General features: G+C 39.9%; 6 protein-coding genes and 1 long non-coding RNA gene across 8 annotated transcripts in view; all 7 read right to left on the reverse strand.

Moving 5' to 3' along the window:
• LOC127648986 (gastrula zinc finger protein XlCGF8.2DB-like) overlaps positions 1-1039 on the reverse strand; it is a gene marked incomplete at its 5' end in the record, with an annotated part of 1978 nt that extends 939 nt beyond the window's left edge. Inside the window, one exon of the mRNA XM_052133860.1 lies at positions 1-1039. This exon is cut by the window's left edge and continues 939 nt beyond it. Within this exon, the coding sequence (XP_051989820.1) occupies positions 116-1039 (924 nt within the window).
• A 14803-nt stretch (positions 1040-15842) lies between these two features.
• Positions 15843-45911, reverse strand: LOC127648987 (zinc finger protein 26-like). The gene is made up of 6 exons (XM_052133861.1): positions 45827-45911; positions 39053-39332; positions 38056-38815; positions 28545-28573; positions 22724-22843; positions 15843-22565 (listed from the first exon to the last, which is right to left on the reverse strand). The coding sequence occupies exons 2-6, from the start codon at positions 39105-39107 to the stop codon at positions 21466-21468; spliced, it is 2064 nt and encodes a 687-aa protein (XP_051989821.1). The 5' UTR covers positions 39108-39332; positions 45827-45911; the 3' UTR covers positions 15843-21465.
• Positions 26200-31484, reverse strand: LOC127649663 (uncharacterized). The gene is made up of 3 exons (XR_007971314.1): positions 31438-31484; positions 26705-26830; positions 26200-26343 (listed from the first exon to the last, which is right to left on the reverse strand). It is a non-coding gene; the product is annotated as an uncharacterized LOC127649663 (long non-coding RNA).
• Positions 45912-50863: 4952 nt separating the features above from the next.
• Positions 50864-62499, reverse strand: LOC127649640 (gastrula zinc finger protein XlCGF8.2DB-like). The gene is made up of 3 exons (XM_052134863.1): positions 62481-62499; positions 59950-60128; positions 50864-53269 (listed from the first exon to the last, which is right to left on the reverse strand). The coding sequence occupies exons 2-3, from the start codon at positions 60080-60082 to the stop codon at positions 52260-52262; spliced, it is 1143 nt and encodes a 380-aa protein (XP_051990823.1). The 5' UTR covers positions 60083-60128; positions 62481-62499; the 3' UTR covers positions 50864-52259.
• An 8557-nt stretch (positions 62500-71056) lies between these two features.
• On the reverse strand, positions 71057-90979 carry LOC127649650 (zinc finger protein 239-like). Its single transcript, XM_052134893.1, has 3 exons — positions 90867-90979; positions 87250-87420; positions 71057-73143 (listed from the first exon to the last, which is right to left on the reverse strand). Exons 2-3 carry the CDS (start codon positions 87344-87346, stop codon positions 72236-72238), a joined length of 1005 nt encoding a protein of 334 aa, XP_051990853.1. The 5' UTR covers positions 87347-87420; positions 90867-90979; the 3' UTR covers positions 71057-72235.
• Positions 90980-95165: 4186 nt separating this feature from the next.
• Positions 95166-107869, reverse strand: LOC127649628 (gastrula zinc finger protein XlCGF57.1-like). Its single transcript, XM_052134843.1, has 3 exons — positions 107819-107869; positions 102831-102994; positions 95166-97261 (listed from the first exon to the last, which is right to left on the reverse strand). The coding sequence occupies exons 2-3, from the start codon at positions 102919-102921 to the stop codon at positions 95946-95948; spliced, it is 1407 nt and encodes a 468-aa protein (XP_051990803.1). The 5' UTR covers positions 102922-102994; positions 107819-107869; the 3' UTR covers positions 95166-95945.
• A 5619-nt stretch (positions 107870-113488) lies between these two features.
• Positions 113489-120894, reverse strand: LOC127649638 (zinc finger protein OZF-like). 2 transcript variants are annotated; one of them, XM_052134861.1, is made up of 3 exons: positions 120834-120894; positions 119018-119180; positions 113489-115569 (listed from the first exon to the last, which is right to left on the reverse strand). In XM_052134861.1, the coding sequence occupies exons 2-3, from the start codon at positions 119100-119102 to the stop codon at positions 114506-114508; spliced, it is 1149 nt and encodes a 382-aa protein (XP_051990821.1). In that variant the 5' UTR covers positions 119103-119180; positions 120834-120894; the 3' UTR covers positions 113489-114505. The 2 variants fall into 2 exon arrangements, with proteins under 2 accessions (XP_051990821.1, XP_051990822.1); XM_052134862.1 differs by lacking the exon at positions 120834-120894 and adding an exon at positions 119547-119628.
• Between the last annotated feature and the right edge of the window lie 1002 nt (positions 120895-121896).

Genomic DNA, 121896 nt, shown 5'->3' on the forward strand with positions numbered 1-121896 from the left:
ATCATTTGACCTTTCTGTGCCAAATCTTTACAGTCACCAGATGTAGTGGACTGAATAAAGTTGAACTGACTAGTGAAGAATTACGTTTTTACATGAATAATAGTTGACCTCGAAATTACATTTGCTTACTATTTGCACAACACTTTTTTAAATGAGTCTGTAGACTACGCGATTGGCTGAAACTCTTCTCACATGAAGTGCAGTGGTATGGCTTCTCTCCAGTATGCACTCTCTCATGTGATTTCAGGTGTCCTGATGTAACAAAACTTTTTCCACAAAAAGAACACACATAAGGCTTCTCGTTTGCATGAGATGTCATGTGTAACTTTAGCTGTGATGCCCCCGTAAATGTCTTTCCACACTGATCACAGTTAAATGGCTTTAATCCAGAATGATATTGCAGATGAAGTGTGAGATTGCCTGCTTGTTTGAAACCCTTTCCACATTGAGAACAGGTGAAAGGCTTCTCTCCAGTGTGAATTCTCATGTGACGCTGAAGATTTCCTTTATGTGCAAACCTCTTTCCACACTGATGGCACTTGAAGGGCTTCTCTCCAGTGTGAATTTTCATGTGAACATCAAGCTGTCCTTTCTGTGTGAAACTCTTTCCACACCGAAGGCAGGTGAAAGGCTTCTCTCCGGAGTGAAGTCGCAGGTGACTCTTAAGGTTTGCTCCCACAGAAAAACCCTTTCCACACTGATGGCAGGTGAAAGGCTTCTCTCCAGTGTGGATTCTCATGTGAATCTTTAGGTTTCTTTGACATAAGAAACTTTTTCCACATTGAAGGCATGTGAAGGGCTTCTCTCCAGTGTGTAGTCTTAAGTGAGTTTTAAGGCTTTCTTTTTGTGTAAAACATTTTCCACACTGAGGGCATTTGAAAGGCTTTTCTCCTGTGTGAATTCTTAAGTGAGTGTTAAGGTTTCCTGTTTGTGTGAAACTTTTTCCACAGTGAGAGCAGGTGAAGGAATTTTTGGCTACTGTTCTTCTCTGTAAGAAATTATTTTCAGTCTTCAAGTCACTAAAATATTCTTTACCAGTGATATATCACATTTATGATACTGATGTTTCTCCTCCACATCATTCAGTTCTTGACTTTCCTCTTTCACTTCTGTCAAGTCTAAAATGAAGAGACAAATTTAAAAAAGAAATACAATTCAACCTGTTTAATACCAGTAAGCAGTAAAGGACAAGTATCTACATTCTATGATCTTTGATATGCTGAAGGTTAATTCTCTCATGTAGATTCTGGTATCATTTGTTTAACTGTTATTTTACCACTTCTATGATTTTCTAATTACAGTTGCCAGATCTATTGAACTGTATGAAGCTTTGATACATTGGTGTGTTTTTAGAATTCTAGCTCATTTGATTAGTTTCGAAACAGGGGCTAAAACTGATGCAATGTTGTATTTTCTACTTGGTTAGGCAACATTTGACCAAAACTGTGTTACCCCATACAAATTTTAGAGTATTGTTTGTTATGTTTATGCAAAGCACCACCACATGGTACAGAATGCACATTCCAGACAGAGGTTGCACTGCAAATGCACTTTTTCCGTCACTCGTATGAATATAAGTTGTAAAATTTCCGCCATAGTTATTTTTATACATCATCAGTCACTTTTGTTCTTTATGCATTAAAAAGTGCCTGTTCTCTATCTCTCCCTCTTTCTCTCGCATGCACACACACAAGCAAACACACACACACACACACCAGAAAGAGTGAGGCCATGTAAAATTGGTTGAAAAGTTGGTAACGCCAACCTACCTTTGTTCTGCCACTATCCAAATGTGATAAGCGATCATACTAAAATTACCTCAGGAATTATTAAACAAATCCTACTTTTAACAAACGCATCTTTCCCTGCAGGAAGCTGAAAAATTTGGGAAGACATGGGGTGGACATGTTTCCTTTAGTGCTGGCTCAAGTAAGACCAGGGGAGTCAGAATATTGATAAATAAATATCTACAATTCAAACGTCCCCAAACGCTATATCCGCATTTTGATGATGAATTACAGTGATGTGCTAACCTACAGTTGTCTTCCAAAGATCCATCAGGTATGTTTGTGGTTTATAAAGGGACACTGTTTGGTTCGTTGGGTCGGATTTAGGGATGTAGACAGTTAACTGGTAAATTTGTTCGACTGATACAATCAGTTAAAAATTAACCGAGCGGTTAAAGAAACAACAGATAGGTAATTTGATGGGTTTATCACAAAGCTCATATTATGTCCACACAATGGCGCCATTAACACATAAACATGTGGCTGAGTTCGGAATTGCATTTTACTCTTACTATTTCTGCCATAGACAGCTGAAGTAGTATGAGTAGGTTGGGTAGTATGCCATTTTGAACTCAGCAACTGTTATCCTCTTAGTCTGAATGGCAAGGAATGAAGAAAGGATGCCAGGGTGTGAGTTTCTGATGGTTAGATAATGGTCTGAGAAAAAAAATAAATAAAAAAAACTAATTGTGGTTAACCGTTTTTATTTTTATTTGATCATTTTCGTATTATGCATCAGCACTGATGCAAAAAATGCTAATCCTATCACAATTTAATTTCTTAGTGGACGTATTTCTGGGGGATATGTGGATGCTAAGGGCAGCCATACAATAAGAAAACTGATAAATACACAAAAAATAAATAGGAGTTATATAATAAGAGTCGCTCCTAAGGCTGCCCCCTAATAGTCAACCAAACGTTAGTCGATGAGAAGAGTCTTGGGCGACCAAGTTTCGACTGTGTTATAATCCAGTGAGATTCGATACACCCTGCTACATATCTGTTCTTTGAAGTCAATATGGCAAAGAATTCAAAATCCTCGGGCTCTGGCGATATTAAAAGACACACGCTCAAGCTGAAACCTCTGACAAGTCCGCGGACCAGAGACTCAATTTGAACGGTGTGGAAGGAGAAATCCAGCATAAACTGTCGAGCATGTCTGTGATGCTGACAAAAGTTGTTGCTGACGTAATCGATCGATGTATTACAGCGAGATCTTCTAAGGTGATGAAAACGAAATTCTCTGAGTTGGTAACAAGATTGTCGGAGGTCGAGAAATGGATCGATTATCTTGAGTCATCGGAGAGGGAATTAGCTGCCAATCTGCTAGCAACTAAAATAGAACGCATTTTTAAAAATTGGAAGACCTTGAGAATTGTAGCTGGCAAAATAACATACAAATTGTTGGAATTCCTGAGCATGAAGAAGGCGAAATTCTTAGGCAAGCTCTTCCCAAGTCTGCTCGACACAACAGGCCATAAACTGGAAATCAAGCGAGCTCATAAGAGTCCCGGCTCTCAGATCCGCTGAGGGAGAAAGGCCATGCTCAATTCTGGCCAAATTTCTTATAACATCCGATAAAGATGTTGTGTTATGCGAGGCGAAGAGCAAAGGAAAGCTTTCTTTAAGTCATCTGCTGCACTCACTGAACACTCGTTTGAATGCCTGAAGAAACTGAACAGCTTTTTTTTTGTGCTGGTTCCGCTAGAGACTGGAGCTTGTTTTGTGGAGGAACACACCTTCTAGACAATTCTGTGAATGAATCTACACGTTATTAGTGTTTATTCTGCCTTTTGGCTAGAGTTTGTTTTACAAGTATATTTTGTTATGTAATTTTGCATCGCAAAATTTTTATAGAAACACCAGACTTGAGCAATCTGAAAGCAAAGTTGACACGGGGGTTCTCGTAGGCAAACATGGACATTTTGTGTTTAGACGGATGGACGCCGGTTTGCGTTGTTCGGGGTTTGATTGTTGCACTAATGTGGAATGTGGTCTTATAATCTTGTTTTTGACACACAATATATTTTTTCTAATATATAAAAATGCTAAATGTTAATATGAGTGGATTATCTCTCTCCACGTGGAATGTGATTGGGTTGGGGCACTCCTTAAAAAGAAGGAAAGATATTCCTTTTCTTAAGCGTAAGTAGTAGGAAATAGTGTTTCTTCAAGAAACGCAACGTTCACTGCAGGAAGCTGAAAAATTTGGGAAGACACGGGGTGGACATGTTTTCTTTAGTGCTGGCTCAAGTAAGACCAGGGGAGTCAGAATATTGATAAATAAACATCTACAATTCAAATGTCTCAAATAGTTTAAAGATAAATTAGGAAGAGTCATTACTGTTTTAGCAGAAATTCAGGGTCAAAGGTTGATTTTGGATAATATTTAAAGCACCTAATGCTGATGATCAAGTCTTTTTTTTTGAAGGGATGTTGCAAACAGTTGACACCCCTCGTGATATAATAATGGGGATTCTTTTGATGGACTCCTTGATCATAGTGATGCAAAAGTGTTCAAGCCCCCTAGAGCAACACTGATGCTACACAGGATGTGTAAAAATCTTGGTCTTACAGATATTTGGATACTTTTGAACCCATCTGGTAGGGACTATACATTTTTTTCATCAGTCCTTAAGATTTACTCTAGAATAGATTTATATATATATATATATATATATATATATATAACTCCCGCATTTCATCAGTTGCTGATGGCTCAATTGGAATCATTTTAGGCTCAGATCATGCCCCGGTGTGTTTAGAGGTGATACCACATCCTGTATGGAGAAAAGGCAATCACATAGTTGGTTCTTTAATGTATCCCTTTTGCAAATTCCTGAATTCCAACAAATGCTAAAGGCTGAAATCAACTGGTCCTCAGTATCTTATGTGGACATGGCTTGTGTGGCACATAAGGCGGTTCTTAGGGGCAGGATCATACTGTATGCCTCATTCACCAAAAAATCCAAAGCAAAAGAACACGCGGAATTGGAAGGTAATATTAAACGTGCCGAGGCACAGCTGAAAAACATCAAGTCTACATCTAGAGATGCAAGTGTGCGCCTTATGCAATTTAAGATTTTACATTGATTCTATTGGACCCCCTCTATATTGTATAGGCTTGGTCTTAAAAGACACACCCACCTCCTGGCGATGCCAATCAGAACAAGGGGACACAACCCATGTTTTTGTTGGTGTGTTAAGATCCAAGAATTTTGGTTGAGGTTTCAGAGTTTATTTGTGACGTATTGGGAACTCAAATTTCTTTTTGCCCTAGACTTTGTATTACGGTGACGGGGCAGTCATTAATACAGGGGATAAATACATACAAAATTGGGTCCAAGCCAGTGTTATGTTCGGCAGACAGGTCATCCTTTGGGGATGGAAGTCAGCTGAAGTGCCCTCATTTCAGGAGTGGTACACAGAAATGGGCAAGGTAGTGGCGTTTGAAGAAATGTCATATAGAAGGCTAGGCAACCTGGATTTGTTCACCAAGAAATGGGGCAGCTAAGGCTCCCGGGAAGTGGCAGTGGAGAGAGACTTTTAGTTTTAAATGTGTGTGTTGAAACCCAGAAACTTGCGATTAACAGCCAGTCTCTCCCAGCTGACACAGAGTGTGATCACATGCACAGCAAGATGCTCATAACTATCAAAAACCAGCTTATTTAACGTAGACAACATAAGAAACTTGATTACATGAGATCATCTTCTTTTGACGTTGAAAAGTAAACGGCTATGAGCACAACACTAGCACGCCCTGGATAAGCCGGTAAGCCAACTAAAAAGTTTACATGCAAAATTATATCGGGGAAAGAGGGCCAAAATATTACGTGTGCCGATATTTAATTTTTTTTCCTCAAACCACTAAATGATATTTTATTATGTACATATAACGTAAAGCAAGAGGTCAGGTTCCTCTCAAAGTTTTTCTTTGCCATGGTCACCTTTAGCTTGCTCACTGGGGGCTTTAAGACTTTAAGGCATGATATTCTACAAAGCTGCTTTGAAAGTATGTTTATTGTGAAAAGTGCTATTCAAATTAAAATGACTTGAATGTAAGAACCTAATGTGTTTTTCTCATAATAATCTGATGATAAATGCAGTGCCATTGTTTAAGCTACTTTCGAGCACTGCTTTACATTGCCAATGTCTTAAGATTTAAAATACATTTGCCAAATCCTTGAATAAGTTGTGGGCTAATTGTTTTTAATAATCACATTGTAATGTATTGTGAAATGTGTGTATCGTTACACGCCTAGAGCGGATGTGAGTTGTCCTGTTCACATCTGCCTAGAAACAAACTAAATTAAGGGAGAAAATGCACCACGTTCCAAACCAAATGCTGCAAATGAGCCAGATGTGAAAATGCCTTTAATATTCCTCAATCATTATCAAGAACAAACACTAACCTCTTTGTTCCTCAGCATCTTCATTTTTTATTCTGCATGGCTCTGGATCACTCATGTCTACACTCTCTTCTTTAACAGACTTCATTTTCCCCAATAGCATGTCAGTAGCCTTCAGTTGTTACACTTGGATTTTTTCCTCTTTATATACCATCTTTTTTCTTCCTTTGCTTGTAGGATGATTGAAATAATCACAGAATTTATCAGTGACTTGCTGAGGGAGTGGCTTCACTGCAGGGGTGAATCACGATCGCTGTGTTGTATGGAGTAGATTTGCCCCCCAAAAGAAGAAAAAAAATAAATAAAAAAAAAAGACCAAATTTATGAATGTACAATATTTCCATTAAAAAGGAAAAAGGGCCATTACCCTGCTTACCATGTGTAACTATAGCTAGATTATAATCATCTGTATGGCATCTAAAATACCCTAAATAATTATATGGATAAAATGGGGGGTTATTAAACATTCATTATAAAAATGATTTAACAAATGAGCAAATGTAGTTCTTTAGACATTTAGTGATTATAATTTGCAACAATAAAAAACACATGACACAAAATTGACATTTTGAAGATTACAATGCAATCAAAAACCATAAAATGTCTTTCAAACTTAGTCCAGTCTCAAAAAAGGAGATGATGAAATGATAATGATGATGACAACAAGGAACAGGTCCAATATAATCCACTTTAAGACTCTAAGTCACTAACAAGATCTGCAGAAACAAATAAAACAATTAAAATGGTTACCCATTCAAAATGGAAAATGTTTAACTATCAACTTACATAAGCACTGAACAAAAGAGCATTCCTCAACCATAAGATGGATTGGCAAAAACAACATCTGCACACAACAATAGTTGCTTGCACGTCTACTTCACTCTTCTTCTAGTTGACCTTTAAGCACAATTCTGTGAAGTACTTCATGTGTATCACCCTCTGGAGGCAGGGATGAGTATTGGACTCAGAAGAGAAAAAACAATAAACATGCTAGACCAATGGTTCTCAACCCTGTTCCTGGAGCCCCTCCAACACTGCACATTTTGTATATCTCCCTTTTCTAACACTCCCAATTCAGGTCTTGGAGTCTCCACTAATGAGCTGATGAGTTGAATCAGGTGTGTTTGATTAGATAGTAATCCAAAATGTGTAGTGTTGGAGGTAGGGTAGCCACTTTTGGAGCTGTAGAATATAGGACACACTCTCTGAGGTTGTTGGGGGCGTCAGTGCGTGTTGCTTGTGTAAGACTTTTCAGATGGTCCCTTACCCGCATTAGGCAACATTTACAGCTAACTATTTTTAACAACTTCAGCATCTGACCAGCATAAAATACAATACGGGATGTGACTTTTCATCTTTAAAAATGGGACAATCCTGTATTTTACAGGACGGGTGCCAACCCAAATTGGGGGCTCCAGGAACAGAGTTGAGCACCAATGGGTCAGAGACAGTTACAAGGCTTTGAAACTTATGTGTTAAGGTGCAGATTTGAAAGAAAAAAGTATTGAAATTGGGTTCATTAGTCAAAGTTCACATGACTACAGTGTTTCCCATTAATTACCTAGACTGTAGCAGTCTAATATGTCCCGGCAGTTTCATAATGAACCGAAAATATTTTTACACTTCACAACATAAAATATATCTAATATTGTGTTTTGCACCATTTCTCTGGCAAAGCATCTCTCACTCCCACTAAGTTAGCACGTTAACGTTAGCTAATGATGTTAGCTGTCAGTCTCCTCACTAATATCGACTGACATATCCGGCAGCTTGTTGTGAATAACAATGTTTAACGTATGTAACGTTATACCTAGCTAGATAACATTAGCTAATTATCTAACGTTAACGTTATTACTAGCAGCTCTGACAACGTAACTATTTTCAACATCTGAGGAGCCAGCATCATGTAACATTAGGCTATTGATGTTTGTACCCTTGATTTTCAAATCACAAGCATTTTTAAATATTTCAAGAAAAGAGAACAAAATCCACCACTAGATGAGGAAGAAACAGCTACAGAGGTAGCTATCTAGGATAGCTAGCATAGTTAGATGGCAAGTCAATAGCCAAACAGATTATTCATAGGTTTTGTCAAGAAATAAACTGGAGTGTGGAATTTTAAAGTTACTTGTTCCTTTGTAGCAGAAGAGACAGGTGCTCCAGGTAGCAGAAGAGGCAGCAGGGGCAACAGGAGAGACAGCCTCAGCTGACTCTCATAGAGGGACAGACATTCAGAGAGGGGCTGCAGGGCAAGTACTTCCCATAGGGGCAGCAGGGGAGACACCCTCCCCTGAGAGAGGGACAGCAGGTGATTTTGACAGCTGAGAAAGCGGTAGTAGGTCAGAGTACTTTCAGTTCAGTTTTTGAACTGTTAAACTGTCTCGTTTATCATGCTTTGTGGGTGTGACTTTTTTGCCGTGTCATCACCATTCATATCTACACAACCAATGCGTTTATGATTAAATTACTACTAGAGAACAAAATTGTTTACAAAAGCACAAAGTTCTTAATAGACCTAGCCTCTTATTTTTGCCCTGAAAGTGCAGCAGATTGATGCATTTAGCTACAGAAATTTCTTATGGGGGAGAATGCCCCTGGACCTCCCTACAGGGTCCAAGGTCCACCCACCACAGTCTCACAAAATCCTGTGGCAAATGCTGGACTGAGCTCGTTTACATGCATGTTTTTTTACCAATTATTCTTCATAAACCGACAACGTGTAAACGTGTCATGTAAACATCATGTAAATGCATGAAGTGGCTTTCAAGCCCCAGATAGCACACGTTCATGTTCGAGATATTTTTTGTTTTAGATCTTTACAACATGGAAACATCACAATCTAATTAACATCTTCTAAACATCTTAGAAAGTTCAGGGCCGTATTCACAAAATGTTTATCTTATCACTAGTTCTCCAAAGAGTTCCAAGCAAGGAGTTTTAGCTTAAAACCTATTCACAAAACTGCTAAAAGCAAGTTTTAGTGACTCTTCAGATAAGAGTATGGCAGAGTTGACCTCATAGCTATGGATGACTTCATGTATAATGAGCGCACTCTTTTAAATCACCCACAGTGATTGGTAGACAGGGAACTGCTAGTTGTCAGCTAAGACAGACAACTATATATACACACACGGCTGGCCAAAAGTTTGGAATAATGTACAGATTTTGCTGTTTCTAAAGGAAATTGGTACTTTAATTCACCAAAGTGGCATTCAACTGATCACAGAGTATAGTCAGGACATTACTGATGTTAAAAACAGCACCATCACTATTTTAAAAAAAGAAAAAAAAAGAGGAATTTGATCAAAAATAGACAGGCCCAGCAGTCATCACCCCAACACCTTATCATTGAGTAATCATGTTAATTGCTAATTTGGCACTAGAAAATCACTTGACATTATATGAATCTTAACATTGTCTTTGTGTTTGTTTTTGAGTTAGTATGCAATAGACTGGCATATCTTAAGGCCAATATTAGGTAAAGTATTAATAATTATAAAAAAAAGTTTGAACTTTCGATTCATCATCATAAAGGTACGGCAAATGTACGTAGGGGGCATGGACACTTTAACTAAAACTCTTGAACAAAACTAGATTTTACCAAATTTGGTACACATATGCAAGGGGTCATTCTGAGGACACACTAATTGTGTATCTCTTTCTCTTGGTGGCACTACAGTAATTAAAAATATAAAAATGTCTCTAACTATGGAACCGTTGGTCCGATAGACTTGATAGTGAATTCAGGGTCTTTGTTCAAGGTGCCATCAAGTTGATGAGGACGGTCGCATATCTTGAAAAACATGGCCACCAATCATCTTTTAGCAGCTATTTGAACTAGGCGGTTAACCCAGTCGAAACCAAATCAGTGCTGAAAGGTTAATTGGAGTCCCAATCACAATAATAATCAAAATACACAAAGTGGGGGTGGCCACTTTTTCTTAAATTGTTAAAACTCTTGAACGGAATGAGACATCATTAAATTTAAAACACGTATGTAAAAGGTAATTCTGAGGACACATGATTATAATGGGTACCTCTGCTTCTTGGTTGTGCTATAACAGTAAGAAATGTAAAAAAGAAATACCATATGTCTGTGCTACCCAACCTCATGTTTCTGAAAAGTAAGTCACTTTAACATTGTTTTAGTTCCAAACAGACTGCCTAATTAATAATTAATATCAGTTACATATGTAATTAAAGGACCTTAAATGCTTAAATCCCATTAACCACTGCTTTCAGCTATCCTTATTAGTATTACTTTCAGTACATATGCAAACAGTTCATTTCATTACTTGTAAAACTGTGTAGAACAAAAAGTACTGTTCGTTAAAGAGTAAAATGATCAATCAGGGATGGAGTGGTACAAAAAAAAATCAGGCCAGCAGAGGGTAATGGTGACACCAGAATAAAAATATGAATAATTCTGCCCAGCTGAAAAATGCATAATTATGTAAGATAATTAGTATTGCACACTGTCACTGAGTATATACTTTTTAAGTACTTTAATATTGTAGGTTTTAAAATAGTATTGCTGCTGATTACATTTTTCTAAACCAGTGGTTCCCAACCATGTTTCTGGAGCCTCCACAACACTGCACATTTTGTATATCTCCCTTTTCTGACACACCCAATCCAGGTCTTGGAGACTCCACTCAAGCGCTAATGAGTTGAATCAGGTGTGTTTTATTAGGGAGATCTCCAAAATGTGTAGTGTTGGGGGGCCTCCAGTAACAGGAACCACTGTTTTAAACTATTCTTTTAAAATAATATTTGTATGTTTATATAGTAAAATAAGGTTTGCCATGATATTAATATACTGGTGAAATATTACACTTGGCATTATCAGGAGAACTTTCTGAACCTTAACATTATTATACATTACATTCAGCATTATATACAGTTTTAATATAGTACAATCATCTGTAAAAGCAGTGCAGATACACTCTCTTGCTGAAAAGTCTAATCCAGGTGCTCACTGTATTACATGTGAATACATGATGAGAAATGATCCAATTAAAACACTTAAAAAGCACGCTTGGACCTCTGAGACATCAGTGTGACATCAATGATAGCTGCACAATTGATTACATAGAAAATTAAAGCACGGCATGATGTTGCATGAGTTTAATCAAAGTGATTGCGATCAGATTGATTGATGCAGCTCCATGCACTTGCTTGCCCAGTGAAATTTAACTAGACTTGCATGTGGTAAAAACTAAATATTTTGAGAAATATGCAGAAATACGCAGGATTGATGTGCTGGGGAAACAACTATTAAGCACATCAAACAGAACAATCATTGTCAAAGCACTTGACACACGTGCTCCACATTAAACTGTATGCTTGTGATCTTCTTTGAAGTTTTTGTAATGCTGCACATCTTGGGTTGTGTTTATTCCGCTTCAATTTGTCTCTGTTGTTTTTCAAACGAGTTTCATAATGCAACACATTTTTCACCGGGCTGTAAAGTGAGGTTACTGACGGAGCTTCCCCTTGCTCATGGCATATAAATCATTCGGTTTCCTCCAAACATTATCAAAATTTACAAGTGTTTCTCAGATTAAGCAGTGAGTTTTTTTAAACGCTTTGTCAGGAAAGATGTTCAACTTGGAAATGTCTCAAGATCCACACATTCGTTCCATTCTGTTGTGTTCCATCTGTTTGTACAGCCCCTTGCCTGGGCTCATATTCTGATCCGCTTCACCACCAAGTTCAGCCGAAAACCACTGCTATCTGGGAACATTGCTACCCTACATACAACTGTACTGAATAAAAACAATGTGGTATTTTGCTGTTATAAGGAAGCTTGAGTCCGGGGTAGTATACTGTGGCATCAGTTCATTTGTAACAGCATGTGAACTGCCTATAAAAGCGTTTATCCCATCATTTTACTTTTGAAAACATTTGAAAATATGGACTGATTAAAAAAAACTATTTTTATGCACATTAGTTGAAAATGAAAGCCTCTTTTTTTTTAACAGCAAGGAATGTTCTTTGCAATAATATAACACAGTGCTGTATGTTTTATGAATTCGCATATGAAGCGAATACAATGCGCTTGTGGACTAAGGAAAAAACATACATTTAAAAATCAGCTGACTTAATTCTAATTTAGAAAATATTTGGGGTAAAAATGTACATTTTGTTTCTCTGCCTAATTGGCAGCCCTACTATACTGACCCCCATCGTCCTTGATACTGGAAGTGTGTTTATTAAATTATGCCACTTTAAACAAAATATGTTTAACTTCTGTTTTGTTACTTTAGTCTTGTGTTTTTCTCCCTCTCATACTACACACATCCCTATTATGGACATTCTTGGATTTAATCAAAACTTGGATTTAATTTTGATGCATAGTTGACCACTGGACTGCGACCGCCTGGGGCTTGCTCTTGATGTTTGATATCGCACTGTTTATCTGTAATCAGTGTCGTGAGAGCTGCAGGACGTAACAATGTTTCATGACTCCCTTTTAGTTTGGACATTTAATCTCTAAACTTGCACTCATTCTGTTTGTACTGTCTGTGGGATCACAATCCTGTGGATACCATCAATCTGGTCTATACTGTTGACTCAGGCTCTGCTATTGTCTGTATATTAAGTATGTTTGTTATATTGTTTGGTTTGCTTGTTTTGTTTAATTGTACCTTTTGTTTGAGCACTGGCTCAAATATGATTTAACGATGATCTTATATGATCAAGACGACCGTATACTAGGGCTGGGTGATATGTAAAAATAATTTTATTATTTATATATAATGGGCTTAAAATAAATCCACAGGTACAACTCCATTGGTTTTTTAAGGCCTATCATCAAACTCAGTGCCTCATTGCTTGACATCATGGTAAAAATCTAAATTAATCAGCCAAGACCTCAGAAAAGAATTTGTGGACCCCCACAAATCTGTTTAATCCTTGGGAGCAATTTCCAAATGCCTCAAGGTACCACGTTCATCTGTACAAAAAATAGTACGCAAGTATAAACACCATGGGACCACGCAGCCATCATACCACTCAGGAAAAATACCCTTTCTGTCGCCTAGATGAACAAAGTTTGCGGAAAGTGTAAATCAATCCCTGAACAATCCTTGTGAAGGTGCTGGAGGAAACAGGTAGACAAGTATCTACATCCACAGTAAAACAAGTCCTATATCAACATAAACTGAAAGGCTGCTCAGCAAGAAAGAAGCCACTGCTCCAAAACTGCCATAAAAAAAGACTACAGTTTGCATGTGCACATGGGGACAAACATTGTCCTTTGGTCTAATAATTTTTTTTTTTTAACTGTTTGGCCATAATGACCATTGTTATGTTTTGAAGTAAAAGGGTGAGGCTTGCAAGCCAAAGAACACCATCCCAACTGTGAAGCATGGGGGTGCAGCATTATGTTGTGGGGGTGCTTTGCTGCAGGAGGAATAGGTGCACACAAAATAGATGATATCACGAGGAAGTAAAATTACAGTATGTGGATATATTGATGCAACATCTCAAGATATCAACCAGGAAGTTAAAGATTGGTCGCAATGGGCAAATGTGTCTTCCAAATTGACAAATACTCCAAAGTTGTGGCAAAATGGCTTAAGGACAACAAAGTCAAGGTATTGGATTGGCCATCACAAAGCCGTGGCCTCTCTGATATATATATATATATATACTGTTGTAGAAATTTTTGATAATCAGTGGTCAAGACTCAGTCATCGCACAGGAATGCCACATGGTCTTCTGATCTGGAAAGGGAGAAGACATTGGGAAATTTATGTTTGAACAAGGGACAGTATTTACGACTGAAAAGCAGAACAGAGACACCTCGGTCCAGGCTGAGTGGGGACCTCTGCCCTCTTCAGGTCAGAGGTCATGTAGTACAGGGGGGTACGTTTGGGCTGGTTAATAGTAAATCAGGCCTAGTAGCCTAGTCCCTGTATCCAAGGGAAAGAAGGGGGGAGGAAGATCTGTTTCTGCCAGTTGACCTCGGGGGGGGGAGAAATGTATAAGAAAGGCAGCCCTGCCTGATAAAAAACCGTTCAACCCCAAATTGTGTTGCCGCCACAACTACACAGTGAGCTCCAGGCAATCTGTGGCTACTTCATAGCTCTCGATACATAAGAGATCATAATAGTGCCGCCCACTTATCAGCTTACTTGTCAATTGCTCTCAAATAATTTTCGATGCGTCATTACAGGGGTGGTGGGCTTCTTATTTATGCGAAAGATCATCCTAAAAGCAAGCAAATTCATATAGAATGTTCAAACAAAATTGAATGTATTGATGTAGCTATTACCGTCAATTTATTTATTTGTTGTAGAGTTTTTTCAGCAGTTTTGCAATGATGGGTGATCAACACACACACACAAATACTGTTACAACGCTGTCTGGTGTAAAATGTTTAGCGCAAACATAAAAACATTTGAGGGCGCATTCCCCTCAAAACTAATCCACTGCGTCTTTAGGGGCTCAGATGTCGGGTGTAAATGAAGACTGCTATGTTCATTCTTACATCCATCAATAAAACACCTCAATCGTTTAGGAGACATTCTTGTCTACAGCTGCTCCGGCATCGAAACAATGGCGGACTGTGTAGAACTCGATCAGGGCGGGTCTAAGCTAAAATGGCAGTGTCCGTCAGCAGTCGTGGGCAGGGCCTGTACAATGTGACATCACATTGTACAGAATCTGCAAACGGCTTGTTCAGAGACATTGTTTATGATTAATGTGGATTAAAACAAAAAGGACAGGGTGGATTTGGATTTTTATCATTGTGGTTGTGTTCAAATGTATGTTCTAACACCAAAATTCTAAATTTAATAGGTGCCCTTTAATAATGTAATGCATTTTAATGATCTGAATATATACATATATTTATTTATTATTTGTAAATATATACTATAATTATTTCATCATTATATATTGAATTATTGTTATTTGAGGGGCTCTCAACAAATATTTATATATGCGATAAATCCGATTAATTAATCGGGACACCATGTAATTATTTCGATTCAAAATATTAATCGATTGACAACCTAATATATATGTTTTAGTTTTACTTCACTGACACTTAGTGGCCTGGATGCTGGATCGTACAAGTACGGTAGTTTTCAGTGACAAATGCCATTGAAGAAATTAATGTACAGTAAGCCAGAATAAATTTAATACATTATTGAAAGTGTCCAATAACGGCAGTAACTGAGATTAAGCGATTAGTATTCAGCTGGTCATGTGATGCTAATATGACTGCCTCAAGTAGAATAAAAGAGCTTTTGACATTTGTTTGACATTCGTGACAATACTCAATAAATTCTCTGTGCCTATAACATTTTCAAGCCAAACCAACTTAGAAAAGCATGAATGAGTTTAACAGTTGGTTTCATGTCTCAAGGTCAATGAGATTAATGGAATTGTCTGCAGAGGTGACTAAAGAACAGTTAATATGTTAACAGCATGATAGTGTGAAACTGTCCATTGCTTGTCTATAACCACCTTCTGTTACTTAACAAATGATGGAAATAAGCACAGCAAGAATATCGAAATATGTGGAAGAGCATTGTTTAGAACCTTATTATGGTCTTACTGTAATGCAACATGTAGCACTTAAATGTTAATATAGTTTAAACAGTGACATTAAACTAAACATGGATTGAAGAGATAATGTTTAATAACAGTTAATGAACAGTTACATCAGATGGTTATAATTTAGATGAAGTAGTTATAAACTGTATACATTAAATATATAGATACGCATAAACCAGTATGCGTACCTCCTGGGTGAAGTAGACCAAAAGACAGGAAGCAAGAGAGAGTTGAGAGTAGTGTTGTCATGATACTTTCTGTTGTGGTTACAGATATCAGTAAAATTTCAAGATTCTCAAAACTAATTTAAAAACCACAGAAAAAATAGGTAATATGATATTGAACACACCGCTTTAGGCTATTAAAATGTAAAATTTCAATTTATATAATTAGATAAAACTATAGCACGTTTCCATCAAGTGTTTCTCAATTAAGTAAACATTGCTTCAAGTTTTTACAAGTTTTAAGTAGGACTGCATGCAGTTTTATTTTTTCAGTTTTGTACCAAATTCCATGTTTAAAAGCTTAATTACATTTCAAAATCAAAATTGTGTCTAATCAAATGAATCCAACAAATCAATTACATCTTTTAATGAAGTGCTTTAGTAAAAATCCTCACAACATGATCTAAAACTATGCTCTAGTGAAATGCTAATACAACAGCATTTCACTAAACACTTGTAATATATCTGTTACAATTTCTTAAATTTCAGGCATCAAGCTTTTATTTTGACGTGAAGGCATTTCTGGTTCTGTGTTTTGATGGTAGTTTTACACTTTCAGATAAAATGCTGGTTATATATGAGCCAATGGGATTTTTGCTATTTAATTATATAAATATATAGTCTGCAGGTGCTGCGCTTGTCACAGTGAATGAGCGCTCTGTTTTTCCTTCAATAAGATCAGCGTGCGATGCACATAAAATGTGGACTTTTCAGCATATGTGCGTGCTTCACACATTCACTTTGCAGTACACAGCACATGCAGACAGTATATTTACATTAAATCACATTTAAACCAATCACCCAAAACATTCTGTGTGGTCTAGCGGATATCAAAGCGAAATTAAAGGCATCTGTAATACTATCTTTTCCTTAGTCTACTTTTCCATTTACTTTACCATTCACTATGCTGTTTTTGACTGTCCTTCTTTCATTATGTAGTGACACAATCAGAGACCTGCCAATACACCCTCCCTTCTTAGAAATGCTTCACAAGTGGACAAATGAGACACCTTTAAATACCAGGTGTAAACGTTAATGTGTCTCACTTGACCACTTGTTATTTGATTGACCAAAATGCATGTTAAGTAAGGGATAATGTGCAGTCATCCAGTTGTTATCGCAAAATAAACCCTGACAGGGTGATTACACAAAGTGATCCTAAAAGCAGGAAAGATAATTTTTAATGGCTGAATGATCGGTCTGATATGTCTTAATCCAAGTGTAGTTGACAACAACATTGACCAATCAGAAAAGAGTATTCCAGAGCACCGTGTAATAATACCAGGTATAAACAGTGCATTCATTTTATGTTATCAGAAGGTTTATCATATCATGTTGACCAATATCAATTCAATTGTGACAAAGGAATAATGCATGAATTGAACCCCAATTTGATTTCACTCTTTTATGTTAAATGCTTAAGATAAATTATGTCATTCTAATGTTATACATAACCTGTTATACAAGGTTATGATCATTTATAAACAGCACATATTTAGTTTATTTTGTGTTGTTTCTAAGAAAAAACATCTAAGCATTTATAAAACATGATATAATTAGTTAAAAAACAAAATGGCTAAATAAATTAAGTGAAATCTGACAAAATTTAGTTAAATTTATGCTTAAAACAAGAAAAAAAAATCTTACAATGCTGTAAGAAAAATACATTTTCCCTTTAAGTTTATTTTTTTTACCCCATTGGCAAATATTTTTTTTCTTGTTTTAGACTTAAAACTCACTGAATTCAGTTCGATTTCTCCCAAAAGAAGATTTAATATCTTACGCCATTTTGCTTGTTAAGTAAATTTATCTTGCTTAAAGAATGTTTAGTTCCCCTTCTGTCACTCACCCAATGTTGTGTCGATGTAGTGACACTAGGTGTCTCTCTTGAGAGCCTCGGTTGCCTCTGAACTTTGAGAAAAGGCCAATGAAAAATTGGCGAACAGAATTTGCATGCCATTCCCCCGAACATATGGGTATAAAGGAGGGCACAATACGGCTGTTCATTCCGATTTTTTTTTCATGTTGTGTGTTCAACAAGCTGACATTTCCACTTCTGCTCCACTCACCTCTACAGAGCTTTGCTGTTGGATCTTATGGCTCGTTACCAGCGGCTTTTCTCTACACGCCAGTGTAGTCTACGCCCCTGGGTGCTTTGACAGCTTCTAAAGAGCAAATAACCTCTAAAAGAGTATTTTCTCTAAAAGAGTACACATGGAGGGCACCTTTTACTACCCAAAACTGCCCGAAGCGGCCCACAGGTACATGGAGATCCCCCAGGTGGACAAAGCGGTTAATGCGGCCACCTGGCGTAATTGCCCAGCACTCCCCTCCAAGGCCTGTAGGAAGACGTTGTCTCTTTTCGGTGCAAAAGCCTACAGTGCCATCGGACAGGCGCCTCCGCCCTGCATGACAAGGCCCTCCTGCAAGTCCACCAAGCCAAGGCACTAAACGATCTGCACTTGGGTAATCCTGATGTGCTGCAGGAACTGCGCTCAGCAACTGACCTCGCTCTCCGGGCCACGAAGGTCACAGCGCGCCGAGGACGTCCCCCTGCGGCTGCAAGACAACAGGCAGCTCCATCTCAACCTGGGCCCAGGTCTCAGCCCCCGCGTAGATCGTCCAGATGGAAGTGGAAGCCCCCCATCACTCGAACATCATCGAGGACCTGGAAGGCTCCCAAGCGTTCCTGAGACGGATGAACCGAGGAACTAAATGTTCACCGTGGAGCTGGTAGACAGACCACTCCATCCCCCAGTGGAGGGCCGGGTGGAAAATCCTTGGCATCCTTCTTTTCCTTTGCCACACCCCTTTCAGGCTAAGGTACCCACATTGTCAATAAAAGAGCGATTTCCTCATTTCTTGGGTCACCTAGCCGGTGCACACATACGGCGTTCTCATGGAGCATGGTACCTTGGATGCGGACCATTCGCCTCCACGCCCGCGACTGTATCACGTACAGACCCACGGCCGGCCTGTTCTGATGAGTCCAGAGGACGTCTCCACAGGACCTCCTCTTCAGTCACCAACCCGCCCTATGCCAGGTACGCAGAGCAAGGTAAGTGCTTTGAGCCTTTCCTCAGCACGAATGTCAAGGGAGACAACCTTGCCTCCCAACGCAATACTACCTGCTCCCCCCGCCGCGAAGTTCAAGGCCACTGGGTACGTCAAATGTGGTCATCCCCTTAGTGCCCCTCGCGCGTGGCAAGCGAGGACCATCTGACTCAGCTACGCAATTTAGCTCGCCAGGCACCCGCCCCGTTTCAGAGGCATCCTCTTCACTTCGGTGCACAGCAAGAACGCCAACACCCTGCGGGCGGAAATCGCAACTCTTTTACACAAGAACGCAATAGAGCCTGTCTCTCCAGCCGAGATGAAGAAGGGTTTCAACAGCCCTTACTTCATCAAACCCAAAAAAGTTGGTGGGTTGCATCCAATCTTGGACCTGCGAGTTTTCAACCGGGCCTTACACAAACTCCCGTTCAAGATGCTCACACAGAGACATATTCTAACATGCGTTCTGCATCAAGATTAGCATTGGTTAGCAGCGATAGACATGAAGGACATGTACTTCCACGTCTCGATCTTGCCCTGACACAGACCCTTCCTACGGTTCGCGTTTGAGGGCTAGGCGTATCAGTACAAAGTCCTCCCTGTGCAAATACGTGTTTCCCCAAGTGAGCCTACTTGCAAAGGTGCTGTGCAAGGTCATGGAGGATGAGGAACAAGTCATTTTAGTGGCTCTTTACTGGCCCACTCAAACTTGGCTCTCGGACCTCATGTTCCTCACGGCAGCACCTCCCTGGCGGATTCCCCTGAGGATGGACCTTCTTTCTCAGGTTCAGTCACCTTCTGACATCCACGCCTAGACCTCTGGAACCTCCACGTCTTGCCCTTGGAAGGGATAAGTGGCCTACCACCAGCTGTATTAGAAACGATCAACCAAGCCAGAGGAGCCTCTTTCAGGCAGCTTTACACCCTAAAGTGGCATCTGTTCACAAACTGGTGCTCTTTCCAATCAGAAGACCCACAGAGGTGCACAGTCGGATCAGTGCTCTCATTCCTGCAGGAGAGGTTGGAGGGGCGGCTGTCCCCCTCCATCTTGAAGGTGTATGTAGCCGCTATATCGGCTCACCATGATGCAGTGGATTACCATCCTTAGGGAAGCGCAACTTGATCATCAGGTTCCTTAGAGGCACCTGGAGGTTGAATCCTCACAGGTCATGCCTCTTCCCCTAATGAGATATCTCCGTGGTCCTTGTGGGCCTTCAGAGAGCCCCCTTCAAGCCACTAAAGTCAGTTGAGCTAAAAGCCCTCTACCTGAAGACGGACCTTGTGATTGCGCTCGCTTACATCAAGAGGGTTGGGACCTGCAAGCGTTCTCTTCAGCGACTCTTGCCTGGAGTTCAGTCTGGCAGATGCTCATGTCATCCTAAGACCCAGACCGGGCTATGTCTTTGTTTGCTTTGGCGGACAGCAGAAAGGGAATGCTGTCTCTAAACAGAGGCTTGCCAACTGGGTCGTCGACACCATTGCATTGGCCTCAGACCCAGGCCGTGCCCGCCCCCTTGCGGGTTTGAGCACACTCTACGAGGAGTGTGGCATCCTTGTGGGCACTGGTCAATAGCACCTCTCTAGCAGACATCTAGAGTGGCAGGCTGGGCAACACCCAATACCTTTGCAAGATTCTATAATCTCCGGGTTGAGTCAGTCTTGTCCCGTGTTTTGTCAGGTCCAAGCATGTAGAATTCGGTAATACGGAACAGCTGACCAGGTGTACAGCTTGCGCATAGCGCCTTTCCCCTCCACTGAGGCAAACACGTGCGCTCTTACTCCCAGGCGAGTTCACAAACTTGCACTCCCTGGATGTCCTTCCTCCCTAGCCCTCTGCCTCCCAAATTTGGCAGAGGAATTCCCGACCAGACCCACTACGGATATTAATTACTCTGTACTGGTTTAGGTGCTCCACAGGTGTCAGTTATCACGGTAACCCCGTGTCGTATTTTCCACAGTACGGTCCCCCTGTCAGTGGACCCGTGTGTCCTTCTTGCCACAACACTGTACCAACCGCTGTAACGGCTGAACCTTATTCTCGGCTCCTCAGTGCAAAACCTGAATGAACAGCCGAATGCGCCCTCCTTTATACCCGTATATCAGGGGGAGGGGCATGCAAATTCTGTTCGCCAATTTGTCATTGGCCTTATCTCAAAGTTCAGAGGCAACCAAGGCTCTCAAGAGAGACCCTTGTGTCACTACATCGACACAAAGTCTCATTCCCTCCATCAGGGAACGGGGGTTACAACAGTAACCTAGACAATATTTTACTGTAAAAAGACAAAAATACAAATTAAGATAGCTATTAGCAATGTATGCTTTTTTCCTGTTCCTAACGTTTATGGTTCTTTTATGTTTTTAAAATGAATTTATGACTTTTTAACTATAGTTGTGTTATTAAATACATAAGTGTAACTTTTCTCACAATGATAACTTAAGGCAACACTTTTTTAAATGAGTCTTTAGACTACGCGATTGGCTGAAACTCTTCCCACATGAAGTGCAGTGGTATGGCTTCTCTCCAGTATGCACTCTCTCATGTACTTTCAGGTGTCCTGAGCGAGCAAAACTCTTTCCACAAAAAGAACACACATAAGGCTTCACATTTGTGTGTGTTGCCAGGTGTAACTTTAGATGTGATGCACGCATAAATGTCTTTCCACACTCATCACAGTTAAATGGTCTTAATCCAGAATGATATTGCAGATGAAGTGTGAGATGGCCTACTTGTGTGAAACTCTTTCCACACTGAGAGCAGGTGAAAGGCTTCTCTCCAGTGTGAATTCTCATGTGACGCTGAAGACCTCCTTTCTCTCTGAAACTCTTTCCACACTGATGGCAGGTGAAGGGCTTCTGTCCAGAGTGAATTTTCATGTGAACATCTAGATTACCTCTCTTTGTGAAACTTTTCCCACATGAAGTGCAGTGGTATGGCTTCTCTCCAGTATGCACTCTCTCATGTGTTTTCAGGTGACCTGAGTGAGAAAAACTCTTTCCACAAAAAGAACACACGCAAGGCTTCTCATTAGTATGAGTTGTCATGTGTACCATTAGATGTGATTTCCGTGTAAATGTCTTGCCACACTGTTCACAGTTAAATTGCCTTAATCCAGAGTGATAGCGCAGATGAACTGTGAGATGGCCTGCTTGTGTGAAACTCTTTCTACACTGAAGACATTTGAAAGGCTTCTCTCCAGTGTGAATTCTTACATGACGCTGAAGATTTCCTTTATATTTGAAACTCTTACCACATTGATGGCAGGTGTAGGGCTTCTCTTCAGAGTGAATTCTTAAGTGAGTGTTAAAGTATATTTTTTTTATGAAACTCTTTCCACAGTGACAGCAGGTGAAGTAATTTTTGGCTCTTGTTCTTTGAGATCTTTTCGGTGTGAAATTCTTTTCAGTCTTTGAGCCACTAAGAGATTCTTCACCAGTCACGAAATGATCAAATGTATGATACTGATGGTGTTTCTCCTCTGCGTCATTCAGCTCTTGACTTTCTTCTTTTACTTTTATCAAGTCTAAAATGAACATAGTAAATTGAGACAAATGTGAAAAAATAAATACAATTGTACCCCTATTTAATCCCAGTAAGCAACAAAGGCCATGTATCTACTTTATGTGATCTTTTATATGCTGAGGGCTAGTTCTGTAAATCTCATTTAGTAAGCTTTGTTACCTTTTTGTTCCTCAGGATCTTCATTTTTAATTCTGTGTGGCTCTGGATGACTCATGTCTTCACTCTCCTCCTTAAACTCCTCTTTAACAAACTTCATTTTTGCAATAGTTTGCCAGTAGGCTTCAGTGATTAAACTTGGAGTTGTTCCTCCTTATATACCACCTATTTTCTTTCTTCACTTATGGGACAATGGAAAAAATCACAGTGTGATCACTGTGTGGTATGGAGGATCAGATCTGTCAAAAAAAAAAGAGACCACATTTCTTAATTTTTACAATAACACCTTGTTTTAGTAAATGCAATTACACTGTTTACCATATACAATAATTGCTAGGCTGTGAAACGTTTATGTATTACACAAGGAAACATGAAGGAGACTTCATGACCGATGTAAGCTTAGCTGTGTATCAACCAAAAGAAGGTAACAAGATGGAAGCGATTATATGCTTATATTGTGCAATTCTTTAGATGATTATATGCTTAAAAAGCAGAACTTGAGTTAAAAGTAGATGTGTGGCTTATGCTTGGCCTAAGAATAACGTGATGACTGGTGGTGTTACTTTAGTTCCCTTTCAAGAAGGTAACTTTGACGCTGCATCAGAAGCTGACGATAAGGACGCTCAAGTCAGGGGGCAGGACATTGAAACCCTATACCATCACGCTAATTTGAGTGGATGGTGAAGCTTAGTTCACTGCATATGCTGATGTCATTGTGAGCATAACAGCGGTAGCCAGCTTCATTTCATTAGAACTTTTCCAGAGCAACATAGACATCTCTTGTGCTACTGGAACCCTTAATCCAACACTTCGCTTAGTATCTTGCTACCTTTTCATCTGGAACAAGTCCCACTCTTCTCTGTTCATGCACCAGCAAAGAAGCACCTCTTCAAAACACTTCTGGATTTGTTGTGTATTTAAATGTAACTACTAAAAGAGTATGTTAAAGAAATTTTAAAGAGCCAACAGAGTGCATGAAACTCAATCCTTGTCTCTAGCAGCTCACTTTCATTCTGAAAGATTTTGTGTTGAAACAGAGCACAAACTTAAATACTCTTTACAAGGTATGAATGCTGAATAGCACCTTTGGAAGGTTGTTTTCCGTATTCCCAGGATAATGCTCTCGCTTTTCCAACTGTTGTATGCCCCATCAAAATTGACCTCTTAGCGGCTGCATAAGTAACAAACATGTTCATAGAAGTGAGCAATAATCCAGCTAAGCAGACTCGGTTGCACTGTGCACCACCCCCTCGATGGGTAGTTGCGTTAAGCTAAGGTGTTCAGCTCAGAAGCCTCAACCTCATTATTTCCTCTATCATATGGTGTGGGACTCGTCAATTTTACACTCAGAGGTACAATGCCTCCTCGCCAAAGATACAATAGAGGAAGTATCTGTATGTGAGGCACAGAGCGGCCTTTGCAGCCATTAATTCTCCAGTTGTCAAGTAGAATGGATGACTGGGGCCCATACTAGACTTCAGGCACCTGAAGTGGACACTAATAAGTCTCCAATTGAGTTAGTTACTCAGAGACAGATTTTGTCTCATATCTGTCACCTGAAATGGTTTGCTGAGGCAGAGCAGCTTCCTTATAGCTCAATCGAAGGTACAAGCATTCAAGCACAGAGTCCTGTGCTAGCACATTGGGGCCTCAAGGGCAACTGGGCAAAGAGCAGTGTAAGTGCACAGTCAGCAAGTTTCCTTACTAGGAATGAAACTCGAATCGTTAACCATGTCTGGACCTGACCGACAAGTGCTTTTAGTCCATTCTCCAACACTTGAATGCGTCGGTACCAAAAGAGCAAATAAATCTCCATTTTCACCTCAGTGATGGGTCACTGTTAAGCCAATTGTACAATTTAGTGTAGGGCCATCATGGTTATTAAATAATCCTTTGCTTGCGGTTATTTGTGATAACTGCGATAATTGAGCACTATAATTTCCAATCATATTTTACAATCCAAATAATGGAACGAATGGCACATTTGAGAGTCTCATTCAATTCAACTTTGACCGTTTCACTGAGCCACACCACAGACCGCATCTTCAGAGATTAGTGCCCAAATATAAACAAGGATTTTAGTGAATGCAAAGCTCTCCGGTTTCACTTTAATTTAATGATAATGTAATGGAAAATGTTATTCGTCATGGTGGGTTCATACACGTAGTGTTAATGACACACAGTAAAACAGAGGAGCCCTGTGTCAAGCCCAGAGATGATAGAATGAAGAAACTCAAAGGTCTTTCTTCATGAGAAATAAGGGATGTGGGTTTAATCTGGGAGTCCATCCATCTTCAACTGTTTATCTGAAGTCGGGTCGCGGGGGCAGCAGCTCCAGTAGGGAGCCCCAAACTTCCCTATCCTGAGCCACATTAACCAGCTCTGACTGGGGGACCTCGAGGCATTCCCAGGCCAGTGTAGAGATGTAATCTCTCCAACTAGTCCTGGGTCTTCCCAGAGGCCTCCTCCCAGCTGGACGTGCCTGAAACACCTCCCTAGGGAGGCGCCCAAGAGGCAGCCTTACCAGATGCCCAAACCACCTCAACTGGCTCCTTTCGATGCAAAGGAGCAGCGGCTCTACTCTGAGCTCCTCACGGATGTCTGAACTCCTCACCCTATCTCTAAGGGAGAAGCCCACCACCCTTCTGAGGAAACCCATTTCAGCCACTTGTACTCGCGACCTCTGGGAGTGTAAAAGAATTTTGGATAGGAATATTTTACTTTTGTACACCGTCTCTCATCATTTACTCACCCTCATGACATCCCAGATGTGTTTGACTTTCTTCAGCAGAACACAAACGAAGATTTTTAGATAAATATCTCTCCTCTGTAGGTGAAGTGGATAGTGATCAACACTTTATAGCTACAAAAAGCTCAGAAAAATCATAGTAAAAGTAATCCATAGGTCTCCAGTGGTTAAATTAATATCTTCTAAAGTGAAATTATTGCTTTGGGTGTGAAACAGATCAATATTTAAGTCCTTTTCACTATAATTGTTTACTTCTGGGCACTCTCCAATGAACGTCCATGAGGGGACTCGTTTCACGGAGCCTCTTGTGTGATGGAACCACGTTGACATGTTCATGTGAGAACTGAGCCAATCAGAGCCAATCTTTTTTGCAGCACACATGGAATCACTGCTACTCTAATGAATGAGCACTTGCTCAGATCTTGAAACATGACAGTGTGGCCTCTGGAGGCTGAGTTGTTGGCAATTCTAAGCATTTATGACTTATTTATGACTTTCATACAGGCTGTAATTCAGATAAATAGACCAGGTTCTTAAAGAATGTGTAAGAATTACACAAGTATGCATATTAAGTTGCCCATTTGCCCATTTTCAAGAGTTAAGGTAGTAATTCTGACTCGCTGCTCTGTGAGCACGGAGAGGACAAAGATAATGCAAACAGGTATAAAAAAATGAATTAAACAAGAAATAAACATACAAATCATACTTTATTGTAATGTAACGCAAGTCATGACAATCAAATTTTGCGTGGTGCAATAGAGACTTTTTGAGCGATCAAGAGCTTTCAGCTTCACTCCCTTGCGGGTCAATCAAACAAGCACGCTCTTCTCCAGGTGCTCTCAATTTCTAATCAGTCACTCATCCCAGCACTATTCTGTGAGGATACCAATTTAAATCAGATTATTGTTCTGAATACCAATAAAAAGAGGAATTAAAGTTCAACCTTAACAGCACCGTGTCTTCAGGAAATTTAGAGCATTTCTATCTTTTTACTATGGAAGGCTTTGTTTGGAAAATGTTAATAAACATCATTGTTATATATTGCTTTGTTTTCTGTTCTAAGAAAATAAATGCATTTTAACAGGAAAAGATGTTTAGAAATTTCAGCACTATTATCTGCGCTTACGTATGAAACTTCAAGCAATTAATCGTGATTTAATATTTGAATCAACGGTCAGCACTAATAAATACTGAGGTAAATAACATGCACTGATTCAGGACTCATGGACACTAACCTTTTTGTTCCTCTGTATCTTCCTTTTCATTGCACATAGATCTGGAATACTGATGTCTTCATTCTGATCTTTAATAAACTCCATCTTTTTCTAATGTAGGTGTCACTTCAAGGATGAGGACGAGATCTGCCAAAATGAAAAATGACCAAATTTATACAGGTTTATTTCTATTTATAAGCACATATTTCACCCCAAATAATGGTCATTACTTACAAACACAAAATGTTTTTTTTGCATATTTAATATACTTCAAGATAAACATCTATGACAAATTAATTGCATATTGAACATTAACAACATTTTCAGATATACCTAAATCTCAACATGTCCACATACTTTGAACTTGTTTTTAATGCTACAATAGTTTAATAAATACTTTTGAATCCACAAATTACATCACTTTATTAATATATGCAATTTATAGTAATTAAAAAAATGAAGGCATTTTCTCTTAATACATGAGACAGAACGATGCACATATATCAGTGTAGAGGCTACGTCATAGCATATTTCTCACTATATTATATCGACGACGGATAACTCCACCATTACAGTGCCAAATAAGAAAAGGTCATGTTGTCCGGGCCTTGAATGTAATTCTTGTTTGGCTAAATTCTGTTAAGGCCTGGCGGTCCAAATGTGGCTGATAGACTCAATAGCTATATTTCCATCAATGATTTTTATGCACATTTTGGGATATTGCATAAAAACTACTGGATGGAAACACTATGATGCGAATAAATCTCTAAAATGTGCATAAAAAAATGTATACGCTTGCTTGAGGTGCATACATTTTTAATAAGGAGAAATGTTTGGAACAAAAGTTGTGCATCAAAAAGTAATGTGACTGAAAAACTCATTCATGACTGGACTAACCAGCGATCATTGCAATCTGAAATTGCAGTACGCAATCATTGCATCTGAAATGTTGCTCTGGTCATCCTGAAATAATGGTGTCTAGAAAATCCAAAGCCTACAAAGAGTTTTAAAAATATCTTGTAGATCCACATGGTTAAGTCATAAGGATGGATGAACACACATATATATATAGTGCTCAGAAGTGTGTGACGTGCTGTCGCTCCCAAACAAGATCTTTACAACGTTTTGTCTGAATGCTCTAAACAGCCAGTATTTTATTAATAAAACATTCACAGTGGTTACAGTTTCTCCAGAAGTGATGATTTCATCCTTGGATGAAATTAAATTTGCAACTTGGATGGTAACATGGCTGATGACAGTATTCTTCCAGAATTAAAACAGATGAACAACAAGCCAACTCTATACTTTAATTTACTCGACAGTAAATCAAACAATAACCACATAAATTAAATCACAATCTTTATTTGAAGTACAAATAGCATGTTAAACATTACACAAGTGAACTGATGTTGGTAGTGCCATTGAAAGTTTTTAGAATTGTCTAATGCATATTTTTACAACAATTTTCATTGGCCAGTCACATTATTATGTCAGCCAATCAGAAGACTTTGATGTGCTTTCTGCCGGTCAATCATTTTGCCAGTTCTATTAGTGTAGTAGTTAAAGTGGATCATTCAGGTTAAATACCATATTCAGATTTATCACAGTTGTCAGCTGAGGGTGATATTTTGCTACTGTTGTGTTTGACAACCGTGAGAAGTCACAATGCTGCGCTACTGTTTGGTGTTTGTCTCAACACCATCTTTGGAGGGCAGGTTTTTTGAAAGAGGGGGTGTCCAATTCAAAAGCTGCAGAACAGAAGTTCCAGAATGGCTAAAATCACTTACATCACCTTTAATGTTGGTTGTCATATTATAAATCTCTTCAGTCTGTGTGCATTTAAATTTCTGTAAAATCTCACCCATGGGTCTTATCTTTTTCACTCGAAACCTGTCAGGAAAAATCAGAATTACATTTTTCTAACATATTATTAGCAATGATATGCCATAGCCAAGCTACACATGTGTCTCAGCTGGGTGTTGTCATCTGGGCCAAATACCTCAATGCCAGTTGTGAGCCAAGAGAAAATTCCCTCCAAAGCTTAAGCATTGGTAAAACATATATGGTGAAAATTTTCCCCACATGTGTTAGCCATGTCAGATCTAGGCCAGAAGTGACAGCTTACTTCCACATTTGGCACAAAGGTTCTTGCTGCCTCAAGCGTTTGGTTCTAGGGTCTGGCAAAAATATAGATTTTCCACTTAATCTTCATTGGAACAATCCTGATGTTAATTCTTAAAATCACTCTTTTTTTATGTCTCTTGCATATGCAAATAAAAATGTCTGATTAGACATCAGCGATTGAGGAGTGTGTTGGCAAAGAAGTTCAGCACAGAGATCTTTTAACTGCGTGCAGATAGTAAAGGTTTAGACCTTTTCTGTGTAATGTTCTTCCAAAGACAAGACCCGTGCAGTCCCAACTGTCACTGAAAAATGTCTATTTTTAAAATAATTTAGCCAGGTATTGATCAAAAACAAAAAAAGCAACATTTAATTTCTAATCACACATAGCACGGATACTGAAAAGAAGCCATCTGACCTAAACATCTAACCTGTTTTGGGGTTTTAACACATTATCAGAAAAAAATACTTTAAAAAGTAACTTAAACACTTAAATCAATTTTCTCTCTTTGTCTATTTCTAACATCTGCTTCAGCACATCTACAGTGGGTACAGAAAGTACACTCTTTGTTATAATGCAGCTATTTGCTAAAATCATTTAAGTTCATTTTTTTTCCTCATTATTGTACACACAGCACCCCATATTGAAAGAAAAACACAGAATTGTTGAAATTTTTGCCCATTTATTAAAAAAGAAAAACTGAAATATCACATGGTCCTAAGTATTCAGACCCTTTGCTGTGACACTCATATATTTAACTCAGGTGCTGTCCATTTCTTCTGCTCATCCTTGAGATGGTTCTACACCTTCAATTGAGTCCAGCTGTGTTTGATTATACTGATTGGACTTGATTAGGAAAGCCACACACCTGTCTATATAAGACCTTACAGCTCACAGTGCATGTCAGAGCAAATGAGAATCATGAGGTCAAAGGAACTGCCTGAAGAGCTCAGAGACAGAATTGTGGCAAGGCACAGATCTGGCCAAGGTTACAAAAAAATTTCTGCTGCCCTTAAGGTTCATAAGAGCACAGTGGCCTCCATAATCCTTAAATGGAAGACGTTTGGGACTGACCAGAACCCTTCCTAAAGCTGGCCATCCGGCCAAACTGAGCTATCGGGGGAGAAGAGCCTTGGTGAGAGAGGTAAAGAAGAACCCAAAGATCACTGTGGCTGAGCTCCAGAGATGCAGTCGGGAGATGGGAGAAAGTTGTAGTAAGTCAACCATCACTGCAGCCATCCACCAGTCGGGGCTTTATGGCAGAGTGGCCCGACGGAAGCCTCTCCTCAGTGCAAGACACATGAAAGCCTGCATGGAGTTTGCTGAAAAACACCTGAAGGACTCCAAGATGGTGATAAATAAGATTCTCTGGTCTGATGAGACCAAGATAGAACTTTTTGGCCTTAATTCTAAGCGATATGTGTGGAGAAAACCAGGCACTGCTCATCACCTGTCCAATACAGTCTCAACAGTGAAACATGGTGGTGGCAGCATCATGCTGTGGGGGTGTTTTTCAGCTGCAGGGACAGGACGACTGGTTGCAATCGAGGGAAAGATGAATGCGGCCAAGTACAGGGATATCCTGGACGAAAACCTTCTCCAGAGTGCTCTGGGCCGAAGGTTCACCTTCCAACAAGACAATGACCCTAAGCACACCGCTAAAATAACGAAGGAGTGGCTTCACAACTCCGTGACTGTTCTTGAATGGCCCAGCCAGAGCCCTGACTTAAACCCAATTGAGCATCTCTGGAGAGACCTGAAAATGGCTGTCTACCAACGTTTACCATCCAACCTGACAGAACTGGAGAGGATCTGCAAGGAGGCATGGCAGAGGATACCCAAATCCAGATGTGAAATACTTGTTGCATCTTTCCCAAAAAGACTCATGGCTGTATTAGATCAAAAGGGTGCTTCTACTAAATACTGAACAAAGGGTCTGAATACTTAGGACCATGTGATATTTCAGTTTTTCTTTTTTAATAAATGTGCAAAAATGTCAATAATTCTGTGTTTTTCTGTCAATATGGGGTGCTGTGTGTACAATGAGGAAAAAACTGAACTTAAATGATTTTAGCAAATGGCTGCAATATAACAAAGAGTGAAAAATTTAAGGGGGTCTGAATACTTTCCGTACCCACTGTACGCCTGTTACAGATCATTTGGGAACATTATTTAATTTGATATGACAAATTGCTTGAGTGAGATTTTGTATAAAAACTTCTGCTAAATGACTAAATGTTAAAAAGTATAACCTTTCATATCTGAAAATATTAAACAAGCGTTTTGTGAAAAACATAACAGAAATATGGGCTCAGTTTTCAGTATTGTGCTGCAAAACACAATAATTACATGTTCCACAAACTTTACGTATTAATGAAACGATTAAATCTTGCTTATTAACTTAACCATCTAAATTCGTGTTATGATGTGTTTAGATTGTTTTAATGATTAATTCACCTAAAAAAAATTATCAAAACTAGATTGTAAAACATTGTATTCATTTTATATTACACACTCAAAACGATTTCAATTAATATTTCCACGTGGTTTATGTAAAAACGTTAAAGCACTTTTAAAAGGGTTGTATTGTTTAATATATACTATATAAGCTCAAGCGCTCAAAAACTCAAACCTTTAATCAGCCGAATCACAACAGACAGCGAAGCTGCAGCGCATTCATTATGACGTCACAACAACAGCTACTTCTTCTGTGATATTTAATGGCGGATGGCAATCCCGTTGCATTACCGCCACCTACTGAACTGGAGTGTGGAGCGAAAGATAATAAAATAAATAATACCAATAAAACCTGTTTTTTTTATTTTTAAATAACAATAATAATAAACATAACCTCTATTTACATTCTTGCTGTTCTTGTATCTTTCAGAAAGCACAATATTGTTCTCTAATACATTGTATTGTTTACTTAAAACTGTAATAAGGAGAAATACTCTTTTTCATGTTAAGTGTTTTCTCTTCCATAAAAATTAATTATAATGCATGGTTACTACTAAGACTTGTACTGAGACAAATTATTTTTAGCGATAAATATACTAAATATAAAATAAACATTTTGAAACATCAAATCTGTCTACAAACTGATGACCCAAAACTTAAACAAGCTGGTTAAAAATAGAAAAGGATTAAAGGTGCTGTAAGCGATTTCAGCCATTCCACTTCCACGAGACTGAGCCGTTGGATTTGCCACGCCACTCTTTCCAAACCCTGAACTCCAATGTTACCAAATGAGCTTTATTGAGAGCAGAAACAGTGTTAAAAACAACATCAGTAAAATAGCCCCCTCAACTGACAATTGTTATGAACAACATGGCATAAAAATGCATTAAGCCTCAATAATTAGCTGAAACTACAATATGCCTACTATGTAAATGCACAAAATGATTGACAGACAGAAAGCGTCATTGTTTGTGGACCGCAGACACATTTTTATTTGCTGTTTACAAAGTCTACAGCTGTCACAGAAAGAGGTGAGATATCTTAGGGCACTTAATTCATTAATATATTTCAGTGATTAGGAAAAAATGTTGCATACCTTTCCATGAAAAAAATCACTTATAGCATCTTTCAGTTAATTATGGGGAAGAAAATGCTGACAGAAACATTTTGTCTTTCTTTATTGATTGCAGCTTTGTTCTACTGACAAAAAATCATGTTTATTAAAAGTGAAGATTGATAAAAATTAGTTTTTTCCTGGACGTTGTATTAAAGTGTATCAGGGGCTGTTCACACCGAAAGCTTTGTGTCCATTTGCCATTTATTTTCAATTGACCTCTTTAACCTTTGTGCAGCTTCTCATACTGGATCCCCGCTGGAAAAAAAGTGTTGGAATGTCCCATATTTGGATGGTAGAAAGTTGGCAACCCTAGTGATGATAATGCATTGGGTATGTAGGTATTGAATTAAGTCTTGTCTTCAGTCAGATTGGCCAGACTGTTTTCAAGGCTGCTAGAGAGTTTGAACAACCCATTCCCCTCTGTAGTCGTACTTCCTCCACAGGAGAGCCAAAAAAATGGCTACAAATTCTACTGTGAAAACAGATAAATGATCTGGGGATCTTTTCCTAATGATTACCTGATATTTTGGTACAAAAACTGCTGCTGTATTCTCAGACTCTGGGTCCTTTGATCCATCTGTACAAACATGTGTCATATTACTATATTTCTGATGGATGAAATGGCTAACAAGAACATCAACTGAAAAACTCTGCTTCTTTACTTCACTAAGTAGAAGAGCCAGCAATGGTACACTACGTTATGAGTATAATCCCTATTATCTAGACTCTTTGAATGTGCAAAGATGTCTGCTTTCCATCCTATGCTTTCTATGTTACCTCGTGCATGATCCCAGCAAATACCGACTGAATTGAATGTAGATCATTAATATTATGCCCTTTTAGGGAAACCCAGAATACCATTGCCAACTGTTTACATTTCTTTCAAAAGGCATTTTGCCCATTTCTACTTGTCTTGTAGAGGAAGTTTGTGCCCCACAGCATATTCTCAGAGATTGCATCTGTAGCACCTCAATTTTCAAGTCAAGTTATTTTTATTTGTACAGCACTATTTAAATGTCCTATTCACTGTGTACTATATGTCAATTCAATTGTGACAAAGGAATAATACATTAACTGAACCCTGTTACGAACCCCTATTAACTCTGTAATCAGCAAAGGGGAAGGTAACATAAGATACAGGTGAAACTCGAAAAATTTGAATATCGCGCAAAAGTTCATTAATTTCAGTAATTCAGCTTAAAAGGTGAAACTAATATATTATATAGACTCATTACAAGCAAAGTAAGATATTTCAAGCCTTTATTTGATATAATTTTGATGATTATGGCTTACAGCTTATGAAAACCCCAAATTCAGAATCTCAGAAAATTAGAATATTACATGAAATCAATAAAAAAAAGGATTTTAAATACAGAAATGTCAGCCCTCTGAATAGTATAATCATGCATATGTACTCAGTACTTGGTTTGGGCCCTTTTGCATTAATTACTGCCTCAATGTGGCGTGGCATGGATGCTATCAGCCTGTGGCACTGCTGAGGTGTTATGGAAGACCAAGATGCTTCAATAGCGGCCTTCAGCTCTTCTGCATTGTTTGGTCTCATGTCTCTCATCTTTCTCTTGGCAATGCCCCATAGATTCTCTATGGGGTTCAGGTCAAGCGAGTTTGCTGGCCAATCAAGCACAGTAATACCATGGTCATTGAACCAGGTTTTGGTACTTTTGGCAGTGTGGGCAGGTGCCAAGTCCTGCTGGAAAATGAAGTCAGCATCTCCATAAAGCTTGTCTGCTGAAGGAAGCATGAAGTGCTCTAAAATGTCCCGGTAGACGGCTGCATTGACTATGGACTTACTAAAGCACAGTGGACCAACACCAGCCGATGACATGGCTCCCCAAACCAACACAGACTGTGGAAACTTCACACTGGACTTCAAGCATCTTGGATTGTGTGCCTCTCCATTCTTCCTCCAGACTCTGGGACCTTGGTTTCCAAATGAGATGCAAAATTTGCTCTCATCAGAAAAGAGGACTTTGGACTACTGAGCAACAGACCAGTTCTTTTTTTCTTTAGCCCAGGTAAGACGTTTGACATTTGAAGCCCATGTCCTGGACCCGTCTGTGTGTGGTGGCTCTTGATGCAGTAACTCCAGCCTCAGTCCACTCCTTGTGAAGCTCCCCCACACATTTGAATGGCCTTTTCCTGACAATCCTCTCCAGGCTACGGTCATCCCTGCTGCTTGTGCACCTTTTTCTTCCACACAACTTTCTATTAATGTGCTTTGATACAGCACTTTGAGAACATACAACTTCTTTTGCAATACCTTTTCAGGCTTTCCCTCCTTGTGGAGGGTGTCAATGATGGTTTTCTGCACAACTGTCAGGTCAGCAGTCTTCCCCATGATTGTGAATTCAACTGAACCAGACTGAGAGAACATTTAAAGGCTCAGGAACCCTTTGCAGGTGTTTAGCTGATTAGAGTGTGACACTTTGAGCCTACAATACTGAACCTTTTCACAATATTCTAATTTTCTGAGATTCTGAATTTGGGGTTTTCATAAGCTGTAAGCCATAATCATCAAAATTATATCAAATAAAGGCTTGAAATATCTTACTTTGCTTGTAATGAGTCTATATAATATATTAGTTTCACCTTTTAAGTTGAATTACTGAAATTAATGAACGTTTGCACGATATTCTAATTTTTCGAGTTTCACCTGTAATACATGCAACTTTGATACAAAATCAAATCAACTTTATTCAATAATCCAATACAAATTAGAAAGAAAATCTAAAGTGGAAAAAACATATCATAAAGAAATATTTACATAACACTAATCATGTACCAATACAAACAGATGAAACTGAATGAACAACTGAAAAACCTGAAACTTAACAAGTCAGCAGCACAGGTTTATAGAAAAGGAAATAGAAAATGACAAATGATACTCAATATACCAGATGAAAAAACTCTAAAACAAAAGCTGCTTCTAGTCAATTAAACATCTATTCTCGCTACCATGCTCTGCTTTAGTGTCCCTTTTACTTGGCTCAAGCCCTGTTCACACCGTCAGCAATTTTGTCGCTGGATACGACAGGATGTGGGCGTCTCAAGAGATGCGACAAAGTTGAGAAAAGCTTCCCTTTATTCAAATACAGAGCGATATCACACAGCGACTACTAATGGGAAAGCCTACTCCTGGTGAAGGTTTGAAATGAACCCCGCCAAATGCAGAAATTAGACACAAAGATGCGTGTTTGATGAAATGTGATTATATTTTGAAGAACAGACGAAAGAATAGCCACCGATGCGTGTGGCTATTCTCCTAGACATGCACAGAGTTCTGAGCCTCGTTTCCCAATAACTATTGATCTTAGCTGTTAAGACTATTTTCTATGAGCGATTTTATGAACGTTCGTTATTTTTTATGTGTGCCCAGGTTGTGAATTAGCACCCACCAAATGCGACGAGGCTCAATCCAGTTTGCAAGCTCCTTGTCCAAATGCAGGTAGCCAATTTCATGTGCGAGAATTTTGCTCATCTACCCCAACAGACGGGCGACCTGTATAAAATGTATTACCAAAACGCAATCCAAACACATTCGATAAGAACACACTTTTGGCAGCATTTTTTGGGAACACAAGGGAATTTATTAGGCTTATTCATTATGATGATTATTATTATCTTTACATGTATAATGGTCTTTAGTTTTTAATTTGTAGGCTCTTATCGCCCAGCCCAAAAGCGAAGTAAAATTTTTCATGAACAATTGTAAAATGAAGTAATTTTATGGAGAACCGCATAAACACACGTACTCAATTCCATATTGCAACATGTTACCAATTCATTTTTGCATATTTGATTGTTTTTGTGTTCTTGAGTAGTCTATGGGCAATAAAACATTTTATTTTATTGAAAAAATGCATCAAACTAAATTTAGAGAGAGATTTACAGACAGCTGTCTGACACCTTTGTGTGTTTGTCTTTTTGGTTGTGTTTTATATTAAACTACTATTTATTTTGTCAAGCCGGTTCTCGCCTCCTCCACTCTTACCTTTACACTGGTGCTGGAATCCGGGAAGGAGGAGGGATGTGCCGTAGTAGAGTTCTCACCGCTACCATCCACCCGAAAGGAGCAGCCGCGGCCATCCGCTGGAGGACGGAGGAGCCCGGCCGCCTGGAAGCGGAGGAACGATCGCTGACCGCGAGGGGAGGAGTGGCTCCCAACCAAACGCCTGGAGCGGTTACCGCTGCCAGGGGTGGGGGAGACCCCTACTATCCACTAATAACCAGCGAGGCATTCCGTCCGCCAGGGGCCGGACGACTGCCTCAGATCCACCCGGGGAGGCACGGCTGTCGTACGCTAGAGGGTGGAGGAGTGGCCGGGAACCAAGATACAGCGTATCAAAGCACTGGCGAGTAAGTGTTTTTTTTCTCTCTCTCTCTCTCTCTCTCTCTCTCTCTCCACTGCCGCTCTGTGTTGACCTTTCCCTCTCTTTTTTTCAATATTTTGTTAATTTGGCACGATCGCCGTTACGGTGTGTGGGTGCCAATTTTTTTTTTGTTTCCCTCCCCTTGTCCCCTCCCTCATCCAGGTAGACGGGGATGACCTGCCAGCAGACGGGGCCGAAAGCACAACCCTCCTCAGGGAAAGGGGGGTGTATGACATGCGGGGGGCTACCCGGCCTGAGAGAACAAGGGAGGAATGTGGCAGGGTAGAGGGCGGGGCCGTGTCGTGATTCCACACACCTGGCCCCTAATCAGGCTAATCAAGCCTCAGAGAGGGATGAAGGCCGACTGGAGACTCCAGTGGGACAGAGAGAGAGATTTACAGACACCTGTGTGTGTTTGTCTTTTTTGGTCGAGTTTTATATTAAACTGTTATTTATATTGTCAAGCCAGTTCTCGCTTCCTCCTTTCCATTAATCCCTTTACATGGCTACATAGTGAACAAATGTTCCCAACCCCTGCCCTACAGAATGCTCATTTTTAGCAGGATGATGTTGACTGGATACTGTAAGAGAAATTGTTTGCCGTTGTGAATGAGTTTCAATCATACATTAATAGATGTTCATCTTGTTAATGTTATGATGTATTGAGAATTGCTGCAGTTTATATTTATGTATACACCCCTGCAGAATGTTAATTATTATAGGCAAAACAAATGAACAAGCAACACATAATACAGAGACTAGCAACATCAGCAAACTAAATCACTGACAGTGTGAAACGCTTCAGTCATCTGAGGTCTAAAACCCCATTCACACATTGATAGCAATTTGGTCTCTAGTACCTGCTGTCACGTTAACGTTATTGGTCGGCTGCACAACTAGCCATTGCTGTATCACAGATGAGAGTTCTACTTCTATAAAAATGAATGGGAGAAATTGAATGTCCAACATTCAACAGATGAAGAATTTTATTTTGGAATAAAGTTTATTTTTCTTACCCCATTTTCCCATTGGCAAATAGTTTTTTCTTGTTTTCATTTTGCTTGTCAAGTAAATGTATTTGTTTTATGAATGTATAAATATTTTTGCAGGAAAACAAGACAAAAATAATGAGATAACTATTTTAAGCATTATTCTGTGCATAACCTTTGTGTTTCTTTTATGTTAATTTGTTGTTTATTTTTTATGACTTCCAACTACAGCAGATCTAGTAAATTGACTTAAGTTATGTTACATAAAATACACAAGTGCTGACCCTGAAATTTACAAAGCTCCCAGTGACAATTTTGGACAACCCTTTTTTAAATGAGTCTTTAGATTACTTGATTGGCTGAAACTCTTCTCACATGAAGTGCAGTGGTATGGCTTCTCTCCAGTATGTACTCTCTCATGTGATTTCAGGTGTCCTGAGTAAGAAAAACTCTTTCCACAAAAAGAACACACGTAAGGCTTCTCATTTGTATGAGTTGTCAGGTGTAACTTTAGATGTGATGTCTGCGTAAATGTCTTTCCACACTGATCACATTTAAATGGTCTTAATCCAGAGTGAGATTGCAGATGAAGTGTGAGATTGCCTGCTTGTTTGAAACTCTTTCCACACTGAGAGCAGATGTAAGGTTTCTCTCCAGTGTGAATTCTCATGTGACGCTTAAGATTTCCCTTTTCTCTGAAACTCTTTCCACATTGAGGGCAGGGGAAGGGCTTTTCTCCAGTGTGAATTTTCATGTGACCATCAAGCTGTCCTCTCTGTGTAAAGGTCTTTCCACACTGATGGCATGTGAAAGGCTTCTCTCCAGTGTGAACTCTCATGTGACATTTAAAGACTCCGCTCTCTCTGAAACTCCTGCCACATTGAGAGCAGGTGAAAGGCTTCTCTCCAGTATGAATTCTGATGTGACGCTTAAGGTCTCCTTTTTGTGTAAAACTCTTTCCACAGAGACAGCAGGTAAAATAATAGTTGCCTCTTGTTCTTTGATGATATGGATGGTGTTTCTCCTCTATGCCATTCAGTTGACATTCTTCTTTTACTTAAAAAATAAATAGTAAAAACATAACGCCATTAAGTAGCAATGGCCAAGTATCTACTTTATGTAATCTTTGATATGCTGAAGGTTAGTACTCTCATGTAGATTAACTGTTTAACTCTAATTTTACGGCTTCTATGATTTTATAACTACAGCTGCAAGATCTATTAAACTGTCTAAAACTATGTTACCTCAATGTTCTTCAACACTCATTATGAAGAAACAAGAATGGACACCAACCTCTTTGTTCCTCAGTATCTTCATTTTTCATTCTGTGTGGTTCTGGATCACTCATGTCTTCACTCTCCTCTTTAAACTCCCCTTTAACAAACTTCTGTTTTCCAGTAGTATCTCAGTAGATTTCAGTGGTTACAATTGGATTTGTCCCTCTTCATATACTACCTTAATTTATTCACTTGAAGGATAACTGTAATAATCACAGCAATTTTGATGAATTGCTATGGGAGAGGCTTCACTGCAGAGGTGAATCATACCCGTTGTGTGTTATGGAGCAGCAGATCTGCCAAAAACAAAAGGGACCAAATTCTTAAATGTTTTACAATAACACCTTGTTGTAGAAAATGTCATTACCCAGTTTACCCTGTGTAACCATAGCTAGGCTTTGAAACATATGTATTAGACTAGAAAAACTTGACTTTATGACCTTAAAAATATAAGCTTAGCTGTGTTATTATAATAATAATAGTAATTTTATTTACAGTATATAGTACTTTTTAGCGATAAAGCACAAAGTGCTTGACAAAACACACAGAAACATAACATATTCACATCACATAGCACATGCATAAACCTTGCCACACATACAAAAAACATTTAGCATATTTAACACACTGCCTGGTCAATAGTAAAAGTTGTATCCTCAAATTTTTCATTGGACAGTCTATAGTTTTGATTACGGTCCACATTTGTCACGGCATTGTTTCGACAACCTGCAATGCCACAAAATGTATTTCCATCCAGAGTTGCATTAACTTTTGACCAAGATCCTGTATTGATGATGGTAGAATTGAACCAATCTGTAAAGTCTTCTCCAGCACATCCCAAAGACTTTCAATGGGAAAATGATTCCTCATGCTCTCTGAAACACTCTTTCACAATTTGAGCCTGATGAATCTTGACATCTTGAATATGCCTGTACCGTCAGGGAAGAAAAAAATCCATTGATGGTATAACTTGGTCATTCAAAATATTCAGGTTGTCAGCTGACTTCATTTTATTGCCGCATAGCATTGCTGAGCCTCAACCAGACCAATTGAAGCAACCCCAGATCCTAACACTGTCTCTAGTGGGCACTGTGCATGACGGGTGCATTGCTTCATGAATTCCCTTCTTATACTGACGCATCCATTGCTTTGGATTAGTGTCAATTATGAAGATAAATCAGTAGCAAAACTCGAGAACTTGTGCAATAAATATTTGTACTCGTAAGTTGAAACTTACACTTAGAACACTGATGTGAAAACTTGCAAAATTTGAAGTTGAATGTTGCAATCTGCACTCACAGACAGTAATTCAAAGCTTGTGTTCTGAATTCACTATTGCAGGACTCCATCACACTGGTATTGTCTTTTACTCTCTGAACTCCATCTCCCATAATCCCTGTACATGTCACTAATTACCTGCTCACCTGTTCCTCATCTACACAGCTATTTAAGACTCACTCTCACTCCCTATCATGGCGAAGTCTTGTTTTGCCCTGCATACATTTCTGAGTGTTATTCCCTGTTGTTATTTCCTGCCTGTGTTTAATACCTGCTTGATTTCCCCATTTGATTCTCTGCCTGCCCTGAAAACTTGCCTGTTTGTGACTACCCCTTTGATTATCCTTGGGTACTGCTACAGCTGGTGATTGACCTTTGCCTGTTTACCTGTTTTCATTATTATTAATAAAGCTGCACATGGATCTCAACTCCGATGACTCATCATTACAGAAGACTTCACCAAAAAAATAAATTATCCAGCGGTTTTCCTGCAACTCGCCTCTGAGGTCTCAGCGCAAGCGAATGTGCTGGCCGCACACCATCAACAGCTTGATCAGCTGACATCACTATCAGAGGAGCTTGTTAAAACTTTGCAAAGTCTCCGTTTGCCAGCATTAAACCCATCAGCTTCCTCAGCCAATCCAGTGGCACACCCAGTTTCACCCAGCACATTCACCGCAAACCCGCGGCTCGCTTTTCCTGAGAAATTCTATGGGTCACCAGCCAAATGTGTAGGTTTCCTACTCCAATGTTCCCAGTTTTTAATCACCAACCCACACTATACCCCACTGATGAGAGCCGCATTTCCTTTGTTTGTTCGCTGCTTATCGGTAAGGCATTGGACTGGATTGCAGCAGTGTGGGATGGCGACATTACAACCTTCCCTACGTTCAACAACTTCCTCCAACAATTTCGTGCTGTGTTAGAAAATCCAACAGGAGACGAGGACGCCGGAAATCAACCATCTAATCCCATGAGGGGAAGAGGCATAGCCTAGGTGGATTCAGCCTCTGGGTCCTCTGATGATCAGGTTGTGCTTCCCAAGGGACTTACCGTGCACTGCGTCATGGTGTGCCGCTATGGCGGCTACGTATCCCTTTAAGGTAGAGGGGGACAGCCGCCCCTCCAGCCTCTCCTGCAGGAAGAAATGTACTAACCTGACTGCACATCTCTGGAGGTCTCCACCTCGAGAAGAACACCAATTCGCGAACAAACGCCACTTCAGGGAATAAAACTGCCTCGTAGAGGGAGCCATGGCCTGAGTGATTGTGTCTACCACTGCCGGTGGTAGGCCACTAAGGTCTTATGTGTCCCGTCCAAGGGCCAGACGTGGAGATTCCAGAAGTCTGGGCCTGGGTGCCAGATGGTGAAAGAAGGTTCATCTTCAGGGGGATTTGCCAGGGTGGTGTTGTCATGAGGAGCGTGAGGTCCAAGAACCAAGTCTGGGTGGGCCAGTATGGGGCAACAAGGGTGACTTGTCCTCCCTGACCTTGCACAGGGTCTATGCAAGTAGGCTCACTGGGGGGGGATGCGTATTTGCATAGCCCCTGGAGCCAGCTGTGTGCCAGCGCATCTGTCCTGAGGGGAGCTCCCGTCAGGGAATACCAGAGCGGGCAGTCATAGGATTCCCGGGAAGAGAACAGGTCTATCTGTGCTTTGCCGAATCGACTCAAAATCAGCTGGACCACCTGGGGGTGAAGTCTCCACTTTCCACTGAGCATCACGTGCCGCGACAGCGCATCCTCTGTGGTGTTGAGGCTGCCCGGGATGTGAGTGGCCCTCAGTGACCTCAGCTGACTCCAGAGGAGGAGATGGCTCTGAACCAGGGAGAGCTTGCTCTTTTCCCAGTTGGCCCGAAGCCCTAGACGGCTGAGGTGTGTGAGCATAATGTCCCTGTGTGCACACAGCAACTCTCAAGTGTGTACTAGAATCAGCCAGTCGTCATGTAGTCAAGTATGCAGATGCCCACTTCCCTTAACGGGGCAAGAACTGCCCTTTGTGAAGATGTGAAGGGACAGGGACAGGCAGAAGGAGAGGGCCTTGTACTGACCTGCCCCGCCGTCAAAAGCAAACCATAGGAAGTGTCTGTGACAAGGTAAAACTGAGACGTGAATATACGCATCATTCAGGTCTACTGCCGCGTACCAATCGTGAGTCCGGAAGCATGCCAAAATGCGCTTCTGTGTCAGCATCTTGAACGGGAGACTATGTAAGGCCCGGTTCAGAATTCAACCCACTGCCTTTCTTTGGCACGATGAAGTAAGGGCTGTAGAATCCTTTCCTCATCTCGGCTGGAGGGACAGGCTGCCTTTTTCTAGAAGGGTCACAATCTCTGCACGCAGGTTGGTGTTTTCTCCCTGCACCGTGGTGAAGTGGATTCCGGCAAACCGGGGCAGGAGCCTGGCGAACTGAATCGCGTAGCCGAGTTGGATGGTTCTGGCCAGCCACCTCAACAGGTTGGAAAGCGCTAGCTTTTGTTTTTAGGGGCACTAAGGGGACAATTGCGTCTGACATACTTGGGGCTTGGGCCTCGCATTGGGGGAGCAGGAAAAACCACATTGAGGAGACCGGAGGGCGAGGTCTGACGTCAAGCGCAGCTCCTGCAGCACATCGGGATCAGGACTACCCACTTGCAGCTCTTTCAGTGCCTTGGCCTGGTGTACTTGCAGGAGAGCAATGGCATGCAGGGTGGAGGCGGCCTGTCTAGCGGCACTGTAGGCTTTGGTCACCAAAGATGAAAAAATCCTACAGGCTCTGGAGGGGATCGGCGGACGATCCCATGCACCACTGCTCTGCCGTGATTTAAACTGAACTCAGAATCGATACTGATTCTTTTGAGAATCGATTCAGAATAGTTTGTTTATGAATCGTGATGCATCGCTGAAACAATTTTTTCCAACAGCTCTAATGAATACAATATTGATATTACACCTATCATAGAAAAATAATACTGGCATATCATATCTTCTTGGTGTAAAGCTAGAAGATATCTTAAGCGAACATTAACACCAAGTAAGGCCTAAATAAAAACAAATTGTATGGATAATTTTAATTACAGGTCTTTCAGTCAAACTCCAACAGTATCATATCAAATAATCAATCCTATAATGTTGTCATTGTGGGTTGCCTTGTGACAGTGTCACTCACTGATCCTTTTTTTTTTTGGTGTAAAGCACGAATATGTGCGTTTGCGCAAGACCTTGAGTGCTGCGTGTGTCGGTTTGGACTTTTCTACTAGCTGTATGATTGACACACCTGCAGTAGAGTGTGGTTTGAACAGTAAGTAGGGATATTTGACAGCTGCTATTGGTAGGTCATATTTTATTGGGCAGTAAGCCCCAGCAAACGCAAAAACCGCTGACTGAATACTGAAAATAAGGCCAAAACTGCTCATATTTGCAAGCGACTTTCTGAAAGAAAAAAAAACAAGCCCAAAGTCGCTTATAAGCGGAATTGGCAACTATGACTTTGGACTTACTGGCTCTGCTTTGCCCTAACAAAAAGGTGCGGGCTGGCATGACGTCATTGTGTACAAAAACGTCCAATTTCATTGGCTAGGCAAAAATTTGATAAAGTACAAAATTAAAGTGTAATACAAGATTGTGTCTAATTATATTTATGTGAGTGTCATTTTACACATTTGTGACTACTTGTCTGCAATTGTGAATTCAAAACACAAGCTTTGTCTGTAATTATTGTCTGTAAGCAGTTTTTTATTTGACAAGTTTCACATCGATGCTGTGAGTGCAAATTTCAACTTACGAGTACAAATATTTATTGTAGAAGTTCTAAAATCTAAATATGCAAGCTCTTGAGTTTTGATACTGATTTACCTTCATAGTAAATCTGGACTTACCAGACCATATGACCGTTTTCCATAGCTCCAGTCCAATCTTTATGCTCCCTACAAAATTGAAGTCATTTTTCCCTATTAGCCTCACTAACAAGTGGCTTTCTTGTTGCCACACAGCCGTTTAGTCCCAATCATGTAAGTTCTCGTTGTCATCATGATATGTAATACATGAGTCACCTATTGCCAGCCGGAAGCATAAATGTAATGTTGAGGTTACGGGCGGGGTCAACGCAGATAAAAATGTTGATGGTTAAAACCTAAAACTGGTCTCGTGTCTTCTCCTTACTGCACAACGAAACATGGTGTCAGAAGTGGGATGGTGAAGCAACTTTTTCACTCGTCACATTGTACATGTGGGAATGCTCTTACTTTCACCAATAAACATAGCCGTGAGTTCAACTTTCGAGTCAATTTTTTTCTGACCACATTCCTTCTGTGAAACTGACGGTTCACCACTATCTTCCAATAATGTGTTGAACACTTCTTAACCCAATTCCAGTGATTTCAGCAATCTTCTTAGTTGTTTTCTTTGCTTGATGCAGGCCAATAATTTGCCCATGGGATATGTCTTCCGACATGGTTGTTTAAGAAATGAGAAGCTGAACACTGTTTTAGTGTAACTAGGGTTAAAAGAATTGTTGCCAGCTGAAACATTTTAATCACTGCAATAATGATCCAATCAAAGTAATGATCCAATCTTAAGTATCTGCTTATTGAAATGTAAACGGTGACCTTTTTTTGGCCAGGCAGTGTATAATAGGGCTGGGCAAAAAAATATATATTTTTATTAAATTAAATGTATTGTTTATTTGGTTGTTTCGACATAGATTCTTAAAAGCTATGGATTTATATTTTACTCTATGCGCAACCCTTCACTACAATGAGAGAAAATCACTTGCATTTGCAACCAGAAATTTATATATTTCTGTACTGTATTGAGCAGAATAGCAACTCAGAATGCACATGTCAAACCTTGAGGCGATGCTATAACAGCAGAAGACCACGTCCTGACATTTTTATTTAGGACCATGGTGTTCCTAATAAAGTGCTCAGTGAGTGTAATTTGTTAATGCTACAATAGTCATATTTGTTAATTCACAAATTACATTGCTTTTTTGTTTATTTCTGAAATGTATAATGATTTCAAAAACATTATCACCCAATACACTAGCATTAATCTGGAACAATGTACAATCTGAAACCAAATACAACAAAATAAGCATAGAGATCTCAATATGCAAGATAAGAGCAGAGAGCAGTTAGGGCTAGACATAACATCTCCCTCTTCAATATGTAATTGCTGTAATGATATACGAATGATGCGTAATTTACAAGCGAGACCAACTATAAGAGACTAACTAGGCATTACCAGAAAACACAGAAAGCTTCACAGTTTTCAGTAGTGTGGTGAAAAAACACAAAGTACATGTTCCAAAAATCTTGCATTTTAATGTAATCTTCTATATTCTTGTTATGATGTGTTTAGATTGTTTTAATGATTAATTCACCTAAACAATGGATCAAAACAAGATTGTAAACATCTCACTCACGCAAAACGATTTCAAGTAATATTTCCACGTGGTAATAATAAAAGCACTTTAAAACGTTTTGTATTGTTTAATATATACTGTATAAGCTCAAGCGCTCAAAAACCCAAACCTTTAATCAGCCGAATCACAACAGACAGCGGAGCTGCAGCGCATTCATTATGACGTCAAAACAACAACTTCTTTCAGGGTTTTTTTAGCCGGTTGTCCAATCAGTTTATTGTGAATTACCGCCACCAACTGGACTAGAGTGAGGATCACTGAAAGGATGAGGGAGGAGGAAACAGAGAAAAATACAATAAAGTAAATATTATTTAATTAATCCAATGCTTGCATAAAATATTTAAATCCTTTTATCTAGACCCAATACTTTTTCATTATTTAAAAAATAATAATAATAATAATGAAATAAATAAATAAATAAATAAATATATATATATATATATATATATATATATATATATATATTTACTTCCTGTTTGTATTTAAGCTACTGAGAAGAGTCAATCAAAATGTATTACTTTTTTACAGAAAGCAGGGACGGATTACAGACTGGGCCAATGGCGTCTGTGCCCAGGGGCCCTTGACTACCAGGGGGCCCTTGACTGCCTGGGGGTGCCCTGGGCTTTAAGGCTGCGCAATCTAGTTTGCAGACAAAAAGTTGGTCGATCATCACCGTTTTAAGCCCCCAGTTTACATGTGTGGTCAGAAGGTCTAGCTTAGGCTGCACTCACGTAAACTGGGACCCAAATTTATTGGACAATTCACCATCAGCAATTTCCATGAGAAAGCTGATTATTGCCACAATACAATGTTTTGAAAGCTGCACATAGACCCAGTGTTTATACTTTATTGAGAAATTAGCTTATGAATGGCCTTTGTTTAGTTGTCTCTGCATATTAAACTGGGAGACAAGGAATTTTAACATCACAAAAATTACAAACATAACCTTTAAGTGCGACTTTAGTCGTTATGACTTTAAGTGGGGAAATCTGATCTCCTTTCTCAGATTTCTATGTGCTTATTGCACAGTAGAACTGTTAGGCAGGTTTATTCACAGTATTTACACCGATGAGCAGAAACATTATGACCACCTGCCACCTATATGCTGTTGGTCCTCTGTGTGCTGCCAAAACAGTGCAGACCTGCCAAAGCATGGACTCTACAAGACCCCTGAAGGTGTCCTGTGATATCCGGCACTAAGACAGTAGCAGCAGATCCTTCAAGTCCTGTAAGTTGTGAGGTGAAGAAGCAGTGGATTGGACTTGTTGGTCCAGCACATCCCACAGATGCTCAATCGGATTGAGATCTGGGGAATATGGAGGCCAGGACAACACCTTGAACTCTTCATCGTGTTCCTCAAACCATTGCTGAACAATGTGTGCAGTGTGGCAAGGTACATTATACTGCTGAGAGAGGCCACTGCAATCAGGGAATATCATTGCCATGAAGGGGTTTACCTAGTCTGCAACGATGTTTAGGTAGTTGGCACGTATCAAATTGACATCCACATGAATGGTCAGACCCAGTGTTTCCCAGCAAAACATTGCCTAGGGCATCACACTCCCTCCAGCGACAGTGTATCCTGGTGCCATCACTTCCCCATGTAAATGGTGCACAGGTACATGCCCTTCCACGTGATGTAAAAGAAAATGGAACCCAAGGCCCAGTTCAGACACTCACGTGCCTATTGTAGGCGCTTTCGACGGTGGACAGGGGTCATCATGGGCACTCTTACCAGTCTGCAGCTAGGGTGCGATGCATGGTGTGTTACGACACATTCGTCCCGTAATCATCATAAACATTTTATGTAACTTGTGCCACAGTAGACCTTCTGTCGGTTCAGATCAGATGGGAAATCCTTCATTGCCCTCATGCATCGATGTACCCTGACGCCGGTTTTTCCTTACTTGGACCACTGTCTGTTGGTACTCACCACTGCTTTGCCATTTCAGAGATGCTCTGACCCAGTCGTCTGGCCATAACAATTTGGCCCTTGTCAAAAAACGAGAACTGATTGTTCGCTTACCATCTACACAGACATTGACATGTGGCCATGTCAAGTCAAGTCAAGTGGTTTTTATTGTCGTTTCAACCATATACAGTTAGTACAGTACACAGCAAAACGAGACAACGTTCCTCCAGAACCGTGGTGCTACATAAAAACAACAAAGGACCAACACAGGACCATATGAGACTACACAACGAAATAAAATACCTATATAAAAAAACCTATATATACCTATATAAAGTGCACGTGCAAACATGTGCAAAAAGTACAGGACAGTACAACAAATTTCTGACAATGAACAGGACAATAGACAGTGCAGCGCCGACCAGTACTCAGTAGTGCAAAAAGATGACAGTTTCTAAAATGTAAACATAACATACTATGAGATAGTGTTCTATGCACATAGCAGTTATTGAGGTAGCAGACAGTTATAAAGTGACAGTAATTAAAGTGCAACTCAGGACACGTGTGTGTCAAACCAGTCTCTGAGTATTGAGGAGTCTGATGGCTTGGGGAAGAAGCTGTTACACAGTCTGGCCGTGAGGGCCCGAATGCTTCGGTACCTCTTTCCAGGCGGGAGGAGGGTAAAAAGTTTGTGTGAGGGGTGTGTGGGGTCAGTCCACGATGCTGGTTGCTTTTGTGGATACAGTGTTTTTTGTAAATGTCTTTGATGGAGGGAAGAGAGACCCCAATGATCTTCTCAGCTGTCCTCGCTATCCTCTGCAGGGCTTTGCGGTCCGAAATGGTGCAAGTCCCAAACCAGGCAGTGATGCAGCTGCTCAGGATGCTCTCAATAGTCCCTCTATAGAATGTAGTGAGGATGGGGGTTGGGAGATGTGCTTTCCTCAGCCTTCGAAGAAAGTAGAGACGCTGCTGGGCTTTCTTGGTGATAGAGCTGGTGTTGAGGGACCAGGTGAGGTTCTCCGCCAAGTGAACACAAAGGAATTTGGTGCTTTTGACGATCTCCACAGAGGAGCCGCCGATGTTCAGCGGCGTGTGTTCACCTTGTGCTCTCCTAAAGTCAACAACCATCTCTTTTGTTTTGTCGACATTCAGGGACAGGTTGTTGGCTCTACACCAGTTCGTCAGCCACTGCACCTCCTCTCTGTATGCTGACTCGTCGTTCTTGCTGATGAGACCCACCACAGTCGTGTCATCGGCGAACTTGATGATGTGATTCGAGCTGTGCATTGCTGCACAGTCGTGAGTCAGCAGAGTGAACAGCAGTAGACTGAGCACACAGCCCTGGAGGGCCCCAGTGCTCAGTGTGGTGGTGGTGGAGATGCTGTTCCCGATCCGGACTGACTGAGGTCTCCCAGTCAGGAAGTCCAGGATCCAGTTGCAGAGGGAGGTGTCCAGGCCCAGCAGGTTCAGCTTTCCAATCAGGTGCTGGGGAATGATTGTGTTGGATGCTGAGCTGAAATCTATGAACAGCATTCGAACGTATGAGTCCTTATTGTCTAGGTGGGTGAGGGCCAGATGGAGGGTTGTGGTGATGGCATCGTCCGTTGAGCGGTTTGAACGATACGCCAAACTGCAGTGGGTCTAGTGAGGGGGCAGCTGGGTCTTAATCTGCCTCATGACGAGCCTCTCGAAGCACTTCATGATGATGGGTGTAAGTGCGACGGGACGGTAGTCGTTGAGGCAGGACACTGAAGACTTCTTTGGCATGGGGATGATGGTGGTGGCCTTGAAGCACGTTGGAACGACGGGCTGCTCAGAGAGATGTTGAAGATGTCAGTAAGAACATCTGCTAGCTGGTCTGCACATCCTCTGAGCACTCTGCCAGGAATGTTGTCTGGTCCAGCAGCCTTCCGTGGGTTGACTCTACGTAGAGTTTTCCTCACATCTGCCGTGGTAAGACAGAGCACCTGGTCGTTGGGAGGAGGGGTGGACTTCCTCGCCATCACGTCGTTCTGCACATCAAACCGAGCGTAGAAGTCGTTCAGCGCATCTGGAAGGGAGGCATCTTTGTCACAGGCAAGTGATGTTGTCCTGTAGTTGGTGATGGCCTGGATGCCCTGCCACATGCGCCGCGTGTCACCGCTGTCCTGGAAGTGACTGTGGATTCTCTGGGCGTGTGCGCGCTTTGCCTCTCTGATTGCCCGTGACATGTAAAGAGATGATCAACGTTAATCGCTTCACCTATGAGTGGTCAATGTTTTGGCTCATCATTAAATGGTCTGCACTCATATAGCGCCTTTCTAAGCCTTAACGGTATTCAAAGCGCTTTACACTGTGACTCATTCACCCACACATTCACACACCAATGGTAGCAGAGCTGCTATGTAAGGTGCTAGCCTGCCATTGGGAGCAACTTGGGGTTCAGTGTCTTGCCCAAGGACACTTCGGCATGTGGAGTCGTGTGGGCCGGGATTCGAACCACCATTCAAACCACCGCCCTCATCAGTGTATGTATCATTTAACCTTTAATAAACTTCAACAAAATGGTTAATGGTTTATACATTTTGATTTTACATGTGTAATTTATTATTTTTTTTGGAGTAAAAAGAACTCACAAAATAAAGTTATGACTCAGTAAAGCAAGTTCAGAGATGTAGCATTTTAATGTACTGTTACCATGAAAATTCAGTCAGCCTAACTTTAATAAGGTAGTAGCTTTAGCTATTATTATTAAGTATGTTTAACCTTAAAGTAGGGATCTGTAAAAAAGAATGTTTGAGTTAATTAAGCAAAACTTTAAGAGTGCAATGTACTTTAAAAAAACCCTCAAAACTGTGATTTATTTGGGTTCATGTAAGGTTCGAGTAAGACAAACTGTCATGTTTTTAGCTAGTGCAGCAAGTTTCTGTAATGTAATGACTACCTGTTAGGGTTTATAGTGCATGTTTAATGTTATACTGAAAAAAACAAATGTATTATTAAAAATTAAAATTAAAAAAGTAATATACATTGCATTTTAATTCTACTTGCTTAAATTCAAACTCGCATTGCAATTCATCATCCTTTTTCGCTAACTCAATTAAATTTCTATCCAAAGTCATCATTGAATTGGCATTCTTGGTGCATAACCTTGGTATAGTTACAAATGAACTCATATAACTGTCAGTAACAATATGCTGTTCAGTTTATAAAGAATCAATAATTTCAATAAATATTTTTATTTGTATAGCGCTTTTCACATAATTTCAAAGAAGCTTTACAGGAAATCATTCTGTAATGCCTTAAAGGCCCAATGAACACCTTTATAGAAAGTCATATCTTAATGTCTTTGTAGGGGTCATGTCATGAAAAATAAAATTTTCCTTGATATTTTGACATGTAAGAAAAGGCATTTGTTGTTTCCACCCTGCAAAAATTACTCATTTTGAAATCTGCCCCATAGTTACGTAGGAATGGGGGTTTTGTTTAAATAGCCCTGCCTCCACAACATACTTATTTGTTGCAGTAAATTCAATCAACAAAAAGATTAAGATGTTGAGTAACGTACCCAGACGTTATTGTGTTCCTTAAACACAATAACTGAATCTCTTCTTAGCCTTCTTAAGGATCCCAACATTAGGAATGAGTTGCGTATTCAAACTAAGCATCAGTGTGAGATTATATGTCTGTGGCACATTTCTCTACTGAGTCTTTTGAGAGCCAAGATTAAGGGTTTGCAAAGGATCTTATATTGTAAGACGGAACAGTGCCAACAATATTGGACATGACAGTAATGCCAGTGAGTAACAAATTTAAAACGGCTGTTTCAACATTGTGTTTGTTTGATATGTAAGGAATTGTACAGTCAGTTGGTTTTATCTCAAAATAAACCACGACGGGGTCTCCAACTTTTCCAAATTTGATTGTGTGCTTCACATACAATGGGACATATTGCTAAAGACTGTGAGAGTAGTCACTTTAAGATCACGAGGTGACAGCAGCAATAGGACCTCAGAAAGTTGGTTATTAAAGGTCAACCTTCAGACTATCTGTCCAGTACAGTATTAGACAGAAACAGAATATTTCAGACAGAGAGAGACAGGGTGGGACAAGGTCATGCAATACTACTTTAATAATAATAAAAATAAAAAACATGACATGACTCCTTTAAGAATGTTTTTTTTTTTTATTATGTATTTCAGTGTTCCTCAATCTTTTCATGGAGTACCACTAAAACCACAGATTTTGTAGTTCTCCCTTATTTGACACTCAATTTAGATCATGGAGTATTCTACTAATGAGCTAATCAGATGTGTTAGATGTGTAGTGTTACTTGTACTCCAGGACAGGATTGCGTTAGCTAACTTAAGTGACTAATAACTGTATTTAATGAACAAAACAGACATTTGCTTTGTTTTAGAGAGAACAAGATAAAAAGCAATAATTGAGCAGTGGGACACAAACCTAGTATTTTATCTCATAACGTAAATACCATAATGTTACTCAAAACAAACCTGTCTTTACAGAAAGCACCCGAGAGTGCGGTGACATGCTGTGTGATGTCATGGTTATTTAATCTGGTATATCTGCTATATCTGTCTCACTCTTTTAGTCTCTTTCACGTGATCAAGATTCTCAAGATAAAATTAGCTCAATGTAACACATTTGGGCAAAACTTTCTTAAATGTGTCCGTAAAGTACTTGATGAGCTGTAACTCTTTCCACATGGAGAGCAGTAGTAAGGATTCTCTCTAGTATGCACTTTCTCATGTCTTTTCTGCTGTTTGGGCCGTTTGAAACCCTTTCCACAATGTGAGCACTTGTGAGGTTTTTCTCCAGTATGAATTCTTTCATGCACTTTCAAGTCTTCAGCTCTGATAAAAGCTTTACCACACTCTGAGCATACATGAGGTTTTACACCCAAATGTATTCTCTGGTGCTGTTTCATATAGGCCAGCTGTGAAAAACTCTTTCCACAAACAGTGCAGCTGTAAGGCTTCTCATTAGACTCATGAAGTTTCAAGTGTCTTTTTAGCATTGATGCAAAAATAAATCTTTGACCGCACTGATCACAGTTAAATGGCTTTTCTTCAAAGTGATAGCGCTGATGAAGTCTGAGACTGTCTCCCTGTTTGAAACTCTTGCCACAATGAGAACACTGGTGTAATTGATTAGAGTGAATATTTCTGTGTTTTCTTAGGCTACATGGACTTGCCAAAATCTTTCCACACTCAAGGCATTTGAAAGGCTCTCTAGTGTGATTTTTCATGTGATACGAAAGGTTTACTTTCTGTCTGAAACACTTTCCACACTCAAGGCATGTGAAAGGCTTCTCTCTAGTGTGAGTTTTCATGTGATACGAAAGGTTTACTTTCTGTCTGAAACTCTTTCCACACTGAAGGCATGTGAAAGGCTTCTCTCCAGTGTGAGTTCTTATGTGGACATTAAGGTTTCCTTTATGTTTAAAACTCTTATCACATTGAGGGCAGGTGAAAGAATTTTTTGTTTTTCTTCTTAGAGTTCTTTTTTGTGAGAAAATATTTTCAGTCTGTGAGCAAATATAAGATTTTTGTCCAGTTACAAAATCATCAGGTTTCTGATACTGATGTTTCTCCTCCTCTTCATTCAGCTCCTCACTATCCTCTTTCACTTCCATCAGCTCTAAAAAGAACAAATGGTCATAAGTCAGTACAATAGGGATAATTGTGAAAAAAATAAAATAAATGTGAACTGCAAACAAATAGAAATTAATAGTTGATCTCTGTTTGTGCTGGGCAATCTTTGTCATCCTGAAAGGTTAATTCTGTCATTCTCATGTTTGGTGGATTATCCTGTAATAGGCAACAGAGTTTTCCCTGTACCGTAGTGGTATGACTGCACGGATCACCAAGAGAACCTGGGTGGTTGAGTGCTAACCAGAGGTGATATGCACAGAAGGGCAGGAGAGAGGAGGGGCACAAGTTAATAAGTCTCCTTTGGGCAGCAGATGATGAAGCGCACCTGAGGTGAACAGAGCCTCATCACCGCTGCCATTAAAATGTAAAGATTCTCCACTAGTGTGCACACACTGGTGCCCTTGCAGGTCCAGGATGAAGAGCGGGAAGGGTACCGGCCAAATTAGATGCACCGCTGGACCCCCTACCCCGGAACCCTGCTGCAAATTAGATGTGCTGCCGGGTAATGACAGCATGTGTCGTGGCCAACAGACTAGGTTGTCAGCATATGAGCAACGGATTTGAGTTTGTCAATGGCTTGCTAACGTATAAAAACGTAAAAATAATCTGTTTTAACTACTTTATGATTTAAAGTAATATATATCCATTAGATAATGTGTCATTTGTAATGTTTACATTCTGTATTCATGGCCCTAATGCTAAGCTAAAATGCAATACATGGTCATAATGCACCAGTTACCATCTGTTACTGTATTTTTTTATGATGAATTTTGTGATAAGGATACAGGTAAGATCATGAAAAAGTTTTTTTTGTATGTGCTTTTTAAAGAAAGACATTTGATACTACTGTTAATTATCAAATACAGATAAAAGAAAAATGATTAGAGACATATCAATGACCATGTTTATTACATACACTTTAGAAAATGGTTGATATTAGGGTTTTTGTGTTTTTTGGTATATTGACTTGGGTAACAAATCTATACACAGATTATTTTGACTAGTAATAAGATTTAAACCAATCAGAATGAAGTAAACAAGTATTGTGGGATAAGGTCATACATGTAACGTGTAAAAGCTTTTGTTTAACTTTGTTTAGTTGAGAGTCTGGTTGGGACCTCCCTACTGTATTAAAATAAACAAGGAAATTGGGTAAATTGTCTGTCTGTCTGGATTTTTGCTGTAGCACAAACAGCAGAATATACAAGATTCTCACATCAGATCATTATTGCTCAGGGAGGATAATATAGGATCTTAGTTTGAGTCTGAGCCAGTTAATCCAAGACGAAACGCCATCAACTTCTCGGTTAGAGTCAGAGTTATAATCCCCAGGTTTGAGTCTGGGTTGTTCCACTGATACCAATGTAATTCAATAAGCACTGCATTGATGTTTCCATAAATCCTCGACAACTGACATCCACATAGTAAGTGGAAGTCCTCCATCCATTTTCCCTGCATTTGGCAGCCAGATCAGCATATTTAGCTTCTTCCTCTCATAGGCTGCCTCCAGTCCCTCTTCCCATGGGACAGTAAGCTCAATCACTATGACTTTTCTAACTGATGCCAACCATAACACTTCCTCTGGTATTAAGGAGGTAATATCAGCTGCTGGCCAGTCAACCTCCATTGTTCAATCACTTCAAGGCACCATGGTTTGATCTGGCTTCCCTCCGTGCAGTGCCTTGTGCAGGACATCCCTTTTTAACTAAATTAATGAATTGCCTCGGATGAGAATGGTGGCCTTTTTTTTGCCTTTACTCTACACATACCTAAGCTCTCTGCCAGCTTGCGCAGGTCCTGATCACTCAGGATGTGCATTAGTAATTGAGTACTCATTCTACACATGCTACTGATTTATTAAAAACACTATTTGAGCAGTGCTGAATTAGGGGACATTCATACTGGCAGTTTAGCCCGTAACAGAGCACGGTTCATATGTAAAGTTGGTAATGTGAAAGCTGTTTTGCGACTCAGGTAGCAGACTGCAGTAACGAACCCGAGACTACCTATAGGAGGTGGTCTGATTTTGGTTGCACTGGGACTGTGGTGCGGTTTGCATGAATGAGAAAGCAACCTGTCCCTGGGTCCTAACTTGTTCAAGAAGTAAAATGACTTGCGCATGCGTTTTTGCCGATTTAAGCATGATGACATCATCAGTTGCACAAAAACAGACACACACGCATCATGAGTGGCAGGGAAACACTGTAGGACACAGAAAAGATGAGATGCCTTTTATATATGGGAGTGAGTGAGTGTGCAACCAGCTGTGTCCTCAAAAAATTGTTTGTGAGCATCAGATATTGTTTCCTTCCCCTGGACATGTACAACTGCTGAATTACAGCATGCGAAGGACAGAGGTGCAAGTGTTGGTTTGCATAATGACACAAAATTAATAACAAACATACAAATCAAACATACAAAACATACAAATTCAGTTATTGTTGAGTCGTGCAAACTAACAGACGAGGATCAACTTTTATTGGTGGAAAGAAAATGTGAAAACTCGAAAGCTGATCAGACTGGTATGAGTGTAAAAAGAGTGCATTTTATGAAAAAAAAAAAAAAAAAGTGATAGCCTTAAATGATAAAAATGTGATAGCCTTTATGTAGACTGAGAGTTTATATGTGCATTACTCTCATGCCATCACTATTGGCTATTTTCTACCAGGCCAATTTAACTGTTACACTTGTGTAAAATCACCATGCAACAACTGCTTTATGCAGCACAATGAGCTAGTAGCTAACAGCTAACGGTCGTGTTATTGTTTTGGTCAGTTGGTGTCGTGTTTAAAATGATGTCACGGAGTAAAGGCGGTGCAACTATGACGATCAGCCTATAATCCCACCCACGTTGAGGTGGCACTAAACTGCAATGGAAATGCAAGCTCAGAAAAGTAAAGCGAGTAAAGTTGAGGCAAGTCGAACTGTTACGTGCAGTGGAAAAGTGCTAATAGTGAGTCTGAATGGTAATTAATCATCATATTCGTGAAACACATAAAACAGACAATAAATCATCATATTTATTATGAAAATGTATTTTCTACATAAACATGGTGTCCAAGTTAAATGAGGCCCTGTGAGATATTAGTTAGCACCACAGACTCTAGCTCTGAGTGAAAATTGTGGGTCGGTCAATATAGCTAATTTTAGCCAATCACTTCTGGCAAGGCAGGCCATGGCTCTGTTTGTGAACAGCTGTCAATTAAACCCTGGCTTGGGGTGAAGAGCATCATGTATATGGAGAACAATTGTGTGCACTGTTTCTCACAGTTCAATTTCAAAGTTGCCTACTGCAGCTTTAAGAGCACACAATTGTTTACAAGAGTACAACATTAGCTTCTGAATTTTGCTCTCAAAGTGCACCAGATGGAAGTATTTAACTTTAAAATGGATGAAACTTTCATATGAGGGAGCATGCCGCTGGACCCCCCTAGAGGATCGGAGGTACACCCCCCATAGTCTCACAAAATCCTGTGGGAAACACTGCAGCAGTCTGGATGATGCTTGTGATATCATCCATATAACTGCGCGGACCTGGCAACTGTGCACAGATTCCTCTGCCCATATGTTTTGCACCAACTAGAATAATATAAAATGCAGCTGTGAACATGGATGGAGGAGATTCAACATCTCACCGCTATTCTTTTTTCCAGCTGCCGGATGTGTACTCCTATGTTGGATAACATTTTCAGGTCCCCATAATAATTGTCTACCAAGCTCCAAATACACTCTGCTACATGGAGAAACTCCATTGCTGAGGAGCTGGTGTGGAACCGATCCATAGGCATTTGCCAGGTCCAGCCAGACTACATGGAGGTCTTTCTTGTCTCTCTTGGCAGACTGGATCTGCTCCCATGTTATTGAAGCATGATCCACACACCCAGGAAACCCTGGTACGCATGCCTTCTGGTAGCTTGTGTTAAAGTCAGAAATCCTCCTTGCTACCACTGAAAAGAAAAACTTTCCTTCCACATTTAATAAGTGCAATATTCCTAAACTGACTACTGTTGGTGGATTCCTGTTCTTTGGGTATAAAGATGGCTACTGCTCTTTGCAACCTCAAGGGTATAAACTGATTCTTCCAGACAATTCTCAGAAGTCTCCATAACATGACTGTGGGGCACTTATACAGCCTATAGAGTATCCCATTTGGACCCGGGGCTAAAGTTGCACTGGCTCTTTCTACCACCTGCCTGATCTCACTCAACTTGGGTGGAGCTACATAAAATTCCAATACAGGCTCCGCTGGCTGTGGGACATATCCGAGCCGAGCAGGCAGTGTTTATTGGGATCATCAAGTTATTGTTTCATGGTGTCTTCTAGTTCTCTTTTCTCCCAGCATATTTCTGGCAAACTTAAAACTATCCTTTATAAACACCACCCTTTCATGCTACTTCCTTTTTCTCCGCTATTGAATTTTTTCTGCTCCCCTGAATACTGCTAGCCTAGCCCTTATACCATCCCACAATACCTTCAGGCCCTCCTTCTCACACCCCTCTACTCTTCTCCGTGCCTTGCGAAGCTGCCTCTGCTCTTTCTCCAGCTATAGTGTTTCCTTCTCTCACTCCTACCCATCACCTTCAGACAACTTTTCCTCACTAACACATCACCAAATCTGCCAACACATTATTCATAAACAATGTCACTAAACACTTTAAGCTTGGCATCCACCCTTCCCCTCAGTGCATTCTCCAAGGTGGAGCAAAGGTCATAATCTAGTCTGCTCCATGCTTTCTTTACATTAGATCTTGGCCAGTTGATTAGCATCCTTCTCCCTAGTTCCTCTCCTTCTCATTGTCTTGCCTTCCCTGTCTAGTCTGATTTGACTACAGAGAAGTAATATATTTCTGTCACATGTTTTCTATTTCACCAAGATACATCACAACTTTATTTTGATCAAATGTGCATTTATACATTCATGTATCCCAAATATGTCAAATTCTGTGATATTCCATTTTTTATAGTTAATAATAGTGTTTTCAGTAGTTGGTACCAATACCAGTGAAATTTCACAGTACTCGATACCATTTTCGGTACCAAAGCAAAAACAGGTTACTGAACAACACTCTTTTATTAACAAAGTCTACAAAACTTTAGCAGCAGAACTAAGAACAAAAATATGCCATTGAGCAACACTTTAATTTAAATATATTATTTTTTAATTATAACAAAACTGAACAATGTATGCTTAAAGTATTTTTGAACACTTATATAAGATTTGCTTCAACTTTTGCAACTTTTAATTTAAGTTTTTACCAAGTACTAAATAAACAAGCATACAATAGAATTAATAAAAAAACATTTCCAAACTAATGTGCAAAGTGCTCTCTTATTAATAAAGCTGCATTTTGCCATTTTTCTTCATGATAAGAAATGCATATGGACATATATTTAGATATTATGATGAAATAAATTCTAATCTAGCTGCATGAAGCGTCCGCTATCGAGGGAGGAGCGTCCCCGAGGCAGAGTCTCTCTAAGCCGGATGGAGTTTCAATCTCTCCCCCTTAGATTGGGACATTTGCGCAACTCATAGAAGAGGCGCCGACCACACAGAGAAAGGCCAGTTTCTGAGTTTATAGTTATTGACATGAGCTGCTTCTGTATTATTTTAACTTTAATAAAGCTATAACGCATTCAATTTTACTGCATTTAAGATGTAACGCCGGGATGTTTACTTTAAAGAGCTCCGCCTCCGCTTATTCCACAATGGTACATGCTTCTGAATGTACTTTTTTTTTTTATAATTCCCTAATACTTTGGGATCTACATAAAATAAACTGTGAAAGTTTAGAGTGCATCTGGACTGAACTGTGTAATTCTTCCTCCATCAGGCGTGAACTCCTGCTCTCACGCGATATCGTTACAGTTTATTGTGATTTCATGTTACATTACATGATATCAAACGGCTATTCGACAACGAACATTTTTTTCTTCAATTTTGTATTTGACGATGACGATAATGTCGACTAAACGTTTCAGCCCTAATGCAAATGATAATATGCTTTTAAACTCACCTGCTTTATTTGCTTGAATAAATCTGGGTGTCTTGTCTTTCATGTGCTTTATTAAGTTTGACGTGTTTCCTCCTTTCGTCAGAAAGTTGCGAAAGCAGCGTTTACAAATAGGTTTTTGCTGATCTATGATGTTTCCCTTTTCATCAGCCTCAAATGCAAATAATTTCCAAACCTGGCTTTTTCCCACTTTTAATTTCGACAAAGATTCAGTTGAGACTCCGCAGCAGCTTTGCTTGCCGCATTCTTTGCTTGTTGTGAGCGTTCGAAAGTTCCCGCCTCTGCATGGGTACCGGGTAGACCCGGTACCTTCAGAAATTCTGGTATCGTAAATAATTTTTTGTTTGAATACCGACTTGGTACCGGGGTACCGGTATTTTTGACAACACTAGTTAATAAAAAATTTTATGACTGGATTCTGTGATTCCGCCTGTTTTTCCACATTGCGCGAATCATTGAGCTTCAAAATCCTAAGAGTCAAGTTAACACTTCCAGCTCCAAGTTACTTTTTTTCTACATTTCTAGTTTGTTTAACTGTTTTAATTTTACAACTTTTATAACAACCACCACCAACTCTGGTGAACTGACTGAAAGTTTGTCACCTTAATGTTCCTCAGCAGTCATTAAATAAAAATCAGTAATGGACACCAACCTCTTTGTTCCTCAGTATCTTCGTTGTTCAGTCTGACTGGTTCTGAAATACTGATATCTTTACTCTCCTCTTTAATAAACTCCTTTTTAACAAACTCCATCTTTTTAGGGGTACATGTAGAAAAGTAGCACATAAGCAGGTTCCAGTGGATACTTGGTATTGGTTTTGCTTTGTTAAACCTGTAAAAGATCATTTACAAATTAAATAATTGTTCAATAATTAATCATGATTAATATCATTAATTTTTCAAGGCAATTATCATTCTCTTTAATATAAAGACACCAGTCTGATATCCAGTACAGAGTACTCTTTAATCGTCTCACTCACTCTCTTCTTAACCACAACACTGTCTATTCTATTCCCACAGCCAAAGTAAATTATGAAGTAACAAACACAGATTTTATACTTCTTAAATTGCTTAATAACAGCCAATACAATTTTGCAGTCACATACTAGGGATGTGCATGAGTAATCGATTACTTGTTCTGTACCAGCTAATCAAGTATTAAAAACACTACTTGAATTTCGCTAATTCATTTTCTTTTACCCGTTTGCCTGCTGTGAGCAGCGCTGAATTACACTGTTCTGTCTAAATCTCTCACCAAATCCCGCAGTTACAATTGAGTCCACTGGAGGGTACAGTGGATATGTGTCGTCGAGGTGTTGCATGAGAGAAGAAGATATGATGCCTCTGAGCTTTTAAAAGCAAGTGAGGCAATACTTATAGAAAATAGAGAAACTTGGATTGCCTGTTAACCCCAAAGTGTATGCTGTTTTGTTTGATGCCATACCTCAACAAGTTGTGCAGTTTTTTAAAGCTTGTGAAAGTGATGTCTCTGAGATTTTATTTGTAAAAGGCAGCATGTTTATAGGCGATATAGACATTCTCAAACATAATTGTACTAATCAACATATTAGAAATATCACAACAGATGAAACAGCTATTCACACAAGTTTGTTATGGACCTTTGCATTTAAAAATATAGACTGGAGCAAAGCATGGAACATTGGTTTTGAGTAAACAATGAAGTGAAAGAGGTCACATTTAAAATTTGACATGGTTATATATCCAGCTAAAAGTCTACTAGAGAGGTTTCAATTGGAAATTGACTATTCCAGTCATTTACGTTCATTAGAAAAAGAGTCTATTGTCCATCTTTTTTATAATTGTGTATATACAAATATGTTTTGGGTGGATATAGAAAACTTTATTAGAAATTAACGATTTTGACATCTGTATGTATTATTAAAATGTAGATAACAATAAGAATTTTATTTTTCTTGTACAACTTTATTATTTTGGGGACATTTCACATACACAAATGAAATGGTCAAGTTCCAAGCCAAATGTTATTCACTTCCTCCAGGAAACTAAATAATATATCACCTGTTTAAAGAACACTGGCAATACAAAAGATAAGATGGCTTGTAATGTTTTTCATGAATAAAGAATATTTGAGATTTGAACGTACACTCTGGCTTTTTTTTTTTTTTTTTTTTTTTGTATTTTTGTATAAACTTGTATATTGTTCTGGCAATAAAAAAATATATACTTGTAATATTTGGATTCTTATTGCGTTTTACTCATTTGGTTCTTGTTGGAATCATCCAAACCAAGGAACGAGGATCTGCTTTTTGGTGAAAATATAGCCTAGGAGGAACTCAGATCCTTATCAGACCAGTAAGTGTGTGTGCTTGCGTTAAATATCTGAAAGCAGACGGAGCACATTTTATAAAAAGACAAATTTCACCACTTGTTTTTTTCTGAATGTTAACTGATCACTAATGTGATAGCCTTTAAGTTGACTCAAAGTTTTCTTAATATGCAATATTTTACTACCTGTGGAGTTCAAATTAAATGCTGAACCTGATTGCATTGTTTTAAAGGTAGAATAACATAAGGTACTATTATATATATATATACACACACATGAATTAATGTACATAAAGTCAAAACACCATGTAATTACACTGTAAATTATGAGGTATCATCAGAAAAACAAGAACGTGTTAACAATTTTATTATCATTTAATTTTTGCATATTTGAATTAAATTCTGTTTTTTTATTGTGAGTGAGACGAGTAAAAGAGCAGCTGAATAAAGGAATATACATCTACACAAATCTGAACAATGTCGTACAAGCACACTCCCCTGTTATTAAAAGATTACTGCCCAGCCCACAATCATATTTTCCTAATCTACATATTCAGATATGTATTTTCATTCGTGTATTAATTATGAATTTACTCATGTGCTATAATTTTGCGTTTTAACATAACATAGTAACTTTGTTCATTTATTTTAACAAAACACGAAAACGTCATACTGTATGGCGTTGGTGGTGTGTTATCACTTCAAAACCAAATAACAGCGTCTTTTACATAGGCTTACTGTGTGCGCTTAATGATTTTAACATCAGGTTTATTGAACAGAACTTCAAGTGATGAACCCATTTTAAATCATTTTTTATTTTATTTTTTAACGTTGTTTATCTTCTCTGTTTCTCTACTGTTTAAAACATTTACCCTACCTCAAACAAGGAGACCGATGAGCATATCAGTGGCGCAGCATTATGACATCATCACAAACGTATTCTTCTTTACTTTTTGTTGATTCGCATTCCACACGCATATCGCCATCTATTGTGCAATCATGGTTTATTTCTATTGATTCTTTCTCCTTTTCTTACTTTTCCTTTCACTTTCCTTACTTTTGGTGTTCAACTTCGGAGCATGTTGAAATGTGTAAATATGAAAAAATATTTATTTTAATGAAGATTTCCTTCCAAAAGTTGTTAACTGAATTTAGCATTGTGTTGCATTTGGAGAAAACCACAAAGATTTATTTCAGATCTAGGAACCTTTAAATATTTTGAAAATGGATAAGGAGTACCTTGAGTGTTCTGGGAACATTTTATAATGCTTAGCAAATATTTTATAATGCTTAGCAAATATGTGTCAATGTATAAACGTCTCATACGAGGTTAATCTATATGTGCTTTCCTTTTTATCTTTTATAAAATATTTTTATATAATACTCAAACCAGCCCGTCTGGAACCAACAATCATCCATGCCATCTAATCAGCCAATCTTGTGGCATCAGTGAAATGCATAAAATCACGCAGATATGGGTCAGGAGCTTCAGGTAATGATCAGATCAACCATAAGTCTCTAGAATTTACTCCAAAAACAAAAAAGCATCCAGTGAGCGGCAATTCTGTGGACGGAAATGTCTTGTTGATGAGAGAGGACAACAGAGAATGTCCAGTGAATTAGTGAAACCTAAATTACAGAGCTCATATTAAATGAAGAAACTGTCAAACCAGTCATGTTAGAGGGTATTGATTTTTTTTTTTTTAATTTACCCAAATTGTGTTTTCTCATGAGCTTTATGCCCCATGCCCAGCACTTTTGTTGAAAAAAAGCTCAAGGCTACTGTTATAACCTCCGTTCCCTGATGGAGGGAATGAGACGTTGTGTCAAATGTAGTGACACAAAGGGTCTTTCTTGAGAGCCTCAGGTACCTCTGGATTTGAGTAAAGGCCAATGAGAAATTGGCAGATAGAATTTGTATGTCCCGCACCAGGACATACAGGTATATACAGAAGCAGATGTGCGTCTGTCATTCAGATTTTTCACTGAGGAGCCGAGAGTAAGGTTCGGTCCTTTACAGTGGTAGGTCTAGTGTCGTGGCAAGCGGGAAACAACGTCTCGTTCCCTCCATCAGGGAAAGGAGGTTACAACAGTAACCATGACATTCCCCTTCTGTCACTCGCTCGGCGTTGTGTCGAATGTAGTGACACAAGGGGATCCATTTAAAAATGCCATGCACTAGATTGCGTTACGTGAACAGCTGACACAGGTGCTGGACGCAAGCTACTGCGTGCTAGAAGCAGCTGTATCGGCTGCACAAAACCCTCCCCAATGCCCCAACAAAGTGTCAGTTCTTGAGTTCCCAGCACCCCTGAGGGGGGAACATGAATATCATGGGAGCAAGCCGACCTGCCGCAGCCTTTTCTCTCTCTATATTTCTCGTCATAGAGTAAAAAGTGGCTGAGGCTATCTTAACGCTATAAAACGCATCATGGAAGGTGTTCTTTTCCGTTCCTATTCTTTCAGGGGGAAAAGACTCTACGGAGACCACATATTGCCCTGGCTGGGGGGAAGTGACATGTGGCCTATACTTCACATGGGTTGTCAAGCCACACATGTAAGTGGTGCAGTGGTAGGTCCTACCTAGTAAGGGAGGAGCTCTACAAACACAGCGACCAGGGGCAGGGAGACTGACCAAGGGAGATGCAGGTCCGCCGACAGGGGGGCTGTACCATGGAAAATAAATCACAGGGAGTTGCCTGATGTGTAGAATGCAAGCGGTACACCCGGTCAGTTGTTCCGTGTTTCCGAGTTCTAACGGCTCGGACCAGACAAAACACGGGATGAGACCGACTCAACCCTGAGATTCTAGAATCTTGCAAATGTATAGGTATTGCCCAGCCCGCTGCTCTGCAGATGTCTGCTAGGGAGGTGCTGTTGCCCACAATGAGGCCAGACTTCTTGTTGAGTGTGTGCACGGCCAGGGAAATGGCGTCAACGACCCAGTGGGCTAACCTCTGTTTGGAGATGGTGTTTTGTTTCCGCCGTCCGCCAAAGCAGACAAAGAGCTGCTCAGAACATCTAAAGCTCTGCATGCAGTCCAAATAGATACGCAAAGCATGTACCAGACACAGCAACGAAAAGGCTGGGTCTGCCTCCTCCCAGGGCAGCGCTTGTAGGTTTACAACCTGGTCCCTGAAGGGGGTCATAGGAACCTTGGCCAAGTAGCCCAGTTGCGTTCTTAGGATGACATGTGTATCTTAGACCGAACGCCAGGCAAGTGTCTCTGACAGAGAACTTTTGCAGGTCCCCAACCCTCTTGATGGAAGCAAATGCTATCAGGAGGGCCATCTTCAAGGAGAAGGCCTTGAGCTCTACTGAGTCAAGCGGCTCAAAGGGGGTTCACTGAAGGCCCGAGAGGACCCCTAAGAGCTCACAGGATGGGAACAGGCTTGGCCAGGGAGGATTTAGTCTCCAGGCACCTCTATGGAACCTGATAATCAGGTCATGCTTACCCAAGGACTTACCGTCCATTGTGTCATGGTGGGCTGAAACAGCGGCTACCCACACTTTCAAGGTGGAGTGGGACAGCCTCCCCTCCAGCCTCTCTTGCAGGAATGAAAGCACTGACCGAACTGCGTATCTTTGCGGGTCTTCAGACCGGGAAGAACACCTATTTGTGAACAAGTGCCACTTTAGGGCGTAAAGCTGCCTGGTAGAGGGTGCTCTGGCTTGGTTGATCGTGTCTAAGACCGCAGGTGGTAGGTCATTCAGATCTTCCACGTCCCATCCAAGGGCCAGATGTGGAGGTTCCAGGTTCCATAAGGGCATGGATGCCAGAGGGCATGCCAGAGGGTGCCCCATCCCTGAGAAAGCAGGTCCTTCCTCAGGGGAATTTTCCAGGGATGTGCTGTCGCAAGGAGCGTGAGATCCGAGAACCAAGTCCGAGTGGGCCAGTAAGGAGCCACTAAGGTGACTTGTTCCCCATCCTCCCTGACCTTGCACAGCACCAGTGCAAGAAGTCTCACTGGGGGAAATGCGTACTTGCGCAGCACCCGGGGCCAGCTGTGTGCCAGCATGTCTGTCCCGAGGGGGGCCCCCGTTAGGGAGTACCAGAGCAGGCTGTGGGAGTTGTCTTGGGAGGCAAAGAGATCTATCTCTGCCATACCGAACTGGTACCAAATCAGCTGGACCACCTGGGGGTGGAGCCTCACCTTTCCGCTGAGCAAGACCAGTCATGACAGCATGTCCGCTGTCATGTTGAGGTTGCCCGGGATATGAGTGACCTGAGTCGCTGCTGACTCCAAAGGAGGAGATGGCGGGCGAGTTGTGACATATGACGAGAGCGCATGCCACCTTGGCGATTTATGTACGCTACCGTTGCGGTGCTGTCTGAATGGGCCAAGATGTGAAGGAATACAGCCAGCAACTCTGGGCAGTTGATGTGCCAATGCAGCGGGGGCCCTCTCCAGGAGCCAGCGGCTCAGGCATATCTAATGAATGGTTTTGAGATGAGGCTATGAAGCTTCTAAACTGAAGATATTTGAAAAAATTATTCTTTGGAATGTCATATTTGGTTAATATTTCTGCAAAGGACATAAGTGCTTCATCTTCCCTGTACATCATGCACTTTCCTTAATTAAATAAATAAATAAACTGATAGTGAAATGTCTTTATTTGTATTATTATTATTATTATTATTATTATAATGACTATATGCTAGTAGTTTAAAAGCATTACATTGTACACTTGTTCTTAGGTTTACAAGTTTTCACAGTGGTACACTCTAAAAAGTGTTAAAAAGCCTGCATTTTTTACCTTAAAGAGCTATTTGTACCTAATCTAGCCCTTAAAATTAGTTTGTTGGTTTTACCAAATGTATTCAGATTGAAATGCTGTCCAATGAGCATTCTGCTCCTCCAATTGCATTTTGGTTGATGCAGTTCACCCTGCAACTGTAAAAGTATACGCACTTACAAATCCATCAAGTTACAGCTGGGCTTTAATCCAGTGTCCTCTTAGCCTTTAATGAGGAAAACATCACCTCCTATCCGGACAGAGCATTTGACATTTGCGGAAGGAAAAGGACATGGGAGGATATAAAACAATACACTGTCCTGAATCTGCTCCGCTCATATCCTTAAATAAGTCAAACAGGCAAACTGGGGATAGTGGTCTGAGAGACTTTGTTACATTTGCAGTTGCAAGGCTGCAAAATGCACATTCCATCTGAGTCAGGTAACATCTTCAGAGCACTCTGAACAGTCCTGTCTACTCCCAAAAGCACAAAAGTGTTCAAGCTAGCTTGCCATTCATTGAATGTCTTTTTGAAACCCCAAGAGGCACCACTTGAACACTCAGTCTTGGAAGACTGAGAAATGCAGAGAAGGAGAAATGTATTCTTCCTTCACTGTAGGCTTTCACAATGGCTTTCTCCCCACTTTGGAAAGCCCAATTCCCAGTGCACTCTAAGTCCTCGTGGTGGCATAATGACTCACCTCAATCTGAGTGGTGAATGACGAATCTCAGTTGCCTCCACGTCTGAGACCGTCAAGCCGTGCATTTTATGACATTGCTTGTTGAGCATGTTACTGCAGAGACTTAGTGCGTGTGGAGGCTTCACGCTATTCTCCGCAGCATCCACACACAACACACCACATGACCCACCGAGTGCAAGAACCACAGTACAGCGACCACAAGGAGGTTAACCCAACATGACTCTACCCACCCTAGCAAATGGGCCAATTGGTTGCTTAGAAAGCCTGACCTGCATCACTCAGCATGCCCTGGATTTAAACTTGAGACTCCAGGTGAGGTAGTCATCGTCAATACTCGCTGAGCTACCCAGGCCCCTTGCTTTGGCATTGTTAAACATTCCATCATTCACAAATAAATAAATCAATCAGACCAGTAGCCTTCATCAGAAAAATGCATCTGTCCTTGATTCAACGCGGATTCACTGGCTGGAAGTATTTTGCACCTTACAGCTAAGCTGAAATCTCAATACACACACACTACCCGGGTAGAAAGAGAGAGAGAAAAATAACTAAAAGACCTTTTCACACATTAACACTACACAATTACATTTACTAAACTATATTGAGACATTTAAACATTTAATCTTAACACCAATAGACATTGAAATCTTGAGAGGGAAACCTTATAGAAACAAGGGTGATTCAGTATTTATTCATTTTTCCCTTATTGTTACATTGTTAATAAAGGTGCTGTCTGTTTACTGCTTCACAAGACTACTGAGCTATTTCTTTATAAAAACTATTTATTTTATATCCTTCTAGAGACGAACCTAGCCTTATTTTCTAAAGAGTACCCTTTGTTTCCTTTTACATAAGTAAATCATTTAAAAATAAAATCAGTTTTTGAACTTCTCACCACTTATTTGTGTTATAGAAAGTTACTTCCAGGCTATTCTTAACTCCTGTGGTGCATCTGGTAAAATCTACCAATTAAGTCATTTTACTACATGGGTAATTTTGCATGACAAATGGCAACAGATGGCTCAACAAGCTTTGAGTATAAGTGTTTCAGCTATGTTTTTGTACAGAAACACCTACCTACAATATTCTCATTTGTTGATTTACTTTGGAAAAACTGTCACACAGGTGAACTTCCAGGAATACAATGGCTTAATTACATCTGCTCATCTGCATGAACGTGCCTTAGGCATGCTGCATGGAGGCATGAGGATTGCAGATGTGGGCAGGTCAAAAAATTGCAATGTCTGTACTGTGAGAAGACAGCACTACAGGGATACAGGAAGGACGGCTGATCATCCTTGCAGTGGCAGACCACGTGTAACAACACCTGCACAGGATCGTTACATCTGAATATCACACCTGTGGGACAGGGACAGGATGGCAACAACAACTGTCCGCACAATCCCTCCAGCAGTGCTCAGACTGTCCGCAATAGGCTGAGAGAGGCTGGAGAGAGCCTGTTGTAAGGCAGGTCCTTACCAGACATCACTGGCAACAACTACCAGAACTGGCAAAAAGTGCTGTTCACTGACAAGTTGTGGTTTTGTCTCACCAGGGGTGATGGTCAGACTTGCGTTTATCATTGAAGGAATGAGCGTTACACAGAGGCCTGTACTCTGGAATGGAATCGATTTGGAGGTGGAGGGTCCATCACGGTCTGGGGTGGTGTGTCACAGCATCATCGAACTGAGGTTGTTGTCATTGCAGGCAGTCTCAATGCTGTGCATTATAGGGAATACTTCCTCCTTCCTCAAGTGAAACCCTTCCTGCAGGCTCATCCTGACATGACCCTTCAGCATAACAATGCCACCAGCCATCCTGTGCATGATTTCCTGCGAGACAGGAATGTCAGTGTTCTGCCATGGCCAGTAAAGAGCCCGGATTTCAATCCCATTGAGCACGCCTGGGACCTGTTGGATCGGAGGGTGAGGGCTAGGGCCATTCCCCCCAGAAATGTCTGGGAATTTGCAAGTGCCTTGGTGGAAGAGTGGGGTAAAATCTCACCGCATGAACTGGCAAATCTGGTGCAGTCCATGAGGAGATGCACTGCAGTACTTAATGCAGCTGGTGGCCACACCAGATACTGACTGTTACCTTTGATTTTGACCCCCTTTTTGTTCAGGTACACATTATTCCATTTCGGTTAGTCACATGTCTGTGAAACTTGTTCAGTTTATGTCTTGGTTGATGAATCTTTTTATGTTCATACAAATATTTACACATTAAGTTTGCTGAAAATAAAAGCAGTTGAAAGTGAGATGAGATTTTTGCTGAGTTAATTAGGCAGCAAGTAAATGGTCAATTCTTGAATTGTATGTGTTGGCCAGATGACAGGGTCAGAGCATCTCCAAAACGGCAGGTCATGTGGAGTGTTGCTGGTATGCTGTGGTTAGTACCTACCAAAGGTGGTCCAAGGAAGGACAACCGGTGAACCGGCGACAGGGTCATGGGTGCCCATGCTAACTCCTATCCACCGATGAAAGTGTCTACAATGGGCACCTGAGCATCAGAACTGGACAATGGAACAATGGAAGAAGGTGGCTTGGTCTGAGGAATTCAGTTTTCTTTTAGATTGTGTGGATGGCTGGGTGTGTGTGCATCGTTTAACCGGGAAAGAGATGGCAGCAGGATGGACTATGGGAAGAAGGCAGGGTGGTGGAGGCAGTGTGATGCTCTGGGCAATGTTCTGCCAGGAAACCTTGGGTCCTGGCATTCATGTGGATGTTACTTTGACACGTACTACCTACCTAAAAATTGTTGCAAACCATGTACACCCCTTCATGGCACCAGTATCCCCTAATGGCAGTGTCCTCTTTCAGCAGGATAATGTGCCCTGCCACACTGCACAGTTTGTTCGGGAATGGTTTGAGGAACACGACAAAGACATTCAGTACATTAAGTTAGTTGATTCATTTTATTGTCGCATAACGTTGCTGAGCCTAGATCTGACCAATTGAAGCAACCCCAGATCATAACACTGACTCCAGAGGCTTGTACAGTGGGCATTATGCATGATGGGCGCGTCGCTTCATATGCTTCCCTTCTTACCCTGACACATCCATTGCTTTGGATTCGAGTAAATCTGGGCTCATCAGAACCACATAACCTATTTCCATTGCAATCTCTGCTATTCCAGTCCAATCTTTATGATCCCAGGAAATTATTTTTTCTTTTTTTTTCCTCGATTAGCCTCAACAGCTTTGTGGCCACAAGAAAGCCAATTGTAAGTAAGTCCCAATCCAGTAAATTCTTGTATTATTGTGCATGTATAAATTCTCTTACTTTCACTATTAAACATAGCTGTGAGTTCTAATGTCGATTTTTCGATGTGACTTCAAGCATTTTAGTGATCTCCAATCACGATCATTCAAAACTTTTTTCTGACCACATTTCTTCCGCAAAGCTGATTGTTTACCACTATACTTACAGGTTTTAATAATGTGTTGGACAGTTCTTAACCTAATTCCAGTGATTTCAGCAATCTTATATATAATAATTAGCCCCTTCTGAAATACAATAACATCTTTTCCACAACCACAGAATCTGACATGGTTGTTTATGAAATGAGAAGCTACACACAGCATCAGTTAAGGTTAAAATAATTGTTGCCAGCTGAATCATATTAATCACTGCAATAATGATCCAATCATAGGCTCTTAAGTATCTGCTTATTTAAATTAAAACAGTGACTTATTTTTATTGTCAGGCATATATATATATATATATATATATATATATATATATATATATATATATATATATATATATATATATATATATATATATATATATATATATATATATTACATATTATGATAGATGTAGATGTCTTTATTGTGATCTTGAGTTCTCTGAACAAATTAATAACTTTAACTCATTATCATATATTTGAATATTACACGATTTACTGTCCTACATTAACTCGTATAACTGTCAATAACAATATGCAGTTCTGTGTATAAGAAAAGACTACATTTTTTAACAATCTTTTTTATTTGTATAGCACTTCATTCACAATGCACATCATTTCAAAGAAGCTTTACAAGAACTCATTATGTAATGTCTTAAATGCCTTAAAACCCCCAAGGAACAGCTTTATAGAAAATCATATCTTAATGTCTTTGTCTTTGATGGGGTAATGTCATGAGAAATAAAATTGTCTTTAAGATTTTGACAAGTAAGGGAATATATCATTCAACAATAAAAACATACTGCAAGTTACAGAACTCAAAATGGCGTTTCCAGTCCAAAAATACATCAGCATTTAATCTTCCACCTCGCAAAAACTACTCCATTTTTTAAATTGGCCACGTAGTGACATGAAACGGGGTGTTTATTTGAATAGCCCTGCCTCAACAACATTTGTAATCATTGTGGTGAACTGAGAGAGAAAGTGGCTGAGGTACTCCAACTCAACAAAAAGATTAAGATGTCAATTATAGTGTTCCTGGTTGTGGAAATACATCATCTCTGCGTAGACTTCTGAAGGATCCCAGCATTAGGAATGAGTGGTATACTTAAATTAAGCATCACTGTGGGATTATATGTTTGTGGTACATTCCTCTACTGATTCATTTTTCTAAAGAAATTTATTTTTAAAGATGAAGCAATATCAACAATTTTGGACACAACACTACCACTGGTGAGTAACAAATTAAATACTACTGTTTCAACTGTATGTTTGTTTGATATGTAAGAAACTGTACAGTCAGATGCTTTTATGGCGGGGGACATTTGCTCTGCAAAGTCATAGGAGTGTCTTAAAGCAGAAGTACACAGAAAAAATGCATGACATGTCCCCTTTAAGATTAATGTTTGAATCATGTTTTACGCTAGCTACTGTAACTTTCGTTACTAATAACTGTGATTAATGAACAAAGCTGACATTGGCTTTGTTTTAGAGAAAATAAAATAAAAACAGCAATAAATGGGCAGTGGGACTAAAACCTAGTATTTTAATAGAATTTTTTTTATCATCTGACACCGCAAGTACCGCTACTCCAAACAAATCTGTCACCACAGAAAGCACCCGGAAGTGCGGTGACCTGCTGTGTGACATCATGGTTACATAATTTCATCAACTGGTATGATCAAAACAACCTTTTTCCCCCTTATAATATAAATCCTGTAGGAGTTGTTGGCGAGTTAAACTTCCAACACCGTATCACTATTTAATAATATACAAATGTGCTTACTATGACACATTTGGGCAAAACTTCCTTAAATGTGTCTGTAAAGTACTTGTTGAGCTGTAACTCTTTCCACATGGAGAGCAGTAGTATGGATTCTCTCTAGTATGCACTTTCTCATGTCTTTTCTGCTGTTTGGGCCGTTTGAAACCCTTTCCACAATGTGAGCACTTGTGAGGTTTTTCTCCAGTATGAATTCTTTCATGCACTTTCAAGTCTTCAGCTCTGATAAAAGCTTTACCACACTCTGAGCATACATGAGGCTTTACACCCAAATGTATTATCTGGTGCTGTTTCATATAAGCCAGCTGTGAAAAACTCTTTCCACAAACAGTGCAGCTGTAAGGCTTCTCATTAGACTCATGAAGTTTCAAGTGTCTTTTTAGCATTGATGCAAAAATAAATCTTTGACCGCACTGATCACAGTTAAATGGCTTTTCTTCAAAGTGATAGCGCTGATGACGTCTGAGACTGATTGCCTGTTTAAAACTTTTGCTACACTGAGAACAGTGATGTAACTGATTAGAGTGAATATTTTGATGTTTTCTTAGGCTATTTGGATTTGCTAATCTCTTTCCACACTCAAGGCATGTCAAAGGCTCTCTAGTGTGAATTCTTATATGCTGCTTAAAACTCTCTTTGTGTCTGAAACTCTTTACACATTGAGGGCATGTGAAAGGCTTCTCTTCAGTATGAATTCTTATGTGGACATTAAGGTGCCTTTTTTGTTTGAAACTCTTTTCACAAAGAGGGCAGGTGTAAGCATTATTTGTTTTTGTTCTTAGGGTTGAGAATGTTGAGAATGTTTTATTTGTCTGAGATTTTTCTCCAGATGCAAAATCATCAGAATTCTGATACTGAAGTTTCTCCTCTTCATTCAGTTCCTCACTTTCCTCTTTCGCTTCCATCAGCTCTAAAAAGAACATAAAGTCATTAGTTAACATAAGAGGGATAAATGTTCAAAAAATAAAATAACAGTGAACTGCAAACAAATAGCACAAAGAAACAGAGATCAATCATTTCATTTCTATGTGATCCTCTTCTATGCGAAGAGGTTAATTCGGTCATCCTCACATTCAGATGATTATCCTGCAATAGGCAACAAAGTTTGGCCTGCCCCACTGATTGAAAATTTGTTGTACCATAGTGGTAGGACTGCACAGTTCACCATGACAACCTCAGTGGTTGAGTACCACCAGCAGAGATTTGCACGTAAATGTAACTTATTCAAAACATTGCGAAAACCTGAAATAAATTTCTGAAATAGCAGCATATGAGTATAGTGAATTATTAGATCCTTAGTTACAGAATTTGTGCTTTTAGAGACTTTTTAATTTCCTTATTTTTAGAGACTTCCAAAAATTGCGCCACAAAGCACATTATTACTTCAATGTTCTGTTCACAAAGTGAGTTACGCATCCAGCATGCAACTTACTTCATGTTTAGCTGTGCATTCCCTTCATTGTCTGTGCAAATGAAAGTTGCTATATTATATTTATGTTGTTAACATAGCTGATTAATCTCATATATAGGATTTGTTTGAGTAAGGGAATGAACCTGGTAGTTAGGTGCTTCAGTTTACAGTGTTTTGCTCTTTTAGCTAATTAAGGTTTTAATCAACAAGGTTTTTCTTTGTTCATTGATGGAAAATTCCAAAATGCTGCTGTTATGATTCACTGTTGTCTGCCCTGTGTTTTACCTCTGTCTTCTGTTCCCCCCTGGACTAAACTTCCCATAATCACCTGCTCTGATTCCTTCCAGCTGTTCCCCATTGTTTCTCACCTGTTTTTTATTTACCTTGTTACCTATTGTGTATTTAATGCCCTGTTGTTTGCTTTGTCCTTGTCAGTTGTCTCCCTCATTGTAACAGAACAACTGACCAACCGAAATGGATCTAGCAGTGTTCTTCATTCGGCTGACTAGGGCTGAAACGATTTGTCAACAAAACATTGTCGTCAAAAATTTTCATCGGCAGATAGTCATTTGATCTCATTTAACGTAACATGAGATAACATCAAACTCTAATGATGCCACGCAAGAGCAGCACTGCAGCTCGTGCCTGAATGAGGAGAGGAAGAATTACACAGATCACAGTCCAAATGCACTCTAAACTTTCCAAACAGCTTCAGCTTATGCAGATCGCAAAGTACAAGGGAATTATACAAAAATACCAAATAAGTAAATACAGAAGCACTCTCATTGTGGAATAAGTGGAGTCAGATCTCCATAAAGGAAACATTTTAAATGCAGTTTTAATAGGTTGAAGCTTTATTAAAGTTCAAATAATACAGAAGCAGATCATGTAAAAAATTACAAACTCCGAAACTGGCATTTCTCTGTGTGGTCAGCGCCTCTTCTATGAGTTGCGCTAATGTTTTGGTCTAAGAGGGAGTGTGAAACTGCACCCGGCTGATGAACACTGTTGCAGGGATGCTTATCCCGCGAGCATGCACGCTTGCTGCAGCTAGATTATAACACGATGGATCGTGACTTATTGAATCATAATATATGTCACTGTGCATTTCTTATCGTTAAGAAAATTGGCAATAAGCAGCATTGTTAATAAGAGAGTTTGTTTTTTTGTTCGTTAAAGATGGATTGAAGTGAACAAAAAGTTGAGAGGGTAGTCTTTGCCCCATTATACACTGCAACAAAATACGTTTATGATTTGTTTTGGCTTGTTTTCCAATATAAATATTTAAAACTAATTTAAAACAATGTACATTTACTTTAGCAGCTATACTGCAGAAAAGAAAATTCTGAGAATGTTGAATATAATATTAAAAATATGCATTCACCTGAGAAGCAGCATATAAGATATTTAGATATAGTATAGTATATTTTGTCTTTACTGCACTCACAGAAGTATAACCAAGTGAAAATAAATTACACGTATATACAAAATACAATTATATATAAGATACGTTCTCTTAAAGTCTAAATAAGGATTTTTAGACAATTTTAAATGAAAACAAGAAAAAACACTTGATATTAAGTTTTTTGCAATTAATTTGAATTAAACTTAATAAAAAATATTTTTTACCTTTAATTCAGTGAATGTCATTTAGAGGTATTTTTTAAAGATGATTTTGTCCTCTATTGTTAGTAAGCACGTTTGATAAAACCTTTTAAGTCGGGGCACAACTGAATAATCGGTTAAGAGCTAATGATTAACCGTTGCAATAATCGCCGAATAGTCAAATTATTGTTCTACAATCGGTAGATGAATAGATTATTAAAATAATCATTAGTTGCTGCCCTATGGCTGACCCGAGCAAACTTACCATCCCGGAATATTCCCATCTCTTTTGTGTCCTTGCTAAATGCACAGACATTTCTGACTCAACCCTGAAGTCCATGCACTCAATCGGACTCGTCGCACACCAGTGGAGGTAGTTGCTGGCGACAAGAGACTATACATGGGAGGAATACATGAGTTTAACTCTTGAAACTCTTGATTCAGAGGATCCTTCTCTCTACCCTGAACCTGGTTTCCAAGCCTCCCACAGCTGTGTCTACTCCACGTCATGTCACAGCCCTGCCTCAGTCTGCTCCATGCCACGTCACAGCCATACCTCAGTCTGCTCCATGCCATGTCACATCCATGCCTCATTCTGCTCCATGACATTGTTACATCCATGCATTATACCTTGTCTTCCATAACTCCCTGCTTGAAGCCCTTCCCGGCCCTTGTCTCCAAGTTGAATTTTCCACCACTAATGTCTGTGCATAGGGTCAAGAAAACCTTTCCTCCCAGCTTGTCAGTACTCCTGCCTGCCATGGCCAATGCCCACGCCAGCCACAGCCAATGAGCTGGAAGCCTTGTCCATCCCAGAGCCAGCGGTGCCAGCCTCATCTCTCCCAGAGCCGGCTTTGCCAGCCTCGACTGTCCCAGAGCCAGCTTTGCCAGCCTCGTCCGTCCCAGAGCCTGTGTTGCCAGCCTCGTCTGTCCCAGAGCCTGCGCTGCCAACTTCGGCCACCAGGAGGAGGAGAAAGGCTTCTGTTTCCAAGTGTCTGCCCATGTGCACGACCACAGAGGTTGTTTCCAAGTCTCTACCAGTGTTCACGACCACAGAGGTCATTTCCAAGTCTCTGCCAGTTTTCAAGACCACAGAGGTAATTTCCAAGTCTCTGCCAGTGTTCACGACCACAGAGGTTGTTTCCAAATCTCTGCCAGTGTTCAAGACCACAGAGGTCATTTCCAAGTCTCTGCCAGTGTTCACGACCACAGAGGACGTTCCTGAAACTATGCCCATGTTCACAACCACAGAGGTCGTCTCAGAGTCTCCGCCTATGCCCACGACCACAGAGGTCGTTCCCGAGTCTCAGTCCATGTCCATGATCACAGAGGTCGCTTCCAAGATTCTGTCCATGCCCACTACAGAGGTCGCTCCCGAGATTCACATTGGATTGTTTACCTGGTCCCTGCTTCCTACTTCACATAAAGCAAGAGATGTTTCACAGTGGTGCCGAAACATGGTATAAGGAGGAAGAAATGCAGTCATGGAGTCCTCGCCATTAGACGAAGTCATCAAGACTCTTCCCGGCATCCAACAGATCCAACATCAAGCCCTCCTGGACTTATGTGCAGAGCAGGAGCAGCGTTTCCAGGTCCTGCTCCAAGCCCAGGCGGGGGACAAACAGGTATTGTGGAGCTTGATGGCCCAAGGCAGTAATCCAGCCGCAACCCCAACTGCAGCCATAGCCCAGCCCCAAATCACGCTCACAAAGATGAGGCCACAAGATGATCCAGAGGCATTCATCAAGCTCTTCTGAGTTGGCGGCTAAAGTGTGGTTTTGGCCAAATACCCAGTGGGCATCCCGATTGCTGCCCTTGCTGTCTGGGGAGACCCAGTTCACAGCCCAACAACTTCCAGTCACAAACGTCTTGGAGTACATGGATCTAAAGCAGGTCAACTTGCAACGGGTCAGCCATAACCCTGAGCAACACCGACAGCGCTTCTATACACTGCCGTACAGTGAATGCGGTCACCAGTTTGCCTTCGCCCAACAGCTCCGCAATACCAATCAGAGGTGGCTGTTGGCAGAAGATCGCAATGCCGAAGCTGTCATCAACCTCATGGTACTAGAGCAGTTCATAAGGAATGGCTGAGTGGGTCCAGTGCCACTGCACGGCATTGCTGATGGAAGCAATTCAGCTGGCTGAGGACCATTTACCAATGTATTTGGGGGCCGGTGAGCCCTCTTCTTCACACTCTCTCTCCTCCCTACTCCGTCCTGTTCCTATTCCTCGGAAATGGGGAATTATGACCCCAAAACCAGTTCCCGCCTCACCCATCCACTTAATCTAGAGTACGAATTGGCAGGCATTTAATACTTGGGGAAATTGTGTGGATGGGTCCTGTAACAAAGTGTCTCAGTGTGTGGTTTGCGATTCGCTGGATGGTGAGGCGGAGCCGGGGCGGTCTACGTCATCTCTGCATAAGGATGATGTAAGGGAAGGGGAAGTCTCGGCTTCCCCAGCCCTTAGAGTATTCCCTGCTCGGGATTTCCCTCTGGGCAGATGTGAGACCGAACACTTTTGACCAAGTGAATGTGATTGATGGTCAATGCCTCTGGCCAGGCATTTTATATCTGTATTTTTCAATTATTAAAGATTGGTTGTATCGAGTGATGCAGGACACTCAGACATGGGAAGATTCAACCCAATTGTTAATAGTGGAATTGTTATTCCAGGACATTTATAGCAGGTAAAAACACTAAACATGTCTGATGGACTATTTCTATTGGCCGGGCATTCATGGGGATGTCTGCAGGTGGTGTGCGGCATGCCGTGAATGTCTACTGGTGAATCCCATGGCCACCCCAAAAGTGCCATTGTTCCCCCTTCCAGTAATCGAGGTCCCCTTCAAAAGAACTGGCACGGACCTTGTTGGGCCATTAGAATGGATAGCAGGCGGCATTGCTTTGTGTTGGTTCTGTTGGACTACACAACACGTTATCAGGAAGTAGTTCCTCTGCGCAACATCTCAGCATGTAGTGTTGCGGAGGCACTCTTCAGAATATTCTCCAGAGTGGTGATTCCAAAAGAAATCCTCACTGAACAGGGCACTACGTTTATGTCACAAAAACTATAAACACTGGATTCTGACCAGTATACCATCCCCAAACAGATGGCTTGGTGGAATGATTTAATCATACCCTAAAGAATTTGATTCATATGCTTGTGCACGAAGATGCTTAAAATTGGGACAAGTGGCTCGAGCCCGTAAGCCTCCACTGGGTTTTTCCCAATTTAATTATTGTACGCACATTGACCACATGGTGTGTTTCACATCCTATGGGAAAATTGGTAGGAGGGACCTTCAAACAGCAAAAACAAAATTCAATACTTTCTTGAATTGAGAGAAAAACTCCACACTCCGGGGCAATGAAAACAGGAGAATTTGCTCAAAGCTCAAGAATGACAGAGCCGGCTGTATAATAGGGGTACTCGGCTATGGGAATTTGTATCGGGAGATAAAATCCTTGTATTGCTCCCCACATCGAGCTCTAAATTACTTGCCAAGTGGCAAGAACCCTTTGAGGTCACACAGCGAGTTGCGGAAGTTGATTTTTAAGTCAGATTCAAATCAATTCAATTTTATTTATATAGCACAATTTAAAAACAACAACAGTTGACCAATGTACTGTACAATGTGTTCACAAGTATGTTTTAAATATAATAAAACCCACAATAAAACATAATAATACATACCCAACAAGACAACAGAGAACATCACAAGTTGTAGGCTAGAGAGAAAAGATACATCCTGATTGAAATATATCGAAGACCTTGTTGTCAACCAAGAAGGTCTGCAATTGGTGAAGAACCACGTACTCCAGAATTTTGGATTAAAATGAAATATTTGAGATGGGCCTAAAATTAGAGATTGTAGGATCCAGATTCAGATTTTTTAAAAGGGGTTTAACAGTAGCATGTTTCAGACCATCAGGTACAATTCCTGATTCCAGGCACTTATTGATAAAAACTAGAAGAGTGGGCCCAACCACATCAAAAACTTGTTTAAGAAAATGTGGGGGAATGACATTGCATGAAGACCCAGTAGGCTTAAATTGTTTAACAGTCTTCTGTAAAAACTGAATGTAAACCGCATTGAAATGACTAAAAATACCAATACAGTTTGAACACACAGCAGGATCATAGGATGTTGGACTAATATTTTGTCTAATTTTCTTTATCTTATCAACAAAGAATTGACAGAAGCTTGAAAGCTGGGAATGATATGATTTCTAACAATCTTGCAGAAATCAGACCAAGTCGAGTAGGGACAACTCCAAAATAAATGAAAAGATTTTTCCACCTGCAGACCACAAAATGTGCAGAATATATCGACATCACAATTAAATCTCTCTACAAGAAAAAAATTAGTGGGGTAGTAGTTCTAAATAAGTTTGAAGGAAATTGATTTGATTTTATTTGTGATAAGATATTTATGGGGTAATTTCCGAATTTTGCACCATCTCAATCCAGGCACACCCTGCATTAGACATGCTTTTGCAGCATCTCGGTTGCGTTGCATCATAAACATAAAACGTATAGGTCACTGTGTCAAGTTCAATATCGTTTAATACTCAATATTTAAATGCATCTTGATATCCCTTTGAGTGTTTTGAACGCAAGAACGCCTACTGAAGTTTTTTCTTCACTGTATAAACTGTGCGTTGCTCACACAGCTGAAGTTTCACTTACTGCCCTCTGGAGTAAACAGGTGGTACTACGAGCTTGCATTTCTCAGGAATCTTCCAAATTATGGTCTGGGGGAAGTGCGATTAAATGCGTAATTTAACGTGTTATTTTTGTAAAATTAAACCACTGAATTAACACGTTAAATCAACAGCCCTAATAATTAAAGATTTTTTATTTAATAGTTATATATTTGTTCTAATTTATAGTGTTGAAAAGAGTTCTAGGTCTATGACAATTTTTATCAAAAAGGTCAGATAAGTACATAGACTGCTTCCTGATACTGAGATAGGGATTCCTGTAGCATTTTATACGAGATCTGGAGCTTGTTTTTCTTCCATCTTCTTTCAGCCCTTCTACAAGCCTGTCTAAGTGCACGAGTGGTATCATTTAACCAAGGCATAGACTTAATTTATGGAGTTTAGGCCTTAGAGGAGCTACGAGTCCAAAATGTTAGTGCAGACATCATTAAAACAACCCAGGAGTCAATAAGCCTAATGAAATCTTTCGACAAAGGGTTGGATTGGCAACACACATGAACATTAAAACCCCAGGAATTAAAAACCTATCAAATTTAGGCAAAATGCCACTTAAAAATTCAGAAAATTCAGTGAGAAAGTCTTTTGTGAGGTTTGGGGGGGGGGGTCGATATATGATTTATCACCTCAACCTCCTAAAAACGTGCAGAGAGGCGGTCCCTGTGATTTTGGAGCTCGGAATGGAAGTGAATTTAAAAGCCACCGATCAAGTCAACCTGGTCACTTGCGGAGACCACCTTCACGTCACAGAGGTTCCCTGGTTATAAGGATAATTCTCCGATGTGTTCTCGCCTCTTCCCGGTCGTACGAACCTCATAGAGAACCACATCAAAAGGACCCCATTGGTAGTGGTACGCAGTCTACGTCCTTTCGAAAAATTAAAGGACATGCTATATATGGGGGCAATAGAAGAATCCCACAGTGACTGGGCCCGCCCGGTGGTACTGGTTCCGAAGAGTGATGGCTCAGTCTGGTTCTGTGTGGATTTTAGAAATGTCAATGGGGTGTCTAAATTTGATGCATACTGTGACAATGTGGAGGGCGTGGCCGGGCTATGAGGGAGCACAGCCGGCGCTGAATCATCTAATCAGCAGGAGAGCGAGATAAAGGGCTGGCGGATATGCCAGTTCAGGGGAGAGAGATGCATGTAGCCACATTGCATATGTGTCTGTGTTTGTTTATGTTTGTTTTAAGTTAACTTTCTGATTAAACCCGGCCTGAGTTGGGTGATGGTATGTGCTGAAAAGCAAACCTTTTGTGTAGAGTGCTGAAAAGCATTGTAAATAACTCACATTGAATTGTTTACCTGTCCCCCACTTCCTCCTTCACATCAAGCAAGAGACCTTTCACAGTGTGCAGATCTGTTCTTTGCACTGTTACACATACCAAAAGCACTAAATATTCACAGCTCTAGGTTCACCAATCACATATTTAGGTAATTCCAAATATGCTTGGGCCCTAAATGTTACTATCCAAATCTAAAATAACCTAATATCACCTGGTTTTTGATGACAGAAGAGTGGATGAGTGCATTTCTCTGTAATCAAAGGCCACTGTCAACTCTTCTCAACCTAAATAAAGACCCGCAAAGCTATCCTGCATGCAGGTTAAGAAAATATTACATAAATATGGAACTGTTTTAAAATAATAATTATTGTTATAATAAAAGTTGGTTGTTGTTACTATACAAAAATATATTTCCATAATTTCTTAAATTATTATTGGGTTCCAGATACACAGAGAACAGATACAATGTGAATGTGATTTTTTTCCCCCCCGTCTATGATTCTCTCTCATTTTTATTATTTAGACTGGTTGTTTTTAAGAGGATTCAACTGTGAACACCCTGTGTTGAACAGTATTTGTCTTTTTTTTTTCCTTATATTTTAAATGTCAACATTACATTCAATACAGTAAAATTGTACTTCTTGACATGTTAGTGTTTCATATTTCAGCTGTGTCAACAATTATTCAGTTTTAGGTACAAGCGCATTATGCAATAAATGAGAACATCCAAATACATTTGGTCATACCAAAACCAGAGAGAGAAAAATAAATAAATATATATATATATACATACATACATACACACACACACGGTGCATCCGAAAGTATTCACAGTGCTTCACTTTTTCCACATTTTGTTATGTTACAGCCTTATTCCAAAATTGATTAAATTCATTATTTTCCTCAAAATTCTACAAACAATACCACATAATGACAACGTGAAAGTAGTTTGTTTGAAATCTTTGCAAAATTATGAAGAAAAAAAAATAATAATCACATGGAATAAGTATTCACAGCCTTTGCTCAATTCTTTGTTGAAGCACCTTTGTCACCAATTACAGCATCAAGTCCTTTTGTGTATGATGCTACAAGCTTGGTAAACCTATTTTTGGGCATGGGGAGTGTCGGTGCACAGCCATTTTCAGATCTCTCCAGAGATGTTCAATCGGGTTCAAGTCTGGGCGTTGGCTGGGCCACTCCAGGACATTCACAGAGTTGTCCCGTAGCCACTCCTTTGTAATCTTGGCTGTGTGCTTAGGGTCATTGTCCTGTTGGAAGATGAACCTTCACCCCAGTCTGTGGTCCAGAGTGCTCTGGAGCAGGTTTTCATTAAGGATGTCTCTGTACATTGCTGCATTCATCTTTCACTCAATCCTGATTCTCCCAGTTCCTGCCGCTGAAAAACATCCCCACAGCATGATGCTGCTACCATCATGCTTCACTGTAGGGATGGTATTGGCCAGGTGATAAGATAATTTAGGCTAAAGAGTTCAATCTTTGTTTCATCAGACCAGAGAATTTTGTTTCTCATGGTCTGAGTGTCCTTCAGGTGCCTTTTGGCAAACTCCAGGCAGGCTGTAATGTGCCTTTTACTGAGGAGTGGCTTCCGTCTGATTACTCTACCATACAGGCCTGATTGGTGGAGTGCTGCAGAGATGGTTGTTCTTATGGAAGGTTCTCCTCTCTCCACAAAGAAACGCTGGAGCTCTGTCAGAGTGACCATCGGGTTCTTGGTCACCTACCTGTCTAAGGCCCTTCTCCGATGATTGCTCAGTTTGACCAGGTGGCCAGCTCTAAGAAGAGTCCTGGTGGTTTCAAACTTCTTCCTTTTATGCTCACTGGGACCTTAATTTACATTTATGCATTTGGCAGATGCTTTTGTCCAAAGCAACTTACAGTGCACTTATTAAAGGGACAAACCCCCAGAGCAACCTGGAGTTAAGTGCCTTACTCAAAGACACAATGGTGGTGGCCATGGGGATTGAACCAGTGGCCTTCTGATTAACAGTTATGTGCTTTAGCCCACTACGCCACCACCACTCACATACCATCTTGCTGTCCACATTATTTTGAAAATTGCAGCTGTCACAGCACTTGTCAGAACTGGCCGGATTCAATTTTACCATTATTTGTGGAGTCTGGAAAAATCTTATTAACTTCCACTTGAACTCCCTCAAGATATTAGAACTGGACACTAAATGTGCCTCGCCCAGTGCTGGACTGGGAAGAGAAATCAGCCCGGGTTTTTACATAGCAACTGCCCCAAAAGTCACTGCCGTTTTCTGCATATCGCGGTGCTGTTTTGTGGTGAATGAATCTGCATAATGCGGCGGCTCATTTTAGCTTTTGGCGGCCAACCCGCCGGACCCCTCGGTTCTCCCAATGGCCAGTCCTCCCCTGATCGGCCCACCGGGAAAATGCCAGGTATGCCAGATTACCAGTTCAGCCCTGGCCTCGCCACATGTCTCCTCCCAAATATCGTGAGAAATAATTGCGTTCCAGCCTTCCACTTCTCCTTTATCTGTCCATAGACTGAAATGTTAGGTAGCATGTCCGGTTAGTAGTTCTTTAAGAAAAAGTTATTTTGGAGAGGTTCTTTTTACATTTTCTAATTTCTTATGTGTTGTAAGGAAATGTCTCAGTTGTAAATATCTTAAGAATTCAGTCCTTGGGAGTATACACTCATTTCTTATTTGTCCAAATGATTTAAATTCACCATTGTCAGTATTGAGACCACTTTTTGAAACCTACATCTGCATATGATGGTATAAAGCCCTTAATATAGCATATACTAGCTACTGATTAAACTTTCTTATACGGGTCCACTCTCCCATTTGAGGTCCACTCTCCCATTTGAGCCTCTTTTAAGGACACACCTGAAAACGGTACTACCCTAAGAGGTATCGAGCAAAGGTTCTTATCAATGTTGATCCATCAGTATGTGTGATCATTCATCTATGAGATCAGAGGCCTCAGTTGTGCAGCCCAAAAGTAATACCTGAAATTTGGAAGTTTCAGCATCACATTTAGTTTGAACAGTATTTATATTGGCAGTAGAGCATGTTTGCCTATGACTTAATTTTGGTTAAAAGGAAACATTTACTAGTTTACATTTTTTTATATTAATAATCATTTCACAGATCAAATCGCAATTGCAATATTTTCAAAATAATTCTAAAAAAAAATAGGTCTCCTATTTTTACCTCTCCGGGAACCGTATCGTGGTGGAGAGGTTTGTTTGCCCTTATGATCCTGAGGGCAGTGTTGTCTGAAGCCAGGCGCTCCTGGTAGTGTCTCCCAAGGCAAAGTGGTCTCAGGTAAGGGGCCAGACTAAGAATGGTTCACAAAGACTTCATGAAAAAAACGGCAAGAGGAGTAGGTACCCTGCCTGGAGGAAGCCCGGGGCCCCCATTTGGAGCCAGGCCCCGGGCTTCCTCCACCTGCAGCCTTGATCGGTAATTTGCTTTTAAGCAGGGTCAAAGCGTAAAACCTGCACTCACATAAGTAGGTGGAGGTGAAGGGGATGAGGACTTTCATAGCCTTTCGAGAGAGGTGGGGAAACTCAGTCAATACAAAGCGATCCATTTTGCAACACGCATATGCATAACACGTAGTTTAACGCACAAGCTAGCAGGACAGATGTGTACAGACGTGAGACGTTATCAGGGTTCATGAAAATATTTACCAATAATTTTCCATGACTTTGAGGCGAATTTTCATGACCATACATTTCCTAAAACATCTATGTACACATGTCAAATAAGAAAAATCCATGTCAAAATTTACCACAGCATATCTTAAATAAAATGAATGACAAATGACAAGCTATGTGGTTTACTAGAAAATAAACATTTATTTAACACTCGCTGACACAAAAGTATGACTGTTAAATAATATAATGTGTCAACCCTGAGAACTCCATTGAATAGCCTTCATAAACATAAATGACTCAGAGGGACAAGACTGTTTGAATTAAAACAGCAGATTTTAACACTGTGGAGGCGCGTTAGGTCCCAATGTAAGATAACTCCAATGAAAAAAATGCTTTTAGGATAAATGAGAAACGCGCGTGTTTGATTTTGTGCAACTGATGAGGTCATCATGCTTAAATAGGCAAAAATGCATGCGCACGTCATTTTCGTGTTCTGTACTGCGGTCTGCAAAACAGTTTTCACATTAACACATTTTCATGCGAACCGTGCTCTGATGCACCCAGGACCTCTATCTCCTCATCTCTGCCTGTTGCTGGGCAGTACAGACTTGGCTGAGCTGAAAAAATAGAATCCCTTGTTGTCTCCAGCAACAATCCATCATATAGTTTGATATGTTAAATTAAATGTAGAGATAAAAAATAATAATAATTAAAAAAATTTAACAGTTACATAAGCAATTTTTAACAACTTAATTTAACATTAACATATTACATTATAGATCAATACATACCTTATTTGGCTGAAACAACAGCACAGGCACAGTTGGCGATTTCAGAAGTCGTCTTGACTTTCCCTTCTCTGGCTCGTAAACCTCGGAGGTGAAATGATCATTGCACAGCCTGGATCTCTCTATTTTTTCCATGGGTGTAGTTACATCCCAGCAAATAACCAGCAGCCATAGCTTCAATCGCTCAGGATAATTTCCAGGGAATTTGTGAAATGTTAATCTTCCGTCTCCCGTTGATGTTGGCTCACGTAATAGTAAGACTTTATTTATTCTGAAGTATTCTGGATAGACGCACGAACGCACCATTTAAGTCTAATACAAATCTACAGTATAGCTAAAACAACTCACTTCTTTTTGCCGTTTTCCTTTGCTGTAAACAACGCAAGCCTCCACGTTCGTCACTTCTCAACAGAGCTTACGATACGCCTGCATCATACGCCGGAACTCGACTCTCTCGTGAACGCGTGAATGGCCGTTATTGGAAGCCAGTGATTATAGCTTATAAAGTTATAAATATGGATATTTTTCTTTTATATTTTTTTATATAACTCTGATTGTGTTTGGCTGAAAGAAGAAAGTCATTTACACCTAGGATGGCTTGAGGGTGAGTAAATTATGGGACAATTATCATTTTTGGGTGAACTAACCCTTTAAGTAAACAGTTCGATAAACGCAGATGCAATGCGCTTCAATTACTTTGTTGCCAATGTTATTTTGTGTTAGATGTGCATTATGTGCAATCCCCAAAATATAGTTTTTGTTGTTGTGGAGCTGATTAATTCTCTCAAACAAATATGGCTGTATTCAAGAGGTTGTAAAATGTTGGCCAATCATAACAGGAAACATTTACATTAGATGCGTTTCCACTATTGGGCCAAATGGGCAACCTTCTTTGGCTTCCTCTGGGCCTGTGGCCAAGTGCTTTTGGCCCGCTGTGTCAGGTCTCGCTTTCCACCATGCAAAGACCAAAATAAGTAAACAAACTGCAGCTTCACTCTCCACCATGTTCATTTCGAGGGCTAGCTAGTCTCCAGGGTCTTATACCTCAGCTTGAGCTTCTCTCTTGTTTGTGAAATGGGCGGGGTGTGAGACATTGACAGGGCAGCATATTAAGGGCGGGTTTTAGGGCAACACAGCAGGGCTATTGGCCTGATGGTGGGAATGAAAATCGATTTTGGTCTCATGGCACGAGTCTATTGCCCCCAGCTGACCACTTGATAGCCCTGGCTCGTACTGGCCCGATAGTGGAAACGTGGCTATTGAGGTCTTCAAGCGGAAGAGAGACAATAAACAGAGTGTTTCAGTCAGAGGGCCAGATACAGGGTTTAATATGATTTTTATATATATATATATATATATATAAATAACTAAATTCTGACTGTTTTTGGCACAAATTGTTTTTTTAATAAACATTATAAGTGGACTTTAGGGAAAATAATACAATTATATTATTTCTATTACAATACAATAATACAAAACAATCATAAAATAACCCCTTTATTGTTAGTGAGCAGTTAATAGATACAAATCAAGAGTAGACACCAACCTCTTTGTTCCTCAGTAACTTCATTCTTCAGCCTTAATGGTTCTGAAATACTGATGTCTTCACTCTCCTCTTTAATAAACTCCTCTTTAATAAACATCTTTCCAGGGGTATGTGCAGTGAAGAGGTAATAAATCAGGTTCCAGGGGGTACTTGGTGTTGGTTTTGTTAAACCTGTAAAAGAGAATTTATAACTTTAAAATAAAAGTAAATTAAATGAATCAATCATGATTAATCTCGCATTTTTATTGTTAATGCAATCAGTTTCTCTTTAAAGACACCAGATAAGATGTCCAGTGCAGTAGTGTTCTTTACTTGTCTTGCTCTCTACAAACATTACAACAATCTCTCTATTCTCCCCCCCAACACACAATCCAATCAACACAGCTAATCATAATTGATGCAGTTGTAAAGAACAGATTCTATATTTCTCTAATCTCATAAAAACTGGCTATCCATTAGGACTGTTGATCTAACATGTTAATTAAGTGCAATTAATAATATCTCTAAATTTACTTTTATTATGCCAAAAAGGAGTTTTCCTACCATCAGAGCAATTCTAGTTTAAAGTACCAACTTCGTGTTTTTACGAGCAGCAGTCAGCATGGAAGTGAATCAAGATGCTGATGCTTTACTCTAATGAGTCGTGTGAATGCAGCTTTTCAAAGGTCCCACTTGGGTTTGTATTGTACAAAAAATATAGTTAAGAGGTCCTTGCTCCATCACTTGATCATTTACACGGAATCACTTAAGTGTGTAATGACACTGGCCGGAAAAAGGTGCCTCCCTTTTCCAACCAGTGTTCAGAACTCACACGAAGCTGAATGAAATGAATGAGCTGAATGAATCTTCTTCATATGGCTCAGTGTCGTTCCTCTGGATATCTCTCCTCTCTTAAAGATTAAACTGAAATATGAATACATACACGATTTAATTATATTTACTATTAATTATCATTGGGAAGGCATTTTGGTGAATAGATGGAATTAGCTGGAATCACAGAGCTTAAATGCTAGAAATCTAATTAATAAAGTAAGCCATATAAAATGAAAGTCTGTGAATAGATAGATAGACTGTTTACTTAAATAATTTTGTTTCTTAGAATGAGTTCAATGACACCAGCAATTTCATCCATCCATTAGGACTGTTGATTTAACATGTTAATTAAGTGCAAATAATCATGCCATTAGGGCTGTGCATAAATGTTCTTGTATTATCCTAAAAAAGAGTTTTCCTAACATCAGAGTAATTCTAGTCATCCATCCAATGATAATTGAAAGTAAATAAAACATAATTAAAATAATGAACAGAACCCAGAAGAAACGTTTGAAAACCAGATTGAGATTTATATTTATATAAATAAATAGTCAGCTCAACTTTGCACTCGCAATAAAAGAATGTGTATATATTAATATTTCAGTTTAATATTTGAGAGGAGAGATACCCACCCTGGTGGAAAAACCAGCTTAAGCTAGTAGCTGTGTTTTGGAACATGGTAGCTGGTTTTAGCTGGTCATGAGCTGGTCCAAGCTGCTACCAGCTGGTCATACCAACTCAAGCTGGTCACTTGGAATATGGTAGCTGGTCAACCAGCTTGGACCAGCTTATGACTTTCAACTTAAGTTTAAACCAGCTACCATGTTCGAAAACCCAGCTAGCAGCTTAAGCTATCAGCTTCTTCATATGGCTCAGCAATTTTCCTCTGGAGAGGAATGACACAGAGCCATATGAAGAAGAACCTTCCTGTCATGCTGTTAAACCAATCAGGTCAGAGTAAACTGGTCAAGAAAAACCTCATTTGATTGGTTACTAGAAGCAGGTAGACCCGCCTTCCTCCTCACGCTTGCAAAACTCTTTTCAGAGAAACATTTATGCCAAAAAGCTTGAGTGCAAAAGGGATATCAGATTATTTTATTATTTTTATTATAAGCCACAAACACAAGTAATTTACACGTTTGCTGTAGTTTATTTTATACATACAGACAGATTCTACTTGGTCAATCTGTTTTGCTGTTTATGACACCCTTTCTTTGCTATGTTTTTGGCCATGTTTAGGCACAAAAAGTGCCAAAAGTGTCAAAGTCACACTTTGTGTTAATATGCAATTGCAGATTCACTTTCACAACACATGAATTACACTAATGCAAAGCATTAAAGTATTGCTAATATGGGGACCTAGGTAGCTCAGTAAGTATTGACACTGACTATCACCCCTGGAGTCGCGAGTTCAAATCCAGGGCATTCTGAGTGACTCCAGCCAGGTCTCCTAAGCAACCAAATTGGCCTGGTTGCTAGGGAGGGGAGAGTAACATGGGGTAACCTCCTCGTGGTTGCTATAATGTGGTTTGTTCTCGGTGGGGCGTGTGTTGAGTTGTGTGTGGATGCCGCAGAGAATAATGTGAAGCCTCCACATGAGCTATGTCTCTGAGGTAATGTGCTTAACAAACCACGTGATAAGATGCACAGGTTGACGGTCTCAAATGCGGAGGCAACTGAAATTCATCCTGCACCACCCAGATTGAGGCGAGTCACCACCACGAGGACTTAGAGTGCACCTGGAATTGGGCATTCCAAATTGGGTAGAAAATAAAAAGGAAAGTATTGCTAATATTTTTTTAACTTGATTTACGCTTTCACAAATCCAACTCTGCACATGCAAATAATTTAGGCACAATTTTACCTTCATAGAGATGTCTCAACTTGTTCAGACTCAAAGGAACCACCTTGACCGGTTCAGTGAAGGGGTGTATTCGTTCAGCGGGTCGAGCCAATGATATGCTGCTTCATAGCCCACACTCGAATGCTATTGGCTCGTGTTATAGTCAGTCTTTGCAGGCAAGAAAAGCAACAAAAACAGTCTCCCGCTTCAAACTAGAGCTCAATGGCTTTTGAAAGGGAGAGACATCATTGCACAGAGGTGAATGATTTGTTCACTAAAAATATTTTTAAAGCCGCACTCAGTAACTTTTGTCTTTGGGTCATCTTAAATTTACACTGACACCTAGTGGCTTGTATACTATATCATTTGAAATCAATCGTTTTCATTTACAGATTCCAATGTAGAAATATTCATAGTCAGTCATGATGACTTTAATCAATGAGTGAAAGTGTCAAATAACAGGATGGTTACTGAGAATAAGCGAGTAGTATTCAGCTGGTCATGTGATTCTAACATGGCCACCCCCATGTGTGGACCCTCTCCATGTAGAATAAAACAGCTTTTATGACTCGAGTCTTCATTTTAATTTAAGTACTCATGATTTCCTAAACAAATTTCAAAATTATATAAAAAAAATATAAGATTTTAGAACATAAAATAATGAGAAAGTAAAACAGGTTCAAAGTCTTAACAGCTTTTATGTCAAACTCTGTTCTTTGTCTTTATATGAAACATTTTACTGTAGTAAATTAATGGCTGGATAATATAATACAAGGTACAATTATATAAATACACATTAACTAATGCACATAAAGTCAAAAAACAATGTGTATTAAAAAGAAAATGAGGTATCTTAAGAAATTATTTAAAAAAGGACAATGGAACTACATTGAAACTGGGAGGCATGTACACATTATTAACGCTGATTAACTTCTGTTTTTCTACTGTTTAAAACACTTACCTTGCCTCAAAGTAATTCCAGCAGACCAAGGATTTTCTTTAATTGAAAATTACATAAAACATTTATAAACATCAAGACTGATGAGCATCGCAACATGACCGTCTTCTTCTTTACTTTTTGTCGCTTCACTTTCTACGTGCATATCGCCACCTATTGGGCTAATCAGCACATGTGATTTATTTAGTTTATGGATTCTCTATTTTCCTTCCTCATATTGTTCATCTCCAGCTTCCATACAGACACTTTCATGATCCAGACTAGAGCAGAGCATTATCAACCCATTTTTTAAAACCCATATTAAATTCTTATATTCAAAAGGGTCAATATGTAAGAATGACACGACTATAATCCCAATAGATTCTCCAAATGTTTTTCCTTTAGACCATTATTTATTCAGATGTTATATTAATTCTCCTCAACATACCTTCAATAATACACTCACCTAAAGAATTATTAGGAACACCATACTAATACTGTGTTTGACCCCCTTTCGCCTTCAGAACTGCCTTAATTCTACGTGGCATTGACTCAACAAGGTGCTGAAAGCATTCTTTAGAAATGTTGGCCCATATTGATAGGATAGCATCTTGCAGTTGATGGAGATTTGTGGGATGCACATCCACGGCACGAAGCTCCCGTTTCACCACATCCCAAAGATGCTCTATTGGGTTGAGATCTGGTGACTGTGGGGGCCATTTTAGTACAGTGAACTCATTGTCATATTCAAGAAACCAATTTGAAATGATTCAAGCTTTGTGACATGGTGCATTATCCTGCTGGAAGTAGCCATCAGAGGATGGGTACATGGTGGCCATAAAGGGATGGACATGGTCAGAAACAATACTAAGGTAGGCATGATGGATCTATGTTCTCATTCTGTTTATGCCAAATTCTGACTCTACTATCTGAATGTCTCAACAGAAATCGAGACTAATCAGACCAGGCAACATTTTTCCAGTCTTCAACTGTCCAATTTTGTTGAGCTCTTGCAAATTGTAGCCTCTTTTTCTTATTTGTAGTGGAGATGAGTGGTACCCAGTGGGGTATTCTGCTGTTGTAGCCCATCCGCCTCAAGGTTGTGCGTGTTGTGGCTTCACAAATGCTTTGCTGCATACCTCGGTTGTAACGAGTGGTTATTTCAGGCAAAGTTGCTCTTCTATCAGCTTGAATCAGTCGGCCCATTCTCCTCTGACCTCTAGCATCAACAAGGCATTTTCAGCCCACAGGACTGCCGCATACTGGATGTTTTCCCTTTTCACACCATTCTTTGTAAACCCTAGAAATGGTTGTGCGTGAAAATCCCAGTAACTGAGCAGATTGTGAAATACTCAGACCGGCCCGTCTGGCACCAACAACCATGCCACGCTCAAAATTGCTTAAATCACCTTTCGTTCCCATTCTGACATTCAGTTTGGAGTTCAGGAGATTGTCTTGACCAGGACCACACCCCTAAATGCATTGAAGCAACTGCCATGTGATTGGTTGATTAGATAATTGAATTAATGAGAAATTGAACAGGTGTTCCTAATAATCCTTTAGGCGTGTATATGAAATGCTCTACTGATTTTCATGAGCAGAGAAGAATTCAAACATAAATCACCAAGACCACCTCTTTCCTGTTTCAACAACAAACTTTTAACTCTACAGTTCTTCCTTTTATAGAGCCACCTCTAACCTTGATATCCCAATTTCAAATATCTTGCCATTCTTTCATAGCATTCTCCTAATAATGGATTTGAACTACTGGGGGTTGCAGGCCCTCTTTCATATGAACTCTCTAACTTACTATACAAATCTGATACAAATCAGTTTTCTTCATAAAGTTTATTTGTGAACATGATAAATTGGAACCATGCTACTTGACGAGTTTTATATTAGTTACAAAAACCAACATATACAAGATTTTTAAAAAAAGAAAAACTGTGTAATACCTGATGACCGCATGGAAGTATAACATAACTCTTAGATGTAATTTAGCCTGTGCAGACACCCATGATGATACTTTTCTGTCACAAACATTGGCATTAAAAGGACAAGAACTAACTGCTGCATTACATTACATTTTGTTATGCAAAATAAATTAGTCATACCTCAAAAGTGCATTTTAAAACTGTTTTGAATTATATAAACATTTTCAAAAATACACTCACTGAGCACTATATTAGGAGCACTATGTTCCTTATAAAGTGCCCAACTGTGGTTGTTGCCATTCGCCTCAAGGTTTGATGTGTTGTTCATTCTGAGATGCTATTCTGCTCACTACAATTTTACAGAGTGTTGTCTGAGTTATTGTACCCTTTCTGTCAGCTCGAACCAGTCTGGCCATTTTCTGTTGACCTCTCTCATCAACAAGGTGTTTCCGTCCACAGAACTGCCGCTCACTGGATGTTTTTGGCACCATTCTGAGTAAACGCTAGAGACTGTTGTGTGTGAAAATCCCAGGAGATCAGCAGTTACAAAAATATTCAAACTAGCCCATCTGGCACCAACAATTATGCCACGGTCCAAATAAAAGTTTTATCCCCATTTTTATGGTTGATGTGAACATTAACTGAAGCTCTTGACTGATTAGAAAATCACATGAATATGTAGGTGTTCAGGTGTTCCTAAGAAAGTGCTCAGTGTGTGTCTAGAGGGATTTCAAGGGGCTGCATGATGTTAGCCAATCATAACAGTAGGAGTTTACATTTAAGTTTAAAGGAGATGCGGAGGCCAAAACAGAGCATATCAGACAGAGGGCCAGAGACAGTGTAGAAAATGATCATATACAGTGCATCCGCAAAGTATTCACAGCGCTTCACTTTTTCCACATTTTGTTACGTTACAGCCTTATTCCAAAATGTATTAAATTCATTATTTTCCTCAAAATTCTACAAACAATACCCCATAATGACAACATGAATAAGTTTGTTTGAAATCTTTGCAAATTTATACAAAAAAAAAAAAAAAAGACAAAAATCACATGTACATAAGAATTCACAGCCTTTGCTCAATACTTTGTTGAAGCATCTCTGGCACCAATTACAGCCTCACGTCTTTTGTGTATGATGCTACAAGCTTGGCACACCTATTTTTGGGCAGTTTCTCCCATTCTTCTTTGCAGGACCTCTCAAGCTCCATCAGGTTGGATGGGGGGCGTCGGTGCACAGCCATTTTCAGATCTCTCCAGAGATGTTCAATCGGGTTCAAGTCTGGGCTTTGGCTGGGCCACTCAAGGACATTCACAGAGTTGTCCCATAGCCACTCCTTTGTTATCTTGGCTGTGTGCTTCGGGTCGTTGTCCTGTTGGAAGTTGAACCTTTGCCCAGTCTGAGGTCCAGAGTGCTCTGGAGCAGGTTTTCATCAAGGATGTCTCTGTATATTGCTGCATTCATCTTTCCCTTGATCCTGACTAGTCTCCCAGTTCCTTCCGCTGAAAAGCATTCCCACAGCATGATGCTGCCACCACCATGCTTCACTGTAGGGATGCTACTGGCCAGGTGATGAGCAGTGTCTGGTTTCCTCCAGACATGACACTTGCCATTCAGGCAAAAGAGTTCAATCTTTGTTTCATCAGACCAGAGAATTTTGTTTCTCATCTGAGTCCTTCAGGTGCCTTTTGGCAAACTCCAGGCGGGCTGTAATGTGCCCTATACTGAGGAGTGGCTTCCGTCTGGCCACTCTACCATACAGGCCTGATTGGTGGAGCGCTGCAGAGATGGTTGTTCTTATGGAAGGTTCTCCTCTTTCCACAGAGAAACGCTGGAGCTCTGTCAGAGTGACCATCTGGTTCTTGTTCACCTCCCTGACTAAGGCCCTTCTCCCCCGATCGCTCAGTTTGGCCAGGCGTCCAGCTCTAGGAAGAGTCCTGGTGGTTCCAAACTACTTCCATTTATGGATGATGGAGGCCACTGTGATCATTGAGACCTTCAATGCTGCAGAAATGTTTCTGTACCCTTCCCCAGATCTGTGCCTTGATACAATCCTGTCTCGGAGGTCTACAGACAATTCCTTGGACTTCATGGCTTGGTTTGTGCTCTGACATGCGCTGTTAACTGTGGGACCTTATATAAACAGGTCTGTGCCTTTCCAAATCATGTCCAATCAACTGAATTTACCACAGGTGGACTCTAATCAAGTTTTAGAAACATCTCAAGGATGATCAGTGGAAACAGGATGCACCTGAGCTCAATTTTGAGTGTCATGGAAAAGGCTGTGAATACTTAAGTACATGTGATTTATTTTTAATAAATTTGCAAAGATTTCAACCAAACTTCTTTCACGTTGTCATTATGGGGTATTGTTTGTAGAATTCTCAGGAAAATAATGAATTGAATCAATTTTGGAATAAGGCTGTAACATAACAAAATGTGGAAAAAGTGAAGCACTTTGAATACTTTCCGGATGCACTGTATTACTAAACTATTATTGTGCAAACAAACTTTACTAACAGTATAATTGGTCCTCAGGGGGGAAAAAAAGGAAGTCATGACCCCTTTAAAGCCGGCATCTCACTAGCAGACTCAAAAAAATCTAAATTGTGGGCGAGGGTGTCACACTTGCCGGCTGTTTTGCTGAGATCTCGTTATCTTCAGTCAGAGGTATGATACCACTTGATGATTAAGAATGGTGGAGGGGTGACAGACATACCAACTCAGGCATCTCGGTCTCTCTGAATCTCTGTTGATATTACACGAATGTGAAATCTCACAGAGACAAAGCAGCAGTCCTCTTTTGCTTTGGCTGAGCTGATTTAATGAGCAGATTGGAACAGACAGAACATAGCGGTGACAGCAGAAAATTAAGCAGATAAAGAGCACAAAGTCACAGTAATACTAACTATTTCACGTATTGGGCATATCCAGCATGTAGTTTCAGCTGAATGAGGCAAACTATAATGAGTAGTATAATGGCAAGTAAACAAGTGGTATGCTGTTGTTTTGTTGGAGAAACTCTGAGAAAGCTGAATCTGCACATTATAAGACAAATTACATTAATGTGCCCATTCCACCATGAACTGCCAAATGACCAAGCTTGACTGAATGCTTTGAACCGAAATGTTACATTTCACAAGATAAAGATTCTTAAGATAAAGTTTGTTCACTTTGATAAGTTTGAACAATTCTTCCTTATATGTCTCCATAGATTACTTGATGAGCTGAAACTCTTTCCACATGAAGTGCAGTGGTATGGCTTCTCTCCAGTATGCATTCTCTCATGGGTTTTCAGGTTTCCTGAGGCAGTGAAACTCCTTCCACAATGTGAGCACTTGTAAGGTTTTTCTGCAGTATGAATTCTTTGATGGACTTCTAAGTGGTTTAATAGGACAAAGGCTTTACCACACTCTGAGCACACATAATCTCTCACACCTGTATGTATTTTATAGTGCTGTTTATAATCACCCTGCTCTAAAAAACTTTCTCCACAAATAGAACAGAAGTAAGGTTTCTTATTACCATGAATTTTCAAGTCAAAATGGCTCTCTGCAGTGTGAATTCTCATGTGATTCTCAAGGGTATTTTGTCCTGTGAAGCCAGAATTAAAGTGCTGATGATTTTTTAATTTCCCTGCTTGGTTGAAACTGAATAGTGAACAGTCGTGTAACTCCTTTTCTGAATGAACACTTCTATGCCTTTTAAGGCTGCTTGGACTTGAGAAACTATTTCCACACTGAAGGCATGTGTAAGGCTTCTCTCTTGTGTGAACTCTTATGTGGATTTTAATGTTTCCTTTATCTGCAAAACGTTTTCCACAGTGATGGCACGTAAAAGGCTTCTCTCCAGTATGAATTCTCATGTGATCCGAAAGGTGTATTTTACGTCTGAAACTCTTTCCACACTGATGACATGTGTAAGGTTTCTCACCAGTGTGAACTTCTAGGTGCTCCTTAAGGACTCCTTTTTTTGTGAAACTCTTTCCACAATGATGGCATGAGAAAGGCCTCTCTCCAGTGTGAACTCTCATGTGACTATTAAAGTTTCCTTTATCTATGAAACTCTTTCCACACTGAGGGCACGTGAAAGGCTTCTCTCCAGTATGAATTTTAATGTGATTAGAAAGGTGTACTTTCTGTATAAAACTCTTTCCACACTGAGTGCAAGTGAATGGTTTCTCTCCAGTGTGAACTCTCAGGTGCTTCTCAAGGACTCCTTTTTTTGTGAAACACTTTCCACACTGAGGGCATGTGAAAGGCTTCTCTCCAGTGTGAATTAACAGGTGCCTTTTAAGGTTTCCTTTTTTTGTGAAACTCTTTCCACACTGAGGGCATGTGGAAGCATTTTCTGCCTTTGTTTTTGTGTGTGTGAAATTCACTTCAGTCTGTGAGTAATTATTATTTTTTTCTCCAGTAATGAAGTTAACAGGTTTCTGATCCTCTTCATTCGGTTCTTGACTTTCCTCTTTCACTTCCATCAGGTCTAAAATAGACAGATAAAGAGTAAAAAAAATAAATACAAGCTAGAAATGGAAAGCAACAAAGGAAGAACAGAACAAACAGTGAAAACAACAAGGTTAATTTTGTCATTCTTATGTTCAATAGGCAACAGTTTCAAGTCAAGTGGTTTTTATTGTCGTTTCAACCATATACAGTTAGTACAGTACACAGCAAAACGAGACAACGTTCCTCCAGGACCATGGTGCTACATAAAAACAACAAAGGACCAACATAGGACCACATGAGACTACACAACGAAATAAAATACCTATATAAACTACCTAGATATACCTATATAGAGTGCACGTGCAAACATGAGCAAAAAGTACAGGACAGTACAACAAATTACTGACAATGAACAGGACAATAGACAGTGCAGCGCCGACCAGTACTCAGTAGTGCAAAAAGATGACAGTTTCTAAAAATGTAAACATAACATACTATGAGATAATGTTCTATGCACATAGCAGTTATTGAGGTAGCAGACAGTTATAAAGTGACAGTAATTAAAGTGCAACTCAGGACACGTGTGTGTCAAACCAGTCTCTGAGTATTGAGGAGTCTGATGGCTTGGGGGAAGAAGCTGTTACACAGTCTGGCCGTGAGGGCCCGAATGCTTCGGTACCTCTTGCCAGACGGGAGGAGGGTAAAGAAGACGGGAGTTCCACCCACCCCAGTGATTGAAAATTAATGCATAACATATTTACTCTAGTAATGCATTATTTTAACGCTGTGCAGTACAGTTCAATGTAAACAAGTCTGTGTAAATTTAATTTATGCAACATTTCACAAATTACAGTTGCAGTCTGGAACCTAACATATTACAGTAAACTGAGAAAGGATACAATTCATTAAAATAACTTTACTCTTTGAATGTGTGTGATAGTGTTTTTAGCCCTGTTTCCACCTGGTATATTAGTGATCAAGTTGTGGCAAGGTGTGTGGCATTGGCATCAGGGCCAGCCATGATTCGCACTGGCCCAATTGTGGAAAAGTGGATGTTCAAATTCCTGGACTCTATCATCTAACAGGACCTGAAGTGGGAGATCCATATAGACTCCATTGTGGAAAAGGTCCAGCAGAAGTTGTACTTCCTTTGTCAGCTGAGGAAGTTTAACTTCTGCTGGACCTTTTCCACAATGGAGTCTATATGGATCTCCCACTTCAGGTCCTGTGAGATGATAGAGTTTAAGAGAGATGATAGATGATAGAGTTTAACTTGCCAATTTGCTGCTGATCCAGTTCTTTTCAGCATTCATCAAGTCTGACCTCTGCACTTCAATAACTGGATGGTATGATTCGGCCACCCAATCAGACTTCAGAAGACTACAAAAGGACAGTCTGAGTAGCGTAGAGAATTATTGGTGCTACCCTGCCCACCTTCCAAGAACTGTCACCTGACAAAGTCCATATGTGGGTAAACATACTTGGCAATAAAACTCATTCTGATTACACACACACACACACAAAACCACACAAAAGACAGTGTAGTACCTGTATTAATCTGAGCTTCCGGTATGTGTAATGGTCATCTGTGTCTTTGCATGTTGATATCAGATGCACTGAAGAAGATCTGTGAAGTTCTCGTGCTTGTTTATCCATTCGTTTTTTCAAATTTTCTGATCGGATGGTTATTAAAGCAATATCACACAAGCAAGAGTGTTGTATGTACATCTATCAGCACGGCTGTGATTCGGTAATCACAGCCATGCTGATGAGTGCCTGAGCGTATAATTACCTGCATCTGTTAGTTTAATTCCATTCCTCAGCTGTAGTGTTATAGTAATCTGCTCCGATCGTGGAGTGATGCTGCCATGTGTGTGGCAGCGGGAGCATGGTCAAGCGCCGTCCGGACAGAAAAAACAGTAAGGGCGCTTGCACCTGAGCTAAATTATGTCTAACACCCGTCTCTAATTCCAGTGAGCATGGGGGGAGCGGCATATAAACAGCCACACACTGAGAGAGAGGACACGAGTGACCAGCAACTGCCGTGGCTTGTATACTATTATTGTGAAGCTTTGTGTTACATGTTGATTTAATTGAAGAGGACCGCACAGACATAAAAAGGCAAATAAATAAAGAGCCTTCCTGAACTGCATCACTGCCCCCAGTCTCGTCCTTTCTACACTGGTGCCAAAACCCAGGACAACGTACACCCCATGGAGTCCTCCCAGGTGCCCGAGGTCCTTCAGTCCCTCGATGGTATACATCAGATTCACCAATAAGCCCTGCACGAAGGCAAGGAGCCCCACCCCTGTGGCCAGTTACCGGTGCAAGGTGGTGAGCACACCCTGCCTCTACAGTGCCCTGCCGCTCTCTGCCTCAGGCGGAAGTGTCCGCTGACGCAAAATTGGCCGTGGCATAGGGGCTGGCCTGCTGGAGTTGCAGGGATCTGGGACACTTCCGAGATCAATGCCCTGTGATGGAGCTGGGGACCGTGGTCCAGATCCCAGATGCCCCGCAGGCTGACCCTGACTGAGCCGGCACGTACGGCATACCAGTAAGAATCAAGGGGGTACTCACCAAGCATTGGTGGACACAAGTTGTAATCAAACAAATATCCACCAACGCTTGGTTCAACACAGGGCATTGGGCACAGCTAAAATGGTGTAGGCGTAGTATGTGCATGGGGATATTCACAAATACCTTATTGTGACACTAGTAATTACATGGGATTTTCCCCATTCAAGCTGATGTATGGGCGGTTCCCACGTGGGGTGCTTGATGTCATCTGCGAAGCTTGGGAGGAGGGAGCTTTAAATAGCAATAATGAAATTCAGTACGTTCTTTATCTTGGAGCAAAACTCCACACACTGGGGCAACTAACAAAGGAGAATTTGCTCCAAGCTCAAGAACAACAGAGCTGGCTGTATAACAGGGGAACTCTGCTGTGGGAATTTGCATAGGGAGATAAGGTCATCGAGCTCTAAATTACTCGCCAAGTGGCAAGGACCCTTGAGGTCACACGACGAGTGGGGGAACTCAATTATGAGGTAAAGTGAACCGATAGAGGGTGCGCATGTCAAGTATATCACCTCAACCTCCTGAAATTGTGGAGGGAGGCGGTCCCTGTGATGTTGGCTATGGTAGTCCCAGAGAGGATGGATTTCGGGCTGGAGGTGAGTACAAAAAACAAACATATATCTCCTGTCACTTGCAGAGACCACCTCTTACCATATCAACTCAGAGGTTGCCAAGTTGCAACAGGAGTTTGCAGATGTGTTTTCCCCTCTACCTGGTCGAACGAACCTCATCCAGCACCACATCGAGACCGAGCCAGGAGTGGTGGTACGTAGCCATCAATATTGCTTGCCCGAACACAAAAAGAAAACAGTTCGGGAAGAATTAGATGCGATGCTTGATATGGGGGTAATAGAGGAATCCCGCAGTGATTGGTCTAGCCCAGTTGTTCTTGTCTCCAAGAACGACGTGTCTGTAGAGTTCTGTGTGGATTATAGAAAAGTCAAAGCGGTGTCTAAATTTGATGCATACCCGATGCCCCGCGTTGATGAGTAGCTTGATCGGTTAGGCTCTGCTCGATTTTATTCACACTTCAAACAGAGCGTAGAAGTCGTTCAGCGCATCTGGAAGGGAGGCATCTTTATCACAGGCAACTGATGTTGTCCTGTAGTTGGTGATGGCCTGGATGCCCTGCCACATGGTGTCACTGCTGTCCTGGAAGTGACTGTGGATTCTCTGGGCACCTGCTTCTGAAGCTGTTTTGTGCATCTGACAAGTGGGCTGTATGCTGGAATTAGCATAACAGAGATGTGGTCTGAGTAGCCGAGGTGGGGGCGGTGCTCCGCCCGGTACACGCCTGGGATGTTTGTGTAAACAAGATCATGTGCGTTTGCCCCTCTCGTTGCAAAGTCTACATACTGATGGAATTTAGGGAGCACTGAAATCTCCGGCGACAATAAACAGTCCGTCAGAGTGAGTGTTCTGCAGTTCGATCATAGCCCCATACAATTCACAGAGAGTTTCCTTAGCATTAACGCTGGGGGGGAATATAAACTCCGGTTATGATAACCGCGGTGAATTCCCGTGGTAAATAAAAAGGCCTGCATCGATCAGTCACAAGCTCCACCAGCGATGAGCAGTAGCTATAGACTAGCATAGAGTTCTTGCACCATTCCATTGTTAAACACACAAGCCACCATCGTGAATCTTACCGCACAGAGCTGCATTTCTGTTGGCACGAAACGAGCCCGTCTAGCTGAATGATGGCATCCGGAACTCTGTCGCTGAGCCACGTCTCCATGAAAACAAAGACTCAGCAGTCTCTAAACTCACATTGCGTAGCCTGCTGCAGTCGGATGTAGTCCAGTTTATTGTCCAGGGAGCAAACATTTGAGAGCAGGATAGACGGGAGAGCCAGCCGGCTAGGGATTGTTTTTAGCCTAGCATGGACCCCCGCCCTCTTGCCGCGCTTCTGCTTCCTCGCACACCGCTTACGACGTCCTCTCCCCCAGCCACCGGCTTCAGGCGATGCCAAGGACCTTACTGGGCTGGTCTCTGCAGCAAGCAGAGTTCACGTAGTGCCTCCTGCAGGTCACCATGCAGCTTGGTTGTTGCACGAATCCTATATTTGAACAGTGTTTGGCGATGGTAGACACGAACACCGGTTGCTCCGATGTCCGTGTGCTAAAAAAGTCAGATTATTTAACAAAAATAGTACCATTTTGGAGCCGGAGTGTCCATGCAGAGCCGCCATCTTGGATCTAACCAAGACCATCTTGGATCTAATACATGTAAAGTTTCAATCAACTGGCCATCAGGGGCCAATAGCCTCAGACCTCAAGCTGCAAGACCAAAATAGATCTGCATTCCCACCATCAGGCTAATATCTCTGCAGTTGCTCACATACTCGCCCTTAATACGCCACTGCAGTGCCAATGTCACACACCCTGCCAGTTTTATAAGCAAGAGGGAGGCTCAAGCTGAGGTATCATGTTATCTAGTTATCTAGAATATCAAGTTTATATTGAATGTAAATGGCAAAATAAGTTAGCATTGACAACTCACCAACTTGAACTGCCATGGTGTCCTGAGTGGTCTCTCCACATACAGCAGGACGATGTCCCAGCACACATCTAATAAAGTTCACCGAACCATGGAAAGTAATTTCTTTGGGCACTGCTTTGTCCACTGGGCATTTTATTGGATTTGTACTATGCCCACATTTTTTTCCCCCCTGAACCTGTAGCATTTGTAACTTTTTTCTTGTTCTTATTTCATTACTGAATGTTTCCTTGTCTTGTGTGATTACTTGAGAACTTTTTAAAACAACATTTACCTAAATGTCAAATTAGTTTGTTTTAGTTTTGGTATAGAGAATCATCAATATTCCCTGATATTGGACTAGACTACTGAAATGTTGGTATCATGACAACACAGGCTACAATGAATATGTAAATTGTGCATGGTAGATCTTACTATAATAGCATTATTAAAAAAGAAGGTTTCATGCCATTGAAGTGTGAGCACCTCTTCCCTACACCATTATTTATATAAAATATGAATATACTGATTCAGGACTTATGGACACCAACCTATTTGTTCCTCAGTATCTTCCTTTTTCATTGCACATAGATCTGGAATATTGACGTCTTCACTCTCCTCTTTAATAAACTCCATCTTCATGTAGAATGTGCGGGCACAGAGTTATTCCTGCTTGATTGAAGCCGAATATCACTTCAAGGACATGTGGATCTACCTAATTAAAAAATGTATATAGGTATATTTACATTAATTGGCACCTCTAAAAGGATAGTTCAACCAAAAACAAACCTTCTGTCATGACTAACTCACACATACAATGCATTCAGAATGTATTCAGACCCCTTCATTTTTTTCACATTTTGTTATGTTGCAGACTTATACTAAAATGCTTTAAATTATCATTTTTTTCGCAATCTACACTCCATACCCCATTATGACATAGCAAAAATATGTTTTTTGATAGCTTTGCTAATTTATATATATAAAAAAAAAAACTAATATGACATTGGCCTAAGTATTAAGACCCTATTCTATGACACTTAAAAATTAGCTCAGGTGCATCCCATTTCACTGGATCATCTTTGAGATTTTTCTACATTTTGACTGGAGTCCAACTATGGCAAATTCATGATTTGGAAAGGCACACACCTGTCTATATAAAGTCTCACAGCTGAAAATACATATCAGAGCAAAAGCCAAGCCAAGACGTCAAATGAACTGCATGCAGAGCTCAGAGACAGGATTGTGTTGAGGCACAGATCTGGGAAAAAGCTACAAAAAGTATTGACTGTATTGATGGTTTCCACAGTGGCCTTCATAATTCCTAACTGGAAGGACTCTTCCTACAGCTGGCCACCTGACCAAAATGAGCAGTCGGGGGAGAAGGGCCTTGGTAAAAGAGATGACCAAGAACCCAATGGAAGAAAGTTGCATTACTGCAACACCCCACCGGTCTGGGATTTATGGCAGAGTGGCCGGACGGAAGCATCTCCTCTGTGCAAGACACATAAAAAGCACATAAGGACTCTCAGACTGTGAGAAACATGATTCTCTGATCTGAAGAACTGTTTGGCCTAAATTCCAAGCATCAGATCTGGAGGAAACCAGACACTGCTCATCGCTGGCATTGCGCAGGTGATGAGCGGTGCCTGGTTTCCTCCAGATCAGCGGTGAAGCACGATGGTGGTAGCATTATGCTGTGGGTGTTTATCAGCAACAGGGACTGGAGGACTGGTAAGGGTTGAAGGAAAGCTGAATACAGTGATAGCCTTAATGAAAACCCAGTCCAGAGCAGTCAGGACCTCAGACTGGGCCAAAGGTTCACATTCCAACAGGACAATGACCCTAATCACATAGCCAAGACAATGCAAGTGTTGCTTAAGGATAACTCTGTGAATATCCTTGAGTGGCCCAGCCAGAGCCCAGACTTGAAACCAATTGAACATCTCTGGAGAAACCTGAAAATGGCTGTCCACCAGCAGTCCCCATACAACCAGACAGAGCTTGAGAGGATCTGTAGAGAAGAATGGCAGAAAATCCCCAAATCCAGGTGTGCAAAGCTTGTCGCATCATACACAAAAAACCTTGAGGCTGTAATCACTGCCAAAGGTGCGTCAACTAAGTACTGAGTTAAGGGTCTGAATACTTATGTCAATGTGATATTCATTTTTTTTCTTTTTAATAAATGTGCAAAGTTATCAAAAATCTGTTTTTGTTTGTCATTATGGGGTATGGAGTGTAAATTGATGCGAAAAAAAATTATACATTTTAGCATAAGGCTGCAAAATAAAAAAATGTGACAAAAATGAAGGGGTCTGACCTGTATGATTTTCTTCCATTTAAGACAAAAGGAGGTGTTAGGCAGAATAACAGCCTCAGTCACCATTTATTTTCACTGCATTTTTTTTCCTACACAAGAAAAGTGAAGGGTTTGGAAAAAAGTAGGGTTAAGTTGCAGTTTTATTTTTGGGTGAACTATGCCTTTAAGGATTTATTTTATTTTCTCATTTCTGTACTAATGTATTTTATTTCTGCATTTATCCAAGTCTTAAATTTTTTTAGTAGTATTCAGAGATGCAATAATCAGTTAGTTTAATACTCTGGTTTAAAAAACTTCTAAATAAGCCATATTGGCGTAATTGTGAAAACATAAGGCCCATTATACCTATATTTGAAACTTATTCCCCATACGAAAAATATATTGAAATACAAAAATTCAACAGAAACATTATATGCCCTGTAGTCATAAAAAAGAAGTGGGCCATGACACCTTATTCTTGGTAAACTACCTCCACTACTAAGAAATAAATGACAGCAATAGACTTTCAGAGTAATTAGAATTGAAGCTTTAAAGCAAATTAAAGACAAATCAAGGCCCCACAGATGCAAGGAAGGAGTGGAGAGAAATATTAGATGGGGAGATCGATAACATATATGATTAAGAACCTCACATTTGAAGACAGATGGGAACTGCTTAAAGTAGTGATAGATTATTAATTATTAGTATGATGCTTATTTCTCTTGATTTTTCAGAATTGTTCATTGCAAATTTAATAAGCAATTCCTGTCCTACAAATCAAAATAATTCAGTGTTGGTGTAGTTTCTCAGTTTGGCGTTTGTAGGGTAATACAGGGTATGGATATTTGTACTTATGAAACAATAAAGTAATTTCAGATGGTAGGTGGTACAAGGGTAGGGTAGAGGGTGGATGGATGGATGTATGGACGGACGGACAGACATAATAGCACATTTATGGTGCTTTTTTGTCATTGGTTGGGGATGTCTACAACCCACCCCCAAAGTTTGAAACTTACAAACCATCCCAAAATTGCTTTTAATCAATGCAAAAATCATAAAAAATAAAATGTTTTATTGAATACCATGTTTGCCTTATGTTTGATTGGGTGAGCAAGACTTATGTTTGACCATGTCTATATCCGGCTGTGCACATAGCGTGAAATTTGTTTGCATATGCAAGTGATTTACTTGCACTGTAGAGGGTTTTCACAGAGTGAAAGATAGATCTTGGGATTTTAACCTTGTGCGACCCTGTGTCCACATGCGTGAATGTTGTATTTTGGTGTTGCTATATACAACGCATAATTTAAAAGAATAAAAACTGACCGAATCCTGTTTACAAGACACTAGACTGTCATGTAAAGGGCTAATTTCTGCTGCAACGAGTCACGTGTTACAACAGAATGCTGTCGATTTCCTTGAAGCACTCCTACTGATGCAGAGGCAACTAAAGTGCCTCTGGTAAGAAATCTCTTAAAGTTTTGTTTTTCATTAAAATCTGTTTGGTTTGATATGCTCACGTCAGCACGCTGAGAAACATGTTGTCCACATACACTGATCAGCCACAACATTAAAACAATTAACAGGTGAAGTGAATAACATTGATTATCTCGTTACAATGGCACATGTCAATCAGCTCTTGAATTCCATGTGTTGGAAGCAGGGAAAATGGGCAAGTGTAAGGATCTGTGCGACTTTGACAAGGGATAAATTGTGATGGCTACACAACTGGGTCAGAGCTTCACCAAAACGGTAGGTCTTGTGTGGTGTTCCCGGTATGCAGTGGTTAGTACCTACCAAAAGTGGTCCAAGGAAGGACAACCGGTGAACTGGCAACAGGGTCATTGGCACCCAAGGCTCACTGAAGGGTCCATCCATGGCAGCTCTACCTCGCAACATACAGGACTAAAAGGATCGACTGCTAATATCTTGGTGCCAGATACCACAGGACACCATCAGAGGTCTTGTGGAGTTCATGCCTTGACGGGTCAGAGGTGTTTTGGCGGCATGAGGGGGACCTACATGATATTAGGCTGGTGGTTTTAATGTTGTGGCTGATCGGTGTGGAAATTGGCACCATATATTCTCAAAAGTAGAAAAAAACATGTTAGTTAATTTGAATAACTTTCAACTCTAACACATCTGAGGGTCATTTAGCTTAATTTTAATATACATTTTGTTATGTTAATTTTGTTATAACTGAACAACACTATTTTATTTATTAACCTTTGTATATGCATTCCTATAGATTTACTTTGCATTATCACATTGAGAATCAATGGGTTCATCCAAAAGCTGAAATATTTTGATTTCAGAGGCTTTATATGGAGTTAGGATGAAAATAAGGTGCATTTCAAACTGTTCTGAAACCTGTGCCAACAGACAGAACACTGGAGGTTGTCATTCACTAAATAGGGAGCATCCTATAGCTCTCTATATGCAGCTAAATGCATTCAATCTAAACTTCCTATTTAAAGTTCAATTTCAGGCTGCAGATGATGTTTGGACCGCTCAACATGTTTGGCAGACATGGGACAATGATAATCAGAACGTTTTATGTACAGAATTTATAATGTATAATTTTATTTTAACATGGTTGGCAGAGATTGGATGATGCTGGACATAACTTTATAATCAGAATAAATAACATAAATCAGAATGATGTTAGTTTCTGATGTAATATATGTAACGTCTCAAAAACATGAACAAACACTCTTGGAAACATGGAAGTCAAAACAAATCTGACTTTCTACTGATTGGTATTATTTACAATTTCACAAAGTAGTCTCACCGTCAATGTGGACATAAATATTTAGAAAAACGATTAGCACTAAAATGTTTTTGTTTGTTTGTTTATTAGGTGCTACTAGATACAAATCAAAAAGGGAAATACAAATGCACACAGCAGTCACGCTCTGGTCTCAGGAGGTTAACACTTGTACGACCTTAGGGACATTTGTCTTTTTCTGTATTGTGGTGTAATGAAGGATAAACAAAATACATTCTCCAACTAGTATTACATATTAATTTAATCTATATTGTGTGTGATGTTTAGCTTGTTTTACTGATTAATTAGCCTAAAAAATGATTCAGAACAAGATGGATTGTACAATGTTACATACATTTTATATTACTAACACAACAATAATATTACCACGTTTTTTGTTTTTGTAAAAACGTTTAACCACTTTTAAAAATGTTGTGATACTTATATATTTGTGCTAAAACTCAAAAACAAACCTTAACTCAGCCGATTCACAGCAACTGGATGAGCCTCGGCGCAACTGAAGTGACGTCACTCACAACAAGTCACGGCTTCTTCTTTAGTTTTTTGGCGATTCGCAGTGAACGCCCATATCGCCACCTACTGGGCTGTTGTGCAAACATAATCGATTTAGACAGTTTCCCTTTTCCCCTCCCTTGTTTCTTTTCTTTCAATTTTTTAATTTCTTTAAACGTCGACCACATTCCAAACTTGCCATTCTTGCATAAGTTAAAGTTCTTATATTTATATAGCACAATTAAAAACAGCATCAAGGCTGACCAAAGTGCTGTAAAATAAAAGATTATAAAAACACAACGATTCAAGACCAGGATATTACATACTATTAAAAGTCAGTGAAAAGAGATTTTTAAGAGAAGATTTGAAAACAGATAATGAAGGTGACAATCTGATACTGAGGCAAACTCTTCCATAAAATAGGACACACAACCAAAAAGGCTCTCCATCTACACTTAAGCCTTGAGCGTGGGACATTGAGGAGATATTGATCACCAGATCTCAGACTTCTAGATGGGTTGTAAGGATGTAGTAAGTCTGAAACGTGTCATCAGCATAGAAGTGGTAGGAGATACCATACTTTCTGATAATGGAACCCAGAGGGAGCATGTAGAGTGAAAAATGTGCTGGCGTAAGAATAGAGCCCTATGACACACCACAGGTAAGGTGGGCCACAGAAGAGGTACATTTACAGAGCTTAACAGAGAAGGTTCAATCAGTTAAATAGGATTTAAAACATTTAAGAACATTCCCTTTTAAGCCCATACATGATTCTAGTCTGGAGAGCAGTATAGCATGATCAACAGTATCAAATGCTGAAGTCAGATCTAAAAGAATTAAAATCACAGTATCTCCTGAATCTGTAGCTACTAAAATGTCATTTGAAACAGGAGATAAAGGGAAAGACAGAGATTGGTCATAAATTATTTTAAACTAAATGTGAAGGCTCTTAATTTTGAAGCAGTAGGGGATGGACCATGTAAACAGACATTTATTCAAAAAGGACACCAGGCCAGGACCTACTGAGTCTACTATTTGTACAAAGTACCAAGGATGAATAATATCATGGGGCAAAAGGAGGGTTTAAGACTGGCAGTTATTTCTAGAACTGTGTGTAACATGATTGGGTCAAAAATGCATCCCATGAGGCCATTGACTGCATTGAATTTAATTGATCCTCAGCGGAAGGCATTAACTGCGATCTTAAGGTAGTCATTTTGTCACCAAAACAATCTCAAGAAACTTTCAGAAGGATTAACATTAACAGTGGGTTCCAAAACAGAAGTTATAATGAGAAACATAAACTTGGGATGATGGTGATTATTTGTAATTAAATTAGAAAAGTAGCCTTTGCTGATTTTACAGTTCTCTGATATCCCAATCAGCAGTCTTTCAATATTTCATATAAAAAATAAAAAAACAGAAATTTGTCATTTTTCCATTTTCGCTCAACTCTTCTGAATGCTTGTCTAGAAGAGCAACCTTCACCAAATTGAACACTAACATCCACTTCATTCCTTTTTAGCGCACTCTTTGCTAGCTCAACAATCACTTCATTTCCAAAAACTTGTCATTTCATTTGAGATTATGGTTTAATATATACACAATGTCGAACTATCTGTTGAATAAAATCTAGGACTCGCCCTTTATTTAATCATACTAATGAACTAATTAAAACTAGATTTCCTTATAGTAGTGTTCCTCCTCGTGTAGTGTATTTGACAAACTACTCACACGGATAGGTTTATCTCAGAACCACTTGTTTATTGGAGAACACTTACACTAGCAGCTCGTGCTGCTAACCAGCTTGTGCACCTATATCACTCACTCACTCCCGGTAACCAAAGCCGTAAAACCACGGTGGTCCTCTAGCGGAGTTAATATGCAATTACACCATAAATGCTTATAACATTATGCCACACTTATGATTTAGTCATTTAGTAGGGGTGTGACGAGATCTCGTGCCACAAGATATTATTACAACGTGACGATATTTCTCGACGAGGTGAAAAGCTGTCTCTCGATATCAGCATGACGGAATTTGAAGGTGAAATTAGGATAGAAGATGCCCCCGCCACATTTAAATCGTTTGTGTGGAAACATTAAACGTCAGAGAATGTGACAAGACACGAACAATATGCAAGTACTGTAAGAAAATAGTGCCGTACACTGTGGCTAACACAAGCACTATGCAAAGACTACTAAAATCCACCAGGTCTGATGAGACTCGTGCAGTATACCGCCGCTCACTACAAGTGCACCAACTTCATCTTACCCTAGGAGGGCACCAGAAAGTCCACCGGCTGCCCTTACAAACCTAGACATGACATGTATTATAATGGGCTTGTGTGACCATTTTTACAGGCTTGTTTAAATTCAGAGGTGTTAAAACATTGACAATGATCTTTAATCCTCGTTAATAAACGATACCCTCATGAAAACTACCCATGGATTTACTGTAGTAATATTGTATTAACCATGACTAGTAACCACAACTGTAGTGACCATGTTTTTTTAATTTTATTTATTATGGCAGTAACCAATGTTTTGGTACAATTAACCATGGTTTTGCTACAGAATTACTGTAGTATCCATATTGCATATATTTTTTATATAGGTATTTTATTTCGTTGTGTTGTCTCATGTGGTCCTGTGTTGGTCCTTTGTTGTTTTTATGTAGCACCATGGTCCTGGAGGAACGTTGTCTCGTTTTTGCTGTGTACTGTACTAACTGTATATGGTTGAAACGACAATAAAAACCACTTGACTTGACACTTGGTTTTAGTAATAACAACAACCATATAATATCTATGGTTAATTTTAAGGTTTTATATGTAGCTTATACTAACTCATTTTAAAAGGAAAACAAAGCAGCCTAATAATTTTCTGCTTAAGCCTATAAATACATAAAAAAAAATGTAAGTAATAAATGAAGTTAATAATTTTATCCAAAGAATTCATAAAAAAATACTGGCCATAAAGTACTTTGTATAAGATCGAAAAGAAAATAGTGGTATCGACCATCCCCAAATCGAATAAAAGACCAGTAATTTATATAGTGTTAAAATATAGTCTCGTTTTCGTGAACCCAGTATCGTCTCGTGAGCGAAGTGTATCATCACACCATTTAGCAAACATTTTTTTCTAAAGTGACTAGCAAATGAGGAACATAGCAACCAATTTGTCATACACAAGTCAACAATATTCATTGTTAAATAGTAAGTAAATGCATTTAGTGAGGATTGGTCAAGTGCTCTTGGAACAGATGTGTTTTCAGCTGGTTCTTGAGTGTTGAGATGGTTTCATCAGAATGTGTGGAGGTTAAAAGCTTATTCCACCACAGAAGAGCGCAACAGTGTCCACCCATTTATTCAGCTGTCTGGGTTGCGATAGTTTTTCCCCCGTTAATTTTTCCCATAGACTTTACATAAAATCCATCATAAGAGTTGTAAGCCATGAACCAAGCCAACCAGTTCCGCTGTGAATAACATCAGAAACCATTTTTTGAAGCAAAGATTATTTGAAAACTGGACAAAAAAAAAAAAAGGTACAAGACTGTGTATTTACCGTCTTTCATGAGGGCACAAACAACAATCCCATGAAGCATTGCATATTATGTTATTGACTAAAATATAAAACTAGTGATTTTAGGTTGTTGATTAGAAGTATAGAAACAATATATAATATTCAGATATGTTCAAATAGAAAAGTAAATTAAGGGTGAAAAGACACTGACTCAATTACGTCATTCACAGTGTTTTTTTAGAATGGGTGGTGGCTCAGAGGCACATTTCACAGGCTTGGTTGGCCTCAGTTCTCTGATTGGTGATCTTTCTCTGCTGTACCACAGGTAATGTAGTTGTTAACCATGAATTCCACTATCAAACGAGATTTTTTAACAATGAAGTTGAAATAATGCGGATGGATGACTTCCATGGGAGCAAATATCATCGATGAACAATCTCGGCGCTCAAGGTAGGATGTGTCTTTAAAGTTGAAAATCAAATAGTCAATGGAAAACATTTATGGGATTAATGGGACAGTTTTGATCAGCTGCACACGAGCACAATTCAAACAAATGTAACCTGTTAAAAACAATGGAGATTCCTTTTTTCTTTTTCATGTCCATAATGCAAGTTCTAATTTCTGATGTCTGGACTCTTATGATTATACATACAATTGTTTTGATATAGACAAGGTCAGTTTATTTATATAGCACATTTCAGTGGTAATTCTGGGAAGGCTTTTTTTCCGGGGCCCATATCTCCGGACCCCAGTGGGCTAGCGAGGCGAGGCGGGTGTCGTTGGAAAGGTCGCGACGGTCCGGTTCGGGAGAGGGTCGGGCGCAAGGGTCGATGTTCCCAGGGCCGTGTCTCCGCGCCCGGGCGGAGAAACGACTCCGGACCGGTACGACACCATCGACTTAGACGTTTTCCCGTCTATCTTCATCCATCGGCCTCGACCCTCACCGCAGCACTCTGCCAGTCCGGGGCCCCTCACCCCCTTCGGCCTAACCCCAAGTACACTGACACCCCCACCTCCAGGGACAGGACAGGACAATTGCATCTATGTGAACTTCTGCAATTAATCAAGATGGACTTAAAAGACTGTGGTCATTAATCTTACAGTTCAAACACAATCGATGTTTAAACACTGACCCTTAACCCTTACTTAGTTTAATCATTTTAAACCATCATTTTAACTATACACAAGTAATATTTACATTACATTCATGATGCCAGAGGGGAACTGGCCCCCACAGTGAGTCTGGTTTCTTCCAAGGTTATTTTTCTCCATTAATCTACATCTTATGGAGTTTTGTGTTCCTTGCCACAGCTTGCTCACTGGGGTTATTAATACAATTATTATTTAATTATTTTTAAACACGATTAAAATTCATACTTTATCTAAATTGCACAATGATTCATCGACTTCATAGACATTACAGTTTTATCGTCCGTTTATGATCTTCTGTAAAGCTGCTTTGAAACGATGTGTGTTGTGAAAGGCGCTATACAAATAAAATTTACTTGACTATTCAATGTGTTTCAAATTTAAATTATAAAGAAAATAAAAGATAAAAAAAAAAGTCAACTTAAAAACTACTTTAAAACAAGAAACATGGGTCCGAAGGGCAATCACCCAGTGATATTGAAATGATGACCTTAAATAACCACCTTCCTGAGATCCTAACATCTACAATGTACTAGTAAAGAGTACTTTCCAAATACATTTAATGTACTGATTTCTAGATAACTTTCTAGAGCCTTTGTTTAGATAAAAATGAATTACTACAATGGCCAAGTACACTGCCTTGCCAAAAAAATAAAAAGTCACAGTTTGGATTTAAATAAGCACTTAATAGGCTATTTTTGGATCATTATTGCAGTGATTAATATGATTCAGCTGGCAACAATTACTTTAACTTTAATTTATGTTGAAGACATATCCCGTGGTCGTGGAAAAGATGTTAGTGTTTCAGAAGGGGGAAATTATTGGTCTGCATCAAGCAAAAAAAACAACTAAGGAGATTGCTGAAATAACTGGAATTGGGTTAAGAACTGTCCAACGCATTATTAAAACCTGGAAGGATAGTGGTAAACCATCAGCTTCGCGGAAAAATTGTGGTTTGAAAAAAATCTTTAATGAAAACTCTTAGTGAAATAACATCGTAAAAAATGGACAGCAGAATTCATGGCTATGTATAATAGTTGAAGTAAGAGCATTTCCACATGTACAATGTAACGAGAACTTACAGGATTGAGACTAAACAGCTGTGAGGCCACAAGAATGCCACTTGTTAGTGAGGCTAATCTGAAAAAAACTGCTTAAATTTGCTAGGGAGCATAAAGATTGTACTGTGGAGCAATGGAAAAAAGTCATGTGGTCTGATGAGTCTGGATTTACACTATTCCAAAGTGATGGGCGTGTCAGGTTAAGAAGGGAAGCGTATGAAGCGACGTCACGCATAGTGCCAGCTGTACAAGTCTCTGGAGACAGTGTTATGCTTCAATTGGTCAGGTCTAGGCTCAGCAACGTTATGTGGCAATAAAATGAAGTCAGCTGACTACCTGAATGACCAGGTTATCCCATCAAGAGATTATTTCCTTCCCTGATGGTACAGGCATATTCCAGGATGACAATGCCAATATTCATCAGGATCAAATTCTGAAAGAGTGGTTCAGGGAGCATGAGGAGTCATTTTCACACATGAATTGGCCACCAGTGTCCTGACCTTAACCCCATTTGGGATGTGCTGGAGAAGACTTTAAGGAGTGGTTTGACTATCCCGACATCAATACAAGATCTCGGCAAAAACTTTATGCAACTCTGGATGGAAATAAATGTTGTGATGTTGCATCAGGTTGTCGAAGCTATGCCATGACGAATGTACGCCGTAATCAAAGATAAAGATGGTCCAACGAAATCTTAGAGTATGCGACCAGGCATTGTATATTGCAGTTCTCACATTATCCCATTTTGTTCTTTTTTTGCCATTTCGTCCAGTCCTAGATCAAACTAACGTCCCCCCCCCATTTCATCCACTCTATGGGAGTTGTTGGATGGTCAAACTTCCAAAACCATATCACTCTTTTGATCGCTTTCACATGACTCAAAATTCTCATCATGACAAATTTGGGCAAAACTTATTTATGTCTCTGTACAGTACTCAATGAGCTGTAACTCTTTTCACATGGAGAGCAGTAGTATGGATTCTCTCTAGTATGCATTTTTTCATGTGCTTGCTGATGGCTGGGCCGTTTGAAACTCTTTTCACAATATGAGCACTTGTAAGGTTTTTCTCCAGTGTGAATTCTTTGATGTGCTTTCAAGTCATCAGCTCTAATAAAAGCTTTACCACACTCTGAGCATACATAAGATTTCTCACCGAAGTGTATTTTCTGGTGCTGTTTAATATAACTTAGCTGTGAAAAACTCTTTCCACAAACAGTGCAGATGTAAGGCTTCTCATTTGCATGAATTTTCAAGTGTCTCTTTAACACAGATGCAAAAATAAATTGTTTACCGCACTGATCACAGTTAAAAGGCTTTTCTCCAGAGTGATAGCGCTGATGAAGTCTGAGACTGTTTGCCTGTTTGAAACTCTTGCCACACTGAGAACAGTGATGTAATTGCTTTTCAGAGTGAATATGTACATGCCTACTTAGGCTACTTGGATTTCTAAACCGCTTTCCACACTGAAAGCATGTAAAATGTTTCTCTCCAGTGTGAGTTCTCATGTGCTCCTTGAGACTTGCTTTGTGTCTGAAACTCTTTCCACACAGCTGGCACGTGAAAGGCTTCTCTCCGGTGTGAATTCTCATGTGATATGTAAGATTTACATTCTGCTTAAAACTCTTTCCACATTGATGGCATGTATAAGGCGTCTCTCCAGTGTGAGTTCTTATATGGATATTAAGGTGTCCTTTATGTCTAAAACTCTTTTCACACTGAGGGCAGACGTAAGGCCTCTCTCCAGTGTGAATTCTTATGTGGATATTAAGGGTTCCTTTATGTGTGAAAATCTTTCCACAATGAGGGCAGGTGAAAGATTTTATGTTTTTTGTTCTTCGAGTTCTTTTTTGTTTCTTTTCAGTCTGTGAGCCACTTAAACACTTTTCTCCAGTTTTGAAATCGTCAGTTTTCTGACACTGATATTTCTCCTCCACTTCATTCAGTGCTTGACATTCCTCTTTCATGTCCATCAGGTCTAAAATGAAAAAAAAAAAAAAAAAAAGTAAATACAAGAGAGATAAATGTGAAACGAAATTAACTGCAAGTAAATAGCACAAGTCTTTGATTTTTTTTTTTTTATTCCAGAGCATTATTAAGAAGTGGAAAGCGCATGGCACCAACAAAGCCTTGCCTAGATATGGCCGTCACTCCAAACTGGATGACCATGCCAGGAGGATATTGATCAGGGAAGCTATCAAAAGGCCAAAAGGCAATTTTGAAGGATTTACAAGCACTTATAGCTGAGATTGATCGGTCTGTGGATGTGAAAATCTCCCAAGCTTTACGCTAAGCTAGCCTGTATGGCAGAGTGGCAAGTATGAAGCCTCTTTTGAAGAAGTGCTTCGTGAAAAAAAAAATACTTTGAGGATTCTGATGCCATGTGTCAAAATGTTTACTTTATGGTCAGATGAGACACAAAGGTAACTGGACTGAAATTAAAGTCCTATATCTGGATAAAAACACAGCACACCACCCAGAACATAACATACGTACTGTGAAGCATGATGGTGGCAACATTGTGTTGTGGGGGTGTTTCTCTTCAGTTGGTACTGGGCAATTGGTCAGGATTGAAGGGAAAATGGATGCTGCCGTGTACACCAAATGCTTATATAAAATTGATGGCCCTCTGCTCAACAACTGAAGATGGGCAAGTAGCTACCATTTCATCATGCCAATGACCCTAAACATACTGCCCAAAAAAACAAACAAAAATGAAGTGGCATCAGGATGGCAAGGTCAAAGTCATTGAGTGGCCAAGTCAGAGCCCTAAATCCAATACAAAACCTGTGGATGGACTTGGAGAGCAGTACATCATCGCTCACTCTGCAATTTGAACAAACTAGCAACTCTGCAAGGAAGAATGGGCAAATATTCCCCGATCTAGGTGCATGAAGCTAGTAGAGACATATCTAAAGAGACTGATGGCTGTCATCAAAGCCATATTAAATCCATGGGTATCATCACTTTTCAAACCCTGCTATTCTAGTTTTTATTTTTGTACACATTTTTGGAACTGTTGCCTTATATTCATTACTTGAATGTTGTAAGGCTAAATCTGTAAATTAAGCTGGAATTGTTTTAATGGGTTTTGATTTCAGGCTGCAATACAAAAAAAAGTGACTATTCCTAAGGGTTTTGATGATTTTCTATAAGCATTGTACCTCTACATTAGTGACTGAAATTTCAGGTGAATATACCTGCATGCTCTCCCGGCAAAAACTTACGTGATTGTCAGTGTGGATGATTAACGTAGACAAGCGGATCAACACTGCTTGTTGTCATGATGTATTTCAACACACCATCTCGATTTATGTAATAAATGTAAAAGTTCTTAAGAGAAACCCTTCATTACATTGAACCCCCATTTAATCTTTACAAGTGTTTTTTTATTCTGTGTTGCTGACTGTGTGACATGCATTCTGTGTGCGACATGCAATGCGCAAGTGGCAGTGAACCCTCAAACAGCAGATGACCATATAGACAGCCTTTTCTCTATGTGTTGGCATAATTACTGAACACATTTTGGATTTATAATATACAGTGGGTACGGAAAGTATTCAGACCCCCTTCAATTTTTCACTCTTTGTTATATTGCCGCAATTTGCTAAAATCATTTAAGTTCATTTTTTTTCCTCATTATTGTACACACAGCACCCCATATTGACAGAAAAACACAGAATTGTTGACATTTTTGCACATTTATTAAAAAAGAAAAACTGAAATATCACATGGTCCTAAGTATTCAGACCCTTTGCTCAGTATTTAGTAGAAGCACCCTTTTGATCTAATACAGCCATGAGTCTTTTTGGGAAAGATGCAACAAGTTTTTCACATCTGGATTTGGGTATCCTCTGCCATTCCTCCTTGCAGATCCTCTCCAGTTCTGTCAGGTTGGATGGTAAACGTTGGTGGACAGCCATTTTCAGGTCTCTCCAGAGATGCTCAATTGGGTTTAAATCAGGGCTCTGTCTGGGCCATTCAAGAACAGTCACGGAGTTGTTGTGAAGCCACTCCTTCATTATTATAGCAGTGTGCTTAGGGTCATTGTCTTGTTGGAAGGTGAACCTTCGGCCCAGTGCACTCTGGAGAAGGTTTTCGTCCAGGATATCCCTGTACTTGGCCGCATTCATCTTTCCCTCGATTGCAACCAGTCGTCCTGTCCCTGCAGCTGAAAAACACCCCCACAGCATGATGCTGCCACCACCATGCTTCACTGTTGAGACTGTATTGGACAGGTGATGAGCAGTGCCTGGTTTTCTCCACACATACCGCTTAGAATTAAGGCCAAAAAGTTCTATCTTGGTCTCATCAGACCAGAGAATCTTATTTATCACCATCTTGGAGTCCTTCAGGTGTTTTTTAGCAAACTCCATGCAGGCTTTCATGTGTCTTGCACTGAGGAGAGGCTTCCGTCGGGCCACTCTGCCATAAAGCCCCGACTGGTGGATGGCTGCAGTGATGGTTGACTTACTACAACTTTCTCCCATCTCCCGACTGCATCTCTGGAGCTCAGCCACAGTGATCTTTGGGTTCTTTTTTACCACTCTCACCAAGGCTCTTCTCCCCCGATAGCTCAGTTTAGCCGGACGGCCAGCTCTAGGAAGGGTTCTGGTCATCCCAAACGTCTTCCATTTAAGGATTATGGAGGCCACTGTGCTCCTACGAACCTTAAGGGCAGCAAATTTTTTTCTAACCTTGGCCAGATTTGTGCCTTGCCACAATTCTGTCTCTGAGCTCTTCAGGCAGTTCCTTTGACCTCATGATTCTCATTTGCTCTGATATGCACTGTGAGCTGTAAGGTCTTATATAGACAGGTGTGTGGCTTTCCTAATCAAGTCCAATCAGTATAATCAAACACAACTGGACTCAATTGAAGGTGTAGAACCATCTCAAGGATGATCAGAAGAAATGGACAGCACCTAAGTTAAATATATCAGTGTCACAGCAAAGGGTCTGAATACTTAGGACCATGTGATATTTCAGTTATTCTTTTTTAATAAATGTGCAAAAATGTCAACAATTCTGTGTTTTTCTGTCAATATGGGGTGCTGTGTGTACAATAATGAGGAAAAAAAATGAACTTAAATGATTTTAGCAAATGGCTGCAATATAACAAAGAGTGAAAAATTTAAGGGGGTCTGAATACTTTCCGTACCCACTGTAAATCAATATATTAGTTTAAATGTTTCTTCTCCCCCAGACTGTTGTTATAAACATGAACCCCACCTGAAGGGCCAAGGAGATGTTACGATTTACAGTGATGTTATTGGTGTTGCTCAGAGGTCAGAATACAAGTTTAATCCTTTTGAAGTGATATGCTGCCTGAGTTTGTGCTTTTGTAGCACTATTCATATAAGGTTGGTATTAATGATTCATTACCTTAATGTTTCTCAGTAGTCGGTAAACTAAGAATGGACACAAACCTTTTTGCTCCTCAGTATCTTCATTCTTCAGTCTAAAAGGTTCTGAAATACTGATGTCTTCGCTTTCCTCTTTAACAAACTCCATCTTTTCAGGGGTTTATATAGAGAAGAGTACTTGCGCAGGTTCCAGGAGGTATTTGGTGTTGGTTTTGCTTTGTTACACCTATAAAATAGAAATTGCAACTTAAAAATATTAGGGCCATATATAGATAAATAAAATAATTAATGAAGATTAATTAATTTAAGAGGCAATGCAATCAAGTATGTTTTATTATAAATAAAAAATAAAAAAAAAAGAATCTCTGGTGCAGCTGTGCTCATTACTCATCTCACTTACTACAACTAATCCATCATATACTCTTCCCATCACTCAAGCCAATCGATACAGTCAAATTTATGTATTTATAAACTTCCATATAACAAACACAGATTCTATATTTCTGATCTTCAATGAAAAAAATGCTTAAATATATTATCCGAGACAATAAAATAATATTAACATTCCCACTCTCCATAGATTATTACCTACATATGTAAAGGCTGTTATGTCCTCTGATGATTTTCTTATGTTTCTAGTTGAATCCAAGTGCAATCACAAAGTTCATATATGCCTAAAGGAACAAAACTAAGAATGAAATGCACCAGGTTTCAAAACAACCCCTGCAAACAAGTCAGGTGTGAAAATGCTTCTACATTAACTTGCCCTCACATAAATGTTTTACTGGGTCATCTGAACAGTTGCAGGTGGACTTGTTCTGTCCCGACACTTGAAAATAGTTTCACTTTGCTTCCTTTTTATTGTCTGCAGTGTTTTTTAGTGCAGGTGTCCATCCATACTGCTGTTCGCTATGTGCCACGAATATGGTCTAAGTTCATGTTTTCAATATCGATTTTTTTTTTTATTACAAAAACCAACCGATTCACTTCAGAAGACATAAATTGATCGACTGGAGTCCTGTGGATTACTTTAATGCTTTCCAAATGTGACTTTTAGACCATCAAAGTGCTGGCACCTGTTTACTTGCATTATAAGGACTTGAGAGAGCGCTAGGATGAGTGAACAATGAGAGGATTTTCATTGTTGGGTGAACCCTTTAATCTTAGTAACCGTCGAGTTATTTGTCAACTTCACTCATTGATTAAAGTAACCATGGTTGACTGTGAAAACAAAATTTCTACAATGGTATCTGAAACTGAAAACTATTGATATTAAATGATGCTGCATCCAAACCGCTAGCTCCATGTAAATCCAAGACGACACAAAGACAAAAGTTACTGAGTGCACCTTTAAAAAAAGTCGATGATCTATTTGCATGTGTTGCATTTTTACTCTCCAAAGATGGCACGTGTTTATTCTAATTTATTATTTTACTTAAAGAATGCTGTTAAATATTTGAAATATTACAAAATGGGTAATTAAGGGTGATGTGTTGCCAAGGCATCATCAGGAATAAACAGATGTGACTGGAACGTCTTGCAGTTGCTAAATGTTGTTATGCAATAGTAAAAATGGAACGTAGTCACAACGTAAATGTGTTTACCGTTATGAAGAAACATCACCCGCAGCCAAATAATAATTTGCACCAACAACTTTGAAAAAAAAAGACATGTCAGTAACTTCCAAAGCACCGTCTCAATGGATCTGCTTGAGTTTTAAATCTTTCCTTTGCTTTTTCAGACCGACACAATAGTTTACATGTGCAGATTTGACCAATTCCAAAAGTATCTTAAGACTTACATGTAACCTAAACAGTGCAATCCGATTCGAATTAGGACTGATGTACACGTAACTGTTTCTTTACACTGAAACACTTACCTCGCCTCAAAGTAAACAGCAGCGTGATGAGCAGTCAGTGGCGCAGCATTCATGACATCAGCACATCAGTCTTCTTCAGCGAATCGCATTCACGTGCATATCGCCATCTACTGGGCTACTAGGGATGGGCGATTTCACTTATCGTCTTCTCGATCCGATATCAGTAAATTCAAGTCAAATATCGTCGATACCGACACCAAAATAGTAATAGTTATTATTACTATTATTATTATTATTACGATTTCTTGGGATAAAATTAGTAATATAAAAGAGTTGTAAGTCATGAACCAAACCAACCAGCTCTCAGGTAAATCACAACATTACAAACTTTGATAAAAATAATAATAAAAAAAAAATATATATATATATATATATATATATATATATATATATATATATATATATATATATATTTGAAAATCGGACAAAAAGACAAAGGTACAATGTATTTCACAATTAAAATCCAACAAACTGCAAATTACACAATTAGATAAAAAACGAAAAACATCTAAAACTATTGATTTTAGATTGTTGATTATAAATATAGAAACGTAAGGCGACCGAATCGCCATTGAAGTGGGCAGTCACTGCTGCACTTTGTAGTACGCAGTTTTCTGATTGGTGGATCTGTCAATGCTGGACTATGTGAAGTGTAGTTGTTCACCAGGAATTCTGCTGTTCAAATTTTGGCTAAAAAATAAAAATAACAACGTGTACTTAATGTTTCAACAAATACATATACCATCGATGAAAAAGCATGGAGTTCAAGGTAGGTCTGTCTTTAGAGTTTTATTAAAAATACATTTGTCTATGGAAAAAAACAAATTATGGGATTTTTGTTTCTGGAACCAGTTTGTTGCGCTCTATTGTGCAAACACGGTTAATTTTATTCAGGTATTGGCTAGCACTGCATGTTAAGCTCCTCCAGCTCCTACACCGAACTCCTCAATAGCCAAAGTGGATTTCAACTGGTAGGCATGGCGCTAGCAATGCCATTGTCATGGGCCGATTCCCGGGAAACATACAAACTGATACAATGTATACCTTGAAAGCATTGTAAATC

The sequence above is a fragment of the Xyrauchen texanus genome, chromosome 9 (genome assembly GCF_025860055.1).
Source record: "Xyrauchen texanus isolate HMW12.3.18 chromosome 9, RBS_HiC_50CHRs, whole genome shotgun sequence".
In the NCBI taxonomy this organism is placed as follows: domain Eukaryota; kingdom Metazoa; phylum Chordata; class Actinopteri; order Cypriniformes; family Catostomidae; genus Xyrauchen; species Xyrauchen texanus.

What these genes read in the sequence shown, in the direction of transcription:
- LOC127648987 (XM_052133861.1), bottom strand. Translation starts at nt 39,107, where the DNA reads ATGAGTGATCCAGAACCACACAGAATGAAAAATGAAGATACTGAGGAA. An exon ending in AAATTGTCACTGGGAGCTTT is followed by an intron (nt 28,574 to 38,055) that starts GTAAATTTCAGG and finishes TTTTCCTGACAG; the next exon opens with GTTTCGAGTGAAAAAGATAA. An exon ending in GAAAAAGATAAGACCCATGG is followed by an intron (nt 22,844 to 28,544) that starts GTGAGATTTTAC and finishes TAATCACTGAAG; the next exon opens with CCTACTGGCAAACTATTGCA.
- LOC127649638 (XM_052134861.1), bottom strand. Translation starts at nt 119,102, where the DNA reads ATGGAGTTTGTTAAAGAGGAAAGCGAAGACATCAGTATTTCAGAACCT. An exon ending in AGATACTGAGGAGCAAAAAG is followed by an intron (nt 115,570 to 119,017) that starts GTTTGTGTCCAT and finishes TTTTCATTTTAG; the next exon opens with ACCTGATGGACATGAAAGAG.
- LOC127649640 (XM_052134863.1), bottom strand. Translation starts at nt 60,082, where the DNA reads ATGTGCTACTTTTCTACATGTACCCCTAAAAAGATGGAGTTTGTTAAA. An exon ending in AGATACTGAGGAACAAAGAG is followed by an intron (nt 53,270 to 59,949) that starts GTTGGTGTCCAT and finishes TGTTCTTTTTAG; the next exon opens with AGCTGATGGAAGTGAAAGAG.
- LOC127649628 (XM_052134843.1), bottom strand. Translation starts at nt 102,921, where the DNA reads ATGAAGATGGAGTTTATTAAAGAGGAGAGTGAAGACGTCAATATTCCA. An exon ending in AGATACTGAGGAACAAATAG is followed by an intron (nt 97,262 to 102,830) that starts GTTGGTGTCCAT and finishes TGTCTATTTTAG; the next exon opens with ACCTGATGGAAGTGAAAGAG.
- LOC127649650 (XM_052134893.1), bottom strand. Translation starts at nt 87,346, where the DNA reads ATGTTTATTAAAGAGGAGTTTATTAAAGAGGAGAGTGAAGACATCAGT. An exon ending in AGTTACTGAGGAACAAAGAG is followed by an intron (nt 73,144 to 87,249) that starts GTTGGTGTCTAC and finishes TGTTCTTTTTAG; the next exon opens with AGCTGATGGAAGCGAAAGAG.